Here is a 144,179-nt window from a genome sequence, read left to right on the forward strand (position 1 = left end):
TTAAAACAACCTGTTTTAAATAAATAGCTTCATGTTATATATAATCTATCACCCAGAATAACCATAGGAAAAGCACATTTTAAATGTGTTTTTTGACTGTGGTTAACTCTGAAATTAGGGGCTTTGTTTTTTCTTGATCATTGCACTCATCTTTTTGAAGTACAGCTATCCCCGAAGCTGAGCTCAACTCTGCTGCTTTAAATCAGCTCCTAACGCGACGCCTTCTCCTAACACAGCCAAGTCTCCAAAGAAGTTAACTTGCGCCTTCTGCATAAAACAGGTCCTGCAACTGTACACCGGCCAGCAAAGTTAATACCTGCCACGCAACAAGAATGAAGTTAGAAACATATTTTGTAAAACATTGCCTCCTTAAGCCAAGGGAGAAAAACCAGGCGCTTACTGATGGTTTATTATCTCACGCAACCCTGAGAAGCATAATAATTTACCAACATATAAATGGAGGGCTTAGTGGCAGCTGCACTACATAAACAGTCACTGGGGTGATCTGAAGTTTCTATCAGTATATGGTATATAAAGCTGGGTGAATAACTGATTTTTCGGTTCGCTGGCAATCCTGAAAAAAAAGTTTCAAAAAAAAAAAAATCCACTTGGGGTCAACTGAAACAAATGTTTCACTTTGACTCTTCAGCCCTTTACAAAAGTTAGCTCCAAAGATCATTCAAAATGAAAAGTTGCTTCAAAGAAAAAAGTCTCAAAGCCTTTCATTTGGAAATTGCTGAAACAAACTAGGTTTTTTTCTTTTCTCTCCAGAAAAAAAGTTTGGTACATCTAAACAACTCATAAAAAGTTTTCATTTTGCCAAAATTTGCCTTTTTTTCTCTCAAGATTTTACCCAGCTCCAGCACAACCAATTTACACCTATAACAACTTAAACAGAGACATTAGTAATGCTGATGAAATACAGGCTTTAAAAAAAAAAAAAAAAAAAAAGGTCTCAGGCACTGTACATATGTCCCAAAACTGAAACCCAGAAGAAAGTAAGCTAAAAACCACTAAGCTTTTCTTGGCTCAGCAGGAGAATCTTAATAAGTCTCTGAATCGTATAGCCACAGATTTGGGACGCTGTAAAAATTAAATTAGTCTTACTTCTTATTAGCAAGGCAAGAAAGGAACCAGGAGATTATGATACAGCAACTGCTATTGTGAGTCAATTTTTGAGCGTGTTTCTGCTTTTCTCCTGTAAACCAACAATTAGTGGGCAATCTCGCTGCTCTCATGAAGGCAGTTATTTTTAATCTCGGGATGCAGGTTTCTGACTTTCCACTCAGACTAATGCAATTGAAGGATTTAATGCCATGCCACAGTGAGATTCTCATTTCAGTTCCTGATTTGTTTCATTTGAAGCCTCTGCTTATTTGTGCTCTGTAGCTGCACCTACCCAGGCAGCAGGCAAACCTAAGACCCAGGGCAGCCAGGAGTTAAACCCTTGGGATACAGAGGAAGAAAAGGCAGCCATCCATATGCACTTCCAGAAAGCAAAAGCGGAATGGTCTCACCCCCCTCCTGTTTTGCCTTTTGCTGGAAGTTTAATAGTTGAGTTCACTGGCTCCTCCATGGTTTTGATGCCTTGGGGGACACAGCCTGGCCAGCTGGGACAGGCAGAGTGCCCTACCCATGGGCCCAGAGAAATAGATGGGATTTATCCATTCAAATTCATTCAGAATATGATTGCTTCATGAGCTATGGGACAAGTGGGAGTGAGGTGATGTGTTTTTCTAACTGCTGTATTTTTAAATTAAGCTGGGCTGTAGCGCACCTTGCCTTCATAATTCACAGCTTCCAGACGTCCCACTACACTCCTCAGCAGAAACAGTAGAAAGCAAAGAGCAGATACTACAAATATCACACCCAAAAGGCTGGTTTTAAAACAGCAGAAAACAAAATAAAGGTGGTTTTTCTATTTCATAAACACACAAGGATGGGCTGCGACAGTTTGCTGGAAGTTGTTTTAACAGCTTGCAACTGAAAGTGGTTTTGAACACAGAGAAATCTGTGAAAGAAAAAAAACACAAAACAAAAACAAAGCAGAACTTGGACCATCTCAAATCACAACTACGCTATGAAACTGTAGCCTTCCCAAGGGCAAACTCCAAAGCAATATTTAATGAGCCAATGCTTCCATTTATCATGAGTTCATTTGAATACTGGAGTCCCTACATAACACTGCAGGCAGGTTTGATTTTTTTTTTTTTTTTTTTTTTTTTAAAAGAGCACTGTTAATCCCTGAACAGCTGGTGATCAGTACTACAGGGGCACAGCAGGGCTAGAGGCGAGCAGCTGGGCAGCATGGCACCTCTGGTCCCTTAGGCAATGGTGTTTCCAGTGGGTCAGGTGCAAAGGGTTGTCCTGCTTGTCCATCCTCAGCTCTCCTGGGAAACAGCATTCACACCTGGGAGAAACCAGCCATCTCCAACCCTGCTTCGAATAAAAGGAGCTGGAAATCCCTCCAAGGTGGTTGTTGCTTTTAACCCTGCGCACTCAGAGCGGAAGCCCAGGGAGCTCTAGCACCAGATAGCTCCAGCTACCATTTCTGCCCTTGAGCCAAAGAACACAGGATCTCATCCCTTCCCCTCTCCAGCTTACAGCGCCCCACAAAACACCCAGGTTTTATGCAGTGGATTGCTAACCTGAGTTAAATGAAAGAATAAGAAAGCTTGGTTCTGTGCAGAAGAGTACGGAGAGCTGGGGTTCCTGCACGCCAGCACCTCTGCAGTTCTTGGCTGTGTTCCAGGAAGAGAGACGAGCTGTGGGGAGTTTCCAACACACACACTCCTTCCCCTTCAGACAGACAGGCTTGCACTTACTCCTGGTTTCACACCTCCTATCCTAAAGCTGCTGCTGCATGCTGCGCCAGAGGAACAAAGACATCCCCTTGCTCCAAATCTCCCCTCACAGCCTTTTGGAAGCTAAGCTTTCCCCTTGTCAGAGGTCTCCACTCAGGGCGAGCACACACAGCCTCCCAGGATCAGAGCCCAGAGACTCACTTATTTCTTGGAGAACTGCAGGTCTTGAGAGTACCAGCTGCTGAACACCAGCAGGTGAAACGTACAGGAGACATGATGTGGTGCCACTGGTTTTCCTCTCAGCATCCTATACACCACTGCAACACAGAAGATGAGCATCTCCCATGTGCTGCAAAACCCTGAGCGGTGCACTCGTGAGACACCTCTGTACTGGACCCTGGCACCAACCTAAACAGCATCCAGTACCTCACAGAGTAATCCCGACTGCATCAAATGTCACATATATCTAACTCTACGTATCTATAATTGTGTGTGTGAATAACCATATATAACTATATATGACCATTATATAAAATAAGCTCCTAACAGCAAACTCTAGACAGGGAAAATGGTCTGGGCAGCATAAATTCTACAAACAAAAGCAAATGCAAAATCCCTATTTAGACACTTAAGTTAAAGTGTTTTGCTAGAGAAGCCAGTCTTGAATTTATTTGCATCTTTGACCAACTCTGAAGAAGCAGGACACAATCACACTGTGACTGTAGCATCTCTCTTGACCCTGGCATTTGAGTCAACTGTCCTTGCAGGGAAAGGGCACCTGTAATTTGTGAGCTGCACTTCTGCAGCTACAACAGCAACTGCAGGAGAGTCTTTTCCTCCTCCTTTCTAGTTAATTAAGAGTTTCCCACGTGTGGGTTTGTTTTGCAGAAGGGCAAGGCTCACCTCTGTCTTGTTTTCCTCTTTTCCAGTGGCAGCTCTATTTTTGGGGAACCTACAGCAGCAGCAGGGTCTGCAGTGCTCCATCAGGCAGGAGAAAAAAGCACGCCACATTGAAAGTAGAGCATGAACTCCCTTGTGATCCTGCCAGTGTTCCCTCGTCTGCCTCTACCCGTTTGGGTTGCTGAGAAGAAACTAGAGCCTATTATCAGGCCTGCTTCTTTGTCAGGTGTTTCTTTGATGTAAATTCAACCATGATCAAATGTGCTGATCACAGCAAACAGCCAAAGAGTAACAAACATGCAAACTGCACCGTGACCTGCAGAGATTAGAGCAACCAAGGCTGTAGACAAATTGGGAAGATTAGACACAAATGAGCTAAGAAGTCTTGGGAGAAGTACCCAGGGAGACAAAAATAAGCAACACAGAAAATAAGAGAACAAGGCAGACCAAAGATTGAACAGACCCTACTAGTACATAAATCAAAGTCTTCCCCCGCCTCCCAACACTCCAGCTTTACCCTAATGCTTCTGCTCCAAGGAAGTCAGCGCTACACTCGCTGCAGGGAAGCAGGCGGAGATAAACCCTTAGTGCATCTTTGCTGTATTCTGCCTGTCACACCGTTGTCACTGCAGAACCAGCTCAGCCCTTACAGAGGAAAAAACAGGCTTCCCCCTCCCCCCTTTTTTTTCCTGTCCTTTTTTCTTTCTTTTTAAAAACTTCTGGAGAGCTGCTGACAGGAGTTCCTTGCAATCAGAACCATCCTGCTAATCTCAGGGTCTGCAGAGTCCACCTTCACTTACAACCCTGAAAATTCAAGGAAAGCCTACCTGGAGCTAATGGCACTATTGATACTTGTCTTCAAGCAGTGTAACTTTCCCAAGCATAGAGGACCAGGAGGCTTGCAAGGCCAGAAAATCACACGCCCGTATAGAATGTGATGCAATCCCATGGCTGTGCAGCCTCCCCTCCCACTTTACATTGGGAACGCAAGTGCTAAGGTACAGTCTGGAGTTCCTCACATGCCTCGTGCTGTTCCAACACACTGCAAATATGTCCCTGCCTGCAGCACAACAGCATCTTGAAAGGTTTCTTTAAAATTTGGAGAGTAGGGCTATTCTTTTGAAGGTGGAAATATTTAATTTGGGGCAGCATAGTATACCATTGCATTACTTCATTTTTCATCTATTGCCAGGAGTGAGGTCATCACCCTGCAAGCTCTCAGATTTGAGGATCATTACTGATTTAGGGCCCATTTAGCAGTGTGCCAGGTGGCAGAAGGTTATTAGACACCCAAAATCACGGAGAAAACAGAGCACCTGAGAAAGAAGTACTTCTTCCACTAACCAACCTTTCTGCAGCTAAATGAGATCTGCTGCCTTATTACAGGCATATTTATCTTTCAAATCCCATAGCCGTAGACAGCACTTTCTGTATCCCTCAAAAAATGAACTTCTCTAGCAGCAACACTAGGAAATCTGTAAAATTCCTCCTGTAAACATGGTAAAATCCCCCTTGCCACTCATACCATGGCTCTTTCCACCATCACTTGTAAACCAGGGCACTGGCATTGTGTTCACACTTGCAAAACAAGAATGAATTTTCAACTCTACTGATCAGAAGTGGCAGAATAAGATCAAGATGTCAGCGAGGCAGATTTCTGCACATAAGACCTATTATTTGCTAATGAGATTTCCAGCTGCGATCCTCCCCACTCACATCCCTGAGATCAAAACACACTTCAGAGATCAGAACACTCAGAAACAGGTTGACAGCAAGTCCTGAACTATCTCCCCTAATGCTGCGGTACCATTAAGGCTGGCCTGGGCAGTGCTACACCTTACCGGTGCTAGTCAGGGACTAGTCTAAGTGCACGTCAGTTCAACTCTGGTCTGACTATTTTTTCCTGGGGGTTCAGTATATTTTCCAGCACATATAAGTGACACAATACAACCCAACATGCAACACACCAGCATAGCAAAGCCACAATCCACATGCAGTTTACAGGAAAACTTCAAGGGGATCAGCACACATTTTAGAAGGCAAAGGCAAATGCCATCTTTCTCACCAGGACTGAGGTGAGGTCTACAAGTCCTCAGAGATCACTAAAATATTCACCATCCCTGTCCCTACATGCAGGACCCCTGGCTGCTTTGCTGCACTGCCCATGCAGGTCAAGGGGAACTATGGTACTAATAGCACCTGAGGGGCTGACCCCATCCATCTCATTTTCTTAAAACCTGCTCAACTCAGAGGTTTAACCCGAGCAGGGCTTAACTTGAAAATCCACATCTCCTTGCTACATCCACTCCTAATCTCAGGGGAAGGTGGCTTTCACAGAGAAGGAAATTCAGACATGCACAGCACATGCTGTTTTCTGAGTTTTCTGAGACAGGCTAACCTCCAAAAAGTGCCAAAATGGTCCTCCAGTGCACTGCATGAAGGAAACACTGGGAATAAGAGCCTGTGCCAGCTGCAATGGTCCTACAAGCTGGAGAGGACCAAACTCCCTACCTCTTTGGTGCTGGACTGGGGGAGAATTGGCTCAGGCCACCTCCTGAATGAAAGAGCAGCTTTCCTAATGACTGAGCTCACACTGCCAGCCTGCTAAAGAGCTGCATTGATTTGAAACCTAAAGGACAGCTGTTTGTTCCTCCCTTTCCACCCTGCTTCCTCCTCCATGGCCAAAGGAGGAGGAAAGTTGCCAGAACAGACTTCATCTAGGTGGACAAGGATGGAGAAAGAGGGAAAGGACGTCCCTTCAAAATGAAAAAGGAGGGGAAAATTGTACCCTTAAGAGCACAAAGCAGCTATACAACTGCTCGTTTTGCCATTGTCAGAGGGAGGCAGCTCAGTCCAAGAGAAAGTGGAGTAACCTGCAATAGTCCTAACAGCTGCAAAACACCCGTTGCCAGCTGCATGTTGATTCTTAACTTGCTTCAGCATTAAGTGACAAAAGGCTTTAGTGCTCCTAATGAAAACACAGTCCATGCACTCAGTAAAATAACACAGCCATGAAGAAAAACCCCAAAAAACCCCCAACCAAACCCCAGAAACATTTTTGGTAGAATTTGTGTGCAAACAGGTTTCAGGTCCAAGCTGTTGAGATTTGGACAAAATGTTTGATGATATTTAGGGCTGAGGAGGGAGAGGAAGGGGAGGGTTTGAAGGGGGTGTGTGTGTGCATGGGGGGGGACACTTCATGTCTGCTTTTGATTTGTTTCCAAAACAGCCACACTTTTGTATTTGTGCTAAGGCTCCCTGTAGTTTAAAAGCCAAGATGTGATCAGAAAAGGCCTTATGGACCCTGAGCCAGCCTTTGCATTTTTTAAAGAGCCTGTTAGATACTTTCTATTCTGCTCTAAACTCCTGTGGAAGCTGCTCCCGGACTCTTCTCCACGGCTGCTGTGAGGAGCTAAAGGGCCTTAGGAAGAGATCCAGCAAAACTCGTTACCTCATCTTCTGTAAACTCCTTGGACTGGTGAGCATAAAGGAGTAAGAAAATTAACAGTCCAACTACTCATGGAGTGTCTGCACACAGCTGCCAGCATTCACTTGTTCTTTCCAGGCAGTCTCCTCATACCCTTTTCCCCAGCTGAGAAAGACCTGAAAAACCAGCTCCAACCACAGCAAAAATTACAATTCAGTCAATATCACAGCTCTGCAGACCTGAGTGACAGCCCGAGGGGACACTAGAATAGACACTAGACAGAGCCAATTCTGCCACGACCACACACATCTTCTGCACATCCCACCGTACATCAACCTGCTCCTCTGTCCATATAGCTGTTCACTGACTTTGGAAAAGCATGCTGAGATGAAGTTGTGTGGCAGCAGCAGCAGAACTGCCTTCCCTTTCCCTGTATCACTGTGGCCAAGACTTGTTGCTATTCCAAGCAATAGGGCAGATCCCAACTAGCATGTTCTTTTGGATATTTATACAAACATGTTGCAGTTAACAATTAGAAATATGACTGGGACTCACACTAGAGAAGCCAATTTGTCTGTTTCTTTTCCTACTAGAGCTGGACTCTGTTACAGATAAATTCCCCAAAGAGGTACAAGGTGCTGTAACAATACCACCAAAAGTGGTTGGGGTGGAACGGGAGGGCTTGTTCTTCCCACGATACAACATACGAGTCCAAAAGGCTTATCCCTCTGCAGAGCCAGGCCAGGTCTGACACAGCGCGGCTCATTAGGACGGAGCCGAACACCACAGTGGTCTTCAGGGTTTGTACCGCAGCAAGGTTTGTGGTGCTCTCTGTATTATGGCACAAGGCCACAACTACCCAAGGTATGCTGGACAACTCCTTTTCCTATGAGCCATCCTCCTGAGGAGCTGGAGACCAGTCAACAGATTGAGGTTTGATCCAAAGGACTCACTTTTCTCCCCTTGTGTAATGCCTTCTGAAGACCAGCTCAGGCAAGACAACACTTCCTGCCATTTATAAGATTAAGGCCATCTTGAAAACCGCACCTGGCTTCAGTAAGCTGCCCTCACTGCAGCTCTTTGCTGTCCAAGGGAAACAAACACCAAGTGTTTTATCACTTTAAGATTTAAAAACACATTTAAAGACACATTTCATTGGAAAAGCTGAGACAAAGGCACAGATGAGGCTGCTGAGCTGAGCTGAAACTGCCCCTCCGCTCCCCCTCCCTCCCCATTTAATAACTTTATTGCTTTAAATATGGGAGGTGAGGCTCACACAATGACAACAATCCCAGCAGGAAACCTACTTGTGTTCTGAGGGAATATGCTTGCTAGACCTGGTGTCGACCATGCAAACACCTGCAGCATGGGACTGCGCGTGCATATGTACTAATAAACCCCCAATGATCCAGCCCCAATGTAAGGATCAGTCACAACAGCTCAACTGCCAGCATTAGTACAGGTCAGCAGCAAATGCCACCTTGGTCACACAAACAGTGAGGACACAGGTAGAAGCCCAGCAGAGCACCGTAGGGCATATAGCCTGAGAGGGTCAGCTTCATTTCGGTGCCTCGGTTCAGTTTATTGCACACATGCATATTATAAACATACAAAACTATGACAAAAAAGATCACTAAGCATGTGGAAAACTATGCCAGAAGGATCAGTAAGTCTGCTCAGGCAAACATTCAAAAATATCTAGCATACCTTAATTTGATTTTCCTTTGAATTAGTCTCTAGCTACAGTCTCATTATTTTGTTTTCCACAAGACCACAGTGTCTTTTAGTTCAATGAGAAGTGTTTTTTTGCCTCTTTACGTTCTATAAGTAATCCCAAGCCTTATTTAAGGCACACAGTCCAACTCCTATATGGAGTATAGTATTAGGAACCTCTGCAGAAATATGCCCTAATGTTAGGTGAGTACGGCCCTGACAAAATCAGTGAATCTGCAGAGGAAGATTCAGAGTCCCTAAACTAGGAACATACTTTTCTTTGGTGACCATACCGTGAATCCAGACCTAAGACAGTGAGCATTCCCCCATGCCTTTGAGATGTGTTTAATACCTGTATCAGCCGAGTCCTTCTCGAATATCGCTGACAAACTACAAAGAAGAGCATGAGGAGCATGGCATTTCAGAGTTGGTCTTTGCAACCCTGCTGTAACACAGGGATAACAACGTATATTACAGGTTTAAGAACAGGGTGACAAGATGAAAACAAGAGCTCTAGCAGTTTCAGGTGCTTTGCACATGCACCTGACCCCTGGTGTCACTGAGCCCTGACAGTATGTCAAACAAGCAAAGCTCCTAACTGCTTAAGCTACATCCTGGAGAAATTAGCATTTCTGCACATCCCAATCACACAACTCATGCTGGGCACCAAATGACAGAAATGCACAAGTGACCTCCTGCAAAAAAGCTGGCACAACCAGCTGCTTCAAGCCAGGAGAGCATCTCACTCCACTGTGCCTTCTGCGTAGTTTCCACAGAAGGCCATCTATTCTCTTTGGCTATATGAAGCAGGGGCCCTGCAGAGAAGAGTTTCACTCTCAGCACTACGCTGATTCAGAGGATAAATCTGCACAGGGTATGAGGCAAGGATCGAGTGAAGACAGGATGATAAGTAAGTAACGACTGTCACATTGCAGACGCACAACAGGACTGAAGCTGCAGTTCCAAATCACAGCACTGGAGCTTAGGCTTTTGAGGATTTGGTTTTATACCTACTGTCTGGATTTATAATGTACCTCCTAATTTAAAGATAATTTTTAAAAAAGGTCTTCTAACATCTGGACTTGTATCAATGCTAAAACAGGCACCAGCAGCTGCATTTAAACCCCTTACATCTGCAGCCCAGCTCACTACCAAAAATAATTGATAGCAATAGCAGGCTGTTGCGATGCATGCAACTTACACTCACCCAATGGGTTTGACACATTTGCTCTGCAGTATAGTAACACAGAGATTTGGGTCTCTGAGGCTCAGTTCCAGATTTCAGAGAAAAGCAGCCAGTGGGCACAGTGTGTGCGCCTGTAATCCATCCCAGGCCTTCTCTCCTCTCCAAATGTCCCTGCTCCTCATGCCTGTATCCCACTTTCTCCACCACCTGCTCTTCCTACAGCTATCCCAGCTGCCTCCACTCCAAGTCCTGCTTCACCTTCTTATTTCCCCTACTCAGAGCTTCTCCTGAGCTCTTGCTTTGTATTTTCTCCCAGCTCCTCCTCACCTTGTTTTTAGCCCTCTAAATTCAAATGTATTGTTTCTCGCCATCTCCTTTCATGTTCCAGGTTCACCTAAGGGAGCAGACCAGGCTGCTTGCTGCCTTTAGTGGCTGTGCTCTTTGGCACAGAGGCCAGATTATGAAAAATGTCTCTGCTTTTGTAGCAGACACTTCTAGCAGGTGCTATGCAATTATTAGATGCCATATGCTTTTATAAATTATATTGTCATGGTTTAACCCCAGCCAGCAACTAAGCACCACACAGCCGCTCACTCACTTCCCCCCCCACCCAGTGGGATGGGGGAGAAAATCGGGAAAAGAAGTAAAACTCATGGGTTGAGATAAGAATGGTTTAATAGAACAGAAAAGAAGAAACTAATAATGATAATGATAACACTAATAAAATGACAACAGCAATAATGAAAGGATTGGAATGTACAAATGATGTGCAGTGCAATTGCTCACCACCCACCGACTGACACCCAGCTAGTCCCCGAGCAGCGATCCCCATTCCCACTTCCCAGTTCCTATACTAGATGGGACATCCCATGGTATGGAATACCCCATTGGCCAGTTTGGGTCAGCTGCCCTGGCTGTGTCCTGTGCCAACTTCTTGTGCTCCTCCAGCTTTCTCACTGGCTGGGCATGAGAAGCTGAAAAATCCTTGACTTTAGACTAAACACTACTGAGCAACAACTGAAAACATCAGTGTTATCAACATTCTTCGCATACTGCACTCAAAACATAGCACTGCACCAGCTACTAGGAAGACAATTAACTCTATCCCAGCTGAAACCAGGACATATATTCAAGTGTGTTTTATAACTATCCTGTATTTTCAGACTGCTCTAAAATCAAAAAAATAATTATGCAGAGATGCAGAACTGGTACAAAGAGTTGCACCCAGATGCAAGCGATTGGGCCAATGCTGATCCATCCTACATGCACTGAGCTAAGTCTCCCTCACATCCTATAAAGACTACTAGATACTCAGCCCAAGTGCAGCAGTCCTGCAGTCCAACAACAAAACTTTCCACATGCTGATTTCATTACCAGATAAAATTCTGTACAACAATCCAATGTGATGAAGGGTTAACTTCAGTACACACTAATTGCATTTGAGGGCATCTACGTACATTATTTGTAAGCTTTATTTTTGGCATCTCAAAATGAATCTGTCAAGCTAATGATATTCTGAGAAGGTCTTAACATTTCAAGTGCTGTGGGAAGTACAGCACTGCTAACACCTGCAGCAGGTGGTAATGCTCCCGGTAAGTCAGCGCTGAACCACTGAGCGTCAGAGTGCAGTCTTTTGGATAATGCAAGCAGAGTCCAGCTCTTCTTAGCAGTTATTCAGGGGCCTGCAGCTCGCCTCACAGTGGGAGTTTTGGACTTTGCTTCATGGCCATGTTCCAGCTCAGGCAACTGCATCTGAACTGAGTGTCCTCTGCTGCTTCTGTTGGATGGGCATAGAAGCGCTTCGCTATTAAGTGACACTCGTTCTCGAGTGAATGTGACACACATTGACACATCTGATGACAATGCACAGCAACACGTATGAGCAGAAAGTATCAACTACCATCCTGCCCATAAACCTACCAGCAAGATTAAACTAGGTAAGGCATGCTGTGCCAATGGGAACAGCATGGAAGGACAACCCTGATGCAGCTGGATCTCCTAAACAAAACTTTCTGCGTAAGAACAAAGCTGCCTGTACAAGACAGGAGGAGAGAGGTAGAGGAGCCTGTCTGTCCATCCCACAATTGACAAGAAAGAAGGGGGCTTAAGCTAGGAGACAAAAAGCAATGCTATGTTTTAAGGCAAGCAGCATCCACCTCAATCAAAAGACTGAATTTAGATGGAAGATTTATGTCTTTCAGCAGTGTAAAGGTCTGTGGGATGCAAATTTTTTCTTTTTTTTTCTTGGGGGGGTGGGGTGGGAGGCAGTAAGAACACAAAAACCCCATAAGCACACTCTAGGTAGTACCAGATTTCACAAAGTTTCAGATTGGTACATCAGTCACAACAGAAATCTCCTTTCCCCCCTGCCATTTCTTCCCCCTCCCCCATCTACGGCAGGCCACCAGAACTGCACTTGGAGACTGGAAGACAAATGGGCAGCTGCCTCTAGAGGCAATTGTGAGGAGACTAAAGATCAACTTGCAGCTGGCACTTCCACCCCCACCTCTCCTTAATACTTCAGTCCACTTGCTGCCAGACAAGGATCATGAGTCAGCTCCTAAACATATTCTCCTTGAAACAATAGCTATAGCTCTCTGCTGCAGCTATACCACTACTCTGGCTCCAAGGGACACGCCACAGTTATGAAAACAAAAGGACTGATTTTAACCTATAGCAGCCTAACACCAGAACTGAATGATATAATAAGCATGCGCTAAAGAATACTATGCTAAACCTGTGAGATTAGCAAAGCTAATTTTGACATATAACAGGCATGAAGTCAGTACTGTAATGAAAATCTGCAGAAGCAGCAAACAGAAGTGGTTTTGGGGCTACATGGTAAAGCAGATGGCTTTTGCATAAACCTTTTCAACTACAACAGGGTGCAGTTTGATACCACAGCATTGTATGCTGCAGTACTAATTAGAGGGCAAAGGAGCCAGTTTAGCCTTTACAAATTAACTTTATCACAACCGTAGGAGCTGCTCTCTCAATTCTGAGTAGCCAGCACTCACTGAAACTCCTGCATTCACGAAGATGGAACTCCAGCACTCATCCCTCGGGGAGATTTAAAAAAGGAAAAAGCTTCCTTTTGCAAGGACATTTCAGCTTACCAGCTAATGACATCAAACTCAAACTTTAACTTTTCTGACCCAAACACTGTCAGACGATAAAGAATTCAAAGAAAAGGTTAGAAGATGCATTGGAGATCTCTCAGGACTAGATGTTAAGTGATGAACTGGTAGCGACTACTGAGCACTTAAAGAGCTGTGCACATAGTAAAGGTTAGACATAGAGGAGTCTATGCCTGTGCAAAGCACCCTCAAGAAATATCAGCACCCAGAGCATGCCTTACCTGCAGACAGTCCGCTGATATCCTCTGAAGAGATGTTGCTGAAAGAGCTACAGTGCAAGCTAACATGTTAGGAAACTTAAGTGAATGTTACATTTACATTTTTATTTCCAGCTAAGAAATAAGCAAAACCAGTTGTCCTTTCTCACTTCACTGTAATTTGTGTTTCTTACAGCTGAATACTGCCAATTACTTTGAAGGAGTCTCTAACCCAAAATACTGACACATCTTGAGCCACATCGTCCTACAAGCCAGAAGGCAAGTTGGAGACAGAAATAAAAGACTACCTCACAACATGTTCAAAGAGACAGGACAATTAAAGTCAAGTCTGCTTCTCCTTCTGCAGGACCCTGACAGGTAAGTTTTGTGGGACTGCGCAACAACACAAATTAGAAGGTTCTACTGTTAATGCAGTGCATCGATTTTACCATCAACAGAAATGTGAATAATGTATACATTCTGTGTAAAAAGATAGCAGACTATATACATATGTATCTTTTAAATTATTTTATTTTGTGTAAGCTAAAAGGAAATTTACACACTTAAATCTCAAAAGACCTTGGGCATGCACATTGACCTTTTTAGAGGTTCTTCTACATAGCTCTCTTTTTTCCATAGGAATTTCCCCAAACATTTACAACCCATAGTTTTTTACTGTATATACAGCCTAAAACCATAGCAATCTATGATTATGTCATTTTACACTGTGCAAAATCAAACAGGAATAGTGGTACAACAGAACATAAAAATTTTTAACAGGTAAATTTCATTGTAAGACATTCATATAGTTTTGGTCCTTCTTTCCAAATCAAACTGATTAAAAGCAGACAACTTTCTAATGACCCAAAAAATCAAGTGTTTAGACAGTGATCCATAACTGGAACAAGAAGTTACAGACAGCATACCTTTCAAAAGGCTATATAGTGACAGAGCCGTACTATTGAAGTTGAAGAACATAAAAATTGATCAGCCAACCAATCAAACAGGGGGAGGGGATGGAAGAGAAGAAAAGGAAAAACACATCTTAAGCTTGTTAAAACACAAAAGAAATTATTGGGTTTTAAAGAAACAACAGTAACTGAAAATCCATAAAGGGACAATGTAACCTTTTGGTCTTTTTCCCAGCAATAAGTATTTTCATATATGCAGGAACAAAAAAGATGCTCAATGCAATCTGAAAACCTTTAAGGGGGACTTCACTGATTGTGAAGATTGAAGTTTTCATTATGTGTTTCCAAGATTATTTTTTTTTTAACTTTTTAAAGTTTTGTAAGAAGGACACCACCAGTGTATTTCACAAAGACATAAATGTATACACCCCAGCACAACAAAAAGAATAGATCTTCAAAAAGATTTACCCCCAATTATTTACATTTTTCTCTAATATAAATTTAGGACTCCAGTATGTAAATAAATATACATTACTATGTATACCTTTCTAGTGCTGCTTACCAACAAATCATCTGAACTTGATTTTTTTTTAATTAAAGCAAGATTGCTTTTTACGACCCACAGAGGGAAGGAAAAAAAAAAATCAATAGAAAATGTCCAATTCACATCACTTTAGTCTACCTTTTCTTGGCAGCTTGTTGAAGGTGTTAATGTAGCTGGGAACATCAACACCTTGGCATGCATGAAAGTTAAGTCAGGAAGGCTAGAAATCACCTTGGCAGCCTCTTCACTGAGATGTTCTTCCTTTTTAGGCTTCCTGTTGGAAGGAAAGAACAAAGTGCATTAATCCACTACCTGATATCCCTTGGATCACTGAAAGAATCACTGATTGAAGCAATTGTTCTGTCAGTTTGTCTCCCATTGACAGGCACTTCTGTAAGCTACTTGAAGGTAGTCTAATGTTATAATACCTACCTGCCTACCAACAAAATGTTAACATAGAAAGTCAGCAAAATGTTCCTGTATATTGTTGCAATAAGGAAAAAAAAAAAAAGATTTCCTATTCAGATGCTAATTTTATATATTTTTCTTTTTTTTGCAGGTTCCTGTGTGAAGAGACTCACTTGAAGAGACAACCATGCCCATATTCTAGGGGTAAGACAATAGGAGCATTAGTTCTAAACTACCTAAATACAGTACAATCTTTCAAAATAAAGTGGAAAAACCTTGAAAGGACATTAAGAAGTTCCTAACTTACTTCTTAATACTTTACTTTTAAAATAAAAAGGTACTTATGCTGCGTATCCAACACGACCATTCTCAGATTATACATCATACTGCTCTACATCATGATCCACAAACCCTTTTTTTCCCCCCAGGGCTCAGCAGCAGCAAAAGGTGGCTCACAACTTGTAGCTACTTGCTTTGAAGTGCAGTAGTATGTATAGCCATAATGATACATACAGCAGTTTGGGAATCATTGGTGTTTACTTTGCCTGTTGCATTATTCACAAGAATTACTGAGCGCAAATGAATAAAGAGGTCTGAATCCCATGTTGCTTGGTTCTCACTATTATGCAAAAAACTCCGATCTCCTAAGTAAAATGAAGCCTGGCTCAGACTGCTACAGAATACCTCCCTCCCCTGCCCAAACATCCATACTTTACAGACATCTGGCTTATCTTTGAAGAGTGCTGCCTATTACTAGAAATACTCAGTTTTCCATCAAACATTATTCCAGTCCCAAAAAGGCACCTGCTACACCCTGTAATGACATTAGAAATTCTAGCTAAATAAGCTCCCTCATCTTTGGGGCAAAAAGCTGAGACAAAAGGCTTGAACCCAATAAACTGCCATTCCCTAGAACACTTCAGAAATTTCTGTCCTGTATCTTGTCTTAACTATAAACTTTAAACCGAGCCTGTGAGAGGGCAATGCCCACTCTGATCACAAAGCAGCATGTACTTATATTTTCTTTTGTCAGCATCCATCAGGATTGTTTCCTGAGCTGATCAGAGATCAGGGGAAAGCAAGGGGCTACGTATTTGCTTCAGCAGCAGTCTCAGACTTTCTTAGCTAGGAGGAGAAGAAAAAAAAAAAGCTGGAGTCAAACTCAACCTTGACATCACTGATCATTGTGTTGACACTGAACTATCACTTTTGTTTGCTACTTGAAATCTCCACTTGATGAAAGATCTCTAGATGAGGCAGCCTAGATACTAAATCTGACTTTCCTTCACTAGAATAGCAATATTTTCTTTTCTCTGCTGCAGTGGAATTTCATGAGCCACTGACTAGGCAGATTACCAAATTCTGGAGGACAAACAAAGCTGTGTGCTGGATTTACTGAAGGAAGAAGCAGAGAGCCAATATGTGCCTCCTTCTCTAACAACTTCACGGTCAGCTCTGTTTGCACTCGAAGGACTATCTCTGAGCTGTTGAAATGTGGTTCTCAGCCGCCACTGTGTTATCAGTATCTGGTGCCACTATTAGTAATCACTTACCACAAGCCTCTTAAAGGTACAAACTCCTGGTGATCAAGGACTTAAAGCTAACAAAGGAGTGTTTGACAGAGGAAGCCAAAGGAAGAGGGCTGACTCAGAGATCTGCATTAAAAGGAGTTCCTGTAATTGTTAATCAGGCACTGAGATGAAGCTCACATACTCCTTGCTATTTATATGCCTCTTCCTCCTCTGCTCAACTGTGGCATGCTAAGAAACAGCACTGCTGGGTCCCAGAGGCAGCATTGCAGTTTATTTGGTGGTCGTACGCAGGACCTTTACCACAGGACGATGCTATCACTTTTGCTGTAATAGCTGGTCTCTGCAACATCACTGCAGAACATTCACACCAGTGAGCACAGTCCAATGTGAATCTCACCTGATTACTGAATGCTCCCCTCCTGGCTGGAGACCCTTTACAATAATTTATTTACTTAATGTGCTCTGTAAAGAGTATCTGTAAAGGACAAGCTAACACACTAACACAGCAAACGTTACTTAACTTTCTATACGCGTAAGGAAGAAGTTCTTTACTGTCAGGGTGGTGAGACCCTGGAACAGGTTGCCCAGAGAGGTTGTGGATGTCCTGTCCCTGGAAGTGTTCAAGGCCAGGTTGGATGGCAGAATGAGCAACCTGGTCTAGTGGAAGGTGTCCCTGCCCATGGCAGGGGGGTTGGAACTAGATGATTTTTAAGGTCCCTTCCAACCCAAACCATTCTATGATTCTAACTATGACCAAATTATAGCTATAGATACAATCACTTGGTAATGCGGCTCAAAACTTTTTCTTAAATTATCTCAGTGCAGAGAGGGATGAGATGGCCTTAAGTCTCCATTCCTCAATGGAGAGGGGCAGGTTCCTCCGGAAGACAGTAAAACTTGACACTGCAAGTACCTTTCTGGGTAACAGTCAAAACCTTCAGTAGCAAATATCACCAGGGAAACCCTAAAGAATTACTCACTAACTCTTTAAATTTAAAAGACAAAGTAGCATCATCACTGCAGACTGGTTTTACCCTTAAAACTTACCTAACTGCCTAATAACTGCAGTGTGTTTTGATAGAGGCAAGAGAAATAACCACATCGGGTACATTAATTTCAGTCACCACTTTGCTGAAGATGTTCCCATTGTCAAGAGCTTCTTTTGCCAAACCCAGGTCTGGGCAGGGGCATTGCAGAGCTTCTCCTGCTCATACACTCTTAATTTCAAGATACCACGGCTTACAGAATGGACAGCCAAGTGAGCGGATTGTCAGCAGCAGATGTACTACTGTCTGCTTTGGAACCAGGACTTTTGATTACTAAACCATGAAAGGACCCAGCTCTGGCTCAAAAAAAGGTCTCTGCCTCATTCAGGTTTTAAAACTACCCTCTACAGAACACTTTGCCACCATCCAACTCTTCTCTTACACTAGTTTACATTTCTTCCCAAGACAGAGGACAGAAGGGATGCCCTTACCCAAGCAATTGTTCCAGTCCCTCTACCTGCTGGCATGAAGGTTTCCTTTTCAAAGGCACGTTAACACTAAGCTGCAAGAAATTAGCCAAACTGACGGGCAGGGAAGTTGTTGGAAGAAAGTTTAGCAAGAAATAGTGAATGCTTTGTCGATGTGTCACTCACACCTCACTGTTCTGTTTTGCATTCCAAACCCTTCCTGCAGCATTCAAGTCTTTCAGGACTTCAGTCATCTTTCATGTTTGCAAATGATTTTGTAGATAGCAACAGCAAGGCCAGGCTCTAATAGTAACAATGAGCTGATTAGAAAAATGCACTTTAAAAATCACTCTAATCAAGAGTGCTCCATCCAACACCACCCCGAAGGAATATTTCCAGTTTAAAACAGGGGTTTGGGCATTTCTTGGAAAGGTATCAGTGCTCTGCTTTCCTTCAAAAAGACAGCAGATAAACTTTTGCTCTCTGCCAATTCTATGGAACTGGGCAAGGCTGCAGAGTTGCTGTGGAATGCTGTACTGGATCCCTGTCCTTCACTTACTGCTGCCATCAAGGTTTCAGGCTCAAGCTGGGGGGGAAGTTTCCCCTCCTCTCCTAACAGTTTCCTTCTGAGAAACTGACTTTCCAGCTTCAAGAGATGGGTTTGCAAGCACAAGATGGGGTTATTTCAGACAAAGATGACTCTTCACAGGGCTTCCTACAGCTGAACAACGGTATTTTCACTCTAAACTTCACCCTAAAGATCCTGAGTTCAGACAAGTTACAGACACAGGATAGCCTCAGCACAACTGATGTTGCCATCAAAGTGATGTTAAGCCACTGGCCACATCTTCCCCTGATCAGTTATCATGAATGGCTAATAGTCCATATTTGCAGGCTGGTGCATGAACGTCATCTTTGTTGAGCTGGCTGTACCCAGCCACTCCTCTTTTAAAGTTTCCAGTTCATTTAAAAAAAGAATAAAAAAATTTTCAAAAGAAAAACAATTTTACTACAAAAAAGCTAACATACTGCAACATATTGGCATACTGTTGAGATAAGACATTCTTATTTCTCTGAAGGTTTCTAGCTTGGAAAACAGAAAACCAGACTGCTTTTCTTTTGCAGACTATGAAATCATAAAACACTTGAAATCTTTAAAATTCAGAGTTGACAAAAACATATAAAATGTATTGAACACTGAAAACAGCTGCTTTAAAACAGCAAATCCTTGTGTGTGTCTGAACTTAACCACCAAGTGTAACATCCCCAGCCTCTCTCTACAGCCTGATGTATTGCTACAGCACAGATCTAGAACCTCTTCCTACTCATAAGCAATGCTCTCCAGAACAGGGGAAGGACTTTGATATCTGGATAAAGAGCTTTAACAGTGCAAATATGAGCTTTCAAGTGCATTGTGGAAGCATTGGAAAAAAACCCAAACCCCTCATATCAAAACAAAACAATACAGAAAAATGAAGGTCAACGTTAACTTAAGCGAAGTAGACTTCCCCGTTCCTTTGTAAAGAAAAAGTAAGCTAAGACATCTTACAGCAAACAAGCAGTTATGAATCTATGAGTGGAGATAAAATAATTAATAAAATACATTTGGAGTTTGTATATCCTGCTGTGAATTTGTGGTTACTTTTAAATTAGACTTAGAATATATTACAAAAATATTTCAACTGCAACTATGTTTTTTAATTAGTGAGAGTCAAACTTTCACACTAGTGTATCTTCAGAAGGAGTATATGCACTCCATGGGTAGAAAAATAGGCAATCCAAAAGCTGACACACAAAAATCAGCATTGAAGTGTGGAGTTCCCTCTACTGGTTCTCCCTTGAAATTTCACGGCTTGTTGACCTTTTTTATTCAGTGTTCACTTCGAACATTTTCACTGCGGGAAAACTAGTAAGATAGTTTTCTCAATGAAAGAACATGTTTTAAAAGAGCTCTTAAAAATTATAGTTTTAGTCATTTTAAGAAAGCCAACTATCTCCCACCATTACAAATCACTAAATTTGCCACAACTCTTCAACCGCGGCTCTTTTTTAAGTGCTATGCTGCATGGAAATGCATCTAGTTTTAGAGTGCTGAATAAACCCTAAAGCTCACTTATGAGTGAGGATACGTTGCTATCTATTAGTTGCTAATATTTGTTGCGTGTTGAGGTGTGCACTTCCTAAACAATAGAAACATTTTACTTGGGGAGAATCACTCAGCAATTCTTTTAATGGGCACAGGCACTAATTACATGTTAAGACAGTCCATGATCCTACTGCTTAGATACAGATTCAAAAAATAAACCCAGAGAATACAAGCTTATAAATGGAGACACTATTCTGTACCCATTCAACAGGACAGACTTCAAGGAAGACATTTGACACCTAAAGCCTTTATACAGGTTCTACCTGTAAAAAAAAAGTACAGAAGAACTTCACATGAGATCCATGAAGCAGAAAGGACATCCTAAACGAACTACATGCTCGTTCCTTAACTTGCAACAGCAAAATGAATCTGATGTTTGGTCACTGATGTTTTGACAGGTGCTAGAAATATATGGGAAGGGACAAATATTGTCATAATTATTAGTCAGTTTAATAATTTTACTTGTGGAACATTCCGTACCTATAAGTTACACAGAGGACCAAGGAGAATCTTCTGTCAAAGTCCTAGGTCACTGAACTGTGTGGTTCAGTTTACCCTTCCAATCTTAGGAATCAAGCTCTGTTCTTCAGAAAGTTGCTTCCTCCAGTTCAGTGTTTGGCACTAGCTTTTCAACTTATGTCCTGGTGACCTTTTTCTTTCAGCTCATGTACTGTTTCCCATCTTATTTTAGAGTTCAATGATAATTTGAAATACGAACTACAGTACTATGAATTTCATATTTAAATTTAATTATTAAATTTAAGCCTTTCGATCATTCAAGAACTTCCGATCTAAAATAGCACACATATTCACTCCTCAAATTTCATGCCACCCTTAGAAATAGAAGAAAAAAGCATAACAAAGAGTATCTACCTTGTGGACGTGCTTGCCTTCTCCACTGTGGACATGAGTCTTGCAAATGCATCAGTCACTCTGTTGCTTGCATTGGAAGTTTCCAGTTTTGAGGTTGTCAATTCATACAACTCAGGATCCACACCTTACAGTATAAAATGATAATCAGTGATGGTTGGAGGCAAGTATAGCCATAATAAGCCACACACCAACTTGCTAGAGACTGTTTTCTGTAAACATCTGAATCATTTATAATTTCAAGATACTTGAAAAGAACACGACAGAACATGTCTGCGTTTCTGAAACACCATCCTCTCTCGCCACTCTTTTTCAACACCTTTTATAGTTGTACTACAAAACAGACACACATTTGGATCAAGTCTGGCATACAAGGTCTCAGTCTAAGAGTAAACAAAACAAATTTGATTTACCTTTTAGAGTGAAACACCTGTAAAGATGTCAGCTGTGTTAAAATGGAGTGTTTCAGTTACTTCAACTCAACTGTTTGTATTAAAAGAACGCTGCATGTTAACAGGGACCAACTCTTTAATGAGAGATTACACACAACACGTATGCATTAGAGTACATTTAGTATCTTGTTTTTCACAAGAGGTTGTGTTAAAAATTTTTTAAGTGAGAAAAAGCAGATTTCATGATACATACAAGTGGAATGGCATTTAAAAAGTTACATACTAATATGTGTAACACTACCAAAACTTTTAGGTTATGCTCCCTTTTCAGGTATTCACAAAGCATCAAGTATCTAGATGTTTCAGCCTTGATTTCCTCGTTTCGGATATCTTAAGTCAGATGCTGAATTTTGACATCACATATGTTGTGAATGGATTTCAAATTTTATCAGCAAAGGTAATCCTGAAAACAATGCAAACAATGAAAACCTGCATCCAAAAAAATAACATACATATGGGTGAAATTCTACCTGTTTAGTATCAAGCAGCACATCTCAGTAGGAAGTAGCTCTAGAATTTCCAGATATTAAGTACATTTCCTTTAAAAAAGTCTCTAGGAATTAGGATTATGAAAATAAATCAAGAGGAAAGACTGTTACAACACATTTTGTTGCTCAGAAGCATTTTAAATTGGTGATATTCCTCTAGTTACAGTTTCAGCTATTTTATGCTTCATGGGTTTAAATGAAGTGCATATGTACCACCCACAATTACAGATATTTTTCAAAAACAGTGTAGAATTCAAAAACAGAAGCATCGTGTTTTATAGACACCTGCGTTCTAAATAAGTGTAACACTAAGTGCTAGCTGGTTTGGACAACACAGAAGCATTTCTTACTACTGCAGAACAAACACTGGAAATACTTGGGCACGATGGCCACATGTAGCTATACCTAATACAAAACCAGCGTTTATAAACTGATGTGCTGATTATTTTACCCTGTTTACTTGCCTGAATCAAGACACTATTAGAAGTACTCCTGAAATACTGAAAGATTACTAAATAAAAAAAAAGTGCCTGCACCTATTGTCCTGTCTTTTCCACCCAGTAATTGCAGTACTATGTGCACAAACAGATGATGTTAATAAACCTCATGCCTGCTTCGCATGAACTCTCCCCAAGCAGTGTCTTGGCCACTCATCTTTTGCGCACAAGTACTCTTTCATTGTTAGGAAACTAAGCTGATCAAAAAGTAAAATTAAGAGAATCATCTGCTTAAGCTGCAGGGGGGGGGCGGGGGGGGGCAGGGAGAAGATTTGCTCCATTTAATGAGTCGATTAAAAATCAATCAGCTGTCCTTCAACATACATTTTTTTAAAGTCTGGATTTTCAAAGTTAATTTCATCCAGTTTCATGCAAAACACTAAAATATGTACTGTCCTGAGACCAGTATACCAAGACTTTAAGTATTGTCAGATGTTTACAGAACTTGGAAATAGGAAAAAGCCCAACTATTCCATAGAATATCCACTTTTAATCAGGGAGAAGACTTGAAGAAATACACTTTGACTTGCAGAAGCCTGTGAAATCCCATTAAGGTACAAATTGTAAAACTAATTGAAATAATGAGTCCTTTGACATGCAACTCTGCAAGAAACGTTAAATGCAACCTTTTAAGCTACAGCATTTAGATATTCACATTTATGGTCCTGAATTAATTTTCATTGTAGTGTGATGTCACTGCTCAATTTACTGTTCTTTTGGCACCTCTTGCTCAGCTACACTTATGTTAAACTATTAACATGAAAACTAAAACAATACACTAAATCTGTGGGAACATACTAGAAATGAGTAACTCCCTGTTCACAATGTAGAACGCAAATTTGTATTAAAAAGTTATTTTGGCTACTGATGAAAGACTTAGAAGAATATAGTATAGATCTATAGTGAGCAAAACTAAGGTCTTCAGAGAAAGAACAAACTTCTACTGAGAAAAGTATCTCCTTTAAGCTGAAAGATCTAATAATTTGTCTTTCAATTATTTTATTATTTTAAAGAGTTGCATATTTTCCATTTTATTCAAATGATTAGAGAATATTTAAGGAAAGCACTGCAAAACCTTAATGAGATATTGAAGGAAAGTTTGCCAACCAAACCCCACACAAAGCTCCTAAACACACACACACACAAACACACGAGCTGCAAGCCAAGAAACAAATGACTTTCCCAGAAACAAGTGAGGAGGAAACAAGAGCCAAAACAAAACAAAAAAACCAAAATAGGCACTATAGTGCATACCAGGGAAGATGATAATACCTGTAACTTGATGAAACAACAACAGCAACATAAAAAAAAAAAAAATGCAATAAGAGGCTAACAGAGTATCCCTCCAGTAATCACTTTAAGTGTGCACACCATCAGGACACAAGAAGGTACCCAACTGCACGAGCAGTACACGTACTGGGTACTGTCGACTTATGTCTATAGACTTGCACGCATTTACAAAAGAATCTGTAAGACTCAAGCATCTTGAATTCGCTACCTATTACTTCCATGACAAACCTGCCATCTTTCATCTGATAATGACATCTCTCAAGGATGGAATAAAAAGACATTTGAAATGTGATGCCACAAAATTGCCTTCAATGATCGGATTTCAAAACTAAAAAAGCAGGTTTTTGAAAACAAAAAACACAATAATAATTACAAGCACTTATTTAAAATGTGGGGAAACCCCAAACCTCTTAAAATTTGATTTTTTTTGAATTATAATCACTAAGAGGAAAAAATCCCTTCCTATGAAGAAAGTGATTATCATGGCTTCAGGCATTGTATTGAAAGAGTATTTGCCTTATCTACTTAACCTATGCACTGGGATAAATCCCCAAAATGTTCCCTTAAATTCCTGCAGAAATTTATTCAAAGTGTAGGTTTTCACAAGTTTGCGCAAAATACTCAGAGCATGTCAAAACCATGTGATAAATGAATTCAATTGCTTTCACATATTTTTCAATAGAGAGAGTGGTGTTTTCATCTCCTTTTTAAGGGAGTAAGTTGCAGATAAAGTGCTTTGGTTTTATAATTAAAGTTCATGAACTTCTTATGTCCCACAAACATGCAACTATCCTTTTTTTCTATTATGAATGTTGTTAAAACACTTTTTTCACTTTATCATTAATACTAGTAGCTCACACAAAGAAAAAATTTACAAACTGCTGGTAGCCACAAATCCCAGCAGGGATGTGATTGTTAAGTCCCATAACTTTATATTCACATATAACTTTCAAATAACATCACAATCCTATAATTTGGAGGCACTCACTCAGAAGACACACCTCACTTTTTGGGAATCATCACATCTACAGCATTTTCAATTTTTCTTAAGTGTTTAGAAAAGTTAACTTGCAAATTTCTCATTTGAAACAAGTGTTTTAACATCTTATTTGCAAGAGCGTAAGAGCCATTCATTCCTCCAGCATGTGACAAATACAGAGCTGACAGTACCTTTTAAATACTTCGCACTTGATACAAAACATCAGAAAACAGAACACAGATTAAAAGGAAAAATGCAGTAGAAAGACATTTTAGAGAAATGCAATGTAAAATTTCTCCTTGTTTATAGGAAAGTCGAGTGATGTGCTCATGCTTTTAGTAAGTCGTTATAATATTACAGTTGTGGTTTTAACACTCTGCTGACCTGGGATTGTGGTGGTGCTGCTAGAGCTACTGTCATCCACGGGCCCAAAGAAATCAAGGTTCAGAAGAGTGGAACCTCCACTAGCTTGAAATTCAGTGACCGTGTTGGTAGGCAGCCATATAGAAGGTAAGCCAAGGGAGGGGTTTATGTGTAAAAAGGGGTAAGACACACACTTGAACATGCAAGTTATAATTAGTACTCAGTACGCAATTTAAAAATTGACATGAAAACAATGCTTACAGTATTAGTTTGTACCTTCTAAAATGTTAACAACTTAATTGAGTGCACATCTCCTCATGTACAATGCAGCAAGGAAATCAACACTAGTAACTTTAAAATAGAAATATTTATTTCAATCTAAAAAATTAAAGAGAACCAGCACGACCCAGAGAGAAAGATGTGATCAGTTAAAGGGAAACAATATATAGGTCAATTGATAGAATATAGTGGGCTTTTTCTCCCCTCACTGAAATTGAAAGCCATTCTTTTATCAGGAAGACTTAATAGATCCCCAAATATCACAGAACCAAAAAAATCTTTAAAGTTTTATTTAGCAGCTTTAAGCTATTAATTATCATTATCTTAAAGCAGTGTGAACACAGGGTAACAAATGCCACTCTTATATCCAGTTCCTCACTGGTAAGTTATACTGTTCCCCTTTAGTACTAAACCAGAAATCAAACCAAGATACATTTTAAAAAAGTTGTTTGTTAAAAAGAAAGCATGATGATTGACTGAAGTAATAAGACACCAGACAACAGCAAAAGGGTCCATCCAGGCTTTCCTTCAGCACCATGATATTGCTATCCAAAATCTTACATCCCACATGTTCTGAAACAACAGCGTGAGGCAACACCAGTGCAGTAAGAGATGCAGTTTATTTTAGCCTGCTTTTGAACAACTTAGGTGTCATGAATTAACTGCTGTTAGCAGGCCTCTCAAACATATCAGTTTCTTTACAGGTTTCTAGTCTGTCAATCAAACAAGTTTCCAAAACTTGTTTTATTTCCTTTGCATGCACTTACATTTCTGAAAGTGGAGGCGGTGGCACAACTCACTTCACTATTAAAATAGACATAGATGAAGGGTCTTCTATGTGATAACTATATACATTTACAGATACAAATAAGTTCGTAGCTACCTCTTTAATATATTAGCTACAATTAGCTCTTGAGTGTAAGCAAAAGTGATAACAGATGAAGTCACATTTTTGAAATATAAAATTATCTGTAAATCTGAAAACTTTCAGCTCAAGAAGTGTATCTTTTGCAAATAGTTCGTGGTTAAAATATTGTGCTTTGAAGTAGCCACTATACACGAGTTTGTCATTCAAAGGATGTCTAAAGAGATAGTTCATTGGTGAAAAATACTCTTCAGAAGTAAAACTCATCAATCTAAAACGCTCATGTGTTCAGTTTCATTATAATGTGCAGTTATACATAATGAAGTGTTAATACTGCCACTGTGTCACTAGCATATGGCAGGAATCTAATACTTAGTGTTTTTCAGACTACATAATACTTCACGTAGGGGCACAGATAATCAGAAAGAAAGCCTGAATTTCCAAAGTTAGGAGTAAGAAATAAATATTATATATATATTTATATATATGTGTGTGTGTATATATTTAAAAAAATAATCAGCAGATAGATGTTTGTCTGAACTTTGTAGCTTTCTTATCTCTAGCTCTGGTGCTAGAGGCTCTACGGAGAGACGTACCATCTAAAGGGTTAGTAAGGCCACTGCTACTCCAGTCAAACTGGACAGGTGGTAGAGATTCCTAGAGTTGAAAAGTCAGAAATCAGATTTTATAGTCAGTTCAGGTTACAACAATGCAAAGCAGTTCAAACAACAGATTCTTTAGCGTCTAAATACTAAAAAGAAAACTAAATGAGCAAGCCCCAACTTTTGGGAGGTGTGTATTTTCATAATATGCACTAAAGATTCAAAGTAGATTTGTTCTACCACAGGAAGTCTCATTAAATTCTGAACAGTACAGATTAGGTAACTTCTAACTCAAACAGCATTTGCAAATTAAATAAAACATATGAATTGGATAAAACACCTTAAGGCATAGCTGAAAGTTAAACTACTATTACTTTCATGGAAGATGAGGCATTTTGCATAAAAAGTTATGTATACACAATTATAGGAAAAATTCGAATAGGGTTATTAGTGAAAGCTGTCTGTCTCCATCCTTTGCCCTGATTATATATAAAACCAGTTATTTACCATCAAACAACCCATGATTCTTTTGGTTTGTTTTGCTTTTGAGAGACAATCCCACCATGTGAGGGACAAACTATCAACACCTTCCTCATTCCACCCCCTTTAAAAAAATAATTCTGTGACTTATTATCCTTTAACAATTAACTCATTCAATATATAAACAAAGCATTGGTAACAATGCTTAAACAAGAGGAGCATGGAAATGTTGACTCCTTCTGGGAGCTCATTCCTGCCTTTTCATTTCCTCTTGTTAAGTCTTTTAGCACACACACAGGTAAATCAAGCAAGCAGCAGGGACCATGCTTTACAGGGAAAGTGTGTTCAGGTGCAGTGTAACTTGCAAGTGCTGTCCTCCTGTATTCTCAGGACACAAACTGATGGCACAGTATCAGAAATGTCTGAAATAAGTTGATCTTTCTACTTCTGTGCATTACTTTCTGCTCTCTCCTCAGTGAGGTCAACTGTGAAGAAGTACTGAGAAAGGATGTGCCCTGAACTTCTAATAGAACAATCACACTTATGGAAGAAAAGCAATGGAAGTTCTCTGCAGCATTATTCAAAATGCATCACTAGTTGTCAAGCTTCCAGTGGCTGAGACATACCTTCTCTCTGCTTTTGTAGAAAGTCAGGTGCTGGGGTTTTTATGTTTTGTTTGTTTGTTTGTTTTTTTTGTTTGTTTTTTGTACTTTCAACTATCCAACACAGAAAAAAAATGCAGATTCACAAATCAAGACTGCAGCAACCTGAGCTAGCTTTGTACGATTAAGCTAACTCTAAGAGGCTTTTGCTAATTGATAGATGTTTACAGAAAGAAAAATGAAGGGAGCTGGAGATTTCTGTATTTACTTATAGTAAATGCCTTGCCTAGAAAAATTTTTCCTACTTAATGACTTGGAAATATTTCCAATACTGAAGACAACTAGAACAGTACTCACTCCACAGAGCTTACGGAGCTGATGCTATGCTTTTTACTTTGCTTTGGTAATGAAATTACTAGCATTGAAATTATTTGCATGGAAACAGTGTTAGCAGTGTGGAAGCTAACACCTGATGAAGTAATGATCACTATCATCAGTAGCCTGTTCAAAGTTCGTCACATCTAAAGTATATTAAAAGGGGGTTGTAAAAAAAAAAAAAAAAAAAAAAAAAAAAAAAGAAGCAAGTATAACAATTTAATAGCTTTCTGCTCTGAGGAAAATGCACTCAAATTGAAACAAAGTAGCTTCCTACCAACTGGCACTTACTAAGGAAAACACCCACTACATTTTGTGTCAAAAGACCAAGTCAGGACTGATGAGTGTGACAGAATTGCATTGAAAAGGTGGTACCAATGGCTTGCTAAGCTTTTCCCTTTAATCATGACTTGATTCTCAAATTTGCCAAGGAAAGGAGAAAGGATGTGATGAATTCTTCCTAAAATGGAAAAAAAAAAAAATCTGACTCCAAATCAGTAAGAGTATACTAAGTATACTAGTCTGCTCTGCAGCATGAGGCCATTTCTGCTGACTTCAACCACTTGCAAAAGAAGTGGGTGGCAAGTAAAGCAGATCCCATCTATACAGGACACTGGCAAGCCCTGGTCTGTACAAGAGCAAACAAAGTTAAAGGAGAGGACAGAGGCAAAAGCCAATTAAACAGAAAGGAAAAGTTTTTTGTTTCTAGTGACCTTGGCCCTTAGAAAACTAACTATACTGGGACACCTGAACACAGCATTGAAATCTCAGACAACAGGAACATGCTCTGCAAATGGGAATATAATGTTTTGTCTTTTGGTGATTGCGAGGTTGCTAGACTACTGCATTTACAACCATTATTTTAATAACATGCTTTAAGGAAAAGCACCCAGTCTAGAAGAATATTGAAAATTGGGGCAAACTGCTCTTACTTCTTCTTCCATCTTAAATTAGGGGACACAGTACAGAAATGAAAAAGTATACTCAGCGGTCAGAATACTACTCTGAATGTTAAGGAAGTGAGAAAGAGGAAACTAATATACTTGCTGGTTCTACTGCATCGTATTTCACTTTGACAAAAGTGAGAGATGTTTTCACACAGTAATTTTAGAATGGTATTATGTAAGAGCTTTTATAATCCAAGAGTAAAATGTAAATGTTTGTGTCTGTGCCAATTGTTACCCAAGGAAAATTAAACAAAGAAAAAAAAAAGGAAGTATCATGCTGTCTTAAAACTGGGGGAAGAAAATAGAAGGGCTTCTAATACAAACATATCAATATTTAGATAGATCCCACAAATGAGCATCATAAACATTTCAGGAAAAGGTTTACAAGGAAGTAATCCATACATTTCATTGTGTGTATTCATTGGCAAAATTACAACAGTTCTGAAAATTATCCTTCTCAGACACCACCTTTAAGCGACTGCCACATCTGATAAAATAGCAAGTTCTGTAGTATCTCTTACCCACAAATCTTTCTCTCTTACTCTGTCGACAAAGCTACATACATTCTTGGATCTTTCTCATATGTATAACTGGAGAGCAGTTCCATGATGGAGCCTTTGGCTGGTGGCCAATAATACGGTAGTTTACATCTGTCATTGTTAGAAGTCCTGATGGTCCCTTATGTAATTAAAAGTGTTTTTAAAGACTGTTGCCCCATGGGGTTTAATTAAGGTTCAGTCCCTAATAGCCAGCAAGTATAAGATACATATTTCTGTTATAACCTGATCTATAATTCAGTGGTTTACATGCATGCAGATGTGCTGTAATAGGCACCCACAGAAAAGAACTGCTGGTAATTTTCTTCTAGAAAGGTCTGGGTCACTGTGGACTTATATTCCCATATAAAACTTAAGCAAAACTAGGCAGGTAAGAAATCCCAAAGTTATCCTGTATGCTGAGACAAAGCTATCATTAGACTCTACCAAAGAAACGTAGTCCCAAATAGAGAGGAGAGGATGCTTTGAAGCAATAGTGAAAGAGCAGAAATAACTAGAAAACTTTTTTCAAGAAAGCCAAAGAGAAGCAGGTAAATAAACTTTAAAACAACATTAACCAGAGAACAATATCAAACCAAGAGAAAGCAATCAACATTAAGTCCAGACAGCAACCTTTTTAAACAAGCACTGGAATATATTTTAATTGCATTGCCTGAAGACTTGGCTATGGTGTAGAAGCCCACTATAGCAGATGCTGTAAGGAAAGAAGGGTACCTGTCTCAGGTTTCACAATCAAGGTTGCCTATTTGAGCAGCCACTCTTTCTTACACCTGATGTGCCTTGATAGAGCCTTTTACTTCAGACCTGCAAAAGCTTTGAGACGCCATGCTTAGATAAAGGCAACAGTAATCAGGGGATTATTTCATATTCTGTTTACTGCCTTACAGTTATGAGCACAGAGGAACAGAGAAATAAACCCTCCAATTGTCAAGATAAACAACAGATCAAAGAAGAATTTAGATGCTACCTTCAAATATAAAACAGAACGAGTCTACAAAAGTCATCTTTATATGACAAACTAATGTGATAGATCAGTCAGTAACTTAACTTGCTTGAGAGGAAATATCATAATTTCAAAAACCTTGTCCTTACAGCTTAAATGGCTCGATGGAAATTTGTCCACTGTATTTCCACAGTCTAACCAACCCAGTGAGACCCTCTGCAGGGAAGGAGGCCAAAACATACAGAGTTGATATAATAACTAGGAAAATTTGTTGCAGCTTATTTGCTGCTTTTTTCTTCATTCTTTTGATTCCTAATGGTCTCTATTTTAAATCTCTGCACGCTTTCCTCTGTTCACCTACAACCAAAAAACTTAGGAGGCATTTCTGTGTTTCTACAAATGTTCCTTCCACTCCTACTTTTGCATCAGCAGTCTTACTCCCTCAGCAGGAAGTCATGCACATATATGCACAGACACTGATCTGTATACAAGTCCCATAAATGCCAGTCTTTGAACAAAGGAGAACTCTTCTCCTTTCCTTAAGCAAAGCATAGGAATCTATTAACAAGAGCCTCTCCTTCCAGTAAGAAAGCCAATATTCCAAAGTTTCTGAATATAAGAATGACCCATCATCATCACTATCTGATAATGGAGGAAATTAGAAGTTTTAACTAAATATTTACACATTAACTGGGTAAGCTTAAAAATACCTAAATTGTCGCACCTAAATTACCTGTGTTTAGAATAAGAAGTCTCAGGGTCCACTAAAATTGCCTATATTTCCATTGCATATTTACCAATGTTTATAGCACAGTTCCTAATGAAATGTTTACCAAAGTTTGGGCACATCATCTTAATACTACCACAATCTGGAATATTCCTAAGAGGCAGCCTGCACAAGTGAAATAAAACAGGATTTTCCCCAAAGCAAACAGAAGCCACCAAACATTAACAGAAGATGAGGCCAAGAATGAAGCATGGTCTCTGAGGTGGAGAATTGACTGTTCATGCCCTGAAACTTTCTGAATGTCACTTAACTGTGGCCTCTTAACATTCTTAATGGTTAGAGCTCTAACTCATCTATTCCCCAAAAGCTTATTTTAGTGTTTGTCTTTTTTGGAAAAAAATAACCTAAGGCCAGCAGCGTAGACAGATAGCATAGAAGCTTCCCATAAGTATTCATGGACCACAACTATTGAACTGAGACGGCCTTGTCAGAACAAGCTGTGGGACAGGATTATCAAACTGTGACAAGTAATGGGAAATTCTGCTGCAGGAGTACCCAAAAATACAAATTCATAATTAAGAGATAAAAAAAGAGACTTTGGTAAGTAGAGGTTCTTATTTTCAGCACTCAGCACTATGACTGCCAAGCAACTGAGAAAATGGCACGTCAGAGATGCTGCTACTTCAGGCTCTTGCAGCTCTCTACACTATGTTTAGTATATGGTTTAATCTACATTTTCCCCTCTGTAAAAAACAGAACTTTGAATGCTGCAGAAAGCCAGTGAAATTTTCCTACTTTGTTCATATATATAAATCACACCAGTGATTTCTTCAGCTCAGACTGGCTGCAATAACCATTATTGTTACCTTTTCTAATAGCCAGTTCAGCTGTTTAGTTCCACTATAGTATTTGTGAGAAGCAGCATAGGAAGTGTCACCAAACATATATACTACTATAGAAAATAGCCTCAGTTCTAAGCCCACTGACATACTGCTATTCCACAATGAAAAAAAATTTCATTTAGAGCTCTGCACTATGGTAGAGCAAAAAGCACAAGGAAATCACTATAATCAGAAGCGCATAGTGTTAGGTCAGGTGTAGCATAAGGATAATTCATTTTGGAATGCCTTCAATCAGAAGTCACAAGCATAGCAGGTAACTAAAGATGCTGGGCAGATTAAACAAGACCTGCACTAAGGAGAGACACAGCTGATTCTCTGAATATGGGTAAAGTACCACTGTAGTGACACTGAAAATGAGATGTCTCTGCATATCCCATTAGCTAGTTGCCAGTGACACACATTGCAACAGGCATGGTAGTAAAGTGGTTTTCTAATATTTTAATATCAAAACAACAACAAAACAGAATTCATGGAACTCAAAGGATCACTCCTAAACTCCTCTGAACTCATTTTGTATCAAGACTCCTACAATAAGCTTCAGAAAAAGCAAAGATGAAAAATGTTAGCCAGAGGAAGGACAACTGTTAAGTTACATCTAAAATTTGTGGAATTAACTGTCCACTGCCTTTTAAAGCAAACTGCTGTAGAACAGCAAATATCATCAGGACTCTTAAATGCTGGCCACCAACTGCTACAGTCTTATCATAGGGACTCCCTTCCAGTCACACATGAAAAGTAGATCCAAGGGCAGGACTTCAATCTGACACAAGGAACACCTGCCCTTGATATACAGATCTCTTTGAACACACCATCTACATATTTTAAATATGAAGGAAGAGGCAAGGCATCCCATTGTTTCCCTCATTCTTTCTTTTCCTCTCCTCCTCTTCCTTTCTCTGTTTTTTACCTGGAACTGATCAGAGGTACATGTGTTCATCTCTGGTGATACAGGAGGTGTCTGTCCTATTGAAGCTATTTTTTCTGCTGCAGATATTGGTTTCAAAGGTTCCTTGGTAGGCTCTAACATACCCTAAATAAGTAAAGAAATAAATTAAAAATCACACACACATATATATATTCCAAGAACTGCAGATGCAAAAAATTAGAAAACACACTACTAAGTAGTACTACCCTCAACTAGGGACTTGAGGGTAACCATACACCTCTGGGACACTTTCAGTGACAGGGGCAGGAGATGGGGTAGGGGAGAGAATCATCCTGGTTCCTTAGGCCTAGGAAACATTTTAGAGCCAATAACAGAAAAGCAAGGGCTTAGCTGGAGCTTGCTTTCAACTTTCAATAATGTAATTTAACCTGGAGAAAACATTTACTTGATAAGGTGACAACTTCTCCTCCCAATTGTGTGTAGACTGTTCCAGAAATACCAATCAGCCCATCAGAAAGGTACAAGTGCATTCATTCCATTTCAACAATTAAGTAATTCAGAAGAATCAAGTCAAATTATTAGTTTGCAGAATGATACCAAGAACAATAATTATTGACATGGAAATAGATGCATTAAAAAGCATTAAGAAAATAATTAAAACCACATTTTTAATTTTAAACAAACTGTTCAAAGATAGACTGTACTATGAAAAACATCTGAAACCTCTAGTGTTCCTAAATAAAATTGAGGGTGAGAAAGAAATCTAAAGAAAGAGCAAAGTTTGCACTGAGACATGCAAACAACCTCAGAACAATGAGGTATGAGAAAAGAAACCCCCAAATAAAGCTATTGGATTTGCAACTAGTGTATTTTAAAACAATTTCAGGAAGTCAGCCACCAAGATCAGCTGTCCCACAAATGTTTCTACACCATGTTAGGGGAGCTTAGAATTTAACCACAGTGAAATCAATTCTTTTGGACAGCAGAGAAACACATGAAGCAGTGTGACAACAGAAAGCAGCAAGCCACTTTACTCCTGCCATCATCTCTATCCAGCTTATTGTGTACACAAGTATGTAAAAAATTTAGAAGATAATTAATTAGCAACAACAATCTGTTGCAAAAAATAACTGCATGGGTTGCATACAAACATAGTCTTGCTCACGAGTATGTTACAGGAAGAAAACAGCAATTACTATGAGATGTTCAGCCTCTCTGTATCAGAATACCATACTTACATCCAGAGAAGTGCATGAGCTGACCTTGATGCATCAGAAAACAACAGCTCTGGAAAGTGACTGTAAAAGTCACTCTACAAAATTAACCTATGTATTAAATTGGCTTAATATATACCAAAGAAAACTGTAATCTTTTTATATTCAATTTGTGAATGACCATATAAAAGCACATGTGTGTTTGTATGCATATATACTCACTTAGGTTTCCAGAAAAAAGAACATATTTATTCTGCTCAGACTAGCAAAAATGGCAAATCTTACCTTCTGAATGTTTTTACTACTACAGACATTACATAGAGTCTGAAATGCCTGAAATCCTGTCTGAAAACAGGAATTACAGAATACTGGCTTAAGTGAAAACAGTTGATCTTGCTGCACTAGGTTACTTGATTTTCCTTCAATCTACAGAAATCTAAATTATGCTTGTTATTTTTATCTAGCACTTGGAGCAAGACAATAATACTGGCTATACAATGCTTTTTGTATGCATAAATAGCCTAATATATATATATGTGGGTCCTTTATTATTATGCCAATAACACTGCAAAGCATTACCATGCATCTCTCTTGACCTACAGATATTGAGATGCAATCTAGTCTGTCAGAGAAAGAGTTGCACAAAGACAAATGCTCAAGAGAGCCGAGAAAACTTCCTACGCACATTTCATGGAATACTATAACTATCTAGCAGTTCTTAATTTTCCTTTAGAGCATCTGGTCTTACTGCCAGGTTTCCCACAAGTGCTGATGCAAACTGATGTTTTGATTAATTTCATAGAATCATAAGAGTGGTTTGGGTTGGAAGGGACTTTAAAGGTCCAACTCCCCTGCCATGGGCAGGGACACCTTCCACTAGACCAGGTTGCTCAAAGCCACATCCAACCTGGCCTTGAACACTGCCAGGGATGGGGCATCCACAGCCTCTCTGGGCAACCTCTTCCAGTGCCTCACCACTCTCACAGTAAAGAATGTTTCCACAATATCTAATCTAAATCAGATTAGATATTTCAGTTAAACTCTTGAGTTCAAATTGAACTCTAAATTTCAGTTTAAACTCATTCAGTTTAAAACTGTTACCCCTCATCCTATCACTACATGCCCTGTTAAAGTGTCCTCCCCATCTTTCCTGTAGGCCCCCTTTAGGTACTGGAAGGCCACTATAAGATCTCCCCAGAGCTTCCTCTTCTCCAGGCCAAACAGCCCCAACTCTCTCAGCCTGTCTTCATAGGAGAGGTGCTTCAGCCCCCCATCATCTTTGTGGCCCTCCTCTGGACCCGCTCCAACAGGTCTGTGTCCTTCTTATGTTGGGGGGCCCCAGAGCTGAACACAGTACCCAAACTGATGTCTCACAAGGGCAGAGTACATTTCGATGTTCCTTTGTCATTTCTGACAACTATTTAACAATCTGGTTTCTTGTGTTTTAGTTGACATTTTTACATCTATACTTTATATTTAATAGTTTAAATTCAACAAGAATAACTTTTCATTGATGCATACACATTGATAAGTTACTTCAATCAACTACTTCTTTTTTCAAAAATGCCTCAAACTGAGCTTGGACTAGCTAGCCCACCATATTAGATAAACAGCTTGCTTTATGAAATGAGTAAATCAATACTTTTTTCATTTAAAATAAAGTATCTGCTTGCACACGTAATGAAAATTGTGTATTTGATGATTCTTTTCTAGCATTTCTACTGATGCCTAAGCCATAAACGTACTTGCAAAAGTATCTTTCAGCACACTTGGCGCTTAGTATCATTTAATATATTTAATTATATAATGTTGTTGGAATTATAACAAAAAATAACACTCAAAAAAGCTTACCAGTCCTGCTGCATACATGGGTACTATAACAGGCTGTTTCTTGTTGCCTGTAAAGAGCTGATAAAACAACAACAAAAAAATTTACTTAAGAGTTTGTGTCAGTGATGATATTTTTTCAATGTTATATAACTTGTATAAGATTAATATCAGAGAATAAATACTACGTTAAATATAACACAATGGTTAAAAACTAATGCAACTTTTAATATTAATAGGGCTTACAAAAAGTTAAGTTGTCAGATGGTCTGTTGTGAAAATCCATGTTCAGTGCAGCTATGCAATTAAGAAACAAGCATTCACACAAAAGGACTTTCACCCGATTGTAAATTTAAAGCAGCTCCATTATTTAGAAAGCACTTTTTACTGACAGACTCACAATATTTCTTGTGTCGATTCCCAAGGAGCACAAAAGCTTTTTGTTGCTGTGGGAGCCACCCCACTGGTATCTCAGTCCATACGCATCATGGATATCCTGCAGCTCTGTCCACACATCCATCAGTTCCCTGTACAACCCATCATAAATCAAGTTATCAACAGGAGTAACAGCTTAGCAGCCTTGAATATTTATTCTAGTTTTTAACGCAAGTGACTTATTATACATTCCAATTAAACTTATGCCCAAGCACAACACCTAGGGGAACTAAAACTGCACAGTGTTCTCAGAACAATTATAGTTCAGACTTCTTATTGGAAAATGATGTCCACAGCAGACAGGACAAGGCCTACTTAGACTTCGTCATCACATGAATAAATATAGCCATTTATATCAAGTGTAACTAATAAGACATATTCTGATTAACTCAGAGACATTACTTCAAAGATGATGTGCTGCTGACTATGTTGATATGCTATGTGAAATACTCCTGGTGTACATAGTCACTGAAAACAAATGTTCTGCTAGATAGCTAATTTTTACTTGATAGTTCCTTCAAAACGCTTGAAGCAAACAACTCATTTTAAATTACTGCTGTATGTTTTAAGTTCCCAAAGAACACACGTTTCTACTTCATTTTAAGTTTGTTGCACTGTGGGTTCTTACCCAGTATTTGCTAAGGTCTCCTCAGTTGTCATCTGCTTTTCACCTGCTTCCAACAAATGATTCAAGGAACTTATTTCTTCTTCAATTTCAAGAACAGGTATGGAAGGAAAACAGACTTCAAATATTCGTTCCAGACGACTTAGCAATGTTGTCTACATAAAAAAAAAAAATTATGTCAAATTTTGTTAATTGTTTTAAAGAAAAGGAGTCCAAAATTACAAAAATGAGTTAAGATGGAAAACAGTATGTAGCTAATACAAAGTTTCACTTACAACAAAATATTTAAGTGTCAGAGTACCACAAGACTTTTTAAGCACCAAATACAGGCTGCTAGCTACTGAGAAACAGTAAGGATCTTGCCCTCTGCAAAGTGAGTTCTTAGAGAAGAGTCCACAATAGTTCTTACCAGAGTCGCTCTTTGTTATAAATTAGCAGAAAATATGTGCAATAAGCATTATGCTACATTTACTTAAGATGTGTTAAAGTCTCCAATTTTACACATGCTAAGGGCTTCACACATTTTTTTCAGCTAGCTTGGTATTAATAAATATCATTTCACTTAATGATGATGCACTTCAATCCAAACTTGAGACTTAACTTTGATTCAGAAGACAGCTTCACTTCTTGTAAGATGTATGCAGTTAAAGGTCTCACAAAACTTAGCCTGATGTGCAACATGCTCGTAGTGTGGTAACAACTTCAAAAATGGTAAGGAAAAACTATTTATAGTCCAAAGACTGCACACTTCCTAAAAAATTGTTACTATCAGTGACTCAGATGTAGGAAAACTATAATCCCCAGCTTCATTTGCTATGGTTCACGTGATGGGTATAATGCAGAAGAGCCAAGACTAAGGCATTTAAACCTATTGTTTGTCAAAAAGCATTTGTAAGATTTGTTTGCTACTTCTCCAGACCAAAAAGCTAACAAAGAAAAAGAATTACTTAATGCCTTAATTTCTTACCCCCAAACCTATTTGTGTGTTTTTACACATTAGAGGTTGTTTAATTTAAATAGAAAAATTACTTTCCTTCAAGCAATTTCCCTTTCCTCCCATTCATGATTCTGATAGTTGATGCTGAATGCTGTGATCCCGTGAGGGTTAAAAGCCAACCTGGGGAATGTTGCTATCCTAACCAAATAACTTAAAAAAACCCAACAAAAAATCCCCACTAAGTTTTATTTTAGCTGAATAAGGTGCCAGCTAGATAGCAGCATGGTTTGCATTACTACAACTTTATCTACATTACTCTTTTCTGACCTTCTTTCTGCTGCCTGACATTATAAACTCACACCAAGAGTATGTAAATACAAATAGTCAGAAGTTTTGCAGGAGGGCTACAGATCTATATCCCACAGTTTTGAGAGACTAGGCAGGATTTCCTGCTTGTCACAGAGTTGAAACCATGTCTTGATGTCACTATCACTTCAGTCTCCCTTGGGAGAAAGGAAACTTCAGCATCTTAGGAAGGGCAACTGGATTCTTAAGTTTCATAGTACAGCAAATGTCTCCTGCTTTTCTCTCCACCAGTGCCACCATCACTGCTGTTGGGCAGGATAAAGTCCCAACAATATAAAGAGCGCATGTTGGTACTAATGGTTTCCAGGCATTTTAATTCCATAGTATGCACTGGAGAATGTTCCAATTCTTGCCACTTGGGCCTTGGCAGCTGGATTTAATATTAAAACCAAAAAAACCTCACCAACCCTCAACCAACCTCCGGTCCCCACAAAAACACACAAAAAAATCCCACCCCTCTTTTTTTTTTTTTTTTTTTTTTTACAAGCTTAGTATGCTTTCCTCTTTTTAAGTTCTTCCCTTACATTTCTATCTCTTCTATTTCCATATAGCCATAGAATTTCAACTTTATTATAGCTCTATGAACTGTCTCAGACATTAGATGTACCACTGCCACAGAATATATTTTTTCCCCAGTTCAACCCATTAAAAACAGGTAACTGACAATCTTTTAACAATTATTATATGCACACAAAAAAAGAAATTAAAGCCTTTTTTCAATGCACTTGTTAACAGCAGCACTCAAATCTCTTCTTGCTAAGGGAAAGAGACACAAGCCTGGCACGAAAGGAGCATTTCTGTCTAGTTTGGAGTCCTTCAACAGCCACCTTTTTGATGCTCTGCTGTACTGCCCACAGGGCAGCATCCAGCTTTTCTACTGGGGAAATGGAAAAGAAACTGAGTAGGTGAAAATCCCTCGAGCATCCCAGAGTGTGTGCTAGTATAGCTATGCCAGCAGAGCCCTCCTGTGGAGATGCAGCATATTCCAGCAGCAATGCTGAATTTACAAACATAAACCTCAGACAGAAGTTTTGTGTTGCAATCAAAATGATTCAAAGTTCAGAGAAGCAAGGCTGGTAGGTGGAAGTTACATATTTTAATTAGACCAACCGATACAGTTGGGACAAACCTTTAGACACCAGAGTACCTGCTTCATAATTATAATAGGTATCTACAACATTTCTCATTTGAATTTTTATCTGAAAATTTGCCTTGTCTCTTGTCTCAATTAAGCAAACCACTGACCGTGTACATCAGCAAACATAGTACAGGAAACATAACAGAGAGGCAAACACCACATTATCAGAATATCTTGATTCTGTACTGGAGTCAGGATGACAAGTTGGGAACTGGGAATCAAGTCTGTTCATTCTATGCTCCCTATTCAGCTGCTAGCAGCAAAAAGCAGGAAAACAAAGTTGCTTAGAACATCAGCTCTTCAGTTTTGCTACCTGTGAAAGAAATGCCTGACAGGAACAGCCATCAGGTTCAGTTATTTGCAAAGCATAATGTCAAAGTGCCATATTACTATACTATCAAAGAATCTGAATTAGACAGCATACCTGACTCACACTTTTTTTTTCCTCTTCATTACCTTACTGGTGTGCTTTGACCATAATGAGTCATGTTCTACAGTATATAATTTTCATTTTAATCATCTCTTCATGCCCAATCATTTTGGCCATACAGTAAGGTATAATACTTGTTACATTGTTTCATGTTTGTTGACCTGAACTAAGACACTAATTTACATTTTTAGGAAGCAAAACTAAACACTATTCCAGATTATAGCCTAACACTTCAGCATACAAAAGCATGCTCACTTAAGTTTTAAAGCTTAACTTCACCTACAATATATCATTTGCTCTTATCTTACATGAACAGGTGAGGCTTACTTCATTTCTGTAATATAGCAGGAATACGTATCCCCAGTGAAAACAGAGGCAGGTGAAAGGCATTGTATCATGAAAACAGCAAGGCATCAGGTTTCTTGAAAAGCATCAACATCTGAGAACATGCTAGTGCCTAAGAACACGCTTCCTAAGGTAATGAAAGAATTAAGAGAGAGTCCCTAAGAACCAAGAACCATGCTGCATTTCAGTCAGCAACCAATTTCAAATTTGAGCTTAAGAATTGTGCCAAAATTTCAGGAACAGTTTAATTATAGCATTCTTTACACTTCCTTTCATATTTTCTAAATTTCCAGAAATGCTTAGCCCTTATTTATATACAATAGAGAAGAATGGTTTCCATAGCAAACCAGAGTAATTAATTCTATGTGTGCAAATGGACACAGGGATGAGCATACCAACACACACCTCCCAGGCAGTGGCAATATCCTTAATGGAAGCAGCCGAACTTTTTCTTCTAATTGGTAATGAAATCCTGTGGTCACAGCTCCCAAGTATAAAGGGCATTACCAAGATTTTGAAATTAGTATAAATGTCCATCTTCTACAAACCTCAATCTATTGTTTGTATAAACAGACTGTAAGAAAATATTACTTCTGACATACACAGTAATGTCATGTCTTTCAGGGTGAAAAATCCTGAAAAAAAGAGGCAGAAAACAAGAACTTTTCTCCACTTTACATGTCACTAAAAGCATTTGATACCCAAGTATCTCCACTGCCATTTGAGAAGAGTAATTCTTAAAGACACTTTCTGAAGACGTGAACGAAGGCTACAGCTGCCATTCTAAAAATTAACTGTGAATCTCCAGTGACAAACTCAAAGCCCCATAGTTTCTGTGACTGCATACAAGTTTTTGGTAAACAATTAAGATATGTGGTAATCATCACCTGAAACAATCAAAATATCACAGATGTAACAGACTTTCAAGTGAGAATGATAACCACAGGATTAGAATTTATCTCCTTGGCGGTTAAACAGGGGGCAAGATTCAGCCCTCAGTGCTGAAAGGCCAAAGTACTTGGCTTACCAGAATTTGTTTTTCTCTTCTTCACCACAAGACTATAGAACCAATGAACTCCTTCAACACAGCAAATCTACACTGGCCACCCAGCACACTAAATCCTCCCCAGCCACCTCCACATGAACTCAACAGTGACAGGTTGCTGCCTTTCTTCAGAGCTATGAAAACAGGAGATAATAAAACTTGCCATAAAGACAACATACTTGGGCCACAAGTTGATACGATTTGCATTTTTCACTACATGACTGCTGTAATGCTTCTCTGGGTGAAGTTTCAGGGAACTCTGTGTACAAAGGGGAAAAAAAACCCAACACAGTTGTCTTGCTTCTCTCCACAGTCCCAATCACACATGAGCTGCGGGGCAGACACGAGCTCATCCAGTGAACTTCTCATGCTGGAAGCTGAAGAGTGGAGTGGCACTTTGTCCCTCCTTCCTTCCCATCGGAGGGGACAGTCCCATTTCTCAACACAATCCCTCATTTTCCCCACTCTCACTTACAGCCCACAGCATCTCTGCTCCGGTAGCCTTCAGAGGTGCTTTAAGAAGGGAGAGAGTTGGAAGCAGAGCATGCCTTCAGCCCTCCTTTTCTTGCTGCCAGGAAAAGAGGCTATGGAGGAAGCAACACAAGCTCTGGGCTGTTTTTGCATCTATCGGACACAAAACTAGAAGACCTAAGAATAAATAAAACCAGTGTAATGGTTAAATTATTGACAATATTTAGATATTCAAGTCTTATCCGACAGAAAAACACAAGAAAGGAGACAGAAATTGGCATATGAAGGATCCAAGATGATAAATATGTAATTTAGGAAAGGAATAGAGTCCATATGGACATGATTGGCTTCTAGTTAGAATTCAGAAGCCAAGTGAAGGCTCTCAAAAAACAGCAGAACAAAACTCAGGGGCCAGAAGCCAGGAAAAGAAACTCATTAACCAGAGAGATTTTATTTATTTATTTTAAATCATGAATGCATTGCTCTGGAGAGTGCCTAACACAGGTATTTATGACCATTTTAACAAAATAAAGCAGAGGTTAAATGAGAAACTCCCTTTGCTGAGCCTTCTAACAACCAAACCACATTTTCCGGCAACACATTTGCCTGTGAGGAGCTAAGTTGCCATATACTCCTGTACCTTCACCATATGGGGGGGAGAGGGGGTTGGGTGGTGGGGTTTTTTTGTTGTTGTTTCTTTGGGGGTTGTTTCTTTGGGGGTTGTTTCTTTTTTAGGTTTTGAGGATTATTTTTTTTTTAATGAGCTAAACTACATGACCATACTGTTAATACAGGGCAGCTGAAAAACTGATTTCAATGGATGCAACTCACCATGGAGAACACACCCATCAACTTCAGTGGGTCTCAAAATCTTTTGGACTCAAGCATTAAACAAAGCTGAACAGTTAACTAAACACACATAAGCAAACAAACAAATCACTAAGTTCCTAGTTAAATGGGGGCAGCTTTTTCTTTGGAAAAGTTTATGGACTGCTTAAACTAAAAATCAGTTTCCCTTCCACATAGCAACAATTTAGTTCCTTTTCTGATGTGCAGGCTCTGCTGAGCAAAGACAACACCTTCTCAAAAGCAATGGGAGAACAGCTGCAGGCAGAAAAACTCCCAAGTAAAAAAGAGACGCAAAGCTTACAAAGAACACTAGTTTAGCTTCTCATGATTCAAATGTGATGGCTTTCCTCCACCCCCCCGAAAAGCAGATAAATTTAAGTTAGTGTCATAAATTTCTTAGAGATAAGAAATTGAATTGTTTCATTTTTATTACCACAGGTAATTTATAATGGAAACACTGGTCCTAAACTGAGATTTACAAGCCACGAAGAGGATGCCACAAGAGCTAAAAACCCTCAACAACACAAAATGAAGATTTTTTGCAATAATTTAAAGAATTAAAGAAGGCAATGATAGTCCTAGATATCCCAAAAACATTTTTAAACAGTAACTATAAAGGTCTTGAGCTCAGCTGCAAAGCAAATCTGAAAATTTAGAGGCTTAAGAAGAACAAGACTTCTCTGCTCTTTTTACTGCTTGATACAAGAGAGTTATAAACCGCAGGGAAGTTCAGTGTAGAAATGTGAATCTGTCTCCCTCCTTCTTGCTGGAAGGCTTGCACATTTTTTATCCCTCAGTTGGAAGAATGTATCAAATCTTGCAACTTCCATGCAGGCAAAGTGAAGTTCAGCAGTTATTTATCTAGACTACATAAAACCTCCTTCTCATTTCAGTTGGTCATGTTGTTATTATCTAGTGGTGATGTACTAACTTTTCAGTCAGGCTCTGAGAGGAAGTATAGTAGACAAAACTTATGTGTACAAAATGGAAAATAATTTTGTTCTGTGATACATAAACAGAAATGCTAAAACAACCCTCTCCCAAACTATTTTCTTTTGTAAGATACCCTTAGCCAACATGTTCTGAAATACAGCAATTATGGGCTGCTATTAATGGTCTGGTTTTTACTGTTATTCAGCTGCACACACTTAAGAACTATGCTATGGACTTAAAAAAACCCAAACCTTTCCAGACAGACATATTTACACTGCAAGTCGTTACCAGACTGTCTGAACTTAATTTAGCCAACATGATCTTAATCTATCTTAGGGAACTGGGAGGCTGAAGTCTTTAAGGTCATAATTACTTTTTTCCAAGAGCATGACTTCATTCATTGCCCAAGACAAAGTACTCCGTAAGTGAGAGTGATCCAGGGTTTTCATTGTCTTGATGCATACTTGTGGCTTAGTTACTGTGCATCACCCACACTGTCTGATTAATCTGAAGAGGCAGAGCCTCTAATAAGATGAGGATCTTAAAACCTACTTGGAGGACTGTTCAGGTTTCCCTTCCTCCCTTTCAGTATTTGTTAACTCTCAGCTAAATCAGGTAAGAGTTTTGGCCTTCCAACCAAGCCACTATTCATCTCCTCCTGCTCTACAGATGCCCATACACCTTGAACACAGCTAGGCACCACTGTATTACCCACCCATATGATTACCATAGGTAATAACTGCTCTTGTGCTTTGCTGCCTATGTTCTATACATATTCTTAATGCACAATACAGCAGAGTAACCCCCTCAGCGAACTAATGTTCAACACTATCTTATTGAAAAAGCTGTGCTACAAGCCTTATATTCCTTATAAGCATAACTTAGTAGCGTGCTACGTGATCACATAAAGGGGATTAATGCATATTGTACAGTACAGGTTCGCTCAAAACTTGTTAGATCAACCAGTTCACCCACCACTACATCTTAATTCAGTTTTAATGAACACAAAGGCACATCCGTATCTACTACAAACCTGCAGCTATACTGAAACCAGCTATCACATATTTTTTCAGCTGAAGACAGACATTAAATGACTAAGGTATTTGGTAGTATTAATATGGGTTCAAATAATGGTTTGTGTATCTGTGTCCATCAGCCTCTGCAACTGGTACCTTTTCTAAGGGGTTACAAATTCCTTCAGCAGTTTTAAGTCAATACCATATACTGTGTCCTTTTGCTTCTCCCCTCCATGCAGCACTACTGAATAGAAAAGGTCAACATGTTACAAATGTTACATTGCAGATTGCATGCAGGATTCGGAGAGCCTAAGACCAAAGGCAAAGGAGAAAAGACATAACGATCTTTTTGCCACATGTCACTATAGAAGGTCATTTTTGTGACCCGTTTCCTCTTATTCTCTTCTTTTACATCCTACATTTCGTAAGAAAAACTGGATTAATTAGATAAATTCAAGCAAAGTCTAACTTCTAATTAAACATTATACCAAATCCACAAACTTTATAACAATTTGCCTGACATACACTTTACAGTCAAGACCACATTCAGAAAGCACAAAATTTTGCTGCTACCTCCACAACCAGAATACACAAACCAAGGAAACAGAAACAAAAATACACAGAGACCATTGGCAAGGGAACTTGAGCTACTGCTAAATAACTTTCATTTCATGCTGCATTCTGGATGGACGAAAATTGCTGTATACATCATTTCCACATTTAAACAGTAACGCTGCTGGCTAAGCATACAAAAGCAGAAAACTGAAAAGCAAAGAATTACATTAGGGTCATTCTGTTTACACACCATTCAAAATTATTTCACTACCACATTACAGTGACTCTCCTAGCCTCAACACCAAAGATCAAGTGTATATAGTATCTTGTAAACGATCCCAGTTCCCTTTTATCCTAAGCTGAGGTCTCAATTTTCACATCTATCTCAAGTGTCTAACAGATGCAGTATTTCTCTCTTGCACAGCCTGCTCCCTTTAAGTTGCTACAGCAAGTGCTTTTTAGATCTGCCAGCAATACGTTGATGCAAGCAATCTACTCCTCCATATCCTTCTTTGGTCAGAGTAATAAAAAGCTTTGTTTGCTTACCTCTCCCTAGCTTTATTTTGCATGCAAGTGTTCCTGCTTTTGCATCAAACAGCTCCAGAACTCAACTTTAATGCATGGGAAACAGAAGATCAGCAAATACTTTAAAACTTGTGGTTTGGCCTCAGTGACATCCTCTTAAATGAAAGTAAAGAAGCCGATCAAAATCTGAGCTTAATTTTGCTAAGATTCTGCACTCAAAGTACTGGGACTGTCTGCTGGCTCATGTTGACTCAACTAATCTCAATGTTTCTAATTGCAACTTACTAAACTGTGGCTCAATTGATTAAAAACAAATTACTACACAAGATTAAGAGAAAGCTTTTGTATATATATATATATGTATGTATAAAGGTTTCAATAAATCCTCCCAAAACTTAAAGTACTTACAGAATACAAAGTAAGTTTTGAAAATGTGTAACTATTTTTTAAGAGTTAACTGAAAAAAAGATTTAGCAACTAACTGTCCTTGCAAGGCTAAGGAAACTATTGCAACAGAGAAAACATATCCAGCTCAACTTCCTCTACAGCTTATTTGTGTAAAACATTCTCCGAGTTGTACTTCCTCACTGGCAGGGGAGGCAGAAGATCACTTTATATCCAGTCACAAATGGCTGTAGTATAAAGAGAAGGAATGAAAATATATTTAAGTCTTAGAACTTGCTTTACAATCTAACCAAACTACTGTATGACTTCATGACAGATCACCAAAGAAATTCCATTGTAACTTGGCTTTTATCTTTTGTTAAGGCAGACTTGGGGAGGGAAAAAAAATAAAAAATCATTACAGAACCTCTGAAGGTTCTGGTTTTATACAGGTCTACATTCAGAAGTGTTTTCTATTGAAACTCCATCATAAAGTTATCGAAAATTGTAAGTAAAAATAAATGTTTGAAACCTTCAGACTATCCCTTAATAGCATGATTAACCAGAGAAATGGATGATTTACTAGAATCATCTCCCCACCCCATTTCTTTGTCAGATTCTGGACAGTCTTTTGAGTGGCAACAGGAACACTTTAGATTAATTGCACTAATAACCTTAGTACTCTCCAGTTTTGTGGGTGAATGACCAACAGAATAGGTAACAATAGATTTGTGCTTTCACCTTGAGAAATGGACCCACACATTCAGGTGATGACGAGCAAGGTTTTGCATAGGCACAAAAATCCACCTGCAGGTTCACTTGTGAGCCTTTTTTTGGCTCATGAAGCCACTCTGAAATTTGGTGTGTTAGTCCTTGCACAAAATGGCAAGAAGGAAGTGTCAGGAGCAGAGGCTCACACCTTTTAACGTGACAAGAAATCAGCATTAAGCCCCTAAAGCTCCATTCCATTTGCTGCAAAGCTCCGGCTGGCATGACCTTCTTCTGAAAAGCCATTTCACCTGTCACTGGTAGGAAACGGAAAGAGGCAGGGCTGTCACCAAACCTGCACAAGGTCCTGGTAGAAAGGACTTACCTCATTTCCTTTTATTGCCAGGGAAGATCCAAACCTTTCAGACACATATTACCACTAACACCCTTTATTGCTGGTGTTGCTGCATGCTTCCAAAAGACAGAGCATACTCTAAACTACTCACATGGGATGACACGATTAAAAAGATGCATTGAAGAGAATTTTAAACTCAAACTGTTGTTCTGAATTTTGTAAAAGTAGTATTAAATACTTCGTAAAAAATGTTCTATGTAGGAACAGACAAAGATCTCAAAGATGAATGGTGAAAAGACTTAGGAAGGAATTAATTAGGAATTGATACATACTTAGCAACTAAGGCAGAAAACCTATGGGGTGGGGGTAAGAAATAAACCTATCTACTTCACCCTTCCCAAAACTCCTAATTAGAAATAGCAGCAGCTTTAAGAAATCATCAGTCCTATATTTGTGGTGTTGCTATAACGTGGCACTTCCCACAATTAATGTATAACAGGGACTTATTTTAAAATAACTTTTAATGGTTAACTTCCCAGGAGTTGGAATACCAGGGATAGAACTCCATAGGTCATATTTTATCATGCTCTCTGTTCTAAGCAAATGAGTGCAGGTATTTACAAATCGAGTCATCGTTTTCAATCAGATTTTGAAAACGTGATAGAGATGGTTATGAAAAATTTTGGGAACCAGTAATCTCAGATTCCAGACACACCACTATTTTACAAAAAGGCAACATCAGAGTGCCCCCGCAAAAGGCAGTGAACTATGAAGCAAAGGAAGAACTATCACAGGCTCCGAAATGTTTATGATGGCTTATTCCTTTGATCAGTTTATGTAAAGGACCACATATAATCCTCAGAACAAATGCATACAAGTTCCAGCATACTCCGCTCATTTTTCTGCAGGAAGTAACAGTGCAAAAGATACAAGATGCAAACACAGCATACTATTTTGTACCAGCCCATCTCACCCACCAAATGAAATCTCTCCCACAAGACAAACAAGGACTATTCAAACATTTACTGTACGCAGAAGCAGGAACCAGGAAAAGCTGTATGCACAAGAGCGGAACAAGACTGAACAAAATGAAGAACACCCTTACCTGAACCGAAGGTGCTAGCTCTTGAGATTGCTTACTGGTAGTTCCTTGGAAAGATGCTAAAGCAAAATTGTCAGTCTTGTGTAATACTGGACCATCAATCCTGGCAGATGCATCTGTCCTATGTGACTGCCACGTCTCTTTTCTATGATGAGATTCACCAGCTTGCTCATCTCCAAAGGCAGCCCAAGAACAGCTGTCTTTTTGCTCATCTTCAAAAGCATTCCAGTCTGTGGCCTGGTTACAACCTGCTGAACTGAAGTCTGCAAAGTCATCAGAGTCCTGAAAAGCAACACTCTCATCTTGAGGTTTTGGCACTGAATCAAAGTCTCCAAATTCACTATCATCACCATTTTCTACCTCAGTAGTATGCTGGAAGTCTAAGCCAGAAGTTTTACTGGTAGTATCACATTCTAAATTGTCAGCAGTCTGATTTAGTTCGGCCTGATCCAACCTTGCTGGCTGCTGAGAAAAAGTACTTTTGTCCCTGAATTCACCAAATTCATCATTAGGTTTGCTAATATGTGTGGGCTGTTCGGAAGATCCTTCTAAATCTAGAGCATTTACTGATTCTTGAGCATTAATGAAGGCGGGAGACGCACTGCTGACTGAACCAAAATCACCAAAATCATCATCATGTGTGTCACTGCAAGCTACAACTTCAGTACTATTTCCACCATTCTTAAGATCTTCAGAATCACCCAATTTTTCTCCTGCAAGATCACACCTTAGGCTTTGGATCTTATCAGCCCTGATGTCCTCTGTTCCCAAAGAGTCATCAGCTCTAGTAAAATCTTTGCCATTCTCTATGCCATGTTGTCTTCTCCTCCCACTGTGGTCTCCATTTTCAGTAGTGCATATTGAACTTCCAGTTGTTCGAGATGTACTAGAAATTGCAGATACATTATCTTCCAGTGCTGAGGGACCCTGTTCACAACTAATCTCTGAAATGCAAACCTCTTCTTCGATACGAGTTAATCCATTTATTCTGTTGTTCTCCTGAACGCTCAGAGCGTCTCTTTCATTAAGAACAGTGCATATTGTAGGTCCTGTTCCCTCTAAATGGATTGGGTTTTTGTTTGAGAATGTAGCAAAATCTGCAAAGTCTTCACCTGAGCTAGGCATTGAGTTCAAATTTTGCTCAGTACTATGGGTGCTAGCAATTTTCAGTCCCTTTGAGTCACCAATACTATCTAGATCTTCTGTTCCCTGAGGATTTACAGGGTCTGATGCTGCAAATCCATTTGTTAGAATCTCTAGACACGGAAGTTTCTCACCATTACAAGCATCTATTTGCTCATGCTGTCTCTCAACTACTATACCAGTTCTAACAACACAAGAAGAAAGACACTCTGATTTCCCAGTGTTGTCTCTTTGTTCCACTCTTTTGTTTACATCTTCTAAAGTGGTACCTGAAGTTCTAAACTTAGATTTTTCTTTGCTGGTACTAGTAGCTGACATATCAGGAAGTTCCTTAGTAAGAGTAGGAAGCTCTGCAATGCAGTCTTTATCTTTAACATTTTTAACAGAAGTGAAAGTTGCAATGCTAGCTACATTGTCAGAATAATCATGAAGTGGGATGAAATGATTTGTGGGTATAAACTCTTCCTTTGGATGACTGTAGTCTGGTGTGTCAAAATCAGCAAAAGCCACACCGGCAGTGCTTACACCAGAAAATCCTCCAAATTCTCCAAATTCATCTTCATCATCATCATCGGCTCCATTGTCTAGTGGTGGAGGGGATGAGGAGTACATTCGAATAATGTCTGGTTCCATTGTTTAGTTCCACTTCAAGGTTAATGTATTTCTATAATAGGGAAAAAAGGAAGTATATTAGAATTTGACTAGCTTTTGTCATCTCTTTTTTTATTTTTACTGTTCCACATTCTATTTTAAAAGTGTGCGTATAGGTCAAAGTCCATACTAAATATGAGAAAGGAATATTCCCCAAACCCATTTTCTAACCAATTCTTTTGTTCTAGAAGTCACAGAGAATCTACTGGAGACAGTTTAAGTCTCTTGTAAACTACTACATGATCATATTCTCAGCAGACAGTACCGAAATGCCAGAGCACAAAACACATTTGTCTTGAGCTGTTGTGCAACACACCAACACAACTAAACTCAGTTTTAACCCATCAGTTCTCTACTTCCTGTCACCAGCAATTCATAAAATAGCCAATGACCCTGGTCCATCTTTTCCCACACTCACTTGTGTGCTCAGCTGTACTGTATGACAGAAATTAAGCCACTTAATGGACTATGCCACAACAGTCATGTACATAAGGCACCTTCAGTAGCACCAAAGACTTTGAAAGATGTTTCCATAAGCTTTGAAACTACGAAGGAGCAGAGGAAGGAACTGCTGTTACAATCGCTAACTATGACCTGCTGCCCTACTGTTTAAGTTTCTTTCTACCAATTCATGGGTTTCTGTTAGGTCTCCCTGTTCTTTGGATTTCATAACTGCAAGCCAACACACTGTCTCCACAGCTGCTGCCACTAGCCTGCTTTTGTCTTACGAACTGCCAGCTGGGAAATGCCATTATGAGCACCAGCAAAGCCTAGAGCAAAACAAACTTCTTCATCAAAGCTTATTCTCAAAAGCAGAACGGAGCAAGATTATCCATAAAATATTTAAATGCAAATCACCAAATCACAGGAAAAAGAAAAAAAAGAAAGAAAAAAAAAGAAGAAGAAAGTATTTCCATGGCCTAGACAGAAACAGGTTAAGAACTCTATCTTAACATTGCAAACCATTACAGTAACAAGTAAGGTATGGATGGAAAATTTTCTTTCCTAAAGAGTGATCTTGATTTTTATTTTTTTTCAATATGGTGTGTAATTAATGAAACAATAACTACTACTATTTATGGATTCACAATTGTACATATCACTTAACTAGTTCATACCTTGGAGCCCTTAAGAGGAGAGCTATGACCAAGCTCTTTCCATTTCAAATGACACTTGTCATGAATAAACTGTAACAACATACTAAGCATTATCTACAGAAAAAGAGTGGAAAAAACCTGTACATATTAGCAAATATTTGAATTTCTATCCACCAGAATAAGTGCAGACTTTACAACACTAGTTCTGAAACACAAATAAAATATGATCCTTAACTCTGATGTCTTTCGCAAATGACTTTGTACATGCACCTAAACAACAGCACACAAAGGGTATAACAACAACAAATGAAGCTCTGCGGTTCTTCTCAAGCACAATACCCCAGCACTTGAGCCAAACAACTCTTGGTATTTGCCAAGGAAGTCTGGCATCTTTAAGGTGACTAACATACCTTCAATTTTTCTTTTTTTAAAAGGGTATTTTGCAATTACAAAAGAGCATCATGCTTATCAGATGAAACCATGAAATAATTTGTAACTTCATATGCAAACTGAAGAAGACTACAAAGGAATTTTATTTAGAATAAAGAGTAAGCTGTCAACAAGCTCCCAGTTATGCTTACTCAGCACCAGCTGCTTAACAAGGTATTTGAGAGAAGCACTTCACTTTCCTTATCTCAGAGGCCTCATCTATCAAGAGCACTCTCCCTTTCACATCAAGGTCTAGCAACTGCTGTTTAATGTCATACACGAATGTAAAGATCCTTTCCAAGATATCTGTAGAGTGTGACTTTGTTTTCACACAGAGATTACTCCAACCTGTTTAGTCTCCAAGCTTCTCGTTTTTCAATTCACTAAATACAATAATAGCATTTCTTCTTTGGAACTATCAGAGCAGCCATTCCTTCTTCATACCCAAATTTCCACTATCTACTGTGGTCAACCATCAACACTAAGATTAAACACCCAGTATATCCAGATTACAATTGATTTCTGAATGTTTTACTGCAGAGGAAGATCCATATGCTATACACAAAGATAGGCCCTGGTAGGTACAAAGGCTGGTTTTGTTCTTTTGTAGAAAAAAGACCGATTAGGTAGATATTGGTATATATTAGCTCATCTCAAGGCACCTTATCTTGGGGATAGCACTATATAGAGCTATAGGGGAGTTGGTTAAACAGTCAATGGCATTGTGTCTGGAATTCATGAGTCCTATGGTCACAAGTCAGTAGCTCTTTAGTAACACACTGACATTTAGGAGAAAGGACAGAGGAAACTGTCAAGATGGGACTCACTCCCCACTTCTAATTCCTGGAAAAGGGAAAGGATTTCTTGTTTTGTTTTGTTCTTCTTTTTTAATAAAAAAAGGAGTGGGTTTATTTGGTTAAAACAGATCATCCCTTGTAATTAAACTTGAGTTCACAAGTCTCCAGTTGAATCTCAGTAGACAATAGCATAAATTTATTATTAAACCTCCAAAATTTAATAAGAGTTGTTACACCTATTTGGAAAATTCAGCTGACACAATATTTATCATCTTATCCCACGTGAAAACAGCTGAAGAGACTGTAAAGGCAAGAAACTAGTTCTTGAAACAAACAAAAACCCCTCAACACTATTTCAAGGACAGCACTGACTGGATATAAACATTAATTATCCCAGAGAAAAAGGAGCTTGAACAGAAAGAATGAAATGGCTGGAAAGAAAGAAGGTGAAAACAAGTGTCCTACAAAAAACACCTTTGATCAGCTTCTGGAGAATAATACTGGAGGGTGGTATAAGCAACTCCTTGACCAAGACCGAGTACTATGATTGAAGCCACTGCAAACTCAACAGTAATTTTATCATATCATTAGATGTTTTATTCTTTATTAGGCAGAGATGTAAAAACCCTCTAAAACACATTTCTAAAGCCATTTAAAAAGAAAAGATTTTAAAACAGAAAGTGACAGTTGCACAGTATGTTGATTTACATTGGAAAGAAAAAGCTATATAACTAAACCCATAGAAATTTGAAGCAGAAACCCAAATAAAATCCCTAAATATTTCAATTACTCTCAAACAAGTAGTCTATAAACCACTGCATGCTTAAAAAGTCAAATGCTTGTGTGCTGACACAAGTTAAAGCTAGGAAGCTAACATGTTTGATTTTGAAACCAAGATTTCTGAAGTCCACAAGACCCAGTCTTGAAGCTTTCAGTGCAGTATGAGTAATAAAGATCCAAGTTTAACACCAAAGTATTTATATATATATAAAAAATACAGATACATATCAGATTTTTCTTCCTTTGAAACAAAATTTTAGAATAATCAAGTCATGCAAGCAATTATATTCAAGTAAAAAGGAGATTAAATCTAGGTAGACCAGCCTCCCCTCTCCCAGAAACCTTATTTTTATTGCTGAGAAGTCATGAGAAGGGGAGGAAAAAGCAAAAGACAGACGGAACCTCAAATTTGTTTCCAACTGGCAAATATATAAACTCACAGCCCTGTACATAGACAATGACATCAAAGTATAGTTTTGCTGGTTCAGTAATAAAACAAATCCACATTTTACTCCTACAGCCTCAAGTTTTCTAACAGCTTGGAAAGCACTTTGATCAGCTGCAACTCTTTTGCTTGACTAAGAAGCACTGCCAACTCAGTGGCCTGCCTAGATTACCATAGCTTTATGGATAGGAATTAGATGCAGGAGGATGCTGATGAGCCTCCTAATTTATGCCTATATATAGTCATATATATATATTTTAAAGTAAATTAAAAAATTGCAGTCATCACAACTCAGACTAAACAACGAAGCCTAACTAAAAAGTTTTGGTTGTTGTTTTTTTTTACTGTATCTCAAAGCCATATCCTAACACTATGCATCAGAGGCCTTGAAAAAAACTTCTGAACTTTTCCATTAAAAAGAAAATTTTTCTGTATGTTTCACCAAAAGCATGCGTTTTGTTTTATTTTTAAGTCTTTTCAGATTTATAGGTTTGTATAAGTTGAGTTATAGGTTTGCACTTGAGTTATTTCAAATATCACATTCAGCTCTGTACTAGTAACCGCTCCATCACTTGACATCAGAAGATCTCATGCAAGAAATGCTGACAGAAATTAATTCTTAACCTGCACTGGAGGTACATTCATATATTATCCATCATAACAACTTTACCCATTTTTTTTTTGGTTGGCCATTTAGTTTATTATTATCTTAACCTCAGCTAAAAATAAATCATAATAGAGTTGAGAAAATCCTTAGAGGCAAGGATGATCTAAAAAAGCCCCAATATGCAGCATTCAGAAAACACACTGAATAATGGGAGAGCAGCAAGCATCACAGTTAAAGGGAATTCACCTACAAGACTCCTTTTCTTTCCAGTTAACATAAAAAAAAAAAAGGGGGGGGAGGCAATGAACAAGAATAGTAGGGACAAGCACAGGACAAACATAACGTGAAGAGGCTGCACGGGGGCTGAAGCAGACTGTCAAAGCCCAATCAGACATGCAGGGAGATCTCTGACCATCTAAAAACTTCCTCTCCTGCAACTTCTGCCATAAAGAAGAAGAAACTTGCTTCAATTTTTCATTTCAAAGCACTTCTGAAACATCACAGGGATCATTTACACAGCAGCAGTCCAGTAGCACAATACTCTGCTCCAAAGATGTTTCAGTAACAGTTGCCAAAACAGGATCTACAAGAAACATTAACTGTGCCTTTAAAAATCTGATCATAGGTTTGACAGTCTACTACATGTTTAATCAGTTTATACCCATAAGAACCAACTGTATAATCAATTGTACGGACTTGTGTAAAATTTTTTTTTAAATGCCAGCTACTTCCAACAATGTTACAGCTACATTTTAAAAACTTAAAGAGCTCCAAAATGTAAGAATGTGTATTATATAGGAGTGTAAGGTTGTTATGTTAACACAATTTAATTGTTGTTTACAGAAGTCAAAAGAATACCATACTCAAAGTCTAACAGAATGAAAAAAGTCATACTAATATTCCCTCTCCCCTTGACTGACTAATTAGTTTTATTTTTAAACAGGGCATAATCCCAATTCTCCTTGAAATATAAAAACAGCATGGGAATTTTTAGCCTTAATGCAGTTTTCTTCAGAAAGAATTTCATTATGATCCCCTTCCCCAAGATTCAAAAGTACTCCACCTGTCACACAAACTAATGAATCAGATTCGTTATCGTCCACTGGAACATTAACATGGTGAAAACCCACAGGTCTGACAGAACAACAACTTTGTTCATTAATTCATTTAGTCAATCCCTGCTTTGTCTGGCATCTCAAACAGGGGCTAAGAGCTGGAACTGTGGTTTCATCTTTTGTAGTACTTTATATGCAACTCAGACACATTCTTTGTCAAGACATTAGGCTATATAATTTTGTAAACCTGGTATTTCAAGTGATTAACCCAAAATGTGATTTACCTCAAAGTAGAATTTGAACAATTCTATGACCGATATGCAGATTATTTATCTTCTCCCTATTTTTGAGGGAATTGGCTCCCAAATGTAAGAGTCAGCTATCAAGTTAACATGCAGTTTTGCACTTATTTGTTCATTTAAACATTCTTGAAACATGCAAATTTTAAACAAATGGAAACCACCAATTTTTCAGCACACTATATAGTAAGGATTCTTCTCTGAGTGAAATTATAACAGTTTTTACTTGCACATCATAGAGCAGCTACTTCTATGATTTGTAATATGAAACAACACAGGTTTCTGGCATCAGACCTTACACACTGAAGAATCTGACAGAGTTTAAGTGTTCATGTTTAAACTGAATTATTTTAGCCACAATCACATACTTATGTTGACAAGTGTCAGCAAGTTTTTCAGATCACCATAGTTTAATATTAGACTGATGATGGATCTTTATCAATTCCTCACGACATGCAGTTGTCCAATATTTTCCAGAAAAAAAAAACCTATTAAAGAATTGTGTTCTCTTTCAGATGCCATTTTCTGCAGTCTTTTACATGTTTGATTTTTTTTTTAAAGGTGAAAACATTAGTTAACTTCTTGCTTCCATGTGTTTCTTTATATTCATACTTTGATATTCATTATGAAGGAATCTGACAAACAAATTTCAATATCATAAATAGAAGACCACTTTTAAAGTAATAGTAGAAATGTAATTCACCAATACACCTATGAGTACATATTGACATTTTACTATAAAGAAAAAAAGAATTGCTGATTAATTTGGTAAGATTCAATTCTCTTACTGCAGCTCTTGGTTTAAACCTTTTTTCTAAGTTCACAAGAATTTAAGAATGTTACTCAGGTTAATTTAAAACACTCAAAAGAGGAGACAAAACAGAAATCAGTAATGCTAGAAAAGAGTAGTAGTTCACTTAAGTTTTGATAGGGCAAGGATTCACAGAGACAAAATGCATACCCTTCTTTTATCTCAAGTCACTAACCAGGTTTCTAAAACATTTATTATCAAAGCAGGGTATCTTCTTATTTGCTTGCAAGTAAATAGGGAACATTATCTGCTTTCCTCATACACGGATCACATCCTTGTTCATTACCTTTTTGTAGAATAATAGTAACGGCCTAACAAAGACATGGCAGCAAAAAGAACAATGTAATTACAATACACAAAAGCAGGTATAAATAGTTCCTTCTCTGCGTATCTTCTAAGGCAAAACTTGAAATAGCATGTTTGGCTCTTATGTAAGACCTAGAAAACTGGGAGCCCACAAGCAAAAAGTATCCCTAAAGAAATACTTGAGGCATGTAAATTCAAAAGAAGAAACTCCTTGTACAGCAGAATGTTCCCTTTCACTTAAGACAAACATTAGCAAAACAATGGATAACCCCTCAGCTGTGGGTTATTCTGAGAGCAAAACTGAGTTAAGCAACCCATCACTTAAAGCATAAAGAAAACAAAATAATCAGAAATGGCATGATCAAGATCTCCATGACAGAAACAACATTACTGAAATGCCCTACAGTTAAAGCCTTGCAACGGCAAGGAGATGGATTTAAGTCATTAGCTGCTAGCATCTGATCTTTCCAAGAACATTTAACTCTTCTACTGCAAGGAAATTCCTCAAGCAGATACCAAAAATACCACAGTAAGGACCGGATTTAGACTTCTTATTACAGCCAAATGTTGGCTTCCAGTAGAAAAAGCTGTCCTCTTCTGTTATAACTTTGCCTTTTCATTGGCTTATGAACAATGGAAAATGGATTTACAGTCTTTCTGAATCTGAGAACTTATTTCTAGAAAGGTTGTTGTAAATGAGGGGAGCCTGTCTGTTAAAATAGCATCTACAACCCAAATCCACTCTAGAGAGAGAGACACTGTCCAGACTGAAGTCAATATGTTCTTAAATTAGTTTAATAAGTTTACTTTTATTTTTGGAATAAGTTACCAGCAAACAAAATACAGCAAGAAAATGTTTACTTCATAAAGCCTCCAAGAAATCAATGTTTTCGATTTTTAATCTAATGCTCTTACAGACAGAAGGTCCATTACCCAAAGCAGGAGTTTCACAGCACTTTTTTTCTTGGACATATATGAGTTGAGGAAAACAATGTTCTCCAGTTCCAGTAAAGCAAATGTATCTAAGCCTTATTTCTCATTATCCGACACTTGGAATTAAGCAACACCACTGTACGTTACTGTGGTTTCAACAAACACTGAATATGCTAGACACCTTCTACTAGAAAACACTGTATGTAAAATTAACATTAAAGTAACAAAACTCAGGAGACTGCCATCAGGATTCGGCCACTTATCTCAGGCAGCTCATTCTTCCTGTGCTCCCGCCCTCCCCAGGACGGCAGTAAACACCAGGCATCCTCAGACAATCCAGCATACAAGATTCAAACCTCTTTAACAGTGCTGCTCTTCCTCTCATCACTGACAATACAGGAAGACTAAGTTAGGTGGCACAAATGTGAAACTTAGATAGATCTGAGATATATATATATAGGGAGATCCCTTTAAATCTTACTTGTTAGATTACATAAAGAAGCAATCAAACCCGTACTTTCAGTAGTTGTGCTGTTTCAATTCTCCCTATTTCATTTTGGCTTAGCTGTGGAATCAGAGAAACACTTGAAAAATATGAATCTAAATGTTCTTAGTTCATGAAACTCTTTTTTTAACCAAGAACAGCATTGCTTCCCCAAAACCAGAAGACCAGATTATTTTTATAAAGTTACTATAAGCAACAAAATTTAATGTTCCAACTCAAAATCTACTGAGTTGCTTTAACAGCTGAGATAAAGACACTGTCTGTACCTAAATCCATAAACAGACAGTGGGGAAAATGTTGTAAGAACAAGCATGTTTTTAATTCATATAGGCAAACACAACTGGCTGGGAAAGTCAATCAGGTTTAAAATCTGGCTCTGTGGGAACACAATATTTGTGTCCAATGTACAGCACACATCCATACAATGTGTAAAGACAGATGTCATAAGTAACACATAACTGGGATGTTTTCATTCTTACCATTTCTTAAATTCCTTTTAAAACAGTGTTCAAATCGGTGAGAAAATCTATTTCTGGATGTTACCCTGAAACGTGTTAGCTGGGAACCTGTTCTAAATTAAGACGAAAAGATGCTGCATTAGAAAGTATTGGAACTAGATTACCTAAAGTCAACTGTTCTCAGCAATTTATTTACAGACTAGTATGTTTTCCATCACATATAAACCCTTCAGACTTCACACAGACTACAGTAAAGAGCAGGATTACAACTGCCCAGAGGTGCCCTCTTATATGAAAGGTTCTCCCACAGCTTGGCAGAGGAAATACGGTTGCATAGGGAGAACAACCATAGGTCTTCCTTCTATTACTGCAAACTTTTGCTTGTTTTTAAGTGAACAAATATTTTCTTCAACATGCAGAGAAGAAGTAGGTGAAGAAAAAAAAAGGCAAAAAAAACACCTGAAGCAATTTAAACACATGTAGCAAGAACAGACTTACATTATTCATCATTCATCCCACCTACAGACATGATCTCATATTAAAAACACAATACAGGAGGGACACCTAATACTTCAAAGAATAAAATCTATTTTCCATCACTTTTCAATAGCCATAAGAACTTGAGGTTTCACATTTCCTTCCCGCTGAGACCTACTTTCAAATGCACTAAAGTGAAACAAGATTTGCCCTTCCTTGTGGTTTCTCCAAAACAGGACTTTTGGATTTGAAAAACACAAATTATTTGCCTTATAGAAGCAGACTCATTACATCACCTTGCAACTGGTACTGATACAGAAATATTCTTTGCAGTATCAATCCAAAACTTTAATTGCTAAAGACATTAGCAAAGTCTACTGGAAATGAGACTGTCAGTTTTCAAACAAGGCACATTTCAAGGCCTTTTCTGTGTGCATAGGAGCAGCTTACACAGTGCATTTTCTGCACAAAGGAAAAATAAAATCAACAGACAGAATTTCTGAAACCTAGAAATGAGTAGGATCTAAGACACTTCTCTGAAGAGGACTATCCAGAAAAGTTATGAGTATTTTGAATCCCCATGAAAAGGTTAGCGTGTCATTGCATTGAAATGTTCACAAAGACGTAGTTTGAATTGTCAAACAGTACAATAGCACAGAAAGGAGTGAACATTTTGTCAAAAAAGATAATGAGTATCTGAGAGAAGATTATGCTGCCAAGTATAGTGAAAACAACCAGATCCAGCACCAGTTTCTTTACCGCTGGGTTTCCAACTGATACCACTATATAGCTGCAAGGAGAGCTCTATGAATATTTCAAGAGAAAAGGGCAAAGAGTTGACAGAAGTCCATCTAAGCTGCTCTATAATTTCCACTGTGAAAGACAAGTCTTTTCAAAGTACTGAAAGTTTCAGAATATTATTTTATGTAATTAGGGTGTTAAAATGCTTGCATTAACTCAGTAAGTTACTACAGAAATTTTTAAGTATAAATGTAAGATCCCACGCTGCCTTCATCAACAGAAATATGTAACACAAATATGTTTCACTGTGTATAACTGAATTTTATAGGCTAGTAAATCCTTTGCTAAACAAAACCATGATCTGAATAAAAATTTTAAGAAAAATATTGGACAGCATGAACTGATCTATTGAGGCCGAGATCCTTCAACTGCTTATTTATAAACAAATTAAGGAAGTAAAAAGGTCATACTTTCACATGACCTTAGAAGGTCACACGACGTGTACTTTTATGCAAACATCATGTGGAATGGAAACACCACAGCCGCATTAACTGTATAGTAAAGAGACTTGAGAAAAGCTAATTTGTTTTTTTAAGCTTAAATTATCCCATCCTCAAATTTATGCTATTTATTTCACTGATATGAAAGGAATGTTTCAAAAAAACCCCAAACAAACAAATCCTCAGTAGCTACAGGTACTTAACCTCTTCGCCCAGCTCTCCCAATTAATGTTATATTCCTCCAGGAACAGCTCCAACTTCAGGAAGAGGAACCGCTGCCTAGGCATTAGCTGTATGAGCATGCATACAAACTTTTGTGTGTGCTGACAATACAACCTAAAGTTTTTATGCTTAAAGTAGGCTAATTGGTTTTCCAAGTCTAGTTCATATGTCCAGAGAATAAAACAAAGAGGAAATACTTTTAATTTTGTTCAACCTCCAAGGACGAGCCCAGTTAAAAACTAGCATCCATCAAACTCACTTTACCATGGATTCAACAGCTGAAGAAATCAGTTCTAATGAAACACACCACACTGTAAACCATGCATGAAAACAAAACTTATACAACCAAGGCACTACAGCTCTTGCCAATGATGCTTCTTCTACTCCATTTATGAACAGATGTTTGCTTTAAAAGGAGTGTCAAACTTCTGAAGGTTTCAATTTCTGTGCTGAAGCTGGAAGGAAGGGGCTGTCACCATCAAGAAGCCAATTTACTGAGCTCTGAAGGAATCCCAAGGCTTAACCCTTAAACCCCTGGTTCAAGCAATTATCTTCTCTAAGGAAAAAGAATATTTTGGTTCATCAGGTAGCCACTTACAATAGCAAACCGAAGGGTTAGGACCTAATAGGCATTTCAGCAATTTTGCCCCACTTTAGAACGGCGTTACTTCTAAAAAAAATAAAATCAAACCATAACTCTGCTTCAGCATGTCATCTTCAGTTGCATTTAGCAACAGCCACACTTTACACCCCTTAAAAAAAGAAAGCTTATGAGGAAAAACCAAACACACAGGTCAGCTTAGCTTCTTGTACCACACCACCGAGCCCTCTCTTCCAGCTGCGGCCCCGCTGAACACCGCGAAAACGCGGGGCACTCGCCCCAGGGCGGCCGCCACCCCGCCCGCAGCCAGGAGCGGCATAACGCCACTCGACCCCCGGAACCGCCGCCGAAGGACAAAGCGGCCCGGCTCCCAGGCCGGCCCTGCCGCGGCCCGTTCCCTCGCTCCAGCCGCGGCGGGACGAGGCGAGGAAGAGGCGCCTCAGCGAGGGGGAGCGCTGCGGGGCTTCACTCGCCTTGCCCAACTCTCCCGCCTCGCAGGGCGGCCCGGCCCCCGCCGCCCTCCCCCGACGATGGAGGGGGGGGCGGTGGGGAAGGACGGAGAACACGATGCCCTGACAGGCCCCGGCCGCTACAGGCCTCCGGGGGAAGACCCGAGGGGGTCCCCGCCCGCCACGGCGGGGCAGGGGGTGCCCTTCCTCGGCCAGGCCCGGAGGAAACGAGCCGCCCCCCGCTCGACGGTAGCGGCGGCGCCGTCTCTTACCTGCGGGCTGCGCGGGGGGCGGCGGGGCCCGGGCGAGCATGGCGACGGGCGGGCGGGGGGGGTGGGTAAGGGAGGGAAGGGGAGAGGGGACGCGGCCGGCTATCTGAGGCCTCCCGCGGCAACCGCCATCGAGGGGGAACCCATGTCACAGCGACAGGAACCGCGTCGCTGCGGCCCGGCCCCCTCCCGGCGGCCACCGCCTCCTGCCCCGCCACCGCCCACTTGGCCTCCCAGCAAGCACCGCACCGCGCCACCGCCCCCGGACTCGCGTCACTTCCAGCAGCGGCCAGCGGGGCGGGCACGTAAATAAATAAATAAATCAATAAACGAGCAGCTAACACTGCTGTGGTGATACCTCCCCCCCGGTAAGGTTAGATGGTGGTTTAACCGCGCAGTTGCCATCTTAAGTGCTGGCAAGTCGCTTACACTGCGGTAGGGCGTCCATCTTGGACGAGGGGTGAGGTGATGCCGTGGAGGACGCCGCGGCCGCCATGTTGAGCTTGGGAGGAAGAGGGTAGCGCCGGGTTTGCGGTGTTTTCCGTGCCCTGGAGTAGACACTATAAGGTGTTTCCGTTATTTCTTTTTTATTATTTTTTTCTCTCCCCCCCACCCCCGGGGTGTCCTGTGGGCTGCGCCAGGTGAAGCCCTGCGCTAAGGGCTGACCGCACTCGGTGCCAGGGATCCTGTCAGGGATCCCGTGATGGGGGCCGGGGCCGTGCGGGCGTTTGCCCGCAGAGAGGCGCCGAAGACAGGCGGTGACATAAAAACCCATCCGAACTAGAAACGGGGAATCTGGAGCGAATCCTTGCTCGCAGCTGGCCGGCGGTGCGGGGAGGTGGCGGGAAGAGAGCTGGCGGAAGGGCTGGAAGGGCTGTGCTTCGCGGTCTGGTACCGGCGGTCTGGTACCGGCGGTCTGGTACCGGCAGCACCGGGGGGGTGAGGACCCCAGCGTAGCTTCTCCGCCGCGAACACCCGCGCTATGGGAAGGTTTAATTTCCAAGTCTTGAGGGTTAGGCTAATACTTCTGCATAGGAAATTGTTTATTGCAAAGTTTCACCCCTTTGAAGTTGGGGGGGGCGAGTAGTCTGATCCTATATGTATGATCCGGCAGCCCTGTTTCCAAACCCACCTCTGGAACAGGCTGCCATACCACTATTCCACCTTTTATGTCTCGTTGTGACCACAGGGTAGGTTCCTTCAGCTTCAGCGTTGCAAAGCACTTAGTCCAGGTGGAGTCCCTGAGGGCCTGTCTACATAGCGCTCAAACCTTGGCTCATAAGCAACAGGGTCTGCCGGAGTTACCATTTTCAAAGAGTAGCTTGGTACAAATTTGTTTCTGGAAAAAGAGATTCATATGTGCCTGTGCTTCATGGGGGAGGTGTGTACAGAGGCTAGTTGTAAGTGCAACACCAGTCAAGTCATGCTTTAGTTGAACTGGCTTTTTACGGTTTTGTTTGCTTGTTGGTTGTGCAAATTCTGTAAAAAGGACTAGAAAGACTGGCAAAAAGGCATACAGAGAAATACTCTATTTTAAAAATAATTTTAATATTTTTTAATATATTTTATTTGCCTTTTTTTTCCCAAGGCACACAAATAGGCAATGGTTTGACCTCATAGGTGAAAGAACATTTGCAGCAAAACCACTAAATGAAGTCATGAGAAATAACACATGTATGCTCCTGTTTTTCAAGTATTTTGATTTTTTTCGTTGTTGTTTTCTAATACCTGTTTACACTCCACCAGTGAATATTGTCAGAACTACCAGCACATTAGGTCTTTAAAAATGCGTAACATGGGTTTAAATAATGTGCAAAGCCTGCCATTCATCCTTTGACAGTAGTGAACTGAAGTTACAACATGCTGGCAAATTACAATAATAAAATAGTGATCAAAGTGTAATATTAAAGCTTTGTTCCTACAGAGGCTTAAGCAGATATTTAAACACACAGTAGTTTGGCTGAGGAAGGCTTAAAACAAGGCTATTTGTAGAACTTTTAATGTTTGAGATAGGTTTGTGGAATAAAAATACCTCAAATGCATTTAAGAGTAATTATAATTAACCTGCTAATTTAATAAGCAATATAAGGCCTTTGTGAAGCATGGAGAAATTATATTGTTAATACAATGTTTCTGTTACCTTAGGAATCCTGTTACAGTAGCTGAAGATACATTATAGGTGACTGTTAATGAGGCTCTATGAGTATTACATTTCGCCACCTGGTGGCTGTTTTCTTTTTTTCAGCTTAGTACCAGAAACCCAGTGGAAAGCTTGTGCTGACCTGCTAGGACAGAAGGAGAAGTGGTGAGGGAACTGGAAGGTAGGGCAATTAGCAGTCAAAGATCTTTGACCTTCACCCAATGTACAACAATGTGTTTTACAAATCATAAGGGTGCAGAGAAAAATCTGTAAAAGCAGTGAAATACTTTGTTGTAAAGCAACAGACAAACTAGATCGTATCTGGCGGTAGTCATTAAGTTCCAGGGGCCCAAAATATACCTCAGTGTGTGGTGCTAGTCCATAAAGAATCGTTTACCATTCTGGCTGTGTTAGTTGATGGTCATTGGCCATGAGTGTTAATCATCCTTATGGCAACATTGTAAATAATATAATTAGAAAAGGTAGTTTAATAATTATCTTCTCTTACATAGCTGATGTATTGATGATTTGGATGAGCATACAGAATAAACACACTGCCTGTAAACTCCCCAGACAGCAACCTGAGCCCTAGCACCCTAAAAAAAAAAAAAAAAAAAAAAAGAAAAAGTGAAGCCCTTCTGTCAAAAAGACGAAAGCCACAAGCACAACACTGTACCACAGGAAAGGAGCCAGAAAGATCAACAGTGTCAGTAATTAGGTCCTAGAATAAAAGGAAATTTGTTAAGTAAAATTCCCAGATGATTTGAGGAAATGACTCGTATCCTAAGCTACAAAGAAAGGCAGAAAATCCCCCCAAATGGTCCCTGCCAGTTTGACCAGGGAGAAGTTTCCTTCTCTTTCTTGGTAGTATTCAGTAGTTTCTAGGACCAGAAGCTTTAATCCGTATGCAGTTGTGAGTCTGTAAAAGTCATTTAACTTGAATGCAGGATCAGACAAGAGGTAGGTGTTCCACATAAAAAAATGCAGGTGATGTCAATCATTCACACCATGCCTAAGTAAACAAAATGTGTGGGATTTCTTTAGTCATTCCTGCGTAAGCTTTGCTGGTTGAAGGAGCTTACATTTGCTTACGAAGGCAGACTAACTCTATAATAGCATTAGCCATATTATGTATTAGTTCTGTGAAATGGAATCCATGGGTTACAACACTAATATCAAGGTTGTAATTTCAACATATGAAAGTTTCCTTTACAGAATTGCATGGATTGTAAACACTGTATGTTATTTGGAGATTATTCTAGAGTGGTGTTATATCCATTTTCAAACATACGGTGTTTTTTTGTTTTTAAGCGTATACTTCCAATCAATTTCTTTTCTTCTAGCATGGTGAAGAAACGTTGTAATTTTGAGATACCTATCTCAATGTGAAGCCCCTCTGCATAGTGCAATAGAGGTTTTAAGCAGGACTGGTCTTGGTAACTCTGAGGTCCGGCCTTGACTTGTTAGCTGCAGCAAAGCAGCTTTATCAGTCACTGCTGCTGAGTCCTAAACTGTCAGGAGAGGGCGCAGCCTTCCTAGAAGTCTCAAATGGAAAAAGGTATCGTGGTGCGTAAAGATGATTCAGAAAGGCTGTCTCCCAAAAAACTGCATGGTCTGGAGGCCCAGACACTCCTGGGTTGGGGGTTGAGGGTGGCAGGGAGAACTTGTTACTGTCTACATCCATGTCCTTCATAAAACTTAGTCATTCATAATTCTCAAGAAAATTGAGTATTTATAGGAAAACAGTTTAACTTTTTATTTCTCATTTTGGAGTTTACAGCGTGGTTCCTGAATGTAACTTTTAGTGATACTAAAGCCGTACCATATATTGTGTAGTGTAATGCAGAGTATCTTCTGAAAGATGTTGGATTGCTAGCAGTGGATAGTGCAGTTCTTTTTTCTTTTTTTTCTTTTTATTTAAATTTCAAAAATATGTACAGTACAACATGGCTTCTGGGACTGCAAGCTTTTTGTGGCTTCCCCACTCAGTGTATGGGGAAGAAACTTGCTCTAATCAAAGACTAGATAAATCTTCAAACTTCAGGCAGTTTGCTTCCCTCTCTGCTGTGTCTGGCAATGCTGCTGATCAGAAAGAAACTAGATAGTCAGTTTCCTGAGAAATTATCATGCTTGATTTTTCTTTCTTTTTTCTTTTTAATTCACAATTGAATCAGACATTTGAAGATTTGAAATTACCTGTAGAATGAATTTAAAATGGTCTTTGGACCTACCAGATCATTTCATTTCACCAATGCCAAAGGCTTTCATCTCTGCTATTGTCAGAGCAATGCTAACTAATTTAAATTTTTCTGTGGAAATGAAATATTAAAAAAATCAAGCAAATTGAAAACAGGAAATCAAGCCATTGCAGTTTATCTTCACAGAATGTTTTGACTTTCTCCCGTCCTGACATGAAACTGAATTGGCACATTTCTCTGAAATGTTTTTAATTCAGTAAAACTGCATTTATCTTAGACCATTATAGCTGAAATAACCCCTACTACTGCATTATCAAGCAGAAAGAGTGTGTCTGACTGAATTTGCCAATCAATCTCAAAAGCTTTACATGAAAATTGTTTGTGGCTATGGTTTCATAAGGTGGGCATTATCAAAGCTAGCTGAAGGAATAATATGTGCTTTCTGCTGGCTTCTAAATGGGCAACAGTTAGTAAATGAAAAATTCTGCAGTTACTGTTAGCTAAGTTAAACAAAGCTGCAGCTGAGCAGAAACTCCACTGCTGATCTGTCCTTTGTCATCAAAAGGTGGTAAAACCTATGTGCAGCTGATGCTTGTTTCTTTGAGCAGTGGTTGGTGCCCTGAGCTCCATCCAGTATCAGTGCAGACTGCCTGGCTCTTCCACAGGGCGCTGCAGAGCTCTTGTCTGTGTTAAGAGTTGAGAGAGCCAGCAGTGCCTCTTGGCCCCAGGGCATCCCCCAACCACATCAGAGACCCCCTTGTGAAGAGCCCGTCTGAGTCTCTAAGCTGGCTGTGCAGCAGAGGTCCTGAGGATCCCCATTCTCTGCAGTTCTAACAGTACTTCAATTAATTCCTGGTCCATGTGGTCTTCACATGTCTCTGCTGACAGTGAAAGGAGTTTGCTGAGCCAGCCTTCCTGTGCTAGGTGTTAGCTGTTATGACAACCCCTATGTGGTGGTCTCTGTTTTCTCCCAGGGCTGTAGTACCTCTCAAATCTTTTCAGAGGCACAGAGATACTCTTCTAAACATTTCAAATACTCACATCTTCTGCATCACTGCTACTTCCTTTAGCATTGACCTCTGGGCATGCAGAATGACCAGGCACCGGTTTATCTTGTTTTGGGGATCCAACAAAGGTGTCTTAGCTTTTCCCAGCTCTTCAAGAAAGGGACCGTCTCCATCTGTTCTACTTGCAATGGCATAAAATATAAAACATTGTAATGTATGTTTTAGATGAAACATACAAATATGCTGTTCAGATTGCAAGTTTATTATTACTTTTTACAAATCTTCCTAGGTATCTTTACTGGAGTCATAGTTACGAAAGTGGGAAGGAATTACTACATCAGCAGCCCATTCTCTTGTGACTCACAAGCCATTAAAAATCCCGGAATTGTCCTTGAACAATCCTAAATGTGTTAACTACAAAGAACTCCATGTAGTTACAGAAACCAGATGAAGTGGGAGTAATTTTAGGTGGGTCTTAGAAATCTCCTACATCTGAAGGGCATGTAAGTTCTTTGATTTTTGGCTCAGGCTTATTTGAGCAAGGATAGGGTTGCTGATGCTCAACAGTGTTTGTTGGGAGGGTTTCTTGGTTTGGTTTGTTAGTTGTATTTTTTCTTCTGAGGAACTCCTTTCTGAATCTCAACCATGTTTGCAGCTGATTTGGAGTGTCTAATGAACATGCAGGCTTACATTCTTGCTATATGAGGGCTACCCAATGGATTAACCAGCTCCTGAATGTCAATACAACCCCATTTTATCTGCTGTGGTCTAGACCACATCCTCAAAGTGGCAGAAGTTAATGACTTCAGTGTGGCAATACTACATGTACACCTGGTCTCAACCTATTTTTATATGTAACTTAGCAGCAGCATGTGCAAAGTGTATTTTAGTGTATGTACTTTTTAATGACAGCAAGGCTTGTCAGCAGAGGCAATAGACAAACCAATGTACCTGGCAAAAGCTGGCAAGCTGTTGGCAGTGTTGGCGTGTTCAGGTGTGAAGGAGATATAACAAACTTCAAGTTGAGTGCAGACTGAAAACACTTCAGCTCCTGTGTTACTCAGGCAATCTGGGAGGAAAAAACAGCTGACAAGTGTAGCAGCTCAGCAAGCTATGGATAGCCAAAATGATGTACATGCAACACATACTATTTCCTCCCAGGTCTGACAATACTTCCTTCTCCTAGAAGTTGGTATTGTGTGAGTACCTCAACTGTCAGCAGGAAAGCAAGATTTCCAGCTCTCTCAGTAGCAGGGCAAAGCTTTCCAGTGTGACTGTTTTTTCAATACAGGCTTTAAATGCAGAAAGCCAATAAGAAAAGAAATCAAATTATTTGTTTAAAGACAGTCCCTTGCCTTTAAGAGGCATGGCTTTTGAGTTTTGTACATTTAAGATGAAAACTGCTAAAAATGGTTGAAGACCATTATTCTGTTTTAATGATCCAATTTATTGGACAAAGGTGAGTTGATTTCCATAGCCATCCTTCTTCCTTGTCTGTCAGCTCCCTTCTGTGATGACAGGAGTCAAGCAACTCCAAACACCCTTGCAGATCAGCTGGTAAGAAATTCTGAGGTACAAACTATGAACTCTGTGTATGTGATGGACAGTATTACAGCAGTCTCTTGCATGCTGAGCTGTTCAGGGTAATAACATACATGCCTGTAATCTATATTAACATCTATTTTAAGGCTTTTTTCATTTCTAAGACATTTCAGAGGGTTGGTTCTTTGGGGTTTTTTTGAGGTTTAGGAACATTGAAACTTACCTCTACAGCTGGTTTATATATATATATAAGAAGACCTGCAATATCCTGTTGTAATTGCACGAGTTCATTTCAAAACTATATGTCAACACAGTCAGTGAAATTCAGGTGCCTGGTTCAGATGTTTTGGACAAGTTTTCCTCATGAACCAATATTGTGTGACTGGCAGTGATGCATATCAATAAAAATAATACGAGAATTTTTTTTCCAAAGATCATGCCCTTTTCTCTTTACAGTGAATGGCAAAACGTCCATTAAACATAAGTGAAAGTAGGATTCAGTTCCAGGTTTTAAAATGGAAATGGCTGAGGTTTTTCTGGGTTAATGACAACTTCTGTCTCAAATGCAACTGCCATGCAAGGGAAGTGGTTCCTTTTGCAGATATTTGTCAAAATCCTTCTCATTGTCTTTCAGACTCATATCTGATGCCTGTTTTCAGTACCATGCATGTCAGTTTTACCCTCTGTCGTGTTTTTCTGCAATGGGTTTGCTTTCTTCATCTATGTTCATTGAGATGCAAAGCATCTGCAATGTAGGCACATGATAAGTGTAGATCTCAGAAAAACAGGATTGCTTTCTGGAAAGCTCTTATATGAGAAGTATGTGAGATTGGCCATATCTGGTCCTAAACTACGTGACAGGGTTGTTGTCAGAGGCAAATTATAAACAAGAAGACAGAATCTAGAGAGAAAATACCATGTTCCAAATAGTGAAAATGTTTTTGAATGCTATAGAAGTACTGTCTGCCTCAGCTGCCCTGGAGTCCTGCATCCAATGGCCTTTGGCTGCACCAGCACTCAGGATGAAGCCCTCAGACGGAGGGGTCTGTTGGTCTCTGTGTGGTCCCCTGCTGTTGTCTCACAAGCAGAAAGAAGCAAGACTGAACCCTTAACATTTGTACCAAGAACAGGCAGAATGTGGGAAAGAGCAGGCAGAGGGGAGGGTGGAGCACTGGTCAGGGAAGGAAGCAGCAGGATGACAAAGGCAAGCACAAAGACAGTGAGGCAGATGAGGAGATACGTCTGACCTCCACCTCTTCAATATCCAGGATCAGTCAGAGATCTCTTGAGAGCAGCTGAAACTGCTCTGTTGCCACAAGGAGAGCGAGGAAACATGAGATTAGGTAAATCTGTGTGCCTGAGCAATCTTTTTAAATTCACTAGGCTCTAAGTAGGAACCCTCTCTCTAAATCATGGCTAATTGGGTTTCAGTGCTGGAAAAAGGGTGCTGTCCCTGGGCTGGCTTCTTGGTTCTAGTAAGCAAATACAATCCCAGCAGGTTTATGTGGTATCACTGATATGCTCTGCAAGAGCCCTTGCCAGGGAGCACTTCCCCTTGCTGTTCCCTGTATCTCTCTGCACCAACCACACAGTAAGTGCAGCCTGTGTCATTTCAAGGGAGCAGTGAGCTGCAGCCACCCCGTCTCTAATCTTACTGAACTCAAGGGGTGTGCAGTAGTTGTGAATTTGGCTCACAGTTTTCAGTTTTTAACCACTGAACTGAAAAAAAAGTTTAATAAACACAATAAACTTATCAATTTGTAGGGTCTAGTGCTTGTTGCAAGGAGTCTCAATTCCCACCATAGCTGAGAGAGGGCTATTTTCAGAGCACCAGCTTGGGCTCTGCACCCTCATCTGGCTGAAGATCAAATCTAGATGTTGAGGAATTCTCCTACCCCCATTCTCCCACATATGCAGTGCTAGTGAGTTGGAAACATGGCTCCAAACAGCACCAAAAGCACCAAGACCTGTCTTCCCAACACAAGCTGATTGCCAAATGTTTCAAAGGAGCAACTTTGTCTTGATTTCCCTGCATTTATAGAATTGTTTATAATGTAGGCCACAGTGTCTTTTCTTTCTGCTTGGTCAGATAGAAGTCAGCAGTTCAGTGGATTTAAATGAAAGTCCGATGGTGACTTACAGTTGGTTTGCATGGAAATGGCATTGGGCCAATTGCCCAGTTGTGGAATGTTATGTGAGCAGAGCAGATATAATTATTTCCAAATTTGGCCACAATCCATATTTTATCCATATTTATCCATATTTTGCTGCAAAGGGGCTTGTCTCCTTCGGCAAGAAATCCCCTGGGCAGAGAGCACATCCTCAGTAACTCACTGTTTACCCCATACTGGGCAGAGTTTCTAACAAGTCCTCCTCTGTGGAGGAGCCAAGACGCATAACGCTTGCTAGTGATGCAGCTATCTCCCAGAATCAGGCCTCTGTCTGTCTCCTCAGCAGCCTGTCTCACTTAGGAAATGTTGCAGCTTATGAGTTCATTCACAGTTCTCTGAGCAGCAACTAATTCTTGATACAAAACCTGTTGGCAATAGCCTGGATTTTTCGAGGAGCAAAGACTCCTGTGCGTATCATTATGTGGAGCAGGAGGGAGTTTCAGGAGCACCGCAGAGATCTCTCACCAGTCAGGTGCTTCTTGTTCTTATTCAAAGAGATGGTGGGATGTGAACCAGCTTTTGTTCAGAAATAATGTAGGCATTTTGGCACATGACTGTCCCCCGTCTAGCACATCCTCTTGTGCCTTCTTGGATCATTTTATCTGAATTGTGCTGATGGAACTCAATTGCTATCAGATGGCTCTTTGCAGAGTTGCTTCAGGGATGAGGAAGATGTGGACTGGACCTGCTGGGGTAGCTGTTGCAAACTGACCTATTCTCTTGCTCATAGCCAGGCAGTAAGGGATGGATGGTGCATCCACTTTGTGGCTGCTGAACCACAAGTCTTTTGATCTTTTTTTCCCCGTATAAATGTCTTCAGATGCAGTTTGACAGCAGGTTACACTGAGATTTTTCCACTCTGCAGTTCTGCACCATTAAGACATGCTTAAATTATCCTACAGGCTGTACCTTCAGAGAGGCCTGTGTTACTTACACATCTCTGGTTTTGGCTGATGATTTATACACTGTTACTAGCTAGGCCACTTCTCTGGAGAGTCCCCCTTTCTCAATCTGACAGGGATGCATGCAGACAGAGCTACAACTTTCTGCTACCTAAAAAAATCCAGGGTGATGACCACCTACAAAGCATGACAAAGAGTTACTGTATGCTCAGGTTTGCCTTGGGGCTGGTTTGCTTTTACAGAGCTGGACCAGTTTCTCCTGAGTCAGATTCTGTTATATGCAAGCTACTGTGATGCCTGTAATTCAGTTTAAGAGTGGATCAGGTAGGTTTCTTTCCCTTTCACAATAACTACCTTGTTACTGCTCTGTTTGTTAATGTGTATTCTGGTAGCATTGCACAGCTACAAGCATGCCCCAGGGCCCAGTGCAGTAAGTGTCTGTGGTGTTTTTCTCTTTTGATTGTGTAGAAGGAGTCATCACTGCATTATAAACTTATCTCTACAGCTTCTCGAGGCTCATTCTAGCCTGTGGGAAAGCTTCATGTGTGAAAAGTGTCAGGCCTGGCTTTCTGTGGGATATACTAGACCATTACACCCTAAGCTGAAACGTGAACATTTCTTTTTCTGCACTAGGACTGATATGAGGGGGCAGATAGCAGTAGGTCAGAGCTGTGCTGGACCCCAGTCTAATGCTGGCGCTAGGTAAGGCTCTGCAGCGGTCTCCAAGTTTCCACTGGAAGTCAAAACTTGGTTAGAAAAAATATGATGGTGAATGAGTGAGTCCCATGAAGAACAGGAAATAATCTCTGCAGTTGTGGCAGCTAGTGCTAATGTGTGGAAAATATACAGCATTTGTGAGAGCTTTTGAGTACTGGTTTTATTCCCATGATTCTTTTTGACTGATCTAACACCTTGATGTTGAATTCAACCATTGCACCTCCCAGGAAGCAAACATCACCACTACAGGACCTTCTCTGGTGCACGAAGGTGCTGTTGGCATTTCTCATTGCACTGGTATCGCTCAGCTATGAAAAACCAGAATCGCTGTTTTACCAAGGCAATGGTTGCTAGAAGAGAGGTGTCTCCTAAGGGATTATAGGTGGTAAGTTGCTCTATTGGTAGAATGCAACAAGCTGCAGTGATACCTACCTAACATGCATATGTAGACTTCGGACTCATTGTCATTAAAAACATTTTGAAGTTCAGGAATAAATCTGTGTGACTGCCTGTCTGTATTGACACTTTTCTTGCAAAGGACAAAAAGAAAAGAAACTGATGCCTGCTTTTTTGATGATTAATATTGTTTGTCTGCATGAAGACTGTTTTCTCTGAAGCTTTTGTGCATGGTCTTTTACAGCTAGTGGGCTGCTCCCGTGTAAATTTCCTTCAAAGGATACTCCAGAGGAGCCAGCTGCAATTAAACCCCAGAAGACTCTGTTCCAGTCCTTCTTTGGCATCTCCTTCTTTGACTTCCGTTATCTTTAAATTACATCCTTAGTGGTGTTACTCTGTTGGAGTAAGATCACCCTTGCCTAGATCTTTGCCCATGGAAGGTTTTGTATAGCCCTAACCTAGTTAGGAATCTGAGGGGTTTCCCCTTGTTTCCTTGGGGTGTATTAAAATGGATTATCCTGATATGAAGAGTATAAAATAGGCAGAAGAAAAAAAAAAAAAAAGATTCAGGCTCTGAATCTCTAAGCTCCAAAGACCTCACCATCCTGAAGCCCACTGGCAATAAAAAATGCCTGTAAATGCAAAGTCTTATATCTCTGAAGTCTTCAGGTTTAACAAAACACATGAACATATCATTGTCCTTCTGTTTCTGAAGTTCATCAGTCTTTAGCCCCAAAATCTTTGCTCAGTCTTTAGCTGGACAAAGCAGAGAAGGAATTTGAAGTAAGAACAAATCAGGACTCCTGAGTTTAGCTAAAGACTGCATATAAAAATAATATTGTCTTAGAAAATGAAAAGCCCATGTACTGCATCTGCTGAGCAAGGGGTTTCATGCCCCTGTTTTTCTCCTGTGTGCTGGCAGATTCACAAAATGGGATGCATTCTGACTGCGGCTAAATAAGCAGCTGGAGGGCTGTTAAATCTGTGCAGAGCCATGGGCCTGTTCCCTTTCTGTTTTCAGGCACTCCGCCCATTCCTCCTTGTTTGTAAATGCTGCAGCCTTATGGGAGGGTGAGCACGCTCACATACATCATAGCGTTGGTGCTAGTTGAGACTGAGGTCAACAAATTGTTTCTGTCCCATTCCCCCAAAGGTGGTCACTTAATAATTAATACCTGGTATTTATACCTTTTGGTAAAGTGCTCTGGAACACCTGTAAGGCTGACTCAGAATTTGTGTAGCCAGTGGTCATTCACCCATCTCTGGCATTTGGCCATTTTGGGGTGATAAAATGTAAGCTATGCACAAAACTGGCAACCCAAAACAGCTCAGGTCAGATTTGTTTGCTGCTGTAACCTCCTTTACATCTGTAGAGTACCAGCATTATTTCCTCTACATTGAAGAGTAGGAGACCACCAAGGAATGAAGGCTGAATACTGAAATGTTTAGCATTCCCAGTGCTGTTTGCAAAGAAATCCACCAGGCAAGAGCTATTTGGTAGCTTGGGTTCTGAGAAGGCGCTATTCTATGTCTTCCTTTCTATGTCGGTGCTGAACAGTTCAAAAGGACAGGAATAAAAAAAATCACCCTGCTTACTCTAAGCAAAATGGTAAGTCTACTCTCTTGAAATACGACTCTGCTTTATCTGGTTTCACTTTTGGTGGAAGGGGAGGCACACAGTGTTTTCCTGTTGCCACCTGTTTCTGGCAGTGCAGGACCTGCTTGAAAGCCACTGAAAGTTCCCATAACCAATAATTACTTTGGATCTGGCTAATAAGAAACTCTGCTCTCAGCAATATGGAAAGTAATTAAAAATAAATAAAGGTCACATGTTTATAGAGCTCTTTCCACATCATTTAGCATTTCTAGTTGATAGAGTGTATTGTGTTTCTTACTCCTATGTGTAGAAGATGTTTGTATCACCTGTGGGATGCTGAAGAGGGATGTTGTGCAGGTGCTGCCTTAAGTGCCTCAGCTCCTTCCACAGCTTTTTATTCAGATCTCTTTCCAAGCCTGGCAGGACAGATGAACCTCCTGTGGAAGCAGAATTGCAAGTGTTGTCTTTGTTGTGCGAGTGATGCATAACCCTCTGCCTTCAGCACTGAAAGCCTTTGCTGTTCTTCACTTTCTTAGGGTGGCAGTTTCCTTCCTATTAGCGGGTGCTTAAGGAAACATCTGGAGTCAGCTATCTGTGGCCTGTTGTTTCCAGCTCTCTTTGGTTTTTAACTTCAAAGGGTGTGTATGAGTGTGAAAGGGAGATCAGGCATCTACATTTGGGTGTTTGGTAGAAGGCCAGTGTCCTCAAGGTCCTTTTATAAACTTTGGAGGTAAGGCCTCTGGAAGACTGTTCAGGGCATCAAAATTGTCACTGCTAAATCATCCTCTGGAGAAGTATCTCTCTTTCTACTGCCTATACAGGGAACCCACAGAGACCAGAATGAATTTCCACAGCTGAAATCAGATGCTGCAGAAGGTGGCATGAATACCACTGCAGTTTCAGCTACTACTCACCCAATAAAAGGCTTCCAGTTTTTCCATTAATGTAGCCACTCAGCTCGCCTAAGCAAAAAAAGCCGTCTTTGCGGAAAATAGTGTATTAAGCATCAGTCTTTATTGCACCAAATAGCTCTTTTAAATCCTCACCCTGGGAAGCTGTTGACACATGTTTGAGTCACTCTACCACCTTCTCCCAATAAATGCATGTGTAATTGTATTTGTGTATACTAGTTACATGTTGCTGTGGAAGGTTTGGCATGCTGATATGTATCTGCATGCCAACTATCACAGCCTGTGACTTCATGGCTGTATATGGAAGTTCACCTGTGAAGGTATCCAGAATTTCCCTTTGAATCTGTTTGAGGTCTAAACCAAGCAGCTTAGAAGAGGGCAAGCGGAGCTACTACGTGCCTGAGACAGGTGGCAGTGTCTGGCAGTGAAAATTGTGGCCTCCCTTTTGAAACCTGGTTCACGTCACCCTGAATGCTATGAAGGACACTTCTTCCTGCCATGCCCTCTCCAGAACAAGATGTTCTCTGTGGAGTGGTATGCTCTGAGAGGCCAGATCTGGCTACTCCCTTCCAGCACTGCAGGTAGGAAAAGATGGCTTGAACATAAAGGAAGCCACAAAAATTGTTTGGAGGCTGGCCAGAGGCAGGTGGGAACAGGCTGAGGAGATGGGGGTCTGTGTGGTCTAGTGCCGTGGCTATGTAGATTCAGTGTCTAAAATACTTGGTGGGGAGAGAATGACATTGAGGGAGTCATTGGCTGCAGTTGACTGAGGGGGTATGTGTGTGGGGTGGACTGAAGGCCAGGTGTAGGAAAGCTTGAAAGCACACATTTCAGCATAATTAGAGGCTTTTCTGAAATTAAGATAAAACTTGATATGCAAAGTCTGTACACTTGGATTTCACGTTGCACTGTACCCCCTGGAGTAGGCCTTTATCTTACATTTACATCAGGATGTTAGGCAATATACCACCACCTGCAATTTAGTTTGACTGTGGTGACTGTTAATTCTTATGGTGTGGATTGAAGCCATGTTTTAGAAAAGTTTCCAGTCTGTTATTTGGTCATTAGGTTGAAAAGGTCTATGTACCTTGAAAAAGGTGATAATAAGCATGATGAAAGTGTATAGGAAGCTAAATAATACTGAGAAGGTAGTTTAGGGTCTTCTCTTTATTCATCCACCTATTAAAGGATAAAAGGGCATATAATGAGGTAGAAGAGTGGTACATTGAAGGCAGACAGGAATTTTCTTTGCATGGAATATATTGCCATTCATGAACAATATCAGCATGCATAAATATAACAGGATCCTGAAAAAGAACAGACATTTAATAGCCTCCAACACCAATTGCAATCACTGCAATATCAGCGATAAATACATAAAATTCAAGACTATTGAATAGGTTTCAGACCAGTTCTACTTAGAGAATTGAAAGAAAAGTCTGTCTGGGGCCAGCTGTGCTATAACTGTCTCTCACAGCATGCCTTGTGCTGTTCTCCAAAACACATTCCATTTAGCACAGCCAAAGACTGTGAACTACTTGGTCTGCCTGTTTTATCAAGTGTAGTAGTCACCATGCTCCTGTGATGGTCTGTGATCATCAGTTTATTTATATTGAATACAGCAACAGTCTACTGAAAGATACCTGGTATTCTGATGCTTACCTGAATGACTGCTGAATGCTTCAAGTGTACATTAGTTATTTCTACAGGTGAACCCATGATGTGCTCTGCTTAGACACTTGGGTTGGCTCTTAGTGGAAGGGTTCAGACCTTGATCGGTCCTGTACAACTGCTGTCTAAACCAGCCCAATGACAGGACTGTTAAGCTGGCTGATACTATTCCCAGAGAGTCTGAAACAGCTTCTTCTGTTTTACAAGACATATAAATGCTTTACAAGACATGCAAGTTCCGAAAAGGTGCTGCTGCACATCTGCTCTGCACAGGCAGCTCCTGGCTGCCTCCAACTGACTCTGCTTACAGGCAACTTGGCCCTACCAACTGTGTGCCTGCATTTGTAGTTTTGTGCCCAGTAATAAGCCTTGTACTTCTGCAATCTTGATGAGATTTAGTGAGCCAGGGACCTCTGTATCATGCTCTGTTGTGCAACACAGGCACCCCAAACACTGCCAGCTGGCAGCTGAGACTCAGGACTGAGCCCTTGAAGGATGTCTATAGATGGCCATCAGTTCTCTCTACTGGTAGGGAGATGTAATTTCATGTGTTATGGGACCAGGTGAGGCAGGAGAGATATAGACACTCTGACCTGCAAATGCATCATTTCTTCATCCTGGAAAGTGAGATTCTGCTTTTTACCAGCTTCTCTTTCACACTGGCCGATGTGAGCCACACAGTTCTCAGAGGACACTCTTAGAGGTGAAAACACTGTGCTTGTCAGTTGTTGAACTTATGCGCTGTTCATTGCTGCCCTTTCCTCCTACCCCAAACAGTGAAATGTTTGCTGGCACTGTCCGGGAATTCATCTGTTCGCATTTTAATATGCATGTGTATGATCATCCAATTGCTACAATTACACTGTGGGAATCTTGTTTCTAAAAATACACCAATCTCTGCTGCTTTCCAACACTAGCACAACGTAATGTATCATGTTCCCTAGTTGCCAGTGTCATGCAGGATGAAGGTAATCAATACAGCTGGTAATACATAAAGACAACAACAATTATAATTACAACTGATTTCCCTTTCACTTAAAAACATCATCTTCCAGCCCACATTGTCACAGCTTCAGCTGCACAATGCATTAAAACAATCATGTGCTTCCCTTTGCTAAATAGAATCCTTTTGAATATCTCAGAAAGGCTAGGTTTGTTATGGGAACCTTAAACCAGTTTATACTCCAGCAGGTGCTCAGTTGTGATCAATCAGTGTATTTCCACGAAAATCGAGAGAGATCTACCTGTTTGCATCACTCAGGTTGTAATTGCTGTATTTTGTCTAGGGAAATATGTGTGCACATCATCTTTTGAATTTGAGGTGCAGCAAACAACTCCCTGCTAAGAAACCTGATCTTCCATGTTCCAGCTTCTCTGCTGGATTATTGAAATTGCAATTGAAAGCACTGTGAGTCAGTGGAGGCTGCAAAAAATTGACAGAATGCCATTTAATTTATACTATTTTTAAAAATCTTATTTTGGAAGGATTTTGCATTACAGATAGCCCCTCTGATCCCAGAGGAGCTACTCAAGTGTGTAGCATTACTTAACCTTACTATTGTATGTTCTGGCCCACAAAAACATGTCTGCCTGGTGAGCAAAGGAGGGGACTGGGGAGCCTGAACTTCAGTGTTCTAGCCAAAAGTCACAGTGGTGACACATGAAGTGTGTGCATATCAGTATATTCCAAATTATAGCACTGGTTGCTGAGAAACTGTTGTTACATCTCTGTTCTTCCTTCTCCCTGCCCATAGAATAACAGCAGCAGTACTAGAAATGGCAAGGAGCATTCATGAATTAACACAAATTGTGAAGTTTGTCAGTGCTTTGAAGTTCTTCAGTGAGCAGTGCTCAAAAAAGTACACCTTGGTAGGTGTCTGTAGAGGACACAAAGGTCTGAAGCCGCAGGAGAATTCCTCTGGCTGTGGGGTTTCCAGCAATGGTTCTGTCCCATGGAGAGGACCAGCCACCCCTGAGAAAAGGCAGTGGAAATGGAGGGGTATGGATGTGGAAGCTGTGTTCTGCACCCATGCAATAATCCAGAGCTGCTCCCAGCTTTGCCCCTCAGAATCTGTTTTATAACCACTGTAGCTCATTGAGCCTTTCTTCCAAAAATGGGGTGTAAAAGGAACCCCACTATCCTCATTGCAGCCTTTGTACTTTTAAATTAAAATATTTAATTTTCCCCTGGAGATTTTAGCGAATCTGTTGCTTTCCCAAGAATGTTTCTTCTACCTAGAGCCATATTCTATCCTTAGTTCTGGGCTGGATCTCTAGTTCTAGACAGTGATTATCTTTCACATTGAACAGAAGATTTCTTCGAGAGCAGCCAGGAAAGAATACTCTTTGCCTCTTCGAGCATGCAGTGCTGGAGTTGCTACTGTAGCTTGTCATACATTACAATACTGTCAGCACTGGCTTTTCTCCCATCACAAGGGTTTTTGGAGCCAGGCAAAGGCAGAGCCACTGAGCACTCTCGGAAACCTCCAGCATCTCCATCAGTGCTTGGCAGCAGGCTGCTGCACAGGACAGACATCTGCCTCCCTGCTTGATCGAACCAACACCTACCCACAGCTTCTGGGCACCAAGGGGTCATGGCTCTTTGCTGTTAGTATTAAATTGCCTAGTACTGAAATCTTCCTCTTTTCTCTGCTGCTGAGATTTACTGTTCAGCTTCAGTGAAGTTTTTCTAATTAACCAGGCTTTTGCTCCTACCTTTCAGAGTTGCAAGGAAGCCCTGTTCTGCAAACCAGGAGTCAGTTTAGCTCTGTTTCACTGTCACTTCTGACTGCTGAGGGAGACTTTGAGGTCTTTTTCTGCCTGCTGGGACGAGAATTGCTGAAAGACACCTCCTTCTCAGGGTCTTCCACAGAATGCGCCCCCCCCCGCTATCACAGCTCTGGTCTAGCAAGGCGCCAGTGTTGAAACTGAAGCCTCAAAATCTGAACAGGATGAGAAATGTGTAACTTTTGGAGAACGCTGGAGCTGACGTGATGTTTCAGAGCCAGCCTCTATTCTTAGAGGAGTGGTGAAAGTCATAATTTAAAAATAAGATCCAGTGCAGTGCTAGCAAAGAGTCATATTCGTGGTATTCCTGTGAGTAAATCCCTCAACATGAATTGGCTTGACTTCAAGCTCGGAAATACTCCACCAAAATAAGGCCCAGCTGTGAGGCATCTGTAGTACTGATCTGAATGGGAGAGAAGTACACATGGCACTTGCTATATCAGGTGCTCTCAGTGGAGTGGGCAGCCCCTTCCCTTCCTTCCCCCCAAAACTCATGCCTGCAGTTTACTCAGTATTAGAGGTCAAACAAGAGCTTTTCAAGGGCCTCTACATCAGTTAGCCAATGCAAGTGGTGAAATTTAATGTTTATGTTCTCCCTTTTGAAAATCCCCCCAGGCACTTAGGCGGCTGCTGTTCTGCTGTCTAGTGGGGACTACATGCTGCCTTTATACCATTCACAGCCATTTCTGGTTTGCATCTAGGTTACCTAATGCTGTGTTTTAACTTGGAATCTCTAGATGTCTTAACATACCTTCTTTTAGGTGTGTATAGTAAACAAGTGGCCAGTTTCAGGCTGGCTTTGAGCAGGGATGGCCAGAGATCTATGCTCATGGGTTAGAGCTAGGATGAACTGTGTGGGGAGCATCTGATTCATAGTCATTTTATCGGGAGAAAAAACCCAAAACTAACTGTATTCAGATCCTGTTCATCTGCTGCTTCAGTGCTGTTTGGATTTTGAGGTTTCCCTCAGAAACCTCACTCATTTTTTACAGCCACAACTGGATGTAGGGCATAATCCTTTCCCAGTTGGGTAATGCAGAATTTTTCCAGTAGCTTTAACTGAAAGAAGCTGAGACATTAAAGTTTCCTCTTGCACTTACTCAGGTCAATGTGAACTTTAGTTAGGATTGTGCCAACAAGTAAAACACTGGATCTCATAATAACATGTCTCTGGAGCTGATCTGGTGGTTTTACTCACCATGTAACCCTCACCCATGAATCCAGTCCCACCAGAGTGAACTGAAGCGCACGTGTGTGTTACTCTGCTGACAGGCTGTTTTATCCTATGCAAAAGTGATCAGCGATCTGTGTCTCATGGCCTAGCCATAAGGTCTGAGTTGTGTCTGTTAACTCGTGAGGCTTACACTGCCCAGTGATGTCAGCGGGAGTCTTGCATGAGTAAGCAAGCTATTCTTTCCTCTAATGGAGTTATTTGATTGTTCTGTATAATGCATTTAAACTGTAAAGGAGTTTTACACGAGCTGCTACCAAAGCTGCACTAAAGTTTCACACTACAGTTTTATGAGGGAAAGAGTTAGCTACATCTGAAAAACAGAAGATAAAAGAAGCCAGAAGTTAAAGAAGTCAAGAGGGTGTGTAACGAGCATTAATAATTCAGATAAAAGACAGAACAACCTAGTGAATATTTCACGTTTTATTGTTATTAAAAGTTCATTATGAAATTGGCACAACACATAAAAATAAATCTGTGGTAATGATACATATTGCTATTATTGCCCAGTCTTTGCGTGCACACCCTCACTCTTTAAAATCAGGAGGTAATGAATGTAAGACATTTCATTGGCTAACTGCGAAACCAGTGTTAACTGCAGCAGAGAGAGGCTGTGCTTTCTGTTGACTCTATCAAACGGATCATGCAGACAGAAATAGTCCTCTATTCATACTTTAAAATAAACTCAGTTTTAGAGTATGCCCCAGCTGAAAATAACTGGAGAGGGAGAGCTAGAAATACCCCTTTTCTTATGGACCTATTTCCATGAAAGTCAAAGGGATTTTTGCCATGGGTTTTAAAAGCAGCAGGATATAGTTATTTGTTGACAGACAGATGGAGAGGCCTAGCAACAGAAGCTAGGGAGGACCTGTGGCAAAGTATGAGTTTATTATTTTGATCTTGCACATGCCGCTCAATCTCCTTGTTGTAGTAATTGTGTATGTTCGTAACAGCAGTGATTGCTGGGAGGAGCTGGGAGGGTGTATCAAAGCCAGATAAAGCGTCTGCAGCTCATTTTTTCTCCCCATTTGTGTTGGCCTTGGTTCTAACCCCACACACCATTCATTGCAAAGTGACTTTTACCTGTATGGTTTCTGATCCACATGAAAAAATCAGAACAATACTCAGGATTACAAAAAATCTCACCAGCTCACTAACTGTTCCTACACTTGTGTAGCTTTTCTAACTTCTGTGCTTATCACAGTGAGGATTTAGGGCTGCCCTCAGCCTGACTCTTGTTCCTCATACTGTCTTAGCAGTTCCAGGGGTGCTGGGAGGTTGCTTAGAGCTGCCACTAACTGGCTCAGCAGAATTGTGGTTTTGCAGTTTTCTGCATGGAAGGGTCACTGTAACCAGCCCCAGTGCAGAAGGCAGCGCTGTAGATTTCTGTGGGGGGAGGCAAGATGAGCCCCACATCAGATACACTGCTTGAATGTCTGTGGGGAAGAAAATACCTTAGTGGCATGGCTACTCCTAATTTTTCCTATTATTTATTTGGGAGCCTCTTTTAAAGAAGGCGAGTAGGAAAATGAACCCATTCATGCCTTCCAAACTTGTAAGCAACACTGTTTTTTTGCTGTGTGTCCTGGTATGGGGTTGCAGAAGGTGGCAGCTAGCAATGTGGCAAATGCCTATCCCTGGGAAACTGTCATGCAGCTCCACAGCCTGTGCTCTTCGCTGGCTCTGAAATGCCCACTGCCTCCCTCTGAACTCATGCTCCATTAGGACTACAGCACATCATGCTACCCCAACCCTACTACCAAGCTTGGGAGTGCTGTGGCTACTCTGTTCTTGTTTCCTCCACAGTGAATAGTTTTAGATCCTGGAAGATAAAAATCTCAGTGCTGCTCCCTTACATTAAAATCTCAAGGCTTCAGTCTCAGTCTCATAGCAGGAGAGTGACAGGGGTGGAAAGCTGGCGCAGCAGAATGGTGAATCAGGCTCTCCCTTTGGTTTTCAGGCTGTTTACTCAAAACAGCCCTTGAGAAAGATGCTATGCCTCAAGCAGATGTCACATTCAACCGGTTTAGCAATATTACGCCTATTTCTTCTCAAGCTAGTTAAGGGGGGGAGGGAGAATATACTATATGTTAGTGCAAGTTCACATAGACAACATATGAATATTTAGTACAAAATGTTCTTTCAAGGTGGGGCAAACATTTCTAATTGTGACACAAAAAGAAGGTATTTTGTAACATTTTTAACAACTTGGCTGTGAAAAAGTGTTTATGTGAAATATGTTTAGACACAGACTACCTCACATGATACTGAAGTATTTCAAGGCTCTTTCTGAGTAGGCTATAACCTCTTTTTTTTTTTTTTTTTAATTAAATCAGCTTTATCACAGCCAATTCCAAACACAACTAAATAATTTGGTCATGGTGTTTTGGTTGTTTTTTTGCTTTTTCCTCTTTGGAAAAAATAAAGCTATGCTAAGTTGAGTGATTCCACTCCACATGGGTTTTACCCCTTAAAGGCTTCTTTCATTTCAGAATTAATTCCGTCATTCGGAGGAAACCACAGAAATATTCAGCTAATAAATTCTAGCATAAGATCTCAAAAGTTGGTTCACACACTCAGTCCTGAAGAATTGCAACTTCCAAGAAGCTCACAGACTACTTGTCCCTACTGAAAAACATTTTGAAGGCCTGGCCTAATTTCTAAACAGCCTTATTTCAGGTCTAGTAGGGCTTATATCCAAAATGAAGACCTGAATAATCCCTGAATTGTGGAGACCAAAAAATTCAGATATAAATGATGCAGCACAGTCTCCCATCTTAAACAGTTGTATTTGGCTCAAAGTCCAACTGAACAGAAACATTTAAGGCCTCAGTTTTCTCTGACTTACACTGCACATGGAAGTGTTCAGCAGTTGCTTCTGAACACAATCAGCCAATGTAAGCCAAGTACGCGGGGAACTGCCCTTGGTTACATAGACATCCTTCTTTCGCCTGCCATAGCCTGGTACTGCCCAAGAGCAACAGAAAATTAAAAAAGGCTTCCAAACTGGTGTTAGACAGACAAATAGATGTGGAAGCCTTAACTGTGACTTTCTGCCCTTTCCTGAGCTCTCAGCCAAACCACAACCCATCAGAAGTGGGTTCACAGCCCTTCTTGCCTCAAAGCCTGGCTCAGAAACCACAACAGGGCAGAATCAGGTGGTGGGCGCCGCAGCTGGTGGAGTTATGCAAAGGCAAAACCAGAATCAAGTTCAAAAAAGCATTTTCCCGAGACAGAAAACTACTGGAGCAGAAACAAATGGGAGTGCCCAGCGCAGTGGGTGGAACAGAGGCAAGGCAGTATCACTGAGCCCTTACTCCTGACAGAGAGGCCACTGACACGGTGCTGCATCAAGTTCATCTCGGCATCCCTGGCATAGGCACTGTGCTGTGCTGAGCCTGTGCAGGATAGAAGTCTGAGGGCTGTGCTAACCTACCAGGAATCCCAAGCGGCTGAAAATTCCAGTCAGCCAAATTGCTTTTTCTGGGCTACAGTGAAGGCAAGGAGGGGAAATCTCCACTGGTGTGCTGTAAGGGAGATGATCTCTTTTGGTTTTGTGCTACTCTAGGGTCATGGTGCTACTTCCTCTCTCCAGCCTCCTACTTATGGCCCACTGGACTAGCAGGAAAGCCTCAGGCAATGGCACTGCATCAGCAAACCTGGCTTTACATATCTAGTTGGAGAAAGTGCTAGGCAGGGGGTTGCTAAATATCTCTCCAAACAGAATTCATCTTCTGCCTGCATCTGCTTTGGAACCATAAAGCATTTCCAAGCTGGAGAAAAATCCAAACACCTCATGTAGAAGCACCTTTCCCTTGGATTTTTATTATCATCATTTTTAAGAATATATTTTGTACCGAAACACTGTCAGCATTCTTTATACAATGGAAAATGACACAGTCATCATGTATAATGTAAAAGAGTAAAAACAGAGCAAGACAGGAACATTTCATATCAAGATTCAATCTGGAGTACAAATAGAATCTGATGTACAACTTAAAAGCCATGCACCAGATAAAAAGATCATCTGGAAAACAACAGGTTCTCTCTTAATTTGGAAGGAGGAGGAAAAGTCAGGGAGTGTCAATGTTAAGGCTAAAAATTCCATTTTTAACTTACACTTTATAGGTGGCAACCTGATTCTTCACTTGGCTGCAGCAGCAGCGACACCCCCCTGGCTTTACAAAGAGATTTGCACTTGCATGAAATAAGAATCAGGCTTCTATGCTCAGAGGACTCTGATTGACCTCAACAGGCTTTGGACTAGAGCCACAGTTGGAATTTCAGCTTGCAGTCTAAGGCTTCTTAACTGCAGGCCAAATTAGCGCAAAATGAGGCTTTGCAACTGGCATTCTACCCTTAACTTTGGATATTCCAGTTCTGGTTGCTTTAAACCACAGCTTTATTGCAGGTTTAACATAGTTCTGTGTGTGAGATTCTTCTCTCTTTTTTTTTTATTTTCTTAAATACTGTGCTACAAAAGATCTTTTTGTATTCTGTGTCTTAGAAAGTCCCTATATTACATGTTTTCAGAATTGCCTAAATATATATTTATATCATGATTATAAGTACTCAGAAAGACCTGCTACAGTCTATTGTGAGCAGCCAAGGAAAAAAGTGTATTTAGTCCTAAAGAAGTCAAGAAAAGTGGCTGTGTTCATTTATAGTGTAGCACAATGACTGTGTTTATACAGCTATACCTACTATTTAAAAAGCTACTTGAAAAGTTATTATTCATGTGCAGTAGCTGATTTTCAAGCATTAATAACTTGGCTGTCTAGACAAGTTTTAATTGTCATATCAAAGGCCAAATATGTTCTCAAACAAGTGCATAAAATCTCCCATCTCCCCTGCAAAGAGGCTGGTTCTCTTTCTGAACTGAGAGACTGCCAAATTTAACTTTTTCTCAGGTTATAAAAGCACAGTTAAACCTACAAATTTGCTGTTTAAGGTTTTTAAAACAGATTGACTTTAACTCAAACCTATCCTGTGCAGCAAAGTTAGTAAGCCCTGAAAAACAGTTTCTAGTGTATATGCAGAGTTCCCCCCACACCCACCAACTACCATGCCCACATTTTCCCAGGGCCTAGAGGGCTCCATTAAAATGTAACTAAATGTTTGATAGGAAACATGTTTTTTCAAGAATGATATGTAAAGTTTACCCAAAGAACCTAAGACATTTTGTACATTCAAAATGTTTACACTTTGCTGTTCTTAACCATCAGTAAGATTGTTCATTTTTACTAATAATACATACAATGAGTATAAATAAATAAACTACAGATAAGCTTTAAAAATTGTATTAACAATACATTGTGCAAAAACTTGTAACGATCTACATTCTATGCAAATACCCTGACTAAAATATACAGGCTGTGTCCTCACACCCTCATTCAGTTTTTGCACAGTCCTTGGGCCAAATCAGCGGCTCAGAGCAATCAGCAAAATTCCATTGCAAGCCATGGAGGTAATGCTGATTTACAACAGCAGAAGAGCTGGCCCCCAGGTGTGTGCAAAAATCCCACAGAAATCAGTAGGAATTGTGCTTGACTAAGGACTAGACAGTTTGATTGTACCCCGTTAAAATGAGTGGGAGTTTTGCCATTGATTTCCATGGGACCAGGCTCAGGCCCCTGGTAAGGACATCAGCACGTGGCCCTATGTTGTGCTACACTACTCCACTTCAGTGCAGAAACAATATTTGCAAAAGAAAAACTTTTTTTTTGTTGTCACTGCTGTTCAGTAACTGGTTTTAGCGCTGCATTTCAGAAAGTGCCTTTCTGTGAGATTTGAAACAAAACTGCAAGTCTTTCTGAATCCATTCCAATTTGATTATCCAGCACAGGTGGGCTATTTTGATCCAAGAAAAACGGCTCAATGTCTATTAACCAACAATGTTCTTCATTAGAATAAACAACAGCCCGGTTCATTGGCACAGGAGTGAAGAACTGCATGCGGAAAAGGAACGGGGCAGCCTTCCTACCATAGCTGTGTCCAGAGCCGGCTGTCGCTTCTCCAAACGGACGATGGCACCTGAGCCGGTTTGGAATCTGCAGTCCTAACAAGCTCAGCCAAGTTTTGTAAGCTGAAGATCTCCATTTATCTTTATCGTGTCAATTGCTGACAGTGTTTCAATACGGTGGTAAAAATCAAAGAGCTGATGTCCATCCACAAATATTCTAAAACGGGGATGCTCGCAAAGTATCTCAACCTGTAAAAAAGTAAAATGATGAAGCATGTTGTTCACAGTGTAACTGGGAGGTTATTTCACAGAATACAAAGAGCACTCCATTAGCCTTTAAGTAGCATTGGTGTGGTTACACAAATTGCTACTTACGTGCCATGTAATAGCCAGGGCTGAGACCAGTTTGCCCCCATGACAACAGTTACAGCGTGATGGATCTGCTTACTTCACAGGGACGTGAATCCAATCTCACACTGTTGTGGTGGGAAGGAGTCTGGAACCCAGTCCCACTGGCATCAGGGAGGTTTCGCCTCTTGGAATAATGCCAGAAACAGAGTCAAACTGCTAATTACAGGGGGAAGAAATTGTATTTCCAACCCAAAACTTGCACTCCCTGCTACAGAATTTTTTTTTGCTGCAGAATGAGGGGACAGTTCCCTCTGCAATGCTTTCCACACTTCCGTTAATTTACTGGAAGGGAGTGAACATGAGAGGAGGGATGGGTCTGCTCTCCCCTCCCATACACAGTCACAGAGCTGCTGCAGAACTAAAAGCCTTCACTATTGTGGCTGCAGACAGCCCAGGACTCCCTGTTGGACTGGACTCCATACTGGGGCTGCAGTGAGGGAAATGTGGTGCAAGATGGCTTGAATTCAGCTAGATGGTTCACACAAGGCACAAACAGGATCAGGGAGGGACACAGCTCATCCCTCCTCCTAAGAGTCCAGCAGAAATGCTCTGGAAAAGCAACAAAGCCTGGAGCTGAACAGGCTTGGACAGGCTGGGAGACTCCTGATGTTAGAGGTGGCTTGAGAAGGTGCCCTGTAGTTAAGCTTTGCTGGAGCTGCCCCGGCAGGAAGCAGGCATATGAGGGCACAGAATGTATGCTTCTCGTACAAGCTCTCAGAGACCTCCAGGTCTGGACAGGTTAAGAAGAAAATCTGCAGGGAAGCCACATGTAAATCCTGGGTCATTTCAAGAGGCTTGTAGTCTGGAGTGAAGTGCTGCTTCCAGGCACTTGACTCTGCTGCTATTGCAGCATATAAAAACGGGAACGGGGCCAGTGATAAACTGACTGAGCCAAAGCCCAACTGACTTAGGGCACGTTGCACTGGGATAAGTGGTAGCAGACAGTCCAGGAAAGCCTAAGCTCCTGGGGACCTGGTAGCATACCACGTAACAGGGAAGCGCCTGTGCTGCCGCGTAGCTCCTGTGTCACTGCGGCAGGTGCATCCAACCTTAGGCCTTGTTATGTAAAAGATATGGTTAGCCTCAACACTGCTTACGATCCATTTTTTCAGATCACCCTGGGCCACGCCAGAATGATAATTGGACTGGATCACAAGTAATTGGCAAGAACACTTAATAGTCTAATTTATTCACTGAGAGGGAGACCATCAAAGATACAAAGTCAATTGGGAGCCTAAATTCCATTTGTGCATTGGGGAAAAAAGGAGGGAAAAAAAAGAAAAATAACAACACCCTTTCTACAGTATCTCATGCCAAACGTGCAATATTGCTGTCCTCTAATGTCAACTGTCGTTAGTGGGACACCCACAAAACATGCTCTGGGTAATTCGTCTGGCTTGTCTGAGGACCCAGCCACCACCCACTGCAGCAGGTAGTATAACCCTCTCAGCCAGAGTAGGACCAAGCCTCCAAGCCCTTTCAAGTGCATTTCCCACATGCACCAAAGGGTGTTGCCAGTTCTGATGGGAGAGTTTGTAGAAGCAAGTAGAGCGCAACCAATTCGCAGCAAACCCAGTCATAAACACCCTCTCAAAGCCCAAGCATCTGGGGAGACGGTGAGCTTTTGGGGCTGGGGGAGATTATCTTGGGGGCAAGAAGGATTAGGAGTTTGGCAGCTGGTCAGAGCATTGGCATTTAGCAGAGGGGCCAGCGAGGTTTCATAAGAGGGGTGGGGAGGAGGAGGAGGAGGGTTTTTCTGGGTCAGCTGCATGGAGAAGGCATGCAGCCTTTTTTCGTCAACGTTGTGAAGCTGCTGAGAGAGAAGCAGCCCTCTGCAGCTGCATACTTTGTTAGTCCTGATTTGCAAAGACATCTTCATATAACCATAAACACTACAGATGGGAATCTGCTTCTAGGTCAATCCAGTCCATCCCTTGCACCACAACATTTCCACGTACACCATTTTCAAGTGAATACAGACTTAAATTTGACAGGAGGTTTAATCCCAGGGTTCAGAAAAGAATACCACTATTGCTTAGCTGTTTAATCTGCTAACACGAAGGGCTATGGTAAACCTCAGCATAACATCCCTGGAGACAAAGGGTGAACAAGATCCTTATTAGCTGCACTAAGTTGCAAACACTATATCCATTAAAAAAACCATCAAAACATATGGCAGTCCCATGGAGTATTTACATTCTCCAGTAATAACTTGTAATGCGCTAATAACATAGAGGTACTTTTTAATTTATAGCTATAAAACTAAGCTCAGGAAGTGCACTTCATCACATAGTATTACAACCTCTGACTTGTCATAGCACCCCAGTCAGGCGTTCACAGCCCCATCTGAACTGCCTGCAGTTACACACAGCAGCGGGATCTCCACACAACTTCTGATCAATACAAACAAACAGGCAACCGGTGTCTCAAACAGAGAAGCGTGGGCTACACTGATTTCATGAGAGGCAAGTTGAGTTCTGTTGCGACTGATCAAATTACACTTCTATCAGATACGGCGCATGCCTCTGTCATCCTGGTACTCACCCTAAAAGGTTGGTCCGGTATAAATGGAAAGTAAGGAATAGATGATTGCTCTTCCCCCCATTCTCCTGCTACACAAGAGTTTCTGACAAACTGTCTGTCTGTAAATACGGCTTTCAGTTCAATAGCTACATCCGCAGGAGGATCTTCCGACTCCCCGCAAGTCAGACTGATGCCAAAGCTGCAACACAAACAGAACAGCTCTCATTCAGCCAGAAACGAGCAAATAAGCCCCAAATGCCACCGGTCTCATTTCTCAGCTTATTAAAACCACTGACGGTATAGCGGCACAGGGGGGTGATGGCTCAGCTCATTCAGGCAATGCTCCGAAAGCTCAGCAGGGACAAGAACATGGTTATAGCATATATATATATGTGCGTTGTGCATATATGTGTGTATATACATATTAATATATATATATGCTCTATACGCTCCTTTACTCCCAAGTGGAATGTTGGGAAACAGAATCCCTTAAAGAAATGCCCCCTCTATGGGTCAAAGGAGAAATCAGCACTCTATATTTAAAATGATAAAAATAATCCCTCTCCAGAAAGGAGGGATCCGTGTGTATGTGTGTTTGTGTGTGTGCGTGTGGCCTCCCCCCCGTGCCCCCTCCCCAGGCCCAGCGCCCCCGGGGCGGGCAGCCCTGCCCGGGTATTACCTCTCGGGGTTGAGGTCCACTATGCCCATAACTAAGATCTTCTTTCCCGGCCTCATTCCTCCTTTGATGTGCCCACAGAAAGGGACGATCTGGAAAGGACAGGGGGGAGGGTGGCGAGGGTCAACTCGGCATCAGCAGCGGCCGCCGTTGTGCAGCCGGGGGCGGAGGGGGTAAAGGGGTTAAAAAAAGCCAAACCGAATACCCCCCCCCCCCAAAAAAAAAACCCAGATAAAGGTGATTTACCAGGCGAGGGAAGTACACATCAGCTTGCACCGGGGATCCTAGGGAGTTGTTTAAATGCCCATCCTCTATTTTCTGCAGGTAAAAAGGAGAGCGCTGAGGCAGGGGCAGGCGGAGCCCCTCCCGGCACCCCCGCCCCGCAGGTGCCTGCCGTGGGGGGCCTGTCCTGCCTACCCCAGCCCCGTCCTCGGTCCCCGTCCCGGAGCCCCGGGGAGGGGGCAAAGCGGCACTCACCAGCGCGTCCCGCTCGGCCACGGTCCCCGCCATCTTGTGGAAGCGGCGGCGGCGCTGGGGACGGGGCGGAGGGGGACCGGCGGGGGCGGGGGAGACTGAGGGAGAGAGGGAGGGGGACTGTGCGGCAGCCCCGGCGGCCGAGGGGCAGCGGTAGAGCCGGAGCGGGAGCGGAGCCGGTGCAGAAGTAGGAAGGCGAGGAGGAGGAGTAGAAGGAGGAAGAGGAGGAGGAGGAGGAGGGGAGGCGGCCGGCTCTGCCTCGCCCGGCGGGGAGCCCAGCCCCTGGCCCGGGGGGGAGCCGGGCAGGGCGGGGGCTGCTGCCGCTTCCTGCGCTCCGCAGCCTGCCCCGCGGCGGGGCCCGACTGGTAGGGCCGCGGGGCCCGGCCCTGAGCGGGGAGACCTGGGCCTGGCCGCGCTCGGGCGCGGGCCCGGGCCCCGGCCCCGCCGCGGGGGGGGCGGTGGTGGGCCGTGGCGGGGGCGTGGGGCCTGTAGGGGATGAGTACTTGGAGGCAGGTCACAGGAGCCCCGCGCCCCTTATTTCTGGGAGCACCTTTATTTCTGAGCTTGGACACCGCGGCGAAGAGGGTTACCCAAGAGGCTAACTCCCCTTCTCCAGAGATGGAGAGGCGGCTCAGCCCCCCCCCCCAAGTGAGCCGTCACGCTGCTCCCTTCCGTGCCGGCGTGCCCTGCCCCACGGCGTAGACCCCCAGGGGGATCGAGTCCCTGAGCCGCTGCTCTGGTGGGGCACATCTCCCGGCGGAGGGTGGCACGGCCGGTGGCAGCGGGCGGCTGCTGAGCGTGCTGCTGGGCGAATTGCAGCCGCTCGGCCAAGTCAGGCAGCAGCTCCTTTGAAATCCTCCCCGCCAACCTCCTCATGAGACACGGTAATTGCATAAGTCGGTTGGCTGTCGATGGCTCGTTACAGAGTGGGAGCTCCTGTTTACATGCAGAGTCCGTAGTTATGCAATGTGGCGGTGTCTGTGGGTGTCCCACTCAGCTGAGAGCACGGCAAAGCTCCGATGGAGGCTGCCAGCCCTGCTCGCGGCTGCCATGCAATGCCAGGAATCCCTCGCCTTTACCACAGCAGGAGTGACTTGTCCCAGCAAGCATGCCGTAATGATCCTGTTGATGAGTTTAGGGTCCTGGGGGGGGGATTGAGGAAGGCTTTCTTCTCGCTTCCTTGCCACTGGGATTTGGTAGCATGAACATCTCTTTAGCAATGTGACACAGCAACTGGGCTTGGCCCGCTTTCTGCAGGACCTCACACGGGTCGCTTGGCTTTTTGTGCCTCTTACCTGTGTGTTGGGCTGGGTTGGTGAATGTCGCTGTCCTTCCTCCTCTTTGGTACTGTGAGGATTAATTATGTTGAGTAAAGTGGAGTGGAAGAAGCTAAGTCACTGCAGTGTTTAGGGTTTCAATATGAGGGTGCGCGTCCATTGGGAAACGCTTGCAATCAGTAGGTGATGCCATTAGAGAAATCAAGAGCTACTGAGAGTAAGTACAGATTGTGCAAGTGTTCAGACGCTTGGTTACTTTTTTTCAGTAGTGCCCACTAATTTGGGGATGTTTTCATCTCTGGATGCCCAGCTGGAGATGGCTCATAGAAGCTTATGTTTGTGCATACAGCTCTGCTGGAAGTCACGTACTGAAGTCACAACTTCTTCAGTTGCACCAGCATAGCTGGACACAATGGCAGCGGGCATCCCTGTAGCCCAGGTCTCAGCATGGGAAAACCACTGGACTGTTTTCTTCATGCCAAAACATTGGGTGTCAGCCATCACCACGTGGGAAAGCACCTTCCTCAAATACTGCCAGGAGACTGAATTCATAAACAGTGCAGTAACATGAAACCATTGCACATTAGAAACAGTTGGCTTTTGAGTGGCGAGTTGAGTGCATTCAGAAGTTCACCACAAAGAGGAACTGGAGTTAGCCTGATGGTTTTGTTAGCTCCCATGTGCTGCTCGCCTCACCAGTGCTGATGCCAGCTGCATTGTGCTTTTTTTTCTGTTGGCCTAAGAGAGAACAGAGATCGCCCTAAGCTTTTTTTTATTTATATAGTGGTACAGTGTTACATGATGCCCAAAGAGCTCTTTTCAGAACACCTCAGTTTTTCGGCTGCTGTACAGGGAGCCACTTTATTGGATAAGATTAAATTTATTGGACATAAGATCAGGCCAGCCAGTTGTTTGTGCCAAAGCATGAATTCTTGTGAGGAGAGAGGTCATCATTATGTCTTTGTTTTGTAGCTGGTTTTAATTGAACTTTTTCATTTCAAAATAATTAAATAGCAAGACTTGGCCATTTGGCTAGCTGCTTTGCCTTGTGTTTGTCTTTTTTGGCGTGTTTTCCAAAAACTAGCACAAATGCAATGTTTGTTTTGTTGGCCATGGAAAGATTGACTGGAACAACCTGCAATATGAAGTTACAATGTGGGAGGACATCCCCGTGTTTTTAAGGCACCGGTAGTCAGTGCCTTTCTGTTTCCATGCCACGTTCTTCTCTTGCCCCATAACAGCCCAGGAGGACATTGTGAATCCTGTTTGCACCACAAACAAGGTGAGGCAGCCTGAGCTGCCTCTGTGTGCCGCTGTCCTGCCTGTGTGATGGCTACTCCTGTGGTTTCTCCTAGGGAGGCATTCTCCAGCAGAAGAGGACTACCTACCTCTGCATTGCTCAGTGGTCTGTGGAGCAGGGTTGCATTTCTGGGCAGCACTGCGCCTCCCACCCATGGAGGAGCTTCCCTGAGACCCAGCTTCCCAGCAGGTTCCCCTTTGTAAAGAGCTGCAGGGTGAGTCCTGCCATCTAAGCTCCTGCACTTGCTCTTCTGAAAAAGGGAGACGTCTGAACCAAATCTGTTCCCTCACCCATGCAGTCCTTGTTAGATCACCTGCACTAAATGGGTCCTGTTCAGTATTTGTACCAGCCTTCTTGACAGGGAAGCTCTTGAGGTTTCATGCTTGAGGGCCTGAGCTTTCAGACCTCATGGTAGTAGCTGGAGCAATATGATAAATGTTTGTGCTCCATTGAAATAACACTGAGGTACAAGTTACTGAACTTGACTGGTTGACCAAGTACAAAAAACTTTGTGGATAGGTATTGTCTTCCATTTCTGGGTTCATACAGCCCTTTGCTCAGTGGGAGCCTGGGACTCTTGAAATACTGAAAATTGTATAAAGATTAAAAAGAAGTGGCATGGTGTGAATACCATTTGGGAACAGTTAATGACATGCCCAGCCCAGCCACCAAGGCCATCGCTGAGAACTGGCAAACCCAGAACTTCATCTTAATTGCAGCACCTTGTATCTTGCAGCCACTCCCTTTGATGATTTAAAAAGGTGTATCTAATTCTTAGCCGGCCTTCACCGGAAAGGAATGCAGCACGATCGCAATTTTGGTGTGGTATAATTACCCTGCCTTTCTTGCCCCATTACCACTGACATTGCTCTCCTCACGCCTGCATTTATAGGCTGACTTGTACAACTTCTGTGATTTGTTTTGCTTTTTTAATGACGTTGGTAAGAAGATGGGAGGTGTTTGCTGGTTTCATGGAAGCTTCCTTTGGTTTCTGGGTGGCAAGGCACCAGAGTCCTGGTTTTTGTAAGACTTGGAGAAAGCTGAGTAATACAATAAGAGAGAAAGTCTGGGAATAAGTTTGACTGAGTGGTTGGAGCCAAGTATATAATAGTTCAGAGGAATTACTCCTTTTCAGAATTGCAGCAGTAAAACTGCAGTGCTGATAAACAGTTATTTGGGTTGGGTGGGTTTTTTTGACCTTTGTAGCTTTGCCATTGCAAATCATCAGGCAGAGGTCTGGGAGACCAAATCCAACCTTGCATAAATTTGCCCCGGGTGGGTGCCCAAGGCAGGTCTTGGGAGAGGACAGTGCTGACGACATGTTGCAAGGGGCTGGAGAGCAGAGTGGAAGATGTTGTACTTGCCTGCTTGCCGTGTGGCTTCAAAGTGTCCCAAGGATGGATTCCCTTGGCACTGCGTACTGAGTCTAAAGTGCGGGGTGCCATGTACCTGTGGAGATGTTCACAAGCCTGCCCTCCCACGCTCACCTGTGGGAAAGACAAATGACAGTTATTGGTATGGACAGTGCAGGGAGGGTGTTTAGCATGCTTGTGTGCTTTCACAGGCTAGTGGTTTCACATCTTCATGGACGGAGGAGGGAATCCAGGGCCAGGAGCAGCACCCCCCTCTTGACATTTATTTCATATGGCTTCCTTGCTTCTTGTTGCCTCCTGAATTATTCTGGTCTGAATCTTGCCCTTAGGGATTCAAGTTCTGACTGTGCATGAATCCAGTGGAGAAGTCAGTTTTCTGGGGCTCTCAGTAACAGAGATTGTGTAAAATGGTGTTTAAGGAGATGGTCTTGGTGAGTGAATCATTTGGTCGCATACAGAACTGCTGCACATCTGGTGCAGAGCACATGCGTATCAGAAATATTTGTCTTGCGTTTGTTTGCTGGAGTCTGCACCAGGAACCAAGGGCATGTACATAAAGGCATGTCAGATAAAGCATTACTTGCTGGTTGAAGGCTGTTCATGTTCGAAGTCTTTCAGCTCTTCCAGTCATTTATACAGAGAATCAATGTCCAAGTGCATCAGAGGCTGGTCTTTCCTGCCTATCTTATTTGGGACTTTGGTATTATCATATTTCAACAATTTTATCCTGAATCTCATAATGTTGGTTCTTTTGTCTTTCAGTTTCAGTTCTGAGGTCTTTGTCATTTCACAAATACCTAGCTTTTATTTTATTCAAGCTTTTTTTTTTTTTTAAAAGAGGCAGTTTCTAGCAATTTGAGAATTTGGCTACTTTCCTAACAACTGAAATCTAGCGGCAAATAAAAAGGACCGTTATATACATATATTTTAAAATCTTATGATTTTCAGTCCAACTTCCTGATTTTAAAGGTGAAGATTCATGACCATGGGGCATCATGCCTGCAACACATCTACCAGAGGATGTAGAAGAAGACTGCTAAAGGGCTTTTACCCATCGGTATCAGCATGTCAAAAGCTCTTCTTTCTATGTACATTTTAAATTATTAGTGACTGCTGTTTATCCTCTTTCACCCTGTCCCCTAACAAGAAGTGGCCTTGCTATTTTGGAAACAAAAACGATGCACTTGTAATCCTCATCGCAGTGGCCCAGGGAGACCGGCAGACATAGGGTGAGACTGATTGCAAATGCCCCAGGCACAGACATGGGGAATCCAAGGAAAGCCACACACACCCCTGACCAAGGCACAGTGGCTTAGGGACCCCCTTGCTAAGCAGGTGGCAACACCACATTGCTGCTGATTGGAAACCCTGGCCACTGCTTCCCCACTAAACTGCTGACAGAGAAGTCAAGACCATAGCTGCTGAGCACCATAAGGCAGGACCAAGCACAGGAGAAGGCAGTGAAAACAGATACAATGCCCAGTTCCCTGTGGCCACAAGAACTCATCATACGGCCACATTTTTAGGGAAGTATTTTTCTCCCTCTTAAAACTCTCTTGAACTTCACTAGGCTATGCCTGTGCTTCAGGATGGTCTAGGTTCTGCCAATCATCCTGGGGCATGACGGGTCTAGCAAGACCAGCCTTCAGACATCCCAAGCCCTGGAGACCTGGGGGAGAGGCTGGAGCAAAGAAGAGGTACCCTTAGTGCAAGAGGTGCTGGTAGGATCAGGTGGAAGAGGATGAGATTAGAGAACACTTAAGCAAACTGGAGATGCACAAGTCCCTGATGGGTCCCTTTGGGGTGCACCCTCAAGTGCTGAGAGAGCTGGCAGATGGCCCTGCGAGGCCACTCTAAAAGGGAGATGTGCCTCAGGACTGGAAGAAAACAAGCACCACATGGGCTGATGAGCAGTGCAGTGGATGGAAAACTGGCTGTGCGGCTGGGCCCAGAGCGTGGTGACCAGCGACACTGAGTCTAGTTGGAGGCCAGGAGCCAGCAGTGAACCCCAAGGCAAGGAGCGCTGCCAGAAGGTGGAGGGAGGTGGTCCTTCCCCTCTGCTCGGTCCTGCTTTGGGCTCCCCAGTGCAAGACAGGCATAACCATACTGGAGAGAACCCCCACCCCAGTGCCTGCTCCAGGCCCCCCCCCCTAGTTTCCATTGGGGTCTAAATGTGGTTCAGTTGGAGCCCACGGCCATCAGAGACAGCAGGACGGAGCTGTGCTGGCATGGAGGAGCGCTGGGAGGAGGCAGGATCTGGCCGAGCAGCACTAAGCTGGCACCTCACTTCCCATCCTCGCTGTCGACAACTGGGCCGCATCCTTGGTGCACGGCGAGGGTCCTCCTGTCCCGGGTGGGATGGGCCAGGCCAACTGCTGCTGCGGCTCCAGGTGGGCTCTCCCTGCGGCTTCGGGACACGTGGGCACAGCCAGGCCCCGCAGCAGTGGCCTTTCTCATGCCCACTGCTCTCTGCTCTGCAGGGAGGCTCTCACCAATGTTGAGCCAGTGCTGACCACAAACATGCAGTTGACCCGGGGCCACAAGAGGAGCGAGAGGTGCCTTCTCCTCCTCCAGGAGGAACTGGTGCTCGCCAAGTTGCAGTAAGACCTTCAGAGCCTAGCTGCCTCTCACCCATCCCTGGCTCTGGGATCAGGGCAGGGACACACTGGCACCAGCCCCAGGCCCTGGGACCTTGGTGCTGAATGTACCAATGTCTGTCCCAGCAGCAGGTGGGGGACAGGGCTCTGGCTGCAGGGACCCCAAGGAGGCCACCTCCAGCTCACCGCCTGCCTCTCCTCTCTGCAGATGTGGCACCACGATGTGCCCACAGCTCCACCTGGCCCTGGACCAGCTGTGGGTGCTGAGCGGCAGGAAGGAGTTGGCAGGGGAGGAAAAAGAGGAGGAGGAGGAGGAAGGCAGTGATGAGGACAGGACCTCCCTCATGTTCATCTGGCCCACCGGCTCCTGCATTGCCAATTTTGGGTGAGTTGTGGTGCCACGTGCCATGGCCGGGCAGGAGAGGTTCCCAACCATGCCCATGCCATCCTGTGAATGCCCTCTGCCCTCCATGCAGAGCCTGGGCAGGGAGCAAACAGCACGCCAGCAGGGATGGATTGGGGCATTTCCATGTCCTGCATCCCCCGGTCACCTCTTGGTCCCCAGAAGGGAAGGACAAAAGCAGCTGCTCTAGCAGGACGGAGGGAGCCAGGGCTTGGGCAGTGCCTCTGTACTGCTCCACGGGGCTTCGTCCTGCCCCTGTGTCCTTCCCCACGGGGCAGGGCTGTGCAGGTGCTTGCCTCTGCCCATGGGCTGGGGGGCAGTGGGGCCTGATGCTATTTCTCCTCTTTCTGCGGTTCCTGGGTGCTGAAGGAGCTGTGGGTGGGCACACTGCTGGGGTAAACTGGGGGGATGCTGCAGGCACAGCTGGACAGGGTAGAGGTGCCCCTGCAGCTGTGGGCAGCTCTCAGGCAGAGCTGCCTGACAAGAAAGAAGTGGCAGCTTGGGGCTCACCCAGCTGTCTCCCTGTCCCTTCCCAGTGCACAGGACACCAGAAGGAGCCAAGAGAGCCCAGGTGACCTGACTCCCATCATTCAAACTCCTGGAGAAGGAGCTGAGCCGCCGCCATGCCGTGAGTGTCCGGGCTCTGTCCCCGAGCACTGGTCCTCCAGCTGAGCAGCAGAGGCATCTCTGCTCACCTTCTTCCACCTCTTCTCTCTTCTCAGTGGAGGTCATTCAGCACCAGGAGCCTGGAGGGGCTGATGGAGGGCCAGGCAAAGGTGAGAATGGCTGCCTTTCACCTACCTCTGGCTGTGCTGGCGTGCCAAGGATGTGCGGTGAGTGGGGTGAGCTTGTGTGGGAGGGTCCCGTGGTGCTACTCAGGGAGCGGGAGAGGGTTGCCAGGGCAGGCAAGCTCCAGCTGCAGCAGGACACTGTTTGGCCAGTCCCTGGCAGCCCTCTGCAGGGAGGCTGGCACACTGCCCCAGCCCATCCAGGTAAACCAGCCTGGCCACGGGGTCCCCAGTCGTCCCTCCAGATGCTCCATAGAGGCGGTGGGTGTCCCCAGGAGCTCTGGGGACAGGGGATTGGGCTCTTCACACCCAGCAAGGAGCCAGGTCTGGGGCAGTGCTCTGACCACTGCTGCTGGAAGGCAGCTCCTCAGCCAAGCAACTGTCCTCCTGCCTCTCTTGCTGGAGCTGCTGGCTCTCCTGCAGTAGGAAGGGCCTTCAACAAAGGGGATATTCCACAGAGCTGCCAGCAGGACAGCGTTTTGGGAGCTGTGGGAGGCCCTGGACCGTGATGCAGACATCGACCTGGGAAGCCAGCCTGTACTGCTGCTGGCCATCATCTTGAAGGTGAGTGCTTCTGACCTGCAGCTGGAGGAGCTCCTGGCTGGCCTGGAGTGTTCAAAAGCTCAGATGGAGCCCTTGGCCTTGCAGGACTTCCTCTGAAGCATCCCCTCCAAGCTCCTCATGAACAACCTCTACGAGGACTGGATGGCAGCCATGCAGAAGACCAGCAAGGAGGAGAAGATGAAAGACCTGAAAGCGTAAGTGTGGGCAGCAGCCTGCCTGTTGAGCAGGAGCCCCGACCACTGGCTGAGAGCACCTGGAAAGCTGTGCAACACAGCTGCTGGCTCCCACCTCCCTCGGCCAAGCCTGGGGGATGGCTGTGGGGCAACATCTGGTTTATTAACCTTGTGTTGCTGTTCCCTCATGGTGGCCAAGAAGTTGCCTGCAGCCAATCTCCTCGTCCTGAAGTGGCTGCTGTCCCTCCTCCAGCATATTGGCCACAACACAGCTGCCAGCAAGATGAGCTGCAGCAACCTGGCCATCTGTGTTGGACCTAACCTGTTGAGCCCACCCAATGAGGACCTGCTCCCACTGGAGGCCATGCTGGAGGTCACTGAGAAGGTACGCTGTATTGGCCAGCCGGCTGCAGCCTTCCTGGCCCATCGGAGCTTGGCTGCTCAGAGGTCTTTCCTTGAGCAAATGCTGGTGGGGTGGCTGCCCAGAAAGGCAGTCCCACAGCCACAGCCTTCTGCACAGAAGCAAGGGTCAGGAGTGGGAAAGGCTGCTTGGTCCATTTTCAGGCAGCTGGGTTGAGACCAAGGGTTTGATGTGTGCAGGTGAAGGTGCTGGTGGAGTTTCTGATGGACAACTGCAGGGAACTCTTTGGGGAGGAGACAACTGACCTTTCCTGTCCAGCAGCCAAGGAGTCGCCAGCCCTCATGGAGAGATCCAGAGGTGAGAGGAGGGACTGAGGGTTGTCACAGGCTGGGGCTGGGAATGCCAGAAATGTCAGCATCATTTCTGGCATGGCTGGGCATTGTGTGTTATCCTCTGAGCCCTGCTTGTCCTGTGACCTGTTTGGCCACTGCCTCTTGGGGTGTGAATGGTTTGCTCTGCAAGATGAGCTGAAGACTGCAGGCAGGGCATCAGAGGGCTGAAATCATAAGTGATGTAGGGCTTTGGGTGGGTTTTGCTTGAGCTGTTTTACTTTCAGGAAGTCACTTCTTTGCTGCACATGCTTTTTCTTTCTAGATCTGCATTTGGATGAGCAAAACATCCTTGCAGTCACAGCAGACACCAAGCATCAGGCAGAAGCCTTGCCGCACAGCCCCCCCTCTCTGCTTGGTGTCCTCAACGAAGCAGGGGGAGAGATAGGGTGGTGGAGTCTGAAATGGGAGAGGTATGTCAGATCCTCAAACACTGACAGTGTGTCTGATGTAGGAGAGGGGGTTTCTGATGAGGCCAAGTTGCTGCTGTGCCTCTGCCTGGCAGTAGAGCTGATGGGTGTCCGGGTTATTCCTCCACCCACCGGGATGATACATAATAAGGAAGACTGGCAGGGTTGTTTCTCAAATGCACTAGTGTGGTGAGTTGGCCCCGGCTGGATGCCAGGTGCCCACCAAAGCCGCCCTATCACTCCCACTCCTCAACTGGACAGGGGAGAGAAAATATAACAAGGGGCTTGTAGGCCAAGATAAGGACAGGAAGAGATCACTCAACCAATTACTGTCATGGGCAAAACAGACTCGACTTAGGAAAAATTAACTTAATTTACTGCCAATCAAACCAGAGTAGGGTAATGAGAAATAAACCCAAATCTTAAAACACCTTCCCCCCACCCCGGCCTTCTTCCCAGGCACAGCTTCACTCCGGAATTCTCTACTTACCCCCGCCAGTGGCACAGGGGGATGGGGAATGGGGGTTATGGTCAGTTCATCACACGTTGTCTCTGCTACTTCATCCTCTTCAGGGGCAGGACTCCTCACACTCTTCCCCTGCTCCAGTGTGGGTCCCTCGTGGGGTCACAAGTCCTGCCGGAAAACCTGCTCCAACATGGGCTCCTCTCTCCATGGGTCCACAGGTCCTGCCAGGAGCCTGCTCCAGTGCAGTCTTCCCACAGGGTCACAGCCTCCCTCGGACATCCACCTGCTCCGGCATGGGGTCTTCCTCGGGCTGCAGGTGGATATCTGCTCCACCATGGACCTCCCTGGGCTGCAGGGGGACAGCCTGCCTCACCATGGTCTTCCCCACAGGCTGCAGGGGAATCTCTGCTCCGGTGCCTGGAGCATCTCCTCCCCCTCCTCCTTCACTGACCTGGGTGTCTGCAGGGTTGTTTCTCTCACATGTTCTCACTCCTCTCTCTGGCTGCAGTTTCTGTGCTGCAGCAACTTTTTTCCCTTATTAAATATGTTATCCCAGAGGCATTACCACTGTTGCTGATGGGCTTGGCCTTGGCCAGCAGCGGGTCCATCTTGGAGCCAGCTGGCATTAACTCTATCAGACACAGGGGAAGCTTCCAGCAGTTTCTCACAAAAGCCACCCCTGTAGCCTCCCCCCCCAAAACCTTGCCATGCAAACCCAATACAACTAGGCATGTGCTTAATCAAACAAAATGCCCACAAAATACCTACAAAAAGACAGGGGGGAGTAGCTGCTAACTTCAGAGGGGTTTTGCTCAGGTCCCACTTCATCAAGTCTATTTTGGGGAGGCGGGGAGAGTGTCTGTGCAAGATGTGACTGCTGCAAACCAGCCAAAGGGATCTGCTCTGGAGATCTAAGGTAGCAATGGGGCAAACAATCGCTTACGACTGCAGGTCATCTCTTGCCACCCGCCAACTCCAGCATTTCTGTTGTAGACAGCTCCAGCTTTGCCTCTGATCACCCCCAAGAGCGTGGGCAGACTCCCTGGGGCACCCAGAAGAACTGGCGAGCCGTTCAGGGGAAAGAAGGTAAAATGAGCTTGCTTTGGTTAAAATGAGAACTGACTCCAGTGGGTTGTGGCTCTCCCTAATTAATACCACTGTGGGTGGAAAGGTTTGCAGGCTCTCCCCAGGACAAGGAAAACAGAAGAAACCAAAAAGAGAAAACAGGACTGGGGAGAGGAGAGTGAAAGCCACATGGAAAAGAAGAGGAGGAAGAGAAAATGTTTTGGGGCATTGACCAATGAAAAGATGCAGGAAGGTGCAGAAGGTCAGGAAGCCCAGGTGTGTACCAGGCTCTGCTGCCCATCTTTCTCAACTCTCAACACTGCTCTAAGTCAGTCCAGCTCACTGACAGGGGACGGCGAGGGATGGTGCTGTGCAGGGTTTGGAAAGAACTCCATGGCAGCTCCCCAGGGGCTCCCGATCAAGCCCTGCTGCGTGGCACCAGGGCACTGTGCATCTCTGCACATGCACAGGTCTCTAAGGGCATTACCCATGGGGATAAGGCCCCAGAGCCATTCTGTAGCCAATGGTAGCAATAACTCTCTCTCCTGGGCCATAAACAATTCCTTGTAAACAGTGTTCCCCAAGAAAGGGGAACAAAATCCTGCCTCTTTCTGCCTTTATGGATTTATCAGAGCTTTCTGACTGTCATTGCAGGTGCTGATTCATTTTCACTGGCTGAACCACTATGACTGCTGCGTCCCCACAGTTCACGTCCACAATAAAATGACCTTTTCTCTCTTCTGACTGTGTCTGCCATAGGATATTCTGTTGTGGGGAGCTGTTGTTTTGTGATGAATCCTCAGGGAGGAGTTTGGAGTCATCCCTTGTTCAGCATCCTTTCCAGTGGGCATCAGGGTTGAGTTGAGGTGCTTTAGAAGTGAAACCAGAGCACAATATCACACAGGCTGGAAGGGACCTGTGGAGGCCATCTGGTCCAACATCTTCTCAGGCAGGCTCACCTAGAGCAGGTTGCCCAGGACCATGTCCTGGTGAGTTTTGGGTATCTCCTTGGAGCAGCACCATGAGGTCAGAGCAAGGGCAAGGCATAGGCAGGGCAAGGCCAGGAAGGGCTGAAGGTCCACTGCAGCCACTGTCACCTGCAGCTTGCTGTCCCCTGCAGCCATCCTCCTTGCACACTTATTGTCGGGCAGTTTTCTCAGACCCCCCTAACTCATGGCAATGGTATAGATTAACTTCCACACTGGGCAGTATAAATGTGTCAGCTCACCCAAAAAGCTTTTGAAGCAGCTCCAACAGTAGCCTGACTGCTGAGGCTTTTGTGTATCCCAGGTATCCCGGTGTGATACAGAGGACACCCGCACCGTGATGGAGGAGGAAGGATGAGCACTCTCACCATCGACTCGGGAACTGTTTTGCTCATAAGTGCACAAGTTACAAGTTATGAGTTACAGATTACCAGTTATGAATTAGAGAACTTGTGAGTTCAAAACCTAATGAATTAAGTGGTGAATGAGTGAATCCACGTTAGGCTATTCCGTACGAAGGGAATTGAGCCCTTGTTTGCCATTTTTGTTTGTTTGTTTGTTTGTTTTCCTAATGAGCTCATAAAATATAGTTGAATTTACAGAGTATGTTGTCCTGTAATGTGAGAGATCAAAACAGACCATGACACTGCTCAGTCCAGAAGAGGCTTCCTGTTGCTTTGTATGGTCTGCAGGACAGGGTGGGAGCTGTTTACTATTTTGAGAAGGTCCACAGAAAATATTCTTCATCTGTAAGTTAAAAGACCTGCCTTAATATTTCTGGTTTTACAGTACTGGTTTCAGCTGGGATAGAGTTAATTGCCTTCCTCATAGCTGGTATAGTGCTATGTTTTTGAGTTTGGTATGAGAAGAATGTTGATAACACACTGATGTTTTCAGTTGTTGCCAAGTAGTGTTTAGACTAAGTCAAGGATTTTTCAGCTTCTCATGCCCAGCCAGCGAGAAGGCTGGAGGGGCACAAGAAGTTGGGAGGGGACGCAGCCAGGACAGCTGACCCAAACTGGATGAAGGGGTATTCCATATCATGTGGTGTGATGCCCAGTGTATAAACTGGGGGGAGTTAGCCTGGGGGGATCTCTGCTCAGGAACTAACTGGGCATCGGTCAGCAAGTGGTGAGCAACTGCATGGTGCATCACTTGTTTTGTATATTCCAATCCTTTAATTATTAATGTTATTTTATTAGTGTTATTATTAGTAGTAGTAGTAGTTTCTTCCTTTCTGTTTTGTTTAACTGTTCTTATCTCAACCCATGAGTTTTACTTTTTTTTCGGATTCTCTCCCCTATCCCACTGGGTGGGGGGGGAAGTGAGTGAGCAGCTGCATGTTGCTTAGTTGCTGGCTGGGGTTAAACCACGACAGTGCTTTCTGCAAATGAAACCTGGAAAATGGGAATCACATCTTTACATTTTAAATGCCAGCCCCAGCAGTTAAAGTTATATGCAGAGCAAATTCTGTACTCAATCATATGTGGGCAACGCAGTGGTTTTGCCGGACGTCACTGGTTGGTCCAAAGTGGTGCACTGGTTTTGGTGCATTAGGAGCAGAGTCAGCGTCTGACTGAGTCCCAAACATCTGCAGGTACAGCATAAGACTGACAACTGCCCTTCATCCTCCAACAGTGCCTTCAGAAGACCCCAGTTCAGTTTGCACATCTGCCCAGGCTGGGAATGAGGCCATTCCTGAGAAGAAAAGGAGAGATGGAAACCGCTTTGGGTGGCTGATCAAGCCAGGGTTTCACTGCCTGTGCACACCGCTTTCAGGTGCTGTATTCTCACTCAGAGCATGTTGCAGTCTGAACTCATCTTCCCATCTGGGTCACACGAGGTATCCTCCATTAGTGACACTTTGCTCTGACAAGCATCCTGCTGTGCATTGCAGCAGTTCAGGGCTAAATAATTTATTTTGGAAGCACATTTTGTGCATGACTTAGAACATGGAAGAGAACAGGAATATTGCAACAGTGAACTGCGGGGTGGACAAATACGTTCTGCCCTGTAGTTTATAAGCATTGCACTTTCCCATCCATTGCTTCAAATTGCTTTCTCTGGGTGTTTTTTTCAGGGTGGTTAACTGATTTCCATTTTTAATAATAAAGGTGGATAAACGAAAAAAACCATGGCGATATATTACCTAGCTTTTAAAATAGAGACAACGCACATATGTGCCACAGCACACTTCATCTGTGGACATCAAAGCGTATCACAGAGGTCATAATCCTCATTTCAAAGATGAGGAAACAGATGCTGAGAGGGAAAGTGGCTTAGCAGGTCAGTGGCAAAGTAAGGCAAGAGTCTCGTGAGCTTGTACTGCAGGTGGAGATGAGGGAGTAGAGGAGAAGAAACCCATCCTTGCCTCATCAGGACAGTCCAGGTCCCAAGTGTAATGAAGGCACTGTGACACTACGGGGAGAGCAGCAAATCATGCCACAAGCCGTGCAGCCAGCGAAGCCTGGTTTCCTCCAGTTTTGTGTCTAAAAGGTAGTCCAGGGGTTGTCTGACGTTGGCCTTTGATGGTGCAATTGCAGGGTGCCTCTGTGGCCTTGCCCTCACTAAGGGCACTGGTGGAGTCTGGCTCCTCAGCTTTGTTGTCTGTTTTCCCAAAACTTTTGGGTACTTGAGAAGTTTTGAGCCTTTCTGTCAGGTGTGATCACTGTGAGCTAGTGGAGTCACAAAGAATACGTCCTTGCATGCACACACAGACATGTCTGTCTTGGCATTGCAATATAGGGTGTAACTTATCCTATGGAACTATGCAATCAGTCAATGTTTTAATATTGTAGATCTGCGGTTTTGAACTTTTTTTCTCTGTAACAGAGTTCTGAAAGTGGATAAAGGGTGGTACAGCAAGGATGTTCACGATGCTGATTTGGTAGCCACTCTTGTTTAATCTTACGGGAAAATTTTTCCCAAGAGGAAACACAAAATTGGGCTTCCAACTCTGTAGCTGCACCTTCTTTGAGCCCTGAGAGACTCACTATGAAGTGAGATTCATTCAGGTTATTCATTTGATGAATAACTTGAGTGAGAAGACTTTTTTATGCCTGCAGCCATGCTGCCTTGGGTCATGGTCCTGTCATATCTCATTACCCAGAGAGGGAGAGGTTGAACAGGAATTTTGGTGTGAAATTCTGAAGTAGTGATTTTCAAGCTTTCTTGATTTGTGAACTCTGAAAATACTTTGGGGGGCTGTTCAGCCTCCTTGATGGTAAATTGAAACCTACTGATAAGAAGTTGGTTTTCTTAGCTTTAATGGACCCATTAAAGGTAGGCCATGGATGCCACAGGTCTACTGGCCAAAAGTTGAAAACAATTGCTCTAAAGAACAAGCCTGGTATTTCAGGAGTGCTTCTCATGCCTCAGGAGGGAGCATCTTTCCTTCTAAGCACTAGAAGACAGCCACTCTATGAGTCTATAGAGTTTCATGGCATGATGTGGCCATGAGTTAATTGAAGATCTTAGAGTATTTTTCATAAAAGGATTTGCCTCTGAAAGTTAGACAGAATTTGGTGGATTCTCCCTCTCTACTCATATTGTTGGAAGCAGCAGAATCAATGGGAGTCAGGACCCAAGATCCTGGCTCTGTCTGTAGGAGAACATCTGTGCTCTGGTTGTGCATGTGTGAAGACGTCTGTCTGGGCTTGCCCCTCGCACCTGTATGTGTGCAGGGTGCTGTTGGACATGCTGTCCTCGGGAGGTCAGCCCTTGGCTCAGGGAACAGACTGTCCACCTTTGTCACAAGCTGCGCTACACAACTGGTAGCTATTAATCATGAAAACTGCTTTGAAATGGCTTGCAGTGTAACCTTCTGATTAATAGTGCATCCCTGTCTGCTTTCTGCTTCTTCAGACAAAAGTTACAAAAGGTGGGTATAGGGGTAAGTTGTCTAGCTTTGCCATTCACCCTCTTTGACCTTCAACTCTTTTTTCTTGATGAAGTCCATGCTACCCATCAATTAAAAAGACACAGCATTGTTCTTAGCCTACAGGAGGGTTGTGAGAGTTTTAATAATAAACTCTTCTAGATCATCAAGTGAAATGTGCTATATGAATGCAGATTAATGTTACCAGAAACCCTACAAGCTCTTTGCCTTGTGTGTCTCTTCTGTGGTGTCTGCCAGCAGACCTGAATACATTTGCTGCTCAGATTACTAATCTCAGATGTAATATATCAACTGAACAGACTTTTGTTCTTTATGTTTTAAATATTATAGTGCATTGTATCATGCAACCTATGATAATACTGTTTAGCATCTCTGTTATTAGAGCATCTCTTCGTACTTCTGTTGTTACAGGTCCCAGAGGCATTGTTTATGAGCAGACCTCAAAGACTTAGTAGTACTTCGGTTTTCCAGATAGGAAAACCGAGGCCCATTTTCCAAGTAAAAACTCCAAGCCAGTGGTGTAGAAACTGGGTCTCCTACCTCTCACATGCTTTCTCTCCAAGCACTGAGAAACTGTGCTTTCACAAGTACTGAAGACTATAAATTATAAGACCTCAACATGGAATTTGCAAGTGAAAGTAAGTTCGCTAAACAGAATTTTTTCTCCCTCCACATGCTGTGAGTGACACTTCCACTGGGACCTGCAGAGGGTGGGATCCTGGTGTGTCTGGTTACTCTTGGTGAGATGATTTATCTGGATGGGAGAGCCCTCACCCATTAGCAATGGTTCCTATTCTACTGTTTGGATATTGAATGTCTTACATCCCCAGGTGCTTCACTAATATTTTTCTCTTAATACCAAGCCTTTTCACTGGTTACCAATAGGTTTCTTAGACTAGCAAGGCATTACAGGCTGTTGTTCAAAAAGAGTTATTTGGGGAACATACACAAATGGTGGTGGAGAAGGGATACCTGAAGATCCCTCTTCTTCACACCTTACCAGGAGAATATCCTTATTACTGGGTGAGGTAGTCATGGTCCTCCATCTTTCCTGTTTCATGAACCTAACATTCCTCGCTGCCCGGTGGTCTAATGTCAAGAGAGTCAAGAAATATTTCTCTCCCTCCAGCCAATGTGGGTGCTTTGAAAGGAGGTGCTGGCTTGATCTCTGTTAGACTGAAGATGGCAATTCTATGTCTGCCTTGCCTTTGGTGAGTGTCCTTGTCCCCTTGGTTGATGCATCGAACCTTGGCGTGGCAATGTGAGAGGTAAAGCAAGGAACAATGCTCTTTTGTGCCCACATACCGGTGGGATTCAAAATCCACCTCAAGGAGGCAGGGGACCCATTTCCTTAGCATTCCTTATTGGCCATTTTAGGTGTTAATTGCAATTAGCCAGCAATTATGGCACCTCCTATTGGAGGTGTAGGTGAGTAGCTGGGGTTCAGGAGCCAGGCACCTGGAAGGGAGTTGTGGGAGCTGCTGTCACCACATCTAAACCCTTTGTCAGTCTGCGGCCAGAGCGCCCAAGGTGAGTAATTGTTATTGATGGAGGAGCTGCCTTGTTTGTCCACTGAATAAATAAAGCAGATTTTCCAGCTGTTCCCTCTGCCGAGTCTCTCCCAGCTCCTTCCAACTTCCCCACATCGCTCCCTTTTCCTAACCTCCCCATCTTTTCTCTGTGGCTTCCTTCTGCAGTTTCAGCTCTGGCAGGCAGCTCCCAAGGTGGTATGGTCTTCCCAACTGAAGAGGGCTTTCCAAGGGCAACCTGAATGTCCCAAAAAGTTGCCTGTAGAACCCTCCTCCCAAAATCATCCCTGTCAAAAAGTGATTTTTTTGCCTTGCATTGCAATGATCATATTTAATTGTTAGTTAAATATCAAGGTCACCAGCCACTCCTATTCCTGAAGAAACACTATGCCTTTTAAACAAGCAGTGCTGGAGGGCAAGGGCATTTACTGACCAAACCATCTGCAGAAGAGCTGACCTTTCCATTTGCCCTTCAACGCTCAGGTTGCCATATTTTCCCAGAACCTGTGATCTGAATAGTAAGTTAGTGTCCTGCTAGGGTGGCTGGTTCTGAGGTGCCCATGTTTCCTACCACTTGTTTCAGTAACTGCAATGATTTCAGCATCCTTATGAAAAACAATTCAGACAATCCATCGGGTCTTTCCAAAAGCAGAAATGCAGCATGATGGGACACACCAAAACCCATTTTGAAAGTAGTACACTAGTTAAATGGACAGACCCTGCAGGCACTCTGGATCAATATACAATAATGGCAGCACTGTATGAAGCTTTTATTCCATCAGAGCAGCTCTATCACATTGATTTGTGCCAGAGAATAGCTGGGTAGCTCTTTTGTGTGTAAATCCACTTCCTAACCTGGCAGACTTTAGAGCACAAAAGTGTCAGCGAGGTATTGGTTCTTGTTTCTTCCATGTGTTCTGACAGGGATATTTGTCTGGTCCCCTTTGCTGAGGGTACAGCTCCTTTAGAAATGCTTTTTGTGGAGGAACTTTACTTGTGGAAAGAATTAGTTTTAATGACAGTTTTATGCCTTTCAAATGTTAAAGTCTTTGCATAGCAGAGGTACATGTGGTTATTCTAGCATAAAAATGCATGTGTTTGCATGGTTCTGGGAATCAGTATAAATTATGCTAGCAAGAACATGTTTTTTGTTTATATGTTGGGAAATCCAGTACTGTAATTGAATATAACTCTAAACAAAATAAGCCTGGCGCTATTTTTCATTCACAGGCCACGAAGCAGAAATATATCATCATCATCACCATATTGACAAGGGCACTGTGAGGGGTCAAGTGAGTTGGAGTCAGACTCATCTCACCAACTTCAGCTGTCCAACCCCAGCACCAACAGCTTGATACTGGAGGTTCTCTGTATAAAGGTTTTTAGGATGGGATGAACAGTAGTCTAGAATAATCTGTTTCTATCTGCTGGGTTATAAAGGAGCAGAGATCTGCCACTTACAGTGTAAATATCCAGTATTGGCTAGATAAATCCCATGTTTGAACCCTGAGATCTTCAGTAGGTCTCCAGACTGCCAGTCTCACCTCCCACTCGCCTGGGCACAGTGCCCACTGCAGATACACGGCACCAGTCTGCTCAGCCTGTCTTAATTAAAAACAGCTTTATTATCTGAAAGGTACTGACAGAATATAACCCACGACACAGAAGGCTCCTGCCCTGAGGACATTTCCCTGTAAACATGTAGCAAGCAGAAAATATGCCAGAAAAGCTCTGCCTTGTAAGGTTTGTGATTCCTTTCCCCTTCAGACACAGCATCACTGCTGGCTGATGCCGGCTCCAGTTACAGAAGAGGTCTTCAAGGCTAGGGCAGCGTGGAAAGCCTGCAAGGGAAAAATGTGAAACTGAGGGAGGGAAAAAGACCCAAACAATTAGTATTTGCCAGTGGGGATTTTATTTCAGCCCGTCCCTCTCCCTCCGTGCTTAGGACTGCATGTATCCACCATGTAGGAGAGCAGCTCTGCCCAGGGAGGTGTAGCATCCACAAAGGCAGGAGAAGGGGTAGGAGACAGCACGTACTTACCTTAATTTTACGGACTCGAAACAGATTTTGCCAGCTGACGTCATGACTTGTACAAGGTTGGCGGGGATGTCAGTGGCAGAGGTGGTAATTAAACCGCTGGCATTCCAGCCGGAGGCATGGTCGTGTCCTGCTTCGTCTGAAGCAGAGCTGGTCTGACACAGCAGAAACCTTACGTAACCAGGCCAGATTTTTTCATTTTTGGAGCATCAGTTTCAGAAGAACTACATCCGCAGGATTTTTCACTATTTATAAGCTAGAGAAAGAGCATACTTCTGTCCCCTTCTGTCTCACACTTCGTTAGGTGGCATGCATGTCAGGGAACGAGGGCTTGTCTTCCAGCTAACCACATAAGGCTTTCGTTTGCATTCCCTCTTTATTTTATGTTGGGATAGTAGAGGTTTGCACCGGCATGTGAGACATTTTCTTATTGCTCATCTACAACCGCAGTCACATTTCAGAAGCGTTTTGGCACATTGCCCCGCTGGCAGCCAATGATCGCAGTAGCAGCTTCTCAGGCTGAAATGTTTTTGTTGCAATGGCTTAGCCCATCTCTATTATTGCACAAGCTTTTCCTTTCCCCCTCATCTGTTTTGGCTGTACCAGAAGGTGTGAACTCTTCTCAAAGAATCTTTAATCTTTTTCAACATTTGGAGTAGCCCTGAATAAGGACTTGGTAGGGAAAAACTTAATGGGGAAGACTTAGTGTGTTTCTTGGTTTATTATTCTGGCTGACACAATCTCTTGCAGATGCATTATTACAATAGCAATAGTGCAGCAATATACTTACAATAGCACGGTGCATGCAAACCATGATTGTTTTTAGTGGGAAGAATCACACTGACGTGCCTACTTACCCCCGATGTGTTCATTGCCTATCTTAAGAGCATACTTTTCTTGTAGACACACTCACCCTGCGGTTTTCTGGAAAACAGAGGCTTAAAAATGGTAGGAATTTTCTGTCACCACCTGAATAACACTTAAAACTGTGGGATAATTAAGGTCGAATGCTTTAATTCATTGGTTCCCTTTTCAGGTAAAACTATTCATTCAACCACACTAAGGACAACAGATGACAACAGTCAACAGAGTGAGTTCATCAGCTGTAAATGTAGGGTGTAAAGTAAAATAAACACACCATAAAATTTCTGCCTTGTTTCTTCCCACCTATTCTTTCAACTATTCATCTATTTTGGAAGCTTGTTAGTTCACGACTTTCAAATCACGGACTACACATGAGGAGCAAGTATGATATGCACATGGAGGAGAGCAATGTCTTGGTAGGAAGCAGGGGTGGGAAAGGCAAGATGCTGGCATCCTTGGTGAGGAATGAAGCGAGCTAGAGAGTGAGCAGTAAGCTGGGGGCGGGGGGCACAGGCATCCGTTGGGGATCACTGCCCAAGTTCAAAGCACTTATGCAGATACTTGCCTGTAATTATGTATTTAAACCCAGACCCGACGCAGTAAAATACCTGCACAAATGTAAAACTTGTGTCACCTAAACATGTGCCTCTGTACTTTGCTGAGTCAAAGCCTGCACAGTGAGGTGGGTTGTGGCGAGAGGATTTCTGGACTATAGACTTACACCGACTGAGGCCAGCAGGTCAGAGCTGGAGTATTTTGTAGAAACTCAGCTACGAATGTCAAAGTCTGTAGAAGTGCAGTCTCCAATTAACATCTTTAATCTTATTATCTCAAGCCTTTTATCTTCAAATTTTCTTGGCTGTTTATTTGTTTTCTTTACATTTGTTTATATATACTGAACTGAAAGTTTTTCTGGAAATGCTGGTATGGCTTTTAACTGTAAGAATGATTCACTGAGAATAATTAACTCAAAGATCTTGGCATCTCTTTTCCTTGTAATCTGTTGGTGGATATTCTGTGATTTTCTTGGAAGGTTTTTCCCCCTGAATGTGCATGTTTACACTCACACCCACAGAGACTCACACACATTTGCAAATGCAGACACTTCCCTCCTCTTCTGGAGCTTTTAAGTTCTGGAGCAGCACATCTGACCTGTACGATTAACTCTTTCTGCTATGTATCTCCTTTATTTGTGTCCAAAAGCACGACAGAGCTTTTGAGGTTTGTGGGACCCATCCTACAGGGTTTTGTCTGTACCATAAACGCCCTCAAGCTTCCAGCACAGAGCAGGCACACGCAAACCGCATGTCAAGAAAGGTCTGTGCTCCGTGCTAACTCCTGCAGTTGTTTAGGCTCGATCTGGGAAGACTGCAGGCTGGCCTGGGTCAAACCAGGCATTTTTCTAAGGAATTAAACAACACAGATCTGCTCCCAGGGCCCAGGATTGTTGCCCGGTGTTGTTTAATTTATTAAATATTGTTGTTGATATAAAGGTTATAACTTGCTCACATTTTAATATCTATTAGCAGCAAAAGCAGTGAGTTCTGCCACAGACTTTGTAAGTCCTCAGGAGTATTACTTAAGTAGAAAATTAAGCCTGGACCTTGCAGCCTGTGAAACAAGCTCATACAGAGCGTAAGGGGTAAAATTTCCCCACTGGCCCTGTACATGAAGTCTCTCATAAAACCTGGAGTGGCTCATCACTGTAAACATCAGTAATACTTGAACCATTTGCTTTGTAGAGCTCGCAGTTTCACTTGAAATTTAGGCACCTAAAGAGAAATCGGGGTACTAAACACCTTTGAAGAGCAGCATCTTATTTTTACCCTTGTTCTGAAAAAGGTCATTTATGCAATGCCAGAAACCCTGTAGCTTAGTACTTTGCACTGTTATTTCAGAACTTAAAAGCTATTATGGTGCTTTTTAATCACTAGCACAGCATGACAAAAAACCTAGTTGCTTTGCAGTGATGGTCATACCATTGCAATACTGACAGCTCCCTTGGGACCTGTGCGAGGTAACTAGCAGGCTGTAGGTGAGCTGGGTTTAGCCAAATAAATGCAATGTAAGGAGCCCGCAGCAGAATATGGAGTCACTCTCTAATTATGTTCCTGGTTTTTCTGCCTTGTCTATGAAACAGTCACTGGAACAGGACAACTTTTATAAATTCAGGGAGGACCAAGATTATTATAACTAACTAAACTATAACAACACTTGGCTCTTTGAGGGCTTTTATCCAAATGTCTCCAAGCCCTTGCTTTTCACAAAGAGAGATAAATGTAATTATCACAGTTCTAAAGTGGGGAAAGCTGAGGCTTAATTAACTACTCATGGAAATACAGCAAATCAGTAGCAGAGATGGGAACAGAAACCGGTTTTCCTGACTGCCATTCATGCCTTAGTCACTGGATCCCAGTGCCATCTCTATCAGGTAGCAACTGCAGCAGGATAAACAAGGCAAAAAGTCCCTATGGGGCAAAGCTGAAGGTGGTCCGAAGAGTAGCCAGCCAGTCTGATGGCCAGCTGAAATGGCTCTGGGATACACCTATTGCCTATGGTCTGGCATTTAGTGAACCCGGACCAGCGTCGGGAACCTGCACATTGTATGTCTGAGAGACCGGTTTGTTCCTCATAGTTTTGTCCTCACAGTAATCCTAAAGTGTGCTTGTGGGAAAGGGCTCCTGCTCTGGCATCGCCCACCCAGCTGCTCTCTGCCTCTCCACCACTGCAGCTCTGCTAACCTGGGACTCCTGGCTTTATCCCAGTTGGGAAGTCAGTGGTGTAGGATGAAGCCACGGTGATATACACTCTACGCCATCCACTTAGGCTTCTTGCTTTCCAACCTGCATTGTTTTTGTTCTGACCTGCCCCTCACCATCCATGCAGGTACAGCTAGCACCTGTGGCCATTGAGACCTGCGCTGGGCGACTCCTTGCTCCCAAAAGGCGAGCCATGTGCCTGGAAGAAGAGCCTGTACTAAGAGGTGCAGAGATGAGATAAGCCAGGCACTGATTCCTCAAAGGCAGCATTTAGCCATTGTTCTCCCAAAAGGCTGACAACGGAGAAGGATATCCTTAAAATGTTCTGTTCTGAATAAACAGTGCCAAAGCAGAGGAAGGGATCTCTCTTTCACCCCTCTTGCTGACTCCGGGCCAGGTATATTCAAACTCTCTGTTTTCTCAGTGCCTACACAGCCTGGGTGCAGAGCTACGCTGAGCTGTGTCCTCCTTATGCACCTCCAGCTATCATAATAGCTCTGGAAGTCAAGGTGCTCGCAGCACATCCACAGGCTCTCTGGAGGTCTCTCCACCCATCTGACTTACCTTTTTTTTTCCTACAGTTGTGATAGAAGTTGTCTCAGCAAATGAGGAGAATTCATCACTATACAAGTGACATCCCTTTCCTGTTTTGGGTCAAAATGTAACCTTGAGCTTTTGCAATAGATCAGACTCCTCTCCTTGCAGCTCCCTGAGCACAGTGGCGTGTGTCTGCAGCCATTTATCTAACTCCAGGAAGCAAATCAAGTTAAAATGCCCAGAATGAGATTTTTTTAGTATTTACTGATGACTTATTACATTGCAGCAGTGAGGCTTTCAAAAGAGAGAGGTATTTCTACTCCAGGCTGAAATAACATGCTTTAGGACAGCCAGCAGGTAGCTTGCTGCTCACTCCCCGGGCAATACCTGCTTTTGCTGAGAGTGGAAGTAGCTATAACCATGCCAAGGGGTAACTCTGATGGCAGAGGGAAACCTGTAAATAGGAATCATAGTTTTTGCTTCCAGCCACAAGCAGAAGACCTATTTAGCATTTACTCAGCTTACTACAGGACAATGTAGCTGTCATTTTTGTCCCACTAAAGCTTAAGGGTGAGCGAGGATGGGGCTCCAGCCAGGCACCCGTGCTGCAGGAAGAACACAGCCCCTGCCCCAAAGGCTTCCACAGGAGAAACGTGGGATGGGGCAAAGGGACTAGCAGGAGCACAACAACATGAGGGCAGAAAATATGCAAGTGCTGCTGTGCGGGGAATCACAAAATGATAGAAAAGAAGGGAATTGGCTGTCTGTAGCAAGTTAGAAAAAAGTCAGAGGAGGGCTGGAGCTGACACCCAGGTTAGAAAGGAAGTTCTCTAAGGCCATGTCTATCCTAACAAATTAATCACACCCAGGGCCTTCCTCTGGTGCCGAGGCTAACTGGCAGAGACGAGCTTGTGTCCATACCATTAAACTCACTCAGCTGTCAAAAGATGATGACTGACTCTGCATGGCCTCCTGGGAGTTCTCCCTGGCTTTTGCTAATTCCCAAGCCATGCCCAGAAACCTTCAGGATTAATGTTAAATTGCACAAGCCAGACACCTGCCAGGGGTAGCCCTGACGATTGAAATTCAGTGCCCAGGTCTAGAATCGGTCTGTGCTCACACAGCCAAAGTCTGTGCTTGGCCTTTGCCGTGACCTCCCTTGCCTGGATCTGATTAACTCCTTCCTCCGGGCAGCTGCCAGCCCCTCTGAGCCACAGGCGTGGGTAGAGGCAGCGCAAGGATGCCTGTCCCAAGGTGTGGGTTGGGTGCACACGTGCACACAGCTGAGGGGGTTTCCCTGTGCAGCTCTGGCAAGGGAGAACTTCTGGCATTAAGAAAGGGTTGACTCAGCCAGGCCAAGCATTACGTGTAGGTTACTTGTTGCAGCAGACTGATGGAGAGCAGTCACAAGAGCTCCGAAGCCATACTGGCTGCTGTTGACAGCAAGATAAAGCAGCCCTTTGCTGCAGCAACAGTCACTCCCCTCTGCCCGTTTCACCAGCCAAAGCAGTAAGCCACACTTTCATGGTTTCTCCATCCCAGTCCCTCCTTCCACACCTGGCTAGATCCCAAAGGCAGCAACGATCAGTTCTGCCTCTGTGGCTGAGAAGTCACGAGCTGTGTCTGGTTATGCCATCATTAATGTTCTCCAGGATAGAAACACGTGCAGCAGACACTTCTTCTGTCCCTGGTTTAAATGTACCTTTGAAAACTTGCTGTCTTAACTAGGTTGAGTTGAAGTGGTCATTGATATTTTTGGATGCTACATACATATACATGCATGTACCTATATTTATCTCCTGTTTAAGATTCTCCAGTGTGACTTTAGATTCATGGCTTTCAGATCAGATGGCACTTAAAGATACGCACGTGCTGCTTTTTGCCTCAAGTGCTTAAAGAGAGAAGTGGAGACTCTGGCTCCTTGTTCCGGGGGTGGCCTGTTGCCCAGCTGCCTTCTTCAGAGGAGAAATCTCAAAAGAGAGGAGCTTCAGGAGCAATGTCCAGAAAAGGTGCTTATTTGTGAAAACCAGCCGGAAGGCTGGAGGAAGGCAGCAGCTGTCAGCTGAAGGTGCTGTGAGTGGAGATGCCACCGCAGCCCCCTTGCACCTCCTTCCACTGTGCAGGTGCCAACAGCTGTGAGAGGAGCCCTGGATGTAGCACAGGTTTCACTGGCATCGCCAAATCCAGAAGCAATTCTTGGACACCACCTACTGGCATTTTCCCTATTAAGTGTTCTCAAGATGAGCATTTCTGCAGGGTGCCAGTGGCATTCCAAGCCTGGAAGCAAAGAGACAAGCTTGACCTTCCCAGATCTTTTCAGTGAATGTGCTGCTTGTTTTTTCTGAGAGGGGAGCTGCCCTGGGGCCTTGTGAAAAGCTCTGTTATGTAAGGGAGGGATTTTTACGTGGCACCAGGAAAGGGGATGCCGATGCCAAAAGAAGTGCCGTGAATGGAGGCGGGTGAAAGAAACAAGACAAAAAAAGTAAAAAGACGGAGAAGAAAAGTCTGCAGGCACTAGTGAGGAATAAACTGGAGGTCTTCCCTACTACAGCTCTGGGGGAAGGGGCATTTTATGCCCATCAAGCACCAGTTTAGACAGCCTTTCAAGACACAGAGCATTTAAGTCTGTGGTTTTTCTTTTTTCATTAAGGTTTATGTGGCACTGAGAAGAAAAATCTTTTTAGTTTTTGGCTGCAGCATTTTAAATCAGAAAGGAAGAGGAGGTACAGCTTCTGACTGCTCTGCCTTTTGGCACCAATACCAAAAACCATAGCGCTGATGTTTATAATTCCTGACAGTCACAGGAGCCAGACAAAAGAAAGAACAAAGGACTGTAGTGGTCAGTCGTCCTCATTTGCACAGCAGGCAAAGGCCCTGCTCGATCTCTGCACAATGCTGCTGCATGCAATGGGAAGAAGCCTCCCAGCTGCAATTGCTCCTCATGGAGGACACAATCCTCCTGCTCCTGCTCCTGCTCCTGCTCCTGCTCCTGCTCCTGCTCCTGCTCCTGCTCCTGCTCCTCCAGCTTCCTGGCTGTGACCTGCTGCAGCTGTGGGGTTTCAGCAAAAAAACCCACAAGCTCCCAGTGCACCCATGGGTCCTAATTGCTCTGAGCAGCCTCAGTTGGGGCCTCCACCCACACCCTCTGCCCAGCAGCTCTACTTAAGCTCAGCCTTGGGCTGCCTCAAGTTGAATTGGTCTCTGGTTTTGCTGTCTGGATGGGGCCTTTGGGGATGTCTGGTAGTTTGTCTCCAGCCCCCTTTACTGACTGCACTCCCTGGGTGAAGCCTGGACTTGGTGACTCCCTTTGCTGTGTCTGGGGCTGCTGATGGAAGCTGCTACCAGCACTTAGCCCTGCTCGGGTACTGTGGGACTGTGCTGGTGGGTGAGGGCGCTGCTTGTGCCGGGGTGTGCTTGTCCCCCTTTGTGGGGCAGTGCTGCTCCCTGACATAGGTAAATGCTATTGCTACTCTTCCACTTCTTGTCCTTCAGGTAACTATCTTCTCCAGGGTTTTTCAACAGGAGTTCCTCTTGTTACATGTTTATATGTATTTTTTTCCTGCTTATATTTGTCTCGGAAGCCGTCTCACCTAATATTTTCCTCTGGGGAACAGGTTGAGATTTAAGATCACGAACAGATTTATTTTCTCATAAGAAGAAGGTGGAGTAGCCTATTGTGCCACCATCTGCTCAAAGCCTGTTGAGCCTCCCTGTTGCCTACCACAGGGTTCCTCAGCCTGCTCACCTCCTTGCTGTCTGTTAGGTTTCTACCCACAAGCTGGTTTTTGCTTTCAGTTAAGTGAAGACTCAAGCCCACTGAGTTTTTATATATCTATATTCCTCTTCTCAGGATGGTCTCACAGGTTTTCTTAAGAGCTGTCAATGAGATGGTTTCTCTGAAACATCTCTGCAAACTCTATTGACTGATGATGAAATCTTGCTGTCTGTGACTGCCATGAAAGAGTAGTTTTGAGCAATAAGCCTTATGCAAGGCACAAAGATCCCCCAGATAGACTAGCTGGGAGGCCTTAGCTTAGCACTCATCCTTCTGGCATGGTCTGAGCTCTTTTCCAAGCTCTCTTATTTTAAGAGACCAATGACCTTTTGGGCATAAGTCTGTCTCTCACTGATGTTTGGGAGGGCTGGAATGTAGCAGGGCTGTTCTGGTGCTGTGCATCCAGGGATCTGAGTAAACTATCAGTACTTGTGGAGACCCTGCTGGTGTATCTGGATAGCCTCCTGCCAATGGCCAGGATGGTGTAGGTAGGAGAGTCTACTGAGACTTTGAGGGGTTTTGTTTGGTTTTAAATATTGATTTCCTTTTCTGTTGGATGTAGATGTTAATGTATAAAAGGTGTATCTGGCAGCTGGAGCAGCCTTTGGAAGTGGAGCTTCTTCAGTATGGTGTGCATAGGGTGTGAACACATAGAGTAATGGCTTTTTAATATTAAGAGTTTAAGTGATTGTGATACCTCTTCCTCCAGCAAAACTGGTATTCTCTTCCTTCAAACACTTCTACTTTCTGTTGTATGGTATATTGCAAAAGAAGGTTTTCACTGCTGTGCCATATCACCAAGGGTTCTCCTTTCAGCTGAATCCTGCCAAGTGAGAGATGTGTTCCTGGAAAACACTGACATGTCTTGAGAGCACATCTGTGGCTCAGTAGCTTTCTCTGATTGGGTAAGCACTCTCTTTATGGTGAGTGAAGTCAGAGGAGATTTATAGCCTACATGGATATAATGTGATCCAGCCATGACAGATTGTCCTTTCATCATAATGAATGATGAATGTAGTTGTTATTACTTTGTTTTATTACTGTAACAGGTAGGTTTGAACTACACTTGCCACAAAGGATGAATGCATTAGGAAGGGAAACATGAGCTGTTGTGGTTCAAACCCACTTAAGGAAAACAGTCTTGCATGTCAAGTGTGGACTATTTTACCCTGCAGAAAATATTGCTGTTGAGGTTTGCTTTCTTCAGTGTGCATTTCCTAATTTTAAAGGTGGAATTCATGTGCTCTGCCTCTTACATTGTTGGTGAGGTATCCAAGAAAGTATCTGTGGTCAGAGCAAGTCTTTTCATAATTAATACTAGCCCTGATTGTCCTTGATTCCCAGTTGCTTACAGGTAGTTGCTCAAAGTGGGGTTTGTATCTGCTAGTGTTTATACATAGGAGCTTTGCAGGGCCACGTGGTAGACTGGCAGATTATGTAACCTATAAATAATCTCTTTTGCAGTAATAACCTTTCTGTGTCTTAAAAAATACACTCAGTGAGAATGATGCTGTGTAGATCTATAGGACCCGACTGTGTCATTTCCACAGACTTTAAAATGAAATAAGCCATGATATGCTTCAACTTGTGTGATGGTCTGAGCTTGTAATGCTGACAAAAGAGGTGTGGGGATTGACTGGTCAGCCACCTGTATTAGGTATGGTTCACACTACATGCTGGTAATGTGCCTTAGACTGTAAGACTACCAAAGCCCTGTGCTGATGGTACTTTCAGACACTTGGAAGCTGTAATGCAGAAGAAAAGGACGTTGCCATATTATCCAGAGATGGCAGTTCAGCTAGCTTCCCAGGCATGAGAGTGAGCTTGCATTGACGGCACTACTGAGACTTTGTGGATTTTGACTCCAGACAAGTCTCAACAGAATAACCAGATCAAAACTGCTAACACATTAAGTTTCACTAAAAATTAATTAGTAGGAAGGAAGAAAAGGAGGAAGGGCGGGCACTGCTTTGAAGATTGAGTTGCAAAAAGTAACACCATGAGAACCCTGAAGGGTGTTTGGACTAAGACAACAGGTTTTTGGTGTTCAGTGGAAAATATGGTAAGAGGCTGGTGTTGTGGAGTTGATGCTGCCTTCCCAAGGTGCACAGGGCTGGGACTCTCATTGGCTTTTTCTGACACTGTGGGAGCTCAGTCCTCATTAGTTTGCTGCTAGTGGTTTTCAAAAGAGATGGCTGATCTTGCTGCTGACCTTTTTGGACGCCTGTTCTTTAGACACCTTCTTGTGTTATCTGAGGAAGGAACTCCAGACACTCCAAAGAATAAGCCTCTTCTAAGGCACCTCAGGTCCAAAACAGAAGTAACCCCAAATCACCAGATGCATTGGGAGTAGGTCCTTAACTACCTGTGCAGGAATAGGCAGGTCTCAAGTGGTGTGTGGTGGGGCCCAGGAACCTTTGTAGGCTGAAAAAACCCTCTGTGAGAAGCAGCATTTTCACCTCCTTGAGATGTAAAGCCCCTGTCTCCAGCTGGCTTTCCATGGGCATGCTTGGTCTCCAGCTTGAGTGAGAAAAGCAGTGTATTGCATGACCCTGGAGAGGCTGCAGAGCACTCTGTGAGGATCTACATACGTGGGTGTGCATATATGTCTTCATTAATAAATGTATTTCATGTAGGCCAAAATGACAACATTGTTTACAGCTATGGCTTCCTTATGCTTCCTGCTAAAGCTCCCTTTCTTCATTTATGACTTAACCAAAATTTCTTCTTTGGCTCCAGTTTTCCCTTGTTACTGCTGTTTTCCATTGTTTCTTGCTTGCCTCAGGCTTGCTTTTTTTCTGAGAAGTTATAATACAAAAGGTCTCGCTGTTTTTGATGAAGTTTAGGAGGAAACTGATGTTTTGTCTTAAATTTCTGACTGAAATAGCTGTCTAATTATTTTAACACTCCCATGTTCTGAAAGGTGGCCTGGGAATTTGGCTGGAAGATCAACCTGGAGCAAAGGGTGTGCTTTTTTGCCTTTGTGAAAAGTAGCCAAATAATTCTGTCAAGTTATAGGTCTGAAAATCTGTATGCACATCCTTGTTGTGGGAGAGGAGAAGGTAGAGGCTGGCAGAAACAGCCTTTAGAAAAGGTATTTTCCCTAGGAGGAAGGGGATGGGGCAATTGTGTGGAATGATAACCAAGACAGATGTGCACTGAGTGGATGCACAAGCAAGGATGAGGGATATGGGAAAGAGGATGAATGAAGTTTGTATGGTAATATATACACATGAGAACCACTTAGACTGCTGTCTGAAATTTGCCACAATATGCAGAAATCTTCAATGTTCATGTATCTGTATGGCCAGCCAAAAGCTGTGTAATTTGTTGCCAAGGTTGTCCCCTGGCCTGGTCCACAGAAAGTTAACAGCTTTGACTTGTATTAGCTGTGCCAACATCTTGTGATTAAGACCTGCCTGATGTAGAGGTTTTTGACAGAAATACTAATATTGGTATGAAAGGAAATGCACAGCTGAAGAGACCAGAAAAACAGCAGATGAAGGGTTAAAGGAGTGGCATGTATTGCTGCAGAGCCACCCCATGTGTTTCATGTGAAGAAAAAAAAAGCAAAAAACAAATTGAGGTCTTACAAATAAGGTGACAAGATGATGACCAACAGTACTGAAGCTGTGAAATATCCAGATAAGGATAACAGAAGACTCAGTTTTGCCTGAAACTCTTGAAGGGTGATGCAAGACAGTGAGGCTTGAGATTGTAGTATCCACTGCTAAAGGGTATAAAAGATGCATCCAAAAATAGAGGAGCCCAGAACATGCAGTGAGGTGGTGATGGTGTTATCACATGTGCTTCCTGCTGCACACAGGTGATCCTGGCTAGACTGATGGACACAGCTCTGTGCATGCAAATATGTTGATGGGAGAGTGGGTAGAATCAACTTATTGGATTCTTTTTAATAAAAATCACCTTCCCTGTCTATAAGGTCTAGCACTGAGTTTTGTTCTACTAATTTCCCACAGTGATGGAACTAAATGTTCCAGTTCTGCTAATGATTCATGTAGGAGGTGATATATAGCCATGTGATGGCATTGTATATATACTCCAGTTGCCTTTAAAATAATACCTTGATAATTAAATTGCAAAATTGCTATGTTAAAGGAGTATTCATGCTAAAGTCAGGCATTCAACTGCTGCAAACTGAAGTTGTCTGTTTAAGCTTCATGCTGCCCTTTTGTAGGAAAACTACCGCAATCAAAATGTTTGTGGTGTTTCTTGTTTTCTAGATGGTCATATTGAGATGCATGTTACCCATTTGAGAGATGCATTGTATGCTGTCAATTATAGGTGACACTTCTGCATTTAAACATATAAAGTGCCACAAAAATGCTATAAAGAAAATCAGGCCACCCAAGTTACAAAGCAGGCTTTTTGTGCGAGAGGTTCTTGCTGACCTGGATGCTGTAGCTATAAAATGAAGGCAGCTCTCTGCTCTACCAGAAGTCAGAAAAACTTGTGCTCTGACTATAATCCAGGTGCCTTTTCTCCCTTCCTGTCTGTCTCTGTTCCTGACCACGCTGGGTGGCCATGTGGACTCTGCAAAATAGCTATCAATACCCACTGAGGGCTTATAGACACCTGCTGTGCTGCTGTTAGTGCAAGGGGCTTCTTTCCTGGGTGCCTTTTGCTCTTTCTCATGGAGTTGTGGTGGTGGGGAAATAAAATAAAATGCTTGTGAAGCATTCAGGGGTGATAGCAGTAAGGGCAGAGAAAAGCTACCCAGGAGGCAAATATGTCTGTATTCTTAAAATCAATAAGGATACAGAAGTGATGCTGGCCAAAGAAAGTACTGAATGGATGCTGTTGGTTGTGTGTCACTCCTTCAGTGACAGAGGAGGACACGGGGGAGTCCTGTGAGCAGCAGTAGTGCCATGTGATTGAATAAAATAAAGCTTACAAAATGGAGGTATCAAGCCATATAAATGTGTATTTGTTCATCCCTGCTTAACTCTGCTGGTTTTGTCATCTCTTCACAGTCATCCTGTTTGAAGGGGTGGGTGGCACAGGTGAGTTTCTGGTTTCTTGTACCTGTAGTCTGCCTGCCAGCTCCAGAAAGTGCTGCCTGCTGCTGTGCTTCCAGTCTGATGTTGTGGATGCTGCCTGCCAGACACTGCTGCTGCCTCTTGGGCTGCCCTTGAAGAAGGCAAACTTAACAATACTTAACCAGTAAGTGAGAACATCTGGGGAGAATATTTTCTGTTGTTTGTCTCAAAGTTTAGCTTAAAGACAGAATTGCATTGTCTTTTTTCTGCTTTCTGTCACAGGAGTGGGGCGGGGGTTAGTTTAGAGTTTCTTAAATGCTTACAACAATGTCCTTGATCTAGAGCTCAGTGAAAAGATTTGGAGATCAGTCAATGAATTTTAGCATGGCAGGTGCCTTAAAGTTTGGTTGAAAATAAGCAGGTAGATGATTCCTGTCACTATTCTTGTTCCCTCAAACTTAGGGACATTTCCCTGCTGCCAAAGGGTGGATCTGTTCTGTTCCCCAACAATAAAAATCAGATGATTTTCCTTCTTAAAATACTCAAAGGGGATTGCTAACACAGATCCTCTTCACTGTGTGCCCATCCTAGCGTGTCTGGTCAAATCCCATCCCTTCTAGCAGTGTAGAAAGGCTAATCCCTGGCACTGAAGGCACCCAGATTAACCCACAGCAGGATTAGGATCTTGATCTGTTGTTAGAAGATTAGTATATTTGGTTGTCAACATTTGCTGAACTTGGCCTGGAAATTATTTTCAACATAGATGCTGACTCTTGGGTGCCAGTTTGCCTGGCACATTTGGAGAGGCTGGAGTTAAAGCAAGTGGCTGTAAAGATTAAACTGGAGCTCTGAGTGTGCAGAATGCATTTTGGATTTAAACCAGTCATTGCTGCTGATGGGGACAAAAGGCTTTGGTGGTCTGGTTTGGAGTTGGTGAGCTCCTGCCTTGCTGGGGAGGTGTTCAGGGTAGCTGCAATGGCTGTCCTGCACATATAGTTCAATGTGGGTCAGGGCAAGGAGAGTTTCTGACTTGAACCAGGGATCCCTGCTGGTGGCTGCACCTGGGACAAGGACTTTTATCAGTCATCTCACATCTGCATCTGGGACTCAGCTTTTCAGGCCAGCTCTTCCCTGCCTGTGTGCATCCTTTGGTGTTGAGAGCATCTCCTTTTCATAGGCTATTTTATTTTGAGTTCCTGGGCTGGAAGTAAATATAACCACTACCCTGGCACTAGCTTTTTTCAACAATTTGTGCTGGTTTCCAGATAGGAGAAATGCTTCTGTCCTAGATGACATTAGTCTTCCTTGGTGAGGAAAAGTGGTTTTTCTGGTGCTTTGCTTCTGGAGTTTCCTGCTAATGATGGTGTGTCCCTTTAAGTGCGTGAGCTGCTCATGGATGAACTTGTCTTAGTTCCTGCACTGTGCAAAATGAGTTTATTTTGAGGGCAGGGCTTCCACAGTGGTACCTTTAGGTAGAAAGCAATTGGCTTCCCCTTTCTGTGCTGGGACTCAAAACTATCTGTGCTCATAATGTCTTAATTCAGCTACTAGCAGGAAGATTCATGTTTAAAAGAAAAAAAAAGAGGATCTTCCTCTTGTCAGCAGGACATTAATTCCAGTGCGAAGTCTGCTCATGCTAGCTCAGCACTTTGTAAATGCTTACACTGCTTTCTAGTGCACGGGGGAATGACAGCAGAGCTGTGGTCCCATTGCAACCAGTCCCACTATTCCATGTGAACTGGTGTCTGAGGTGCACTGATGCTGGTGGAATACAACATGGTGCTGCAGGGAGTGTGTATGGAGAGGGATGGGCATGGTAGATCTCTTCTTGAAAAGCAACTTTTTTCCTATTTTTTTTGCGTTGGGAAACTTACAAATGAGGGATCTAAAGATAGACCCTTCTTAAAGATTTTTTGGTAATACAGAAAGAGTATGTATATTCCTCTGCTTATCAGTGGAAAACTGCCATGGTGGTAAAATAACTGTTGGCTGGAAACTATCTTCCTCTATCAGGACCCAGGTGAATACAAACTGATATTTGATTCAAAGCAGCTTGTCTTCAAAAGTATTGAACACTGGCTGTGTTGTGGATTTGGTTCCAGTGATTTCATTCAGCATTGTTGCTGGGTATCTTGATTTCAAGACACATCTTTTTGTGAATGTGGATCCTATCATGCTTTGCTTTGTGCATACAAACATTAACAGCCGTTTCTTGGCTGAAATGTATATAACTGCATTTGTCACTCATCTGACAATACAATTTTTCTTCCTCAACGGGCCAGCAAGGATATTCAACTGAAACCCACATGGAAGACATAAGTCTAAAAGTTCTTTCAGTGAAGATATACTAGAAAGGTAGGGCCTTTCCATAAATGCTTGCTTTGACTTTGACATTGGTATTGTAGAGTTGTAGCTGTACTTGAGCATTCCCAGTTTTGGCAATGCTGTGCAGCCTAGCAAAGCAAGAGCCATTCAGTTTTAACATATTTATAAACACTGAGTACATTCCTCTGTATGTTACAAACTTACTTTAGGGATTTCTGTAGAGCTGCATGATAAAATAATTTTGAATATTTTATCCAAGTCCTGTGTTGCAGTTTATTCTGAAAAAATAACTGTTCAAACCCAGAATGTGGGCCTAAAGCTTCTGCCAGGCATACTGCAGCAAGAGGACAAGGCCACCGCTATGGTGGCATTGCTTCCAGTTATCTCACTCCAGGACAGAGGCATTATGAAATAACCAGCAAGAACATGGGACATCAAAGTGTTTGTTGGTTCTCTGACCTGGCCAATGTTTCCTACATGCAGAACTTGCCCTGGATTTAGATCAGCATGGACCTACCTGATCAGCTCTGCCTAACAGTTGTGTGTAAGATAGTGGTCTGTATTAAGTGAAGAATTTCAAACCACCCATTTGTTGGATGAAAATGTAATGTCTGACATTGTGCTGAGGTCGTTTGGACCATCTGATAAGTAAAAACATATATATGCATATATACACACTATATATATGTGAGCCATGAATAAGACATGGTCCAGTGTGCAAAAAGTGGATTGTAGATTTTAATATACTACGAAGAGAGGACCATATGATGTACATAATGGTTCTGCTTGTATTTCAGCCCACACTTGCTGTAACAGTGCTCAAACTTGTAACCCAAAGGCTGTTTCTAGGACATGGGGAGAGTCACTGTACATATTGGGGGGGGATACACAAAGTGAAAAAAGGAGAGGAAGGTGCTAATGTCACCATGCTGTAAGCTTAGGACTTAGTTTTCTTCAAGGAACAGGTTATGTATGAGCTGTTCTTGTCTGTGATTGGTGTGTAGAGCATGATGAATTGTCTGGCTGATATTAAATAATCATACTTAAACCACTGGTTTCCTCATCAGAATACCTTCAAAGGGTGGACCTCAGACCTACAATGAGAAGGTAGACAGTGGCAGTGCTGGCTGGATGCCCTGCCCTTCCCCACATCTGGCAAATCTGTATTCATGTAGGCTCTGTACCCCTACCCCAAAGGCCAAGGAAGCCTTAGCAGGGTTCATACCTAGCCCTGTGATGTTGTCTCTAATGGGTGAGAATAGGTGCTAGTTTATTCACTGCCTTTATTTGACATGGAGGAATCCCCAGCAAGACTTTCTGCTTGGTAGGCACTGTAGTTGCACAAGATAAATAACATTTTGATGCTTTTTAACTGGCTATAATAGTTTAAATTTGAGGGGAAACAAGCAGAAATACAAAATGAGAGGAGTAGATGTGGTGAGACTGCAGCCTTGTAGTGGGCAGAGATGCAGGTGGAGACTGATCAGCTAGTGTGGCTTGCTCTGCTTCTGTGGGACTGGCTTTCAGTGGGGGGCAGGAGCATTTTCCATATCTGCAAACAAAAATTTACTTGTGCAATATGCTTGAAACCAATCTCTTAAAAAAAAAAAATCTTGGAAAAGTCTGTTTAGACTTCAGGTTTGGGGTTACCTTCTCACCTGTCCCTGCTTTCTGGTTTTGACATCAGGAAGGTTCTCCCTGGGGTTTCTAGAGTCCTTCAGGTCTAGAAATTACTTAAAGCCCAGCTGTGAGGTTCAGGGATTTTTCAACAGACTATGTGCTGCACTGCAAGGAATAGATGTGAAGTATAAAAATACAGGATTACTATACATGTGCTTGCTGTGCAAGAGAAGTTACTTGTACCTATACAATATGTAACACTATAAAATGCCCCCTGAGTGCCAAGTCCTGAGAGAAGTTCAGCTTTCAGCTCCCTCTGGGGCTATAGGAAGATCTGTAGCTGCTCAGAGGATCCAGACCTTGCTATGTATTACATCTCCAGCTTCCCTAAACCCCAAATGCAGGCTGTTTCTGCAGCTACCCCTCCAAGCGTTCCTTCTCCCACACAGGAGTGCTGCCCTGGCTATGATTTTGAGATGCAATATTTTGCACTGGAGTGGTGAGTTTCCCTCCTTGTGGCAAAGTTAGGGAAGGATGAAGCAGACAAGAGCCTGAGAGCATGCGCTCATTAGCTTTTGTCTGTCAGCAAGTTGGGAGTGTGCATTGCTCCGGCTGTTATAAAAGGCCCTTGTTAAGTAATCACATTTCTCTTGCATAAGTGCTTGGTTTTGGAAGGCTTTAGCCAATTGGAGGCTGCAACTTAGATGGAAAGCATGTCTAACTACTGTGATTTTTTTTAATAATGCATGATTATTAATCTGCTGAAAGTTGTATAAAATCTCTTTAGAAAAGGTTGAGCGGCGGATACTCCCCAGCGCTGGTGGTAGCTGAACTACAGGTGTAAGACACTGCCAAAAAGCCTGTGTAGATTCTTGTGAGTAATATTTCTGGTTCTTCTAAAGGGTATTTGAGTGATAACTGCAGGCAGGGAAAGATTGCAGATGTTTATTGCTGGCAATAAATTAGGGAGGCAGGAGGTGAGAAACAGCGGTGAAACTATTGACTGCTTTTAAAATAATGCTTTCCTCCTAGACTTCTGTAAACAAGTATGGGTTTCTCTGAAGCTGTGTAATCAAGCCTCCTCCAAGTATACTAATAAAGAAATGTGGTGCTGAATTCAATTATAGGACTGTCAGGAGAACATAGGTTTGGCCTGATAGTAAGATCAAAGGACCATCTAGTCCCATGTGCTGGTTTAGAGTGGCCAAAAGTCAGTGTTCAAGGAAAGAATGTAAGAATAGGACAAGTGTACAGTATATTTTCCCTCCTACATTTTCCTGGCTTTCAGAAATCTGCAGGTCACTTATTTCCTGAGTCAGAAATGATAACTTTAATAGTACAAGTGGGTATTTTTTCAGAATTTGCTAATTCAGTGTATCTGTTGAAAACAATAAGTTTTTTGGGGATTTGACTGACATAAATCTAATTGGGATTTGATATCTTGAGTTAAATGAATTCTTCCAGATGGATTTTAATTAAAAAAAAGGTGGTTTTCTGTTTAGATGGAATTGAAAAGGGAAAAGCTTGTATGGATTTACAGAAAACAATTTCCCCTCCCACTTCCTTGTGATGTGTCTGGATGCAGCTCAGTCCATGAACAAAGCCTGGATCTATAAAACCATCCACTGAAGTGGGAACTGAAATTTATTAGTTGAACACTGAGCAGCTTGGAACAACTCAGTGGTTATTCCTGCCAGCCCTGGAAGGCATTGAAGTGCTGTTGTATAGAGTGCTGAGCTGTGAGGGGAAATAAAGCTGTTGCCTATAGTGTGGATGCATGTATGCTTACTCTTACAGGTGGCACAGAACTTTTCCTTGATATAACAAATGGTGGACTACTGGAGATCACTTGGGAGAGCTCAAGTCACTACTTAAAAAACCTTGAAAAAAATGTAGTATGTAGATTGTAAATTCTATAAAGTTCTTGAGACCTGCTAAAGCATTTAAATCTTATTTGCAGCCAGTAGATGAGGAGATAATACCACCATGAAAAGAAGTTATTTTGTAGGAGTTATAAGATTAGAGAGGTAAATGTGAAAAGCTATATTGAACTAAAAGGCACATGGCTGCAAAGCCAAGACTTTAATGTTCTCATATTTCCTTCCTAAAGCAGGCAAAATTGATAGGCCTGTTTGCTTCAGTAAAACTGCAATAGTGATGCAAGATAAGCTGGGATTGTCGCTAATTTACACTTGCTCACTAATTATTTAGACCTTAAAACCTTTGCAATATGTCCATAGGCAAACCTGAGCTATGTCTCTTGCGCTATGCCAGTAAGGGATGGGTGGTGGCAGAGCAGGCTGCTTCTTGGGCAAACCATGGCTTCCCATTTCAGTTCTGCAACTTAGCAGGGCCTCTTTGCTTCTGTGGGTCAGGGGCTGTCCAGAACCCAGGCAGCCTTCCCATTTGTTTGTAGTGTTTGCTCTCAATCTGAAACTTATATGGGGGTCTTTAGCCACTGCAGTGCTAGGGGCTGGTGGCAGTTAATGGACAATCTCAGACACTGAGGCAGGTTTTTTCCCAGATCATTGGATTACTTCATGGATCCGGAGAGTTTACAGTCTTAAACTCATGAGACACTGTTAAAGACACTACTACCAGAAATCCTTGAGCTGTTGAAAGAGTATTCTGGGGAAGTATCAGCTGCTTGCCCTGGTTTTAGGCTATTTTCTGGGCTGCTGACACTGGCTGCTGTCAAGAGGATGCTGTTTCAAACAAAGATGCTACTAGCCCACACAAGGCCTTTTTAGTTCTTATGAAAACACCACAAATAAGTCAGCAGTCAAAACTGGGGAATTTACAATGTTATTTCTAAAAGAACCTCTTGCATGTGGAACAAACTTAGGCATATATTAGGATAGCCAAACAATATCTCTAATTTGTTGCAGGGTAAAATGGATGCTATACACAAGCTGAAGATTTTGGTGATGTTTCTGTCTCTGGCTACGTTCATGGTCATGGTGATACTGAATGCTGGAAATGCCACTGGGATACTCAAAGGTAATACAAGAAAACTGTCTTTGCTCAGAAGTGGATTTTGTGCATTATATCATTTAATGATATAAGGTGTCTTTAGATGGGATAGCTCTGTTACCTCATTACTTCTCCAAATACACCTTGATCTGTAAAAGATGGAAGTAGCTGGTGCATCTTCCAGGTGTTTTAGCTAGGTGCCTGAGCCCTATCCATTCCCTTGAAATCCAAGTAAATGGTCTTGTCCCTGGTGAACCTGGATCTAGTGGCAACTGAAAGGCAATCTTTGCATACATGGCCCTTGTATCACTGGTGGAAGCTGTTCAGGCTGCTGCTGTGGGTTTGTAGAGGGCAGTGGTGCTTGGCTTGAACGCTACCCAGCTGAATCTGGCAGAAATGGACACTGTGCTTCTCTCTGGCTTTCACATGCAACTGGCTTTTCTGGTTCTGCATAAGAGGGAAGGTGCTCAGGGCTCCCCACAGGGACAGCGATCCCATAATGGGTGGCTGAAGGGAAGCCAACTGCAGCACACAGCTTGTTTTCACCAAGGGCATCCTCTCATCTCCCTTGGATCCATTGAAGTATGGACTAAGGTTTGAGGAAGATTGGAGGGTGAGGGAAACCAGCAGTCTTTCCCCATCCTTGGTATGTGGTAATGCTTTTGCCTGCAATAACATTCACCACCACAGGTCTGTTCAGGACAACCCCTGGAAACATCTCGGAGAAGTACAACACTGACTTCACACCAGCTGGCTGGACTTTCCTCATCTGGAATGTCATTTATGCCTGGCAGCTTGCCTGGCTTCTCTACGCCTTGTCAGGGATCTGTCGAAGGTATTTTCCCTGCTTATGGTATAAATGAGGGACAGTGGCTCTTCCTTTCTGTAGCTCAGTCTCTTACCCCCTTTTCTGGGGTTTCAAGTCAGAGTAAACCCACTGCAATTCCTCTTGATTTGACGTGCTGAAGGTCTGCTGCTGGAGCATCTTTTAGGTTCAGCATCCAAAGCTTGGAAGCAATTTTGAGGTGTGTATGAATGGTTCTGATGTGTGGACATGTTACAAAGCATGTAAACTTTTGAGGCCTGTTTTCCACTGATTCATGTGATCTTGACAGAGTTACCCAGTAGCTGCACTTCTCAGCTGCTAGATGCTGAGAATCCACAGGGGCAAAATTAATGAATTATGGAGCTAATGCTTTTAGGTTACTTGCTGTTAGAGATCAGAGAATTGGCATTGGGAAGTCTCTTGGGTCACTGAACTGGACTTGAAGCTTTTCCTGGGGCTATGAGATCAATAACTGCTTCATGCAGGACCATGCAATATCTGTAATATTCTGTGATGTCTTCTGTGGGGTGGACTTACATTGCAGCTCTTCTGTTGAGAGGGACCACGGACTGCTTAGTTTGAGTCTTGTGTATCTGCTGTTTTCACATGACTTATAAGAAGTCACTCAGTTGGTACTGGCCAACGCTGAAGGTTGAAGGAAGAATGAAGTGTGTGTTTGTACAAGAGTGATCAAGTCTATATACATGTATGTGTATGCACACACAACATATACACATATGCACTTGCACTATGATCCCAAAAGCCTTTTTCCCCAGGAACTGGGCTGGAATCCCATGACCATGCCATTGGTACCACCACCAGTGGCACAAGCTTTGCAGCATCTGTGGAGCAATCCTTACTACCCACTAAATCTGTGGTGGTGCAGAGACCAGCAAGGAGTTCTGTACCATGGAACAGTGTCCTGATGGGGAAAGCCACAGGGAATGTATTGTGTCAGAGAAGGATGCAGAGGAGAGAGTCTGATTTAAGCTGAAATATTTAACTCCAATGTAGGGTCCCTGTTAGTAAGAGGAAAATGAGGCCAGGAAAGTTTGGTTGGTCAATGCAGGCATTGTTTTCCATTCTCCATACCCACTTTTCCTGGCAGGAATGAACTTGGATGTGTCTACGTAAAGCCAGACTTGCTGCCAATACCTTTTTATGTGGCATGGATTCTGAATAATGGCCTCAATGTTGGATGGCTGTTTCTGTGGGACCGAGAGTAAGTTGCCTTTTGTTACAAATGCTTTCTAACCCTTTTGTTGGGACTGGCTCAATACTTCATTTTGCCCTTTCCTCTGTGTGTGAATGCTTAATCATACCTGTAAAACTCTATGTCAAGCCTTGGGAAAGGTTGCCTTTGTAAAAGTTTGGGGTTTTTGCACAAAGTTTTCATTTTGTAAAAAATGAGGTGGATCAGTTATTGAAGTCTAAGATTTCCTCAAAGCTGCTGTTCTTCCATGTGTTTTTCTCCACAGGTAAGACAGGAGCCATGCCTCTCCATAAATACAGTTAAGCTCCTTGCCTTGGATTGTTTTCATAATCATGGTCATGAAAGGCTTATAAAAGCACCACTGTCAAGAGGTGAAGAAATCAGTTGCAGTCAGGAAAATAACTTTGTGATTAACAGAGTAAAACAGCAGTATGTCAAAATGAGGGCTACATGTAGTGATTACCTTTAATAAAGGCTGATTAACTTAAAGTCAGTAAAGGCCAAACACTAAAGCTATGAATTAAGGCATTGTGACACCACTGAAAAAAATGTATTGTGTATTGTATGCATGCATGTTCTTTGTCCTAGATACCTCCTACCAGCCCTGGTGTTCCTGGCAGCTCTCACTTTTACCACGTGTGCCTCCCTCTTCATTTCACACCAAGCCTTGAGCATCCATTCCTCGTGGCTTGTGAAGGGTCACAAAGCTGAGCTCTGGCTCATCCGCATCCTAGTAAGTGGCATTTGGGAAGCTGTGCTGTTAGTAAATGCTAAAAACCTCTGTGCAGTGCTGAAGGTATCAAGAATGAAAGATTCAATGGCAGAAGGTAAGTAAGGGAAGATTTCTGCCCTGACTTTAACTTGTGCCTGCTGCAGGTGCACATGGGCTTAATTACATCTGTTTCTGATCAGACATCATGGGCATGATTCAGAGCAAGGTATATCCCTTGTACTTCTCTAGCTGCTACAGAATGAAGTTTTCAGTGAAGAATGAAAACTTCAGCCCAGACTTGTGTTTGGGGTGTGAACAATATTTCTTGCAGAGGGAAAAGCCATTGCTAAGTGTGGCTTCTATTGCTGTAGCTGATGGTGATGTCCCAGGTATCTGACTACAAAAAATTATATAGTTCTTATATGGGGAAGTATGCACTGCTCAAGGCTTCAAATACAGCTGCCTTTCTGAGTTTTGCCAACTTCTGAAAGAAAATGAGTTTTCTCTTCTCCCAAGAAGAGTGGGTGTGTGTTTGGCAAACTGCACAGAGAAAATAAGATAAACATGCTAATACTCCATCACTCCCTGTGCCTCTCCTAGCTCAAACCTGCTACCCTGATCCCTTACTCCCCATCCAGGACACCTTGTGCTGCAGTTCCTCCCATGGCTGCTGTGTGTGCTTTAACCACCTTTGGTTTCTTTGCTTGATGATGGCATTGCTCAGTGAGAAAGTGGGTCATCTGAAAAAGCCCATCCAAGGATCTAGGAGGGTTTTCAGTGGATGAGGAGCCTGCAAAGCTGAGAGGCCCTGGACAGGAAAGTTCCTACCAACCCTGCTGGAAATGTGTCTACATATCTTGGCACAAACTGGGAGCAGGCTCTGTTCTTTGCACCCTTCTATTACGTTTCCTGAGACACCAGTATAACACAGGGAAAGGGGAATAGCTGGGTTCCCCAATCCTCACTCAGGAGTGACTCCAGCCCTTGATATTGCCTACTGGAGGCTCCATGTGGCAAAGATGTTTGCTGCGAGGTGGATGAGATTCAAGAAAACTGTTGTCTCTGCCAGTTACAGCAGCCTGCAACAACTGGGCTGGGCAGCCAGGCAGCCTGCGTGCTTTGGGGTGAGGATGGGAACTCCTTGCTGGGGTCGGAGGGCTTTGTACAGGGAATTCTGCAGCTGCCACTGTGGTGGTTCTCGGGGGTACTTTGGGGACTCCAAGGCTTCAACTCTTCTCTATGTTGAGGGACTTCCTCTGCAGCTAGGTCCAGAAGGCTGGCTTAACTGCCCCAGGACCTATGGGTCACAAAAGACAACCAGGAATTACCTTTTTTATTACTGCTTGTCATCTTGATGTGCTATGTGGCAGGTCCAGAATGGGCTGGCACTGTATGCAACATGGACCACCATTGCCACTCTGCTGAACTTTGCCATTGTGTTGATCTACAAGTGGAATGTGTCCAATGAGACAGCAACAACTGCTTCTCTAAGCATCCTTGCTCTTGACCTAGTAATATGGTAAGCAATCTCATGGGTTCCCACCAAGACTGAAAGACCTCTTCCACTTCTCACAAATGGGTTGGACTATCTGTCCCAATTCATTCATGGTCTGTCCCTTTACCAACACAGCGTACAAAGGACTCTGTTATAATTCATGGCAGATGAACCTGGAGCCTGGGCAGAGCCTTTCTTCCCTGACCCTCAGCAATACCAGTAAGCATATGCTGTGGGTCAAGAACAGGTTGCTGTGACTTGCATGAGCCCAGCCTGCCCTAGGTTTGCAGGTGAGGGCTTGATATGGAAAACATATGAAACATGGCTTTATTTTTTCCCTAAACTTACCTTAGATAATTTTTTAATTAATCTTCTGAATTTTAGTAAATGAACAATTTCGGACTCTGGTCCAAACTGGGCTGCAAAAAATCCACTCTTTGTCCAATTCCTTTCTTAAACTTTCTATGGGGAAAAATATACAGAGAAAATGCTTACTTTGGTGTCTTTGTCTTCACAGGTTTTATCTAGAAAACTTCGTTCTTGACAAGTATGTCCGCTATAACCTTACAGTCTACCCAGTGTTGATAATAGCTCTGACTGGCAGCGTATGCAAGAACTTCTCGTTTTCATCCCTGATGACAAACAGCATTTTTATAGGTGATTCTTTTGGATTGTTTCCAGCTCTTGGAAAAGGCAGCCAGTAAACACTTCCACATCTTTCCTGTCTATTAGGGGCAGAAAGACGGACTTGCCTCTTGAAGTATATTTATAAAAAGCAGAACTAAGGATTTATTAGAAGGTATTCATTCTGCAAAGTAAAGAGTAGAGCAGAAATCATTGCCCAGGAGCCTTGGGGCTGGATTCAAACATTGTGTTGCCTCAAATTCACTTCCTGGTGCAATGTTTGCCCTACAATTCTCCACCATCCACTTGAGTCCTCTGCTGGTAGCTCCATCTGATGCAGGGCAGACCAGAGGAAGAGTGGGGCTGGGATGAAGGCTGTGGACTTCCATTTGCCCTATATCATTTGGGATATAGGAGCAGTGCGTAAGTTTCTGACCCAAGGAGGGGTTGTGTCTAAATTTCACAATGCAAAACCCTGCACATGCTCCCCTCCTCTACAGAGCTCAGGCTAGCCTTAACAAGTTTTCCTGGGATTATTTGGTTGCTGCAGGCCACTGTAGCTGAGTTGAGTGTAGTTATCCATCGTAAAAGGGCTTAAGCTGTCCAAATACTGTACAATCACAGCCTGGCAAAAGCTATGCCATCATGAGTAGTTTTATGCTGGCACAAAATGGACTGAGCTGTGTGAACTCTGAATCCTGCTGTAGCAGTTTGAGATGCCTGTTCCCACAGTAGGGTCAGCAGAAGGGAGCATGTTCCCATCCTTCAGCCTTCCCACTGTTACATACCAGTGGCTAAAGCCAATTTCTGGACTGGCACCACTATTGCAGCCACTCCAGTATATGTAACCTTCTGCTGTAAGGGCAGCTGGATCCTGGTAATGCCTAAAAACACCAAGCAGGACTTGGCAGAGCTTGTCTGCCAAAGGCATGAGGGCACTGGAGACTCATTTCCTGGTGGTTATGGCCACCAGGAATGTGGAGGTATGTGTGATCTCTGGCAGACAGCTGTGTCCCTGCAGTAGGCATTTCTACCAGCAAATCTTTCTTAGTGGTTCAGCTTGTTTGGCTGGTAGGGCGGGAATGTGCTTTTCCCAAACTACTGCATGTTTCTTTATATAGTTGAACTATTCTTGGAGTGTTTTGTTAATGTAATAAATTTTTATTCCTGTGTCTATAAAGCCCTCTCCCTTTTAGAAATGTCTTGACCTGGAAGCATTGGGCAAGTTTAACTGGATAGCCATGAAAGTCTGAACTCTGGGGGGTAATGATTCCTATACAGGGAGTTTCTTTTTTCCTCTTTCCCTGAATGCCCCCTATACTGGGGAGCTGGGGTATGACAAGAATCACTGACTTTCTTTCATGCACTAACATGCTTCTGTGTTTCTTTTCTAGTTGTTCTGCTGGCAGTGACTTGCTTGATCTTTGCTGTTCGGCTGGGACTAGTCACATGGAGACACTGTAAGAGACCACTGGAAGTACCAGAAACCACAGCCCCATCAGGCACAGTGGCCTGAGACCTCTGGCATGTTGTGGCAGATCCTTTAAAAGGAGAAAAGAATTGGGCATCTGCTGGTCCTTCCTTCCTGTATCAATTGCCTTGTGCTCTTCTGTAACTATTTCTTTCCATTCCAAATGTGGATGACTTGTGTCTGCAAACCTGTCCTGCTCCCACATTCCCTCAGATCAGCTACTCACAGCCCCACCTTGAATCTACATGCTCCTTCATTTGGTTTGACTCTGAATCAGTGCAGGAAAAGGTCCTTCAGCTGAACAGCCCTGTATACCTTTGTGATGACGGAGCTGTGACTCTGCTCCTGCCAATGCAACGAGGGCTGTTGACAGGCACTTGGCAGGCTCACACAGACAGTTGTTCATGTTCTTTCCTCGGTAGTTCATTTTTCTTAAAGTGTAGCTCTAAGTAAACTGTCCCTGGGAGTCAAGGTGAGCAGTGGGAGGTCTGTCATTCCTTTGGCCATTCAGTACTGGGTGTCTGCAAGCCCCAGTGGTGTAAGCAGATCTTCTGCAGGCAGCAACTGCTCCTCTCCCTCCTTCTCTTCATGATGGGAACGGATATTACAACTTCAGAGATCTACCTTTGCGGTGTCAGCTCTGATGTTTGATATCCAAGGTGGGCGAGGAGGAGTGACTGAATACTTCTGCAAGCCTTCATCCTATCGCAGCCTGTTGTAGCTCTAGAAACCAAAGATGCATTCACTTTTCAGCATACAGTAGGATATCTGGGTCTCTGCTCTGGTTTTTCCTGATTTTCTCAGTTAAGTCAGTCACTATGTCAGTGCCTCTGTGGACCCACAATAACAGCAGATTTGTGCTCTTCCTGCTCTGCCTGTAAGACAGATGAGACAGTGCGGTGGGTTGCCTTTCCCAGAGCTGTGCTGAGCCAGTAGTGCCCAATTTGTGCTGGCTGGATGCCTCCTGCTGGAGTGTGGTTTGTAGCCGCTCTGGCAAGAGGTTAGATGTACAGATGAGATGATACCTGATCTGGAGTAAAGCCTGCTGCTTCAAAGGAAACCTGTTTAGAGAAAAAAAAAACACCACCTTTGAACTGGTGGAGTAAGTTCATCCTGGATCAGTGCTTTCTCATGTGGCTTCACTGCTTAAGAAGCCTAAAAGTGGATTGAGTGAATTGGCCTGCTGCCTCTATTTCCTGTGCCTACTTGAGAGTTGATGGTGTCTCACTGGTGTCTGGAAAGTGTTTCTACATGGCAGGTGCTTTCAGATGCTGAATATCTTGCAATACTATTACAAAAGAAAAATCTTCCAAAATAACATGTGCTGTTGTTTACATTTAACAAAGAGCAAACTTGATGTAATGCAATTTTTCTTGTCATTCTCTTATGTTTTATTTTTCAAATAAATTGGTGAATTCTACCACTCTTCTACTAACTCTGTAAATTATCTAAAGCAACTGTCCTGGCTCCTGCCTTGCTCGTGCCCTGGGTTCTGCAGGGGCCTTGGTCCTGTGCTGGAGCCAGCTGCCCTTTGCTTGCTGGCATGCTCCTGGGTGTAGCTGCTTTTATTGATCATGCCTTCATCAACCTTAGAGGCAGAGACTTTGGTGATGCAGATTCCTATGCATGACTTTAAACTCCTCTGCCCAGCACCCTGTTCATTAAACTTCTATTTTTACAAGCTCTCCCTCCCAAGAGCCCAGCTAGCAAATTTCCAGCAGCCTCTCCATAAGCTGCCTTCTTTAATACAGTGGTATTAAATCCACTGGTGTGTGGATTAAGGGGTCCAGGCAAGGTGAGTAGTTGTTGTGAGGCTGTGCAGCAGTTAATGCATGGGGAGCCCTGGAAGGTTTTGCATCCTCCTAAGCAAGGGCTTTGCAAACAGTTCCTGGACCAGGTCAGCTGCACTGCCTTTCCACAGGACATTGAACAAAGCCTTCAGTGTCTTTCTCTGTGTCTGTACCTGATGTCTGTACTGGCCAAATGACTAGAAATTCTACCACAGGATACAATTAACACATAAATTAGCGGGGGAGAATCAACAGGGCTTCTGTAGAGGGAAGTTGTGTCTCGCAGCCTCTTTGAGTTCTCTGAAGCACACAAAAAGCACAGAGGTAAGGGTGAACTGTTTTATATTGCCGCTGGCTTCTAAAGAAGCTCAAGAGCTATGGCATAAAAGGCAGTATCTTCCCATAGGTGATTAAAGCTAGGAAATAGAGGGGTGTTTCTCTCCAGGAAGGGAGGTTGCTGGTGGCATGTGTCATTAGACCTGGGCTGGATAATGTAGTCATTAAAAACCAAGGGATATTTTGATGATGGACAGTTATTTAGGATGCTAAAAGAGGAGGTTGACTGGGGAATTGCAAAAAGCTCTTATGAAACTGAAAGCGGACAGTGCAAATTATGGGTGAAAGTCATTGCAGGTATGTACCAAAGGATACATAAAGGAAAAACCAGGCTGTGCTTCACGTTTCAAGTGACATGCTCTGAGCTGGCCCCTGCCACTCAGGCACAAGAGCATGGAGCTATGGTAGCCATTCTCACCCAGATATTTCCACATCTGGCAGCAGTAGAGGCAAACCATGTATCAGGGATGGTTAGGAAAGGAGTAAAATTGAGAACACCCTCGTGACTCTCTAAAGTTACCACACACCCACATCTTGAGGGCTTTGTGCAGTTCTGGTCCTTGCACTTCTGGGAGATTGTTGAGGGTTTGGAGAAGAGTGATGGTATCAGGGAGCGAGATGTCTCCCTGTCCATCTGTGCACCCCAGAGCTGAGGAACAGCTTTGGCAAGGAGGTGTGTGAGCCCCTTTCCTGTGGCCACCTTGCCATGGGTGGCACAAGGCTGGATGCTGCTCTTCACCCTGCTCTCACTCCTCCAAAATGAGCTGTGAGGAGAGCCTCAGAGGCCCTTTCCTGAGTGGTGCTGATGAGGTGCTGCAGCAGAACCCAGTTAATCTTTTGCAGATCTCCCTGTGAGAAAGCCCCTGGCAACTGCCCCAAGATGATTAGGCTGAGCAAGCCCCAACCCCCATTTGCCACCCACAAATAAGTTCCTGGTCCCCAAAACCCTCTCCAAGTACTATTTCCCTGGAGCTGGGGGAGGCAGAGGTTCCCATAGCTGTCTCAGCATGCAGCACTCCAGCCAGCTTTGGGAAAAGTGGCTTTCCTTGCATCTGTGGCAGGGACAGGAGCCCAAAAATACTCCGCCTGTCCCTTTGTCTTTTAGCTGGGGTGGGGGAGAAACAGATGAAAAATAAGTGTGAACCTTCCTCTTCCAGCCTTGAGGTTAAAGATAGCCTCAAGGCTATTTTTAAAGGCCTTTTTTTTTTTTCTGAAATGCCTTATTTTCATTTGTTGTTAAAACCCAGTGATATGCGGTTTTGCCCACAAGAGCATGTTCTTTCAGCAAAGCTGCATTTCATGAAGCTGGAAACCTGCCAACTTTTTAGCAAAAATAATTAGTCCAGCCTTTGTTTCCACGAGTGATTATAGGATTTGGGTCAATTTTACCAGATTTAAAATTTCTTGGAAAGCTGGTGGCCTTAAGAACCCAAAGCCTGAAAAATCAGTTTTGTTTCTGAAAAGGCTATTCAGGGTCCTGGCAAATGCTCATGTGTCTCATAGCCCAGCCCAGGATGTGTCCTGAGTCCCCTGGGCTGCCTTGCTTCCACATGGGGCTGGAAGACGGATGGGGCTGTTGAAGCCAGGCATGACGTGGTTCCTGGGACACAAAGGTGTACCTTGCTTTCTGATACTGAAAGCTGGGTTTACACTTGTCATCCTCTGGAAGGATTCGCTCTGTGGCTAAATAGGGGGATAGGGAAAAGCAGGGTGATCTGTAAACCACCACTGGGTGGACAGCCCCAGTGCTGAGTCCAGGGATGCTTGAGTATGCCTCCTTCCCCTGCCTGGGGCCAGCTCCTGCCCAGGCTCACTCCTGCTCTGTGCCTGGCAGCCTCCATCTGAGGATGATCCATCAGTTTAGCAATATTTTCTCTGGAGGGCTGTATCAGCTGGGCTGGATGTTGCTGAAGCTGCGAGATAGTTGTTTTCAGTAAAAGTTCCTGGGAAAATCTGATTTGGAAGAATGTTGCATGGAAGAAACTGTGGGTCAGGGGAAATATGCATTTGAACTGAGAGCGCAAATGTGTTAATTCAAAAGGAATTTTTAAAAAATGGGGATATAAGGCCCTGGATCAGGCTCTCATTAAAGCCCATGTGGCTTCCAGAGAGAAATTTGCCTTGTTTCTTTGATTAGGGCTTAGCTGTCTCTTCCTCAGCCACCATGAGAGTGGAGGAGATGCTGGGATCAGGCAGGCTTCCCTTTGACATCTTCCACCACCACCACCATCACCAGCAGTAGCAGCATGCTCTGGGAGGTGCTCCCTAGAGCCCGTCCTGCCCACACCCCCAGGGCACCACACTCCCTTCATGATGCTCTTGGCTACGGAGCTCAGGCAAACTGCAGGCAGGAGGCTCTCCTGCTGGGCTCCCCAAAACCAGAGCACCCAGGCAGAGGAGATGTTGTGTTATGACCTAATTTGTTCCTGGCTTGACGCTACCCTCATTACTAATTACTTTATATTAAAACATCTGTGAAAAGGAATAATAAATAAATAAAAATGAGCCTGCTGGAGAGAAGTTACACCATGATGCAAAGCACCAAAGCAGAAAGCAGGATTGCCTTTCATCTGCAATTCAGAGCAATTTTGCAAACCCATTGCCTGGCTGCAGCCAGGGGTGTTGGGCATAGCAAGATATGGGCAGTGATGCTGAGATACAGGCTTAAGTGGCACCGGCCACGCTGGCCACCACCAGCAGGAAAACATGGATGAGACTCTTGCTGGTGCCTTGTCACTTCCCAAGGCATCTCATCGGAGGAGCAGTGGCCTTGGAGAGGAAACACAAAGTAGGCTGGCTCAAAAATGTGGCGACCCAAACACTCGTCCTCTGGAGCTGGAGCAAATCCAGCCCTCACTGGCTACACCTCCATTTTCTTATCTGTAAAGCAGAGATGAACAGGACAAGGGTCTCCGTGGAGGACTGTGAAGATCTCCAGATAAAAACGCCAAATACATGCAACGATGATTAAAGGCATCAGCGCTTTTTGCTATGCACACAGTCTAAACATGCTCGGGCCATTCCATGCTCTTTGAAAACTGTTAGATGTTTTCAAGCTAAATATTTATTTTTTCTGTGTAGAGCCAGCACAGCCCCATGCCGGGACATTAGCTCAGCTCCCTCTGTCAAAAGCATCTCAGCAAAGAGTTATGGGCTCTGGCAGGACTCATGCATAGGCTGAACATGTGGGAAAAAAAGCTGGAGCAACCCAAGAGCCTGACCCTGCTCCCGGCAGAGCCCAGGCACAGCACACATCAGCCATGTGATAGCATGATGGGCATTCCCCCTGGAAACTTTGACTCAAAACCCTTGAAAAGCCACACAAGGATGCTGTCTTTTTTCCCTCCTCTTTGGGAAGAAAGGTTCTTGAAGACCTTTGTCCAAGCAGCTGGTAAAATGTTATGTTTAACAAACTGAGAAGGGATGTTGCCCGCTCAGAATGGGACCGATTAGGGTTAGGGAGTGCTGGAAGCAACAGTGACATTAGCCGGTAACTTGTTTTGTCTCAATGTTGTTCTAATAAAAATCTGAGCTTAAAAAAAAAAAGAGGGGGCATTATTGGAAAGTATTTAGCTTAAGTAAGTGACCCATGGAACAAATTATTTTTATCCAGGAGGGAAAAAAAAAAAGTGTTTGTTTGTGCCTGTGGCTGCTATTGCTTTCCTTGGCGACAACACATATTTTGTCGCATATTTTGCAGGAACAGAATAAAGGAATAATTTACTATGAGATGGCCCTAGGGCTGACAGAGGAACAGAGGGATTGAGCAGAGATGTCTGAGAGCTGTGCCAGATCAGCACAGGAGCCAGAGCCTTGGCTTCCTTGCTCCGATGCTTTACCTTAAGACCATTAAAAATAGCATGGAGAAAACATCTGTGTGCTGTCGTTGTTTTGGGCCGTGGTCCCTGCCAAAAATGCAGCCTCCTGGGAGACCCAGTGTGTGTGTCCCCTTTCGTGGGGGCACCTTGCCCCCTGCAAATGTGTTTCTGCCCCATCCTACTACCCTTGGCATGAGAAAGTTCCCACCAGGCACCGTGATAGACTCCGTATGAAAAGTCCCATCAGACAAAAGCTCATCCTGGATGCCTTTAAAGAAGACTGGAAATCATGAGGAGACACCCGCGGCATGCCTGATAACAACAGCAGGGGCAAAGTCATAGTCTATTTCCAGCACGCCCTTATATTTTTTACCCTTGTGAACTGTGAGTGCTGGAAGAGAGCAGTGTGATGAGTTTTACGTGTGTCTCCTGGCAGGGTCAGGAGATGGTCACCACCATGGTCACCACGTAGCCATCAGCTGAATCTACAGGAGTCAGAGCGATGGGCTTGGGGGTTCCTGGTACTCTGCAAGGTCTCTAGAGCAGAACAGCAGGATTGTCCCCATTGGCAGGAGGGTTGTGTGCCTTCTCACTGGGAGCTCAGAATTAGTGCAGATGTAGCTATGCAGTCTTAAATGTGTGATGAGTGCTAGAGGGTTGGTCCCTGCTTTTGCATGAGATGTGAGCGCACCTTGGGTGCAAGCACCATGTTGCCTTCATTTAAATGGCAAAACAAGAAGAGCAGGAAGACACAGAGAGAGCGCACGCCAAGCAAAGTGCAGGGGAGCTGTAATGGTTGTCGAAGCACAGT

General features: G+C 42.9%; 3 protein-coding genes and 1 long non-coding RNA gene across 5 annotated transcripts; 2 read left to right on the forward strand and 2 right to left on the reverse strand.

Moving 5' to 3' along the window:
• Positions 1-14,096: 14,096 nt before the first annotated feature.
• AFTPH (aftiphilin) lies at positions 14,097-62,463 on the reverse strand. Of its 2 annotated transcripts, XM_075035561.1 has the most exons (10): positions 62,301-62,463; positions 48,726-50,529; positions 37,567-37,718; positions 36,904-37,030; positions 36,528-36,584; positions 33,484-33,606; positions 27,038-27,098; positions 25,319-25,402; positions 21,232-21,355; positions 14,097-15,093 (listed from the first exon to the last, which is right to left on the reverse strand). In XM_075035561.1, the coding sequence occupies exons 2-10, from the start codon at positions 50,496-50,498 to the stop codon at positions 14,949-14,951; spliced, it is 2,646 nt and encodes an 881-aa protein (XP_074891662.1). In that variant the 5' UTR covers positions 50,499-50,529; positions 62,301-62,463; the 3' UTR covers positions 14,097-14,948. The 2 variants fall into 2 exon arrangements, with proteins under 2 accessions (XP_074891662.1, XP_074891663.1); XM_075035562.1 differs by lacking the exon at positions 25,319-25,402 and having other exon boundaries at positions 62,301-62,462.
• A 19,003-nt stretch (positions 62,464-81,466) lies between these two features.
• Positions 81,467-92,004, reverse strand: LGALSL (galectin like). The gene is made up of 5 exons (XM_075035564.1): positions 91,617-92,004; positions 91,386-91,457; positions 91,143-91,231; positions 90,485-90,662; positions 81,467-87,778 (listed from the first exon to the last, which is right to left on the reverse strand). The coding sequence occupies exons 1-5, from the start codon at positions 91,647-91,649 to the stop codon at positions 87,635-87,637; spliced, it is 516 nt and encodes a 171-aa protein (XP_074891665.1). The 5' UTR covers positions 91,650-92,004; the 3' UTR covers positions 81,467-87,634.
• Positions 92,005-100,126: 8,122 nt separating this feature from the next.
• On the forward strand, positions 100,127-103,523 carry LOC142034867 (uncharacterized). Its single transcript, XM_075036690.1, has 7 exons — positions 100,127-100,473; positions 100,689-100,806; positions 101,104-101,251; positions 101,933-102,030; positions 102,708-102,800; positions 102,886-103,055; positions 103,434-103,523. Exons 1-7 carry the CDS (start codon positions 100,276-100,278, stop codon positions 103,521-103,523), a joined length of 915 nt encoding a protein of 304 aa, XP_074892791.1. The 5' UTR covers positions 100,127-100,275.
• Positions 103,524-131,865: 28,342 nt separating this feature from the next.
• LOC142034947 (uncharacterized) lies at positions 131,866-133,815 on the forward strand. The gene is made up of 3 exons (XR_012651773.1): positions 131,866-131,918; positions 133,018-133,131; positions 133,711-133,815. It is a non-coding gene; the product is annotated as an uncharacterized LOC142034947 (long non-coding RNA).
• The last annotated feature ends 10,364 nt before the right edge of the window (positions 133,816-144,179 follow it).

The sequence above is a fragment of the Buteo buteo genome, chromosome 9, assembly GCF_964188355.1.
Source record: "Buteo buteo chromosome 9, bButBut1.hap1.1, whole genome shotgun sequence".
Lineage (NCBI taxonomy): Eukaryota > Metazoa > Chordata > Aves > Accipitriformes > Accipitridae > Buteo > Buteo buteo.

Coding starts and splice junctions, on each gene's coding strand:
- AFTPH (XM_075035561.1), bottom strand. CDS start 50,498: ATGGAACCAGACATTATTCGAATGTACTCCTCATCCCCTCCACCACTA. Junction 33,607..36,527: donor CCATGTATGCAGCAGGACTG/GTAAGCTTTTTT, acceptor TTACTTATTTAG/GGTATGTTAGAGCCTACCAA. Junction 15,094..21,231: donor AAGGCAAGCACGTCCACAAG/GTAGATACTCTT, acceptor TCCTTCCAACAG/GAAGCCTAAAAAGGAAGAAC.
- LGALSL (XM_075035564.1), bottom strand. CDS start 91,649: ATGGCGGGGACCGTGGCCGAGCGGGACGCGCTG. Junction 90,663..91,142: donor GTGGACCTCAACCCCGAGAG/GTAATACCCGGG, acceptor TTTGTGTTGCAG/CTTTGGCATCAGTCTGACTT. Junction 87,779..90,484: donor TACCGGACCAACCTTTTAGG/GTGAGTACCAGG, acceptor ACTTTTTTACAG/GTTGAGATACTTTGCGAGCA.
- LOC142034867 (XM_075036690.1), top strand. CDS start 100,276: ATGGTGGCCAAGAAGTTGCCTGCAGCCAATCTCCTCGTCCTGAAGTGG. Junction 102,031..102,707: donor GGGTCTTCCTCGGGCTGCAG/GTGGATATCTGC, acceptor TTTCTGTTGTAG/ACAGCTCCAGCTTTGCCTCT. Junction 103,056..103,433: donor CAGAAGGTCAGGAAGCCCAG/GTGTGTACCAGG, acceptor CTGTCATTGCAG/GTGCTGATTCATTTTCACTG.